The sequence below is a fragment of the Sorex fumeus genome, unplaced genomic scaffold (genome assembly GCF_029834395.1).
Source record: "Sorex fumeus unplaced genomic scaffold, SorFum_2.1 ptg000018l, whole genome shotgun sequence".
Classification (NCBI taxonomy): Eukaryota; Metazoa; Chordata; class Mammalia; order Eulipotyphla; family Soricidae; genus Sorex; species Sorex fumeus.
Window position 1 is genome coordinate 898534 of NW_026606075.1, and position 144179 is coordinate 1042712.

Consider the following 144179-nt stretch of genomic DNA (forward strand, 5'->3'; position numbering starts at 1 on the left):
GAGTGCTCAGGATTTGCATCTCAATGAGATGTAGACTTCCTGCCATGGGGCCACATCCAGACTGTGCAATTTCTGGGGCTGGAGCGGTAGCATAGAGGGCAGGGCGGTTGCCTTGCACGCGGCTGACCAGGGTCTGATTCCCAGCATTCCATACGGTCCCTGGAGCACCTCCAGGAGTAATTCCTGAGTGCATGAGACAAGAGTAACGCCTGTGCATCGCGGGGTGTGACCCAAAAAGAAAAAAACAGACTGTGCAATTTCTTCTTGTTTTGATATTCCTGTATAGTTTATTACAGACCCTCCTAGCTGTCTTCCTATATCTTTATGGGATACATTGTTGAAGACCCATTTTCTGAAAATTCATCATGCTGACAAAAGGATGCCCACCCTGCCTATGTAAGAGAGTGAAATCGCAGGCTGTGTATTAATGGTACAAAGGCAATGGTTTAATGGATCTCAGAGCTGTTAGTCTGAAAGAAAAATTAGATATATTAAGCAACAAGATAAAAACAAAATATTAGGCACTGGATGAAAAAAGTTTTTCTTGATCTCAGAGGGCAGAATGTTCATGAGAACAACAACAAAAAAAACAAACTATAACATAAAAACAAAAAACCAAGCTATAATATGTCTTTGTTCCTTTCTTTTGCATTCTGATGAGTCTGCTGAAGAAGAGATTGCTAAATTCCTGCTTTTACAGGCCACCTGTAAAGATATGTTTAAAGTTAACAGACATATGACTTAATTTTCCTTGTGGGCTTTTTTAAGAGATGTTTTTAGTACTTGAGGGGTCCTCAGCAATGATTTGATGCTCTGTCACAGTCTGATCTCTAGATGACATACTTGGAAATTAGTTTTAACCTGGAGATGCAAGCCCAACAAAAAATTCCATCAAGTTTTACAGCAGTGAGAATGTTAATGACAACTTCTACTTAGACAGTAGTTGATCAGAAAGAGATTCAGTTTACCAGGTTTTCAGTATAACCCAACGATCTGACTGAATTTTGGTTGGGATTAATTCTCTGGATTAGACAAAATAATATTTCCATTTTCTTGAATTGCCTGCTACCTTTGTTCTAATCCGTAACCCACTTACTTAATTTTAAGCTCTTTACATCCAATAAGAAGTTTGTCATTCAACAGGGCCTACCATACAATATCTCAAAAGAACTGAACTGATATTTGCACCTGGAAATATTAAAAGTGTAATCTAGTAAATCTGAATGAATTAGGTGATTTCCATTAAAAATGTGTTATATATTAATAATGATAAAAAAGAAAATATTATCAACCATAAGCCCACTAATTCTCAACTGATGAAATTTTGTTACAAAGACATCAGATCTTTTTACTAATAGATTTTAAATTCCTTGAAGTTAGAGAAACACGAGGAGCTCTTGGAATATATGTAAGAAATGTCTCAGGTGGTTCCAAACATAATCACATGCCAAAACCTTGGTAGGCATGAAAGTTTGTCATTCTCTATTAGAGGATATTCAGGCTCATTTTTCTCATGCATTTAATCCTCGAACAAGATTAAAAATACCCACTCAGAAAAACAAAGTACTCCTCAATACAGTTAAGAACTATTTTTTTTCTTCAAGGGAGAATCTTTCTTTCTTCATCTTAGACTGAATAAAAGTGTGAGTATTTTCAAAGTAAAGTATTATTTTCTGTACACACAAACCAGACAAGTAGAAACACATACATTTAATAATATAATTAGTAGGCATTTCCTTTTATTTTAAAAGATAACTGGAACTCTTCTGTATGATTTTGATCACTTTTGGGCCACTTTCGACCATGGGGAAGCATATGTAGTCTGCCTGTCTCTCAGGGCTTGTTGTTACTATTCCAACAAAAGAGATGAACTCATTTGTCTTGCAGTGGGTGCGGTGCAGAGAACCTAGAAAAGAAGGCTCTGCAGAGTGAGTCACCCGCTAAGGTGTTTGCCTTACAAGCAGCTCACCCCAGCTTTGTTCCACCACATGTGGTTCCCGGAGCATAGAGTCAATAATAACCCATCAACACATTCAGGCGTGGCCCAAAGCCAAAAGGAAAAAAAAATTAAATAGCATCACTTTACTATTTCCCCCAAAGCCTTAATCCACTTTTTAAACTTAGGGACTCTAGGACAGAACAGTTTAAATAATTTTAGGAATAATTTTGAGAGTAACTCAGCATAAAATGGTAAAAGATTCTTGTAAAAAAATATAAATCTAAATTAAGCAGATGAAAAAGGAAGAAGTTGTTTTGTTTTGGTTCTGTCTTTCTTGTCTAATATCAATAGGGAAAGATTTCTCTTTTTCTTTCAGCATTTGCCTTAGAGAATTTGTAGTGCTTTTTTTTTAATTAATTCTTTCCTCCACCACTCTCGGAGAGCCCGGCAAGCTACCGAGAGTATTCGATATGCCAGGCACAGTAACAACAAAGTCTCCAATGGAGACGTTACTGGGCCCGCTCGAGCAAATCGATGATCAACGGGAGGGCCTTTACTTTTACTTACTTTAACTCTTTGCAAGTATATCTTTATAAAGTTAAATAAGACTTTTGCTTGATTTTGCATATGTGGAATCTTAACCATTTCTTATAGCACGGAAGGTAGGCCATTTTCCTTGCATGCAGCCAACCCAGGTTTGATTCCTCCATCCCTCTCAGAGAGCCCTGGCAAGCTACCGAGAGTTCCCTGCATGCACGGCAGAGCCTGACAAGCTCCCCGTGGCGTGAATATAATATTCAATATTCCAAAAACAGTAACAACAAGTCTCACAATGGAGACATTATTAGTGCCCACTCGAGCAAATCAATGAACAATGGGAGTACAGTGCCACAGCGCTTTATGCCTATGGATCAAGTGGATTAGAATCCTGTCTCCTGGACCTTAGAAGAATTTAGTTAACTTGCCAGGTTACAAGATTTAATGGAATACTATTGCATCAAAGCTTGAAGTTTACCTTTTCTTCAGATAAAAACCACTCAAAATTATATAGTAGTTTGTATGTGTCTAGTCAAATGAAACCATGGATTTCTTTTTTAAAAAAATTAAGACACTGTAATTTACAAGGTTATTCAAAGTAGAGATGTTTCAGGCATACAATGTTCTGGCATCAGTCCCACCACCAATGTTTGCTTCTTTCCATCAATATGCTCAGGCTACCTTCCAACCTCCCAACCCTTTTTTTAATATAACATCAGTTATTTTTTTAATATAACATCAGATGCATCATCATATAATTGTAGCATTAAATAGAAGATAGAAGTGTGAAGTGTGTCTTTGCTGACAGCCTAAAATATAAGTGGGCTAATTCCTAATAAAACAAATTCGACTCTTCAAGTAATTATATGTGTATTAATTTAATGATTAAAGAGAATTAAAGTGGGCACATATTAATTATGGGTTGTAATCATTTTATAAAACTAAATAGATTGGTGAAATCTCTTCTGTGGTTTCTAAAAATTTAATAACCATCTTCCACAATTTTGGATTTCCTGTTAGACAAATATATATACACACTTTGAAGAAGTAAATAAATCTTTCAGAACACTAGAGCTAAACACTATCTTAGCAATTGACATAAATCATCATCATAAATAAATTTACATTGCCAGATTTACATTGTCCATAAATATGTTCTAATTCAATCACAGGCTATTAAAATGATATTCACTTTTTATGACTCAAAATCAATACAATTAAACAATAAGTATGAATTCCAATTTTTCTATTTTTTACTTTTGCAGAATATATAGCTATAGATAGGCACTTTACACAGTTACAATAAACTGTGTAAAGATTACACAGTTTTGCAGGGAAAGATTACTGAGACACTTTTATTAGTTATGTAATTATGTGGTATTTCCGGACGTTAAAATATGGCAGTGAAGATAAAATAATTTAGTGGCTTAGACCCTTTAGATTAGACCTTCTGGAATCTTGAGTTACCATGGATGGACTTGGTTGACATGATGAACTCAGACAGTCTCTCAGCCTGTTCGTTCCTTTCTAGGCCATGGGTCCCGATGTGAAGTTCTTCGGCTGATCTTCTCGGTCCTATCTTGGCATTAAAATCACCCACAATGATCTTGTAGAAGGTGTGGTCTTCTTTATAGAACTTCTCCAGCTTCATGTAGAACTTCTCAGTTTCTCCTTCATCATAACTGGATGTTGGTGCATAGACAACAAAGATAGAAACTGCCGGCAGCGAGCCACATCTATTCAAATGTAAACGTCTGATTTGGCTTGTTAGGCATTTCAATGAATCAATGCTCATGTCCAAGTTTGTGTTGACAAGGACACCGATGCCTCTTACACCTCTTTTATCACATGTTCTGAGGAAAAATTCTTCTCCAATGTCGAAAACAGCGTGATGAGATTGATGCCTTCTTGTCTCGGTCAGACCAATGATGTCGTAATTGATCTTTCGTGCTTGTACCATCAGGTCCTCGATGGATGCATCTGATGCTAGCATACGTGCATTGAAAGTACAGACGATCATTTTTGTCTTTCTTTGTTGTGGCAGCCTAGTTCGGCCTTGAGATTTTGTCAGCCTCTCCTTTCTCATCCTTCTCAATGCTGCCATATTGGTGATGCCTTCAGTGTCAGGAGAATGAGACCCATTGTAATTACTGGTTTTGGCATATCAAATACACAATGGATAGCTTGCGAGGCTCTGCTGTACAGGAGGAATACTCTCGGTAGCTTTCCAGGCTTTCCGAGAGGGATAGAGGCTTTTGGAGCAACCTGTAATCACCCTTGTAGGTGTTACCATATTTGAACCCTATCAAATATGGTACGGCAATTCTGGAAGATGCGTATTTAGTGTCTTATAATGTGTCACAGAGCCAAAATGTGGCCACGCAGGTCCAGAAAGCATCCTGGAGTGTGGCGGCGGCTGGATAGTGGAGGTAGTGGAGGTAGTTGAGGTCTGCCAGTGAGGTATGCCAAGACCATCCATGGTAACTCAAGATTCCAGAAGGCCGAATCTAAACGTCGGACATGGGAATCTTCTGGTTGACGATTCCACAATGAAATAGACCACATCACATTCAATCGAAGGTTTTGCCTGACCAATGTCGCTGTTGTCCCAAAATTCCAAATGGGATCGGACCACTGTCTCCTTCATGCAAAATTCTACTTCATAGAGCGGGGAGAAAGGGCTGCAAAGTTTAAGAAGAGTACTCCCAGAATGAATACCAACTGGGAGCTCTTTGACACTATTGTGGCAACATGGAAAGATGCCATTGTTAACAACATTGACGAGGAATACGGTTGACTGGTTCATAACCTCCATGATTGTGTGAGGAATGCCAAGAGAGAGATAGCCACAAAAAAAAATAGCCTGTCTTCAAAAACTCTTGAGCTTATTCACCAACATGGTTTGGCGCATGCCTCAGGCAACCGCAAGCGAATGTCCGAACTCACAAAGCAGTGCAGATATGCTATCAAGGAAGACCTCAAAGAGAGAAGAGCAAAAGTGCTGGTAGATGTGGCAGAAGCCAGGAGAAGTATTCGTAACGCCTGCCTATCCTTTGCCAACTACAAGACCAAGATGACTGCCCTCCGACATCCTGATGGATCTATCACATCTTCCAGAATGGCAATGGAGAAGATTATCCATGACTTCTACTCAAATCTCTTCAATAGCCATGTCTGCCTGCAGACATACCAAATTCCACAGGTTGGATATGTAGTTCCCAATGTTCTCCCTTCCAAAATCCGACACGCCATTTCGTCAGTAAAGAAACGAACAGCACCCGGCCCAGACAAGGTCAAACCTGAACACTTGAAGAACCTGCCGTCAGTACTCATCAATACGCTGGCTCACACGCTACCTGTCTGAATGCAAGGTTCCATCCCAATGGAAAATTAGCAGGACTGTACTACTCTACAAGAAGGGAGACATTCATCACATTGGCAACTATCGCCCGATCTGACTATTGTCTGTCATCTACAAGTTGTTCACTCAAGTCATTCTGAATAGGTTTGACAGAACACTAGATGAAGAACAACCATGCGAGAAACCTGGGTTCCACAAAGGATTCAGAACCATTGACCATATCCACATGATAACCAAGCTCATTGAGGTTTCTCGGGAGTTCAAGATGCTGCTCTGTCTAACGTTCATTGATTTAAAGAAGGCCTTTGATTCTGTTGAGACAGAAGCGGTCATTGAAGCCCTAGCCAATCAAGGCATTCAAACTCAATACATCAGGATCCTCCGTGAGCTTTATTACGGATTCACTACCAGGATCTCACCATTCTACAAAGAAGTAATTATTGATGTCAAGAGAGAGGTTTTGGCAGGGTGATACCATTTCACCGAAACTCTTCAGTGCCACCTCAAGAACATCATGTGACGACTGGAATGGAAAGGAATGGGAGTGAGGATAGATGGTTGGCAACTACACCACCTCTGCTTTGCTAATAACATTGTTTTAATAACACCAAACATTAGCCAAGTGGCACAAATGCTGACCGACTTCGACCGTGAGTATGGAAAGGTCGGATTACAGCTGAATCTCACGAAGACAATGTTTATGAGAAACAAGCTCTTTCCTGATGCCCCATTTGCTCTCAACAGAACGATCATCTCTGAATGCAACAGCTATGTGTACCTAGGTGGAGAAGTCAACATGACAAATGACCTGGCACCCGAGCTGCACAGAAGGAAGGTAGCAGCTTGGAACGCCTTCAAGAGCGTTGAAGAAATAGCTAAGTGGACAAAGAACCTGTGGCTCCCGGAACATCTCTTTGATTCCACTGTTTTTCCTGCATTAACATATGCCTCAGAGACCTGGGTCCTACGCAAACAGGATGAGAATGCTATTCGGGTCGCCAAAAGAGGAATTGAAAGCGCTATGCTTGGAATATCACGTTTCACTCAAATGAGAAAAAGAATCCGGAGTTATGACCTCCATCGACGATCAAGAACCAGGGACGCTGTCTCGTTTGCCAAGGTGTCAAAAACCAGATGGGCTGGTCAGGTAATGAGATTTAAAGACGACCGCTGGACTAGAGCTGTTACCAACTGGATTCCACGGAATGTCAAAAAACTGTGTGGCCGCCCACCTACCAGATAGTCAGACTTCTTCATCAAGATCATGAACGATTGGTTTGAGGCTCTTCATGTTCTTAGAACGAACAGACGCCATTGGGCTACACTGGCACGAGACAGGGACAAATGCAGACGTTACTGGCACCCGCTCGAGCAAATTGACGATTAACGGGAAGTCAAGTGATCAAGTGTGATCAAGTGGCGTAGACCCTAAGTACATTGTATATATTCTTCCAGGGCCTGATACATCAGTGACAATGAACATTTTTCATATGCCTCAGTGTACCTTTGAAATGCATTAGATTCTTAATTTAATGTAGTCCTGTTTGTCTATTTTTTCCTTCTCTTGACTGGTCAGTAGCATTCTTAACGATGCTGTTTAACTTGAGTTTCATTTAGAGTTCTGCCTATGGTTTCCTTTATGTGCTTTATGGATTCAGGTCTGATATAGAGGTCTCCAATTCATTTTGATCTAACTTTTGTGCATCACATTAGAAAGAGGTTTGAGTTCATTATTTTTTATATGTGGCCAAATGGCCTTCTCAAAAGCACATATTGAAGAGAATTTCCATCCTTCACTTCATGTGTTTTTGCTCCTTTATCAAAGATTAACTGACCTATAGGTGAGGGTCCATATCTGGACTTTCAATTTCCTTCCATTGAGTCTGACGTTATTCCAGAACCACATTGTTTTAATTACCAGTAATGTATTTTAAAGATAACATTTTTATCTGATGTTCAAAAGAAAATTTTATATAATTAACAAGTGCTATCTAATTATCTTATATACAAATTGAGATAAAACAGATGAGAAAACACTTTTGTTTTAAAAACTCGGTACCAGATATCTGCTCCACATTTAGAAGGTTACCAACTGACGTATTCAGACAAAATTTATATTTTCAAAGTGCTGATCATAGCATATTCTCTTCAATAAAAATCTAACTCTAAGATGTTTAGCAGAAAGCAGATGGAGCAGCTTTCTTTCTAAGGTATCTCTGTTTAAATATGTAATTTTACATTAATTCAAGTTTACTAACTTCTGAGGTAAATCTCTTATGTGCAAATGTCAAGAAAGTTTTCTAAAATTGCATTTGAGTTCCACAGAATTCAATAAAGAAGTTATGTATCCTGATACACGAGGAATATTTTGAGATGGATTATAGTACTACACCATCATCGTTTTCAGAGGCATATATTTAATGACTTACGCATGACCAATTCACATAATTCTTTGATGATGTGGAGAGAGAAAGAGAGAGAGAGGGAAAAGAGAAAGAAAGAGAGAGAGAGATGAGATACAGAGAGACAGAGACAAAGAGACAGAGACAGAGAGGGACCAAGGGTTAAGTCATCTAGGCACTTGTCCTCCACCTTGTCCACCACTCTGGTTTGATTCTTGTACAGCATAAGGTCCCCAAAACACGGTAGTTGTTAGCTCTGAACACAGGTAGTGTGACCACGAAAATAAAGCAAACAAAAAGGTGAAATTTTTGTTGAGCGGCAGAGAGATAATACAGTGGTTAAGGCCTATGCCTGGCATTTCCCTGAGCTTATTTTATCACTGGCACTATGTGGTGCCTAAAACATTGCAAGGTGCAGCCTTGAAACTGGAAACACTGACAGGTGTAGCCCTGAAGAAGCCCTCGCCCAGCCTGACCAAGTAACCCAGCATCTCAGGACCTCAGGAACTCCTTAGGGGTTTTTTTTGAACCAAAGACCAGGTAGACTGAGAATAGCCTGGGTTCTTAGGCTTCCTGAGCACCGCTTTTAAGTCCCCACCAAAGTTTATTTTAATAAATCAAATTTAAATACCTGTTATTGAAATTTTTTCAAGAAAGCAGAGAAACAGAGAACAGTAATTAAGGTGCTTGCCTTGCATATGGCTGACCCAAGTTTGGTCCTCGGTAACCCATATGGTCCCCTGTGTCTGCTGGGAGTGACCCTGAGCTCAACATCAGGAAAAGCCCCGGCCACATCTGGATGTGTTCACCCAAAATAGAAACAAAAAATTCTCATTTTAGGACTGGGGAGATATCTCAAAGGGAGACCAGTGTGGAGTCACTAATACTACAGGTTAAGTCAGCATCATTGGTGTAACCTGGTGGCCTGAGTTGGTCACACAACAGCCTAGGCACGAAAACCTCAGCCCCACTCAGAAAGGCCAATAGCTACAAGTGGCCCCTGGTCTCCTGAGTTTCTTGAGAGCATCTCCTCCTCCTCCAATTCCTTACTGTGCTGCTAAATTCTTAATGCACCACCCAAAGGAACGATGTTTGCACAGATAATGTATTTTCCTCATGCATCTCCTAAATTATGATCTTTTAATTTTCATTGTTAACATAATAAGACATTCACTTTTATTTTCCTTTTTGGGTCACACCCAGCAATGCTTAAAGGTTAATCCTGGCTTTGCACTCAGGAATTACTAATGACAGTTCTCAGGGGACCATATGGGATGCCTGGGATTGAACCCGGGTCGGCCGCATGCAAGGCAAATACCCTACCTGCTGTGCTATTGCTCCAGCCCCGACATTCATTTTTTGGTTTTTGAGTTTATTCAGAAAATTCTTTCTTTTTTTTTAAATGTTTATTAGTGAAACATCATAAGGTACAGTTGTAGACTTACAGACATCTGTGCTTGGGATTCAGCTATACAATGATCGAGTACCCATCCCTCCACCAGTGCCCATTCTCCACCACCACTAATCCCAGTATCCCTCCAACCCCCCATCCACCCATCCCACCCTGCCTCTGTGGCAGGGCACTCCATTTTGTTCTCTCTCTCCTTTTGGGTGTTGTGGTTTGCAAAAGCGGAATTGAGTGGCAAACACGTTCGGTCTATAGTCTACTTTCAGCATGCATCTCGCATCCTGGACAGATATTCCTAACACCCTTTATTTGGTGCTCCCTTCTCTATCTGAGCTGTCTTTACCCCTAAAGTGTGCGGCTGGCCTTCAAGCCATAGAGTACACCTCCTGGTATTAATCACGGCCATTCTTAGGCGTTAATCTCCTATTTTGTTACTTTATTTTCCCCAGATGAATGCTATCTTTCTATGTCAGTCCCTCTCTTTCTGACTCATTTAACTTAGCATGATACTTTCCATGTAGTACCACTCGCATGTAAATTTTATGACTTCATCCATTCTAACAGCTACATAGTACTCCATTGTGTAGATATACCAAAGTTTCTTTAACCAGTCATCTGTTCTCGGGCACTCAGGTTTTTTCCAGATTCTAACTATCATAAATAGTGCTGCAATGAACAAACAAGTGCAGATGTCACTTCGACTATACTTTTTTGCCTCTCTGGTGTATATTCCCAGCAGTGGTATTGCTGGGTCAAATGGGAGCTCAATTTCTAATTTTTGGAGAATTGTCCATACTGTTTTCCAAAAGGGCTGAACCAGTCGGCATTCCCGCCAGCAGTGAAGGAGGGTCCCTTTCTCACCACATCCTCACCAACACTGGTTGCTTTTGTTCTTTTGGATGTGGGCCAGTATCTATGGTGTGAAATAATACCTCATTGTTGTTTTGATTTGCATCTCCCTGATGACTAATGATGTAGAGCATTTTCTCATGTGCCTTTTAGCCATCTGATTTCTTCTTTGAGAATGTTTCTGTTCATTTTGTCGCCCCATTTTTGATAGGGTTGGGTGTTTTCTTCTTTTGGAGTTCAACCGGTACTTTGTATATCCTTGATATCAACCCCTTGTAGGATGTGTATTAGGTGAATATTCTTTCCCATTATCTAGACTATCTTTGTATTTTGATCACTGTTTCTTTTGAGGTGCAGAAGCTTCTTAGTTTAAGATAGTCCCATTTGTCTATCTCTGTTTTCATTTGCTTGGCCAGTGGCATGACATCTTTGAAGATACCATTAGCTTCAGTGTCATGGAGGGTTTTGCCAACTTTGTCTTCAATGTATCTTATGGATTCCGGTCTGATGTTGAGGTCTTTAATCCATTTTGATCTTACTTTTGTACATGGTGTTAGGCAGCGATCTGAACCCACTGTTTTGCGTGTAGCCGTCCAATTTTGCCAGCACAATTTGTTAAAGAGACTTTCCTTGCTCCACTTTACTTTTCCTTCCCCCTTACCAAAGATTAGATGATCATATGCTTGGAGGGAGACCGACATTCACTTTTAATGATGATATCTTACTCGTTCCTGATCCATAAAGAATCATATATTCCAATAATACATATTATCATTAATCATAAGAGTTGGGCATGGATATAATCGCAGATATACTATTCACGAGGGGGGAATTTTTTGAAAAGTAGGTTGGGTTTTGTTATTTTCATCATACTAGATTGTAGTGATATTATATCTAAAAAAGAATGAAATAGATCTCCATAGATTTTATGCACTATTGAGTTATTTATCTGAATGAAATGTGGTTGCTAGATGACATTAAATTTTTAAAATGTATTCCTCAGTTTGACATTCAGGAGGAATTGAATACCCGATGAAAGAAATAGACTTAGATGCAGACTCTCCAAAGACCCTAACTAGAATGCCATCCTGGTCGACATCTTCTTACTGGCTTTGAGAGACCTATTCCCACCTGAACTTCTGAACCAGAGACCTGTGAAATAACATCTTCCTATTTTAAGCTGCTAAATTTCCTACAATTCGTTACTAAGCAATAGGGAACTAATATGCATGTCATTTATCAATTTGACAAAATTTTAAATATGCTAATATGTCATTAGTAAGATTTCCATCTTAAATTCACTTTCAGAACCAAAAAATTGATGGCTTATCCCTCTGAGGCAAATTAAAATATTTCAAGAGCCTTAAAATTGTTCCTCTAGTTAATGATGGGTATGGGGTAAATTATGTGTTAAAGCTGTTTTTAACTGAGTGGGCCAAAGTGCTCCATCAATAAAGATCTTTTGCTTCTGCCAGAGGTCATTCTTCCCTACTGTTCACAATACATGTCTTGGTAACATTGACCTAGATTCAAAGTTTAAAATGAAGTCTCCTGCCCAAAATTTTACAAATTACTATTTATAAAAAACCTGAAAAAGTAGCAAGTAAAGTGCAGGGATCCAGAACTGGAAGCCATTCAGTTCAGTGTGGAACAGGACCCTGATAGGTCCTTACAATTTCTGGAACATTTTTGTAGAGGTTAAACTTCAATGAAATGAAATATAGTAAGGTAAAGGTAAAGGTAAAGGCCCTCCCGTTGATCGTTGATTTGCTCGAGCGGGCCCAGTAACATCTCCATTGGAGACTTTGTTGTTACTGTGTCTGGCATATCGAATACTCGGTAGCTTGCCGGGCTCTCCGAGAGGGGCGGAGGAATCGAACTCGGGTCGGCCATGTTGGCCGCTTGTAAGGCGAACACCCTACCCGCTGTGCTATCTCTCCAGCCCCAAAATTTCATTTTTTCTTTACATTTATTTAAATTGGAATCTCTGTTGCTTAAAATACAGGTCTTTAGATATTTTTTAAGAAGTTATGTCATGGTCTATTTGGAGTATAAGATAATTTTGACCTCCTGGAAACTATTTGGAAGAATTTGTGCTTCTTCAGTTTGTTTTGGGGCCAAACTTGGTTGTGCTCCGAGGTTCCTGCAGAGATATGGAGTTCCAGGGATGAAACACGCCTTCCCACACACGTACAAATGCAGGTTACTAAGTCCATGGACAATCAGTGGGACTACAACAGAGCAATTCGACTACCAGGCACTGGTGACAAATTACTTTTTCAGGTTATCAAGATTAGTGTCTAATTTATCATACATCTTTGCTTAAAATACAAATTGATATGAAAACAGAACTTATATTTATATCATTTGCCTTGGGCACAAGCTCAGTTGTGCCCAAGGAACATATTCTACTAGCTGTATTATGAAAGGTGAATGTCTTACCTCTTTATCCCATAGTTTATTCAGTTTTTTGAAAAAAAACTAGAGAAGAATAGCAAATAGGCCATCTTTTGTTTTGACAGAAATAGTAACTCACCAATAACTCTATCTGTGATTTTGCTTTTAGAAAGTCTTCTATTATCATTTCAATCTCCTTGCTCATAATTTCATTTCATTTCATTTCATCATCCTGTTAATCGTCGATTGCCTCGAGCAGGCCTCAGTAACGTCTCCTTCATCCTAGCCCTGAGATTATATTCACGGCTCTTTAGGAGAATGAGACCCATCATTGTTACTGGTATTTGGCATATTTGGTACGCCACGGGGAGTTTGCCAGACTCAGCCCTGTGGGCAGGCTACATTCGATAGCCTGCAAGTTTGTCCAAAGTAGGAATGAGATAATAAGATGTCATAATAAAAAAATTCTGATAAGATGTCGCGCGGCTGCGAATGCGGTAGCGCGGTTCCGGGATGTGGATTTTATAGTCTCTGAGTCTTGGTCGCTGATGGGATTACACGGCGCCAGGGGGCCAGGTGGTGGGTGTGACCCCCGCCTGCTGGAATTTGGAGAATCTTGATGGAAGATGCTCGACTCCAATCCGAGTAGGCTTGGAGGTCTCGGCCCCGGAACCCGCGTGGCTTTGTCCCTCTGCCAGTACCTTCATGTGTGCGGAGAGTGGTCTCAGCATGGTGGTGGCTGGTCCTGGAGGTCTTCGGCTGCCGGAGCCCCGGTCGGGGTGGGGAGGAAAGCTCAACCCGCTCCCCTCCAAGGGGTCCCGGCGAGGGACACCCAGGCACGGGGGCAAAAGACTGCACTGTTCTCGTCCGGGATGTGGATTTTATAGTCTCTGAGTCTTGGCCGCTGATGGGATTACACGGCGCCAGGGGGCCAGGTGGTGGGTGTGACCCCCACACATGAAGGTACTGGCAGAGGGACAAAGCCACGAGGGTTCCGGGGCCGAGACCTCCAAGCCTACTCGGATTGGAGTCGAGCATCTTCCATCCAGATTCTCTGCTCATAATTAGCCTGCTTAAATTCTAAGATCTGAATCCAAGACCTGATTAATACTTAGAACTCTATATGTTTCTGAAATTGTGTACATTCCCTTGGTTACTCCAGTTTAGTGGTGTATTTGTCTTAGTATTCACTAAAAATCTTTTGGTCTACTATGTGGTGAATCTTTCCATTTTATTTATCAACCCATTTATTAAGGGTTATTTTGTTTTCCTTTGTGGGTCTAGTAAAACGTTTATCCTTTAATTTTTAATTTTTTTTTTACTCTTTGGGTTACACCCGGCAATGCACAGGGGTTGCTCCTGGCTTTGCTCTCAGGAATTACTCCTGACAGTGCTCAGGGGACCATATGGGATGCTGGGAATGAAACCTGGATCGGCCGCGTGCAAGGCCATGTGCACCCTACCTACACTACTCTCACTCGAGCACTTTAATTTTTTAATTTTTAAGGAAGTAATGTTAATTGCCATTTATGTTTTGTATGTTCTTTTCGATTTACATTTCATTTATTCCTTATCTAATTTTCTATGTGTTCCTACTAACAAAATTTAGTTTCATTGATTGTTCTTTTATTATTGAGTTGAACTGTTTATTTGGACATTTTCCTGTTCTTTTGTGTGTTATGAACTTCCCCTGATTACTGCATTTGCTGTATTTGAATATTATATTTTTTAAATGTCATTATTTCTTAAAAAAAACAGACGGTTTGATTTCTTTTCATCTGGAAGTATCCAAATGTTCTAATAATTCATATCTTGATTCTTGTCCATTTCCTGAGAATATTTTTACATCTTTGATTTCTTTCTTGGCCCAATGATTCTTTAACAGCAAGTTCTTTCATTTCCAGAAATCTGTGGTCCAGAACATGAGAACCCAGATCTTTTAAAATGTACCTTCCACTTCTCCCCTACCCCATACCAACTATCTCCTCCAAACGCCTTCCCACACATGTAAAAATGCAGGTTACTGAGTCCATTGACAATCAATGGGACTACAACAGAGCAATTTGACTACCAGGCACTGGTGACAAATTACTTTTTCAGGTTATCAAGATTAGTGTCTAATTTATCATACATCTTTGCTTAAAATACAAATTGCTTGTAATAGAACACAGCATCAGAAGAATACAGTTCAGTGGTATAAAGCAATTATACTGTGCTATTTATTATTGTAGAATTTCACTAATCAGTTACAACTCATTTCCTGAGAAAAATATAGTTTCTTTATTTGTTGACTGTTACTGTAAGAGCTACCACAAACAGTGTGTATAGTATGTGATATCAAGTATAAGCAACACTTCTAAAAATACAGTTATTGTTGTAGATAGTAATTAATCATTCAAATGTGTTTTTGTCTGATGACATGTTATGGTGAGCATATTTTTGTCTATCTGCTAACCATTTTTGTATCAGTTAGTTAAATATCTATTGCTTGGTTATATTTAATCTAAAATATATTTTGTTATTTAATTGCAAACTTTCTTGTGAAGTGTTCATAAACCCTAATTCAGACAATACATAGTATATAGCAGAATATCTTAATTTATTCCAGTTTTGATTGACTGACCTGCTCATCTCCTGAAGTCCTGTGACTGGAAAACACGATACCTTTACATTGACACGCTTGAAAAATTTTAAGTTCTGTTTTTAATAAAAACCCTAGAACAGGGTTGTAGCAATAGTACAGCAGGTAAGGCAATTACCCTGTACACAGTTGACCCTAGATCAATCCTTGGCATCACAGATAGTCCCTCAAGCGCTACCATAAGTGATTCCTGAGTGTAGAGCCAGGAGTAACCCCTGACCATTGATTGCCATGTGTAAACAGCACGTCTAGAAGTGAAGCAACAACATTAAAATATTTTCTGCTTGCCACTGGATAGAAGATGGGGGACTATTACAGGAAATTGGAAATGATTATTCATAGTTGCCATATACTTGTGTTGAAGACATTTCATATGGGTAAACTAATTACTAAATTTGTCACATGAGACAATTGAGAAAGAAAAAAAGTAATTTAATAAGCTTGTTTCAGTGGAAAGGTATATTTAGAGGCAAAATACTGGATGACATTTGACATTAACTGACTCTGTAAAGTATTACAGAAAAATAAGTCTTTGGTCATATTTATTATAAACTGGAAAATTTTTAGTTTTTACTCTTAATAATTAAGAAACTAAACTTATTTCCACTAAAGTAAACATTTTTTATGAAAATATCTTTAGGGCAAATCCACCCACAATTTTTGGTACATTGCCGTTGAGGGAAAGATAGGGAAAAATCAAATTAAGTGAGTGTGATAACCCCATTGTTTAATTTCTGAAAGAATTAGATTGCTATCCAGTCAATTCATTAGTCTCCAAAAATATGCTAGAAAGCTAATTGCGAGCCTTAATATTCAGGGTATTAATAATAGAATAGGAAAGTGGGAAGGGGAGAAAAAAGAATGAGCAAAGATCATAGAGAAATATGCATCTTCACAGGTTTAACTAAAATAAAATGAAATGAAATACTATATCACAGTGAGAGAGAAAGTTATTGCAATTCAGAGTTTAACAGATTGTTGTTATTTACAATATAAAATAAAAAATAAAATCCTCTCTAGAAGACAATGCAGAATTCAGGATGAAAAGCTTGCAACTCTCTAAAATTTAATTAAATCTTTGAATGGGCCCCGGGATATAAAATAAAATATTATATAAAAATTGATTCTAGAGAGCAAGAGGTAAGAGGTATAAAAGACCAATGTTTGGAAATCGAGTCCAGGTACTCAAGATCGGTTTTGCCTCCAGCGTAAGAATTCTTTCTCCAATGGTAATTTGTTTCCATGATTTCCATTCAGCCATGCATTGTCAGACCTCCAGTTCTAGCCACAGCCATGCTTAAGACATTCGGACGAGCCTCACACACGTAGGAACCAGCAGAGGAACCCAGGTGTTCGGGACCGGGGAAGTAGATCTCCAAGCCTACTCGGATTGGGACTGGGCCTCCTCCACCCAGATCCCCCACCTTCCAGTATGTAGGCGTTACACCCACCAACTGTCCCCAGTGCTGTGTAATCCCATCAATGGCCAAGACCCAGAGACTATAAAACCCAGCATTTGCAGCCACGCAACATCTTATTATCTAGTACTTATTCTGAGAACCTGGCAGGTTACCAAAAGTATCCTGCCCACACGGCAGAGTCTGGCAAACTCCCTGTGGCATGTTCAATATGACCAAAACCAGTTATGATGATGGGTCTCATTCTCCTGACCCTGAAAGAACCTCGAATGTGGCACTTTCTAAAATCTCAGGGCTAAGACAAAGGAGACGTTACTGGTGCCTGCTCGAGGAAATCGATGAACAACAGGATGACAGTGATATAGTGATGAAAAAGTAAAGGAAATAAAAGTGTAGAAAAATATACTTCAAAATATTGATATTTTTAAAACAATCGTAATCCAAATCTAATAATATTGCGACCAATAATATGTGCAACAGAAATGAAAGGCCAATTAAAATGTGAAAACATAAGTTATGTAACAAATTTAGATACTGAAAATGGGAAAAATGTTTATCTTAATAGTACATAATTGCTCATCGACAAATTTCAGCACACATTCTTAAGGACAACTCTCATAAATTTAGGAAGAAAACATTTATCTCAGTTTCAAAAAATTGTTAAAATAAACATTACATAACATTCCTAAAATAAGCTTCATACTTAACTCCATACCTAATCAGAAATTAACAGCTGTTTAGTTATGTTTCTTTCCTTTTTTTTAACTGTATACCATAAGTGCTATGTAATAAAAATAAAAATTAAGAGCACATTTAATTCCACTACCTCCACTACCCAGTTGCTGCCATGCTCCAGGTGCTTTCCAGACCCTCAGGCCGAGATTCATGCATGAGTAAAGCCCTACAGACTCAGGCAAGTTGTACTCGGAGACCTTGGACTCCAGGCTCAATGGACCTGGGAACAGAGATCCTCTGTCTGCTCCCACCAACCTCAAGTGACCAAGGGATTAAAATTAGGAGCCTCACCCTACCCTGCCCTGTCTGCTTCCACCAACCGCGACCCAGGGATTTTCCACACAAAAGACCCACCCTACCGGTAACAAATAAATACCTCACCTCCAGACCTTCATTACTTCAAGTACCTCCACTCCCCAGCTACTGCCACACTCCAGAATGCTTTCCAGACCGCCTGGCCGCGAAACAGCAGAGCAACACATCAGAAGACACTTAATACCCATTCTGCAGGTTTGCAGCACCATATATGATAGGGTTCAAATATGGTTTAAACTATGGGAACACCTGTAAGGGTGATTAGAGGCCGCCCAAAAAGCTTATGTCCCTTTTGGAGAGCATGGCAAGCTACTGAGAGTATCCTGCCCACACGGCACAGCCTGGCAAGCTATCCCTGACGTATTCAATATGCCAAAATCAGTAATTACAATGCTAATTCTAATTCCCCTGACCCTGAAAGAACTACCAATATGGCAGTGTTAAGAAGGATGAGAAAGGAGAGGCTAATACAATCTCAAGGTTGAACTAGGCTGCCAAAACGAAGAAAAACAAAAATGACTGTCTATACTTTGAATACACATACACTGGCATCGGATGCATCCATCGAGGACCTGTTGGTACAAGCACAAAAGATCAAGTACAAAATCATTGGTCTGACCGAGACAAGAAGGCGTCAATCACATCACGCCATTTTTGACACTGGAGAACTGTTCCTTGGAATATAAGACAAAAGAGGCATCAGTGATGTCAGTGTCCTTGTCAACACGAACTTGCCATAAGCATTGATTCATTCAAATGCCTAACAACCCAAATCAGACGATTACACTTGAATAGATGTGGCTCACTGTCAGCAATTTCTATCTTCTTTGTCTACAGACCAACATCCAATTATGATGAAGGAAAAATTAAGAAGTTCTACATGGAGCTGGAGAAGTTCTATAAAGAAGACTAAACCTTCTACAAGACCATTGTCAGTGATTTTAATGCCAATATAGGACTGAGAAGATAAACTGAAGAACTCCACATAGGGACCCATGACCTAGAATGGAACGGACAGGGTGAGAGACTGAGTTCATCATGTCACCCAAGACCATCCATGGTAACTCACAGTTCCAGAAGGTTGAATCTAAACCTTGGACTTAGGAGTCTCCTGGTGGACGTTTCCACAATGAAATTGACCACATCATATTCAATCGATGGTTTTGCATGATCGATGTCGCTATTGTCCCAAAATTTCAAATGGAATCAGAACACTGTCTCCTTCATGCAAAATTCTACGTCACAGAGCAGGGAGAAAGGGCTGCAAAGTTTAAAAAGGGAACTCCCAGAATGACCACCTTCTGGGAGCTCTTTGGCACTATTGTGGCAACATGGGAAGATGCCATCATTGACAACAATGACAAGGAATACGATCCACTTGTTCAGCACCTCCATGATTGTGCGAACAACGCCGAGAGCCACAAAATGATGCCTGTCTTTGAAAACTCTTGAGCTTATTCGCCAACTTGACTTGGCGCAAGCCTCAGGCAACAGCAAGCGAATGTCTGAGCTCGCAAAACAGTGCAGAGAAGCAATAAAGGAAGACTTCAAAGAGAGAAGAGCAGCAGTGCTGGCCGATGCAGCAGAAGTCTGGAAAAGCATTCACAATGCCCACCTGTCCTTCACAAACTACAAGACCAAGATGACTGCCCTCTGATGCCCTGATGGATCTATCACATCTTCCAGAAGGGCAACGGAGAAGATTATCCATGACTTCTACTTGGATCTCTTTGATAGCCATGTCCACCTACCCACAGACCAAATTCCTCAGGATAAATATGTTGTTCCCAATATTCTCCCTTCCGAAATCTGATACGCCATTTTGTTGGTAAAGAAACAAACAGTACCAGGCCCAGACAAGGTCACTGAACACTTGAACACTTCAAGAATTTGTCATCTGCACTCATCAATACACTGGCTCAGCTCTTCACACGCTACATGTCTAAATACAAGGTTCCGTCCCAGTGGAAATCCAGCAGGACTGTACTACTGTACAAGAAGAGAGACATCCACGACACTGACAACTACCCCCTGCTCTGCCTGTTGTCTGTCATCTACAAGCTGTTCACTCGAGTCATCCTGAATAGGATTGGCAGAACAGTAGACAACCATGCAAGAAAGCCGTGTTCCACAAAGGATTCAGTACCATCGACCATATCCACACGATAACCAAGCACATTGAGATTTCTAGGGAGTTCAAGATGCCACTCTGTCTAACGGTTATTGATTTAAAGAAGGCCTTTGATCCTGTTGAGATGGAAGCACTCATCGAAGCCCTATCCAAACAGGGTGTTCAAACTCAATACATCAGGATCCTTTTGTGAGCTGTATTGCAGATTCACTACCAGGATCTCACCATTCTATAGGGCGGTGATCATTGGTGTCAAGAGAGGGGTTTGGCAGGGTGATACCATTTCACCGAAAATCTTCATAGGCACTCTTGACTAGAATAAGAAGGAATGGGAGTGAAGATAAACGGTCGGCAACTACACTACTTCTGCTTTGCTGATGACATCATTCTAATAACACAAAACATTAGCCAAGCGGCACAAATGCTGGCCGGCTTTGACTATGAGTGTTAAAATGTCGGACTACAGCTGAATCTCACGAAGACAAGTTTATGAGAATCAGTTTCATTCTTGATGTTCCATTCACTCTCAATGGAACAAACATTTCCAAAGGCAACATTAACGTACACCTCTGAGACCTGGCCCTACGAAAACAGGATGAGAATGCTATTTAGGTCTTCCAAAGAGGAATCGAAAGAGCTATACTTGGAGTATCACGCTCCACTCAAATGAGAGAAAGAATCCAGAGTTCCAACCCCCGTCGACAATCAAGAATCAGGAACGCTGTCTGATTTGCCAAGGCATCGAAAATCAGATGGGCTGGACACATAATGAGATTTGGAGACGGCCGCTGGACTACAGCCATTACCACTGGATTCGACAGGACGTCAAAAGATCACGTGGTCGCTCTCCTACGAGAAGGTCAGACTTCTTCGTCAAGACCTTGAACAACTGGTTTGAGGCTCTCCGTGTTCCTAGAATGAGCAGACGCCATTGGGCTACACTAGCATGCGACTGGGACAAATGGAGACCTTACTGGTGCCTACTCAAGCAAATCATTGAGTAAAAGGATGTCAAGTGATCAAGTGATCAAGAGCAAATTAAAAAGACCGAAAACTATTCTTTTTTCTCTTTTTTTTTCAGTGAAAATTTCTTTTTTCTCTTTTTTAAAAAAAAATTTATTAGTGAAACACCATGAGTTACAGTTGTAGACTTACAAATTTTTGTGCTTGGGTTTCGATTATACAATGATCAAATACCCATCCTTCTACCAGTGCCCATTTTCTATAACCATGAATCCCAGTATCCCTCCCAACCCCATCCCCCCCGAATCCCACCCTGCCTCTATGGCAGGGCATTCCCTTTTGTTCTCTCTCTCCTTTTGTGTGTTGTGGTCTGCAAAAGAGACATTGAGTGGCAATCATGTTCAGTCTATAGTCTACTTTCAACATGCATCTCCCATCCTGGGCAGATCTTCCCAACACCGTTTTATTTAGTGCTCCCTTCTCTATCTGAGTTGCCTTTACCCCTAGAATGTGTGGCTGGCCTCCAGGCCATAGAGTAAACTTACCTTGGCTATTCTTGGGTGTTAGACTCCTATTTTGTTACTTTATGTTCCCCAGATGAATGCAATCTTTCTATGTCTGTCCCTCTCTTTCTGACTCATTTCACTTAGCATGATACTTTCCATGTATTACCACTTGTATGTAAATTTTATGACTTCATATTTTCTAACAGCTGCATATTACTCCATTGTGTAGATGTACCATAGTTTCTTTAATCAGTCATCTGTTCTTGGGAATTCGGGTTTTTTCCAGATTCTGGCTATTATAAAGAGTGCTGCAATGAACAAACAAATGCAGATGTCACTTCGACTACTTTTTTGCCTCTCTGGGATATATTCCCAGAAGTGGTATTGCTGGGTCAAATGGGAGCTCAATTTCTAATTTTTTGAGAATCGTCCATAATCGAAAACTATTCTTATTACAGTGCAAATGTTCACTTGTGATGCACAGATCACCCTGATCTTATGATTCTGTCAGCACTCCGAAGCTTTGTGTCATGGATCATGTGGAACACACAGAACATCATTTAAAGGATGCTACCTTGCTCTGCTTGACCAAAGCTATCATTACATTACTACTAAACATTTGAAGCACAAATCCTCCAGGTACTACAAATGTAAAACAAGAGCGGAAAAAACTTCAAATTTTTAAGTAAAGAGAAATAAAAACTTCTTCAAAGAAGACATGCAGATAACTAATAGATGTATAAAAATGTTCTACAGCACTCACCCTCAATAAGATAATTCCTTAACATCTGTGAGACTGACACACATCACAAAGAACAAAAATCAATTTTGGTGGGAATGTGGATTCTAAGGAATCTCCATCTACTACTAGTGGGAATATCAACTGGCTAAAATTTTTGGGAAAACAATATGAACATTCCTCAAAAAAATGAGATTCCATATGACCCAGTTATTCAACTTCTTGACATCTTCCCTGAGGGTGAAAAAATCTCTATTCAAAAAAGACATTGTGGTTTTGCGTTCACTGTAGCACTCTTCACAATACCCAAAATCAGAAAACAACTGTGTGCAAGATGAGATGACTGGGTAAAGAATTCATAGTATGCACACATCATTAAATACAGTTTGTCTAAAAGACAAAATCATGTTATCTGCTCCTACATGAATGGAAATATAGAGTATCATGCTTAATTCAGTCAACCAGAAAAATAGGACATATCAATCATTATCATCTACATGTGTAGGATATAATGAAACATGTTATGGCAAAAATATTCAAAAATATTCAAAGACAACAAAACCGGGTATTAGTTTACTGAAAAACTTTTTACAAAACAGTTTTCATACATGTAATTATAACAATATAATAATTATAATGCAAGAAATATTTAAAGTGTTTTTTATAGGGTCAAATTAACTGCACGTGGAAGAGGAAAGATATTTAAGAAGAAAAACAAAATACGTAGCAAATAAGGAGTGTAATAAGGGGCCACTAAGAATGATCTCAAGATTTATTTATTTTCAACTTAAAAGAGAATATAAACTTAGAACTCTAGGCTCAAAATTCAGTATAATCTACAGACAAGAACACTTAGATGAAACAGGGAAAGCAAGTGAAACCCAATTACTACATGAATGTCAAAGTAAAGGTCAAATGATAAGAGAAGAACAAGTAAACAAACCTGAACAACAAAATAAAATCCACATAGAAAAATCACAGCAATTTCAGTAAATCAAAAGCTTGAATCCACCAATGAAAAGGAAAGAGCAACTAGATAGCTCATAAAATAAAGCCAATAGGGCTGGAGCGATAGCACAGCAGTAGGGTGTTCGCCTTACAAGCGGTCAAAATGGCCGACCCGAGTTCGATTCCTCCGCCCCTCTCGGAGAGCCCGGCAAGCTACCGAGAGTATTCGATATGCCAAACACAGTAACAACAAAGTCCCCAATGGAGACGTTACTGGGCCCGCTCGAGCAAATCGACGATCAACGGGAGGGCCTTTTATTTATTTATTTTTTTTCAGAAAAAGCACCTGAACACAAATAATAAACCCAAACTTTGAGCAAAGAATTGGAAAATTATATTACAGTCATGTGGCAGCCTATAACAAGACTTTATAATGATGCCATACAAAATGGATTTCAAACTAAAATATGGTGAGATAAAATAAATGTTATGTAATTATTAAGGAATCAATATTTCAAGAGAACAAAACACTGAAATCCTTAAGACATCAGTATCACTATTGGACAGGTAAACTAGACACAAAATCAATAAGTAAATAGCAACCTTAATGAGAAATTGGAGGAGTGATGCTTAACTGATATTCCTATGGATCTCTACTCATCCCAAACCCTTAAGGACAGTGCACACTGTTCTCCAATGCACATGGAACATTACTGAGGTCGGACCAAATTCTGGGACACAAAATAAGTGTCAACAACCACATAATCATTGAAATCATATCAAGTACTATTTTAGATCATAATTCTATGAATGAGAAATTAACTGGTAAAAGGAAGCAGGGTTCATGAGGATAACTAATACCTGATAATTCTGGTGTCATATAACTGATATATATGGTAATTAAGAGAATTATCTGTAGTATTTATATATCAATAATTATATATATATCTTATATATGTCATATACATATACCAGATATATTTATGTATATTGAATATGCAATATCCTGACTTGAATTCCCAGTACTATGTAGCTCCCTGAGAACTTCTGTTTGTAATCTTGGTGACCCCAAGCTCCACTGGACCCTCGTACGGATGCATCTCTAGGCACTAGCCTTGAAATGTCTCTTCTAGCTGTCCTCATGTAGCTAGAAGCAACCCTGGGGCCCCTGAGCACTGATTGAAAGTACCATAATAAATAAATAATAAAGGCCCTCCCATGGTTCATCAATTTGCTCGAGCGGGCCCAGTAACATCTCCATTGGAGATTTTACTCCAATACCCCCATACCCCCAAAATAAATAATAAAGCTTATATAACCCTCAAATTTAAAAAAACTAGACAGTCTTTTGAATAACCATTGTCTCAATAAGGAAATCAAGCCTACTTACAATATGGAATAAGTACCATACCCCCAAAATAAATAATAAAGCTTATATAACCCTCAAATTAAAAAAAAACTAGACAGTCTTTTGAATAACCATTGTCTCAATAAGGAAATCAAGCCTACTTACAATATGGAATCAACCCATGTACCCAGTAAAAAATGGTGGGTAAAGAAGTTATGGTCTATGCCTGCCCAGAGGGGAAAGGGTGTTGCTCCCTTCTGCCTTTTTCCCTCAGGAAAGAAAAATGGAAGCTGCTTCGGAGCTTTGTGGAAAGCCAGGTATGAGCTGGTCGTGATGGGGCGACTGAAACCTCATGGGAAGGGGGCGTTCCCAGCTACTCCTTCACACCCTACCGAGGTCACGATTTGCTCCCCACGAGCAGCTCTCCAGCATGGCCATGGCTCCTGAGCACAGATACCAATCTCATAATTATCTGATTCTCAGCAGAAATACTTTCAGACTTAATAAGTAAAATGCCGGAAATCCAAAATCGCTTGACTGTGATAGCAGTCGCGTGACATCATCTGATTCTTGTAACCAGCTGTAGAAAGCAAATTATTTCACAATGTCGTTTCAGCATGTCTGATTTGGGAGTGTAAACTCTAAATAATAATGGTGCATCTTTTGTTGAAACAATGAATCTAAATCAAAGTAGATAGAGTGTTAACTAGAATTCATCTGCCTCAGGCATTGGGAGGGTTGGGAGGGGGGGTTTATTTGGGTTCTTGGTGGTGAAAAATAAATATTGGTGAAGGGAAATGTGTTTGATAATTACATGACCGAGACTTAAACCTGAAAGCTTTGTAACTTTTCCCACAGTGATTCAATAAATAAATTTAAAAAAAGAAGTTATGGTCTATATACAGAACTAAATAATTCTAGTCAACAATGGGGAAAAAAATTAAATGTGTTTAGGTACAACATGTACACAATTGCTGGGTATAATACCAGTCAAAGTAAGTCAGGTGGAGAAATACATACTGAATAATCTCACTTGAATATTCTCTTACCACTTTATCATTTTCCTATTGATTTGAAGAGATAATTTAAATTTTCCAATATTCATGTGTGAATATTTGTGGAATATTTGTGGAAACTCAAAAAAGGGCAGCAGCGGCAGTGGCTTTGTCTCTCCCACCGCCCGCGTTCAGTAATCTCACACCACTTTCCCCACCCCGGGGAGGTCGATGACGATGGACAGGTGAAGGAAGGAAACAAGAGCCAGGCTGGTTGGTGTTAGTTGCAGTTTATTCCATTTCCATATCCATTCTCCTCTGATTCTCCTCCTGCTTCTTCCTCCCCCATGCTACTTCATTCTCATTCTTGATTCCCCTTCATCCTCCTTATCTCTCTGGAATCTAGATACTGATCCCGATTCCCTTTCTCCTCTTGCTCTGGAGTCTCGATTCTGATTCCCCAGCCTTACAGTACAATTAAAACCCAAGCATGAGGGGTTTGGGGTAACAATTACACATAGGTGTGGTCACAATCAATAGGGGTAGAATTCTTTCCCTGGTAGAAAGCCACTTCTAGGACAGATACTCTCTCAGCAGGATGACCCACCCTAGAACAAAATCCCATGGGTGTTCTTCTCCTCTCCTTATCCAAAAAATATATAAGCATTCATAATATAAATAATTTTGTATGGATACAGTAAGAAATACCTTGAACTTAGAGAATTGCTCTCCTAGGGCCATCTCAATCTCAGACTACAGTGCTCAGGCCAGATAGTCTTTCCTATCCCTAGCAGGGTCCTAGTATCATTGTTACTTTTTGATCATGACAGCATTTGTCTATGGTCAAGCTCTTAACTTATAGTTAAGAATTGTGGCACTTTTGCTTGGCCCATTTCGATGCCAGGATAGCTCACCGCTTGCCCTAGGTCCATTCAGTCCCTTGTCAGGACCCTGCTTTTGGGGTGTTAGGAATGGAGGGCAACTGAGGTTTAAGTCGAGAAAGCAGATGCCTGGGAGTGAATAATATTCAGAGCCAATTTATCCTAAGTTACAAAACATAATATTAATGGTCTTCCTGTATCTATACAAAAGGGGCATTGCTTTAAAGTAAACTATTCAAAAGACATAAGGAGAGGAGAAATACAATATTAACTTACAATACAATTTCAGTGTCGTAGCAGGATCTGACCTTACAAATGAACAGATTCTGATTGGGGGAAAAGCTGATTAAGTGGTTGGGGAAGAGAGCATAGAGAAATGGTTACAGATAAATGAAGGAATGGGAGTGACTTGGGAGCACTGTGATGGGTGTAACCTGATAAACCTAAGCTCCTTATGGAGAAATGGAGAAAGGACAAAGCAGTGTCATCCTACACATATTTTAAAACGCAGCAAAATGGTTTATAAGAGTGTGAGTACGTTTATGGTATAATGTTGCCAAGCACACTCACTAACAAAGTGCCAATAGGGCACATGCCAGATGTGTAGAATCATTCCTGCTTCGTCCTCCTACCTCAGAGACTCCAGTTCTGACATAAAAGTTTACAGCTTTGTTTTCTGGCACTATTTTTGCCCCATGATTTTTTTTGATACTCTACACTCAAGTGAATTTATTCAGCATGTGAACAGAAGGTGAAGGGAAAGTGAATGGACCTGCCAGAGAGTGAAGACATGAGCACCACAGATACAACTATATTCCAAAATTTATATGTCAAAACAATACCTCTGATCTCTTAGATAATGATTATTTGGATATGGGGCCTTTAGAAAGGTCATTAGGTATATGAAGCTGTTCAGGTAAATTATAATCAATTTTACTGGTGTCTCTATAAAAAAGAGATTAGAACAGAGATAATCAGAAGAGATGGCTGTGAGTTTCCAAGAAAAAGCATGGGCATGCGGGACTCAAGCATTGGGTGGCTGAGAGCCATTCCCTTGGCTGGCCCATGGCAAGACAAACTAAGGGCCAGGAAAAAGGAGAAACAGGGCTCCAGGATAATCTGTGCTCAGTTTATTTCTCTCTCATATCCAGCGTAGTCTGATCTCTCTCTTATAGCAAATCATAGTTGTAGTTTTGGTCATAGTCTGAGTCATCATAGTTCCATCATCCTAGTCTCCTCCTAGGCCTCAAAGTTCTCTCTAGTCCTGGACATCATTACAGCCACCTCTTTCCTTTTACAGTATAGTTATATAGAAATCACGAAGGGTGGAGGTACACATAGGTGGGGTTGAACATTCTCATAGCAACAAACAGAGGTAAAGCCACTCATTCCGAGAAAGTTCTGAGGAATAACTCAAGGACAAAATCTCATCTGAGGTTTCAGCACTCCAGATTACTAGGAGATCCACTCAAGGGCTGGATTCCATCCAGGGTGTGTTGCTTTATTCTTTCCTCAGCTAGTAATCCATTTAAACAATCACAGTAAATTTACTTCTTATAATATTTCTAGTCATTTTGTACAAACACAGTAGGAGATATATTAAGCTTAAAGGTTGGTTCTTCCTTGGGACATCTCATATGTATTCCAGACCACAGTTCTGAGAACAGATTAGTCTTTCCTAACCCCAGCAGGGCCCTTATTCTGTAATTTCTCTTTGGGTAATGACAGAATTTGTTCCAGGACACACTTTTATTATACTTATGGTTCTTAGCTTGTCCCTTTCAATGCCAGGGCAGCTTACAGCTTTCCCTAGACCCATCCAGTCCCTTTATTGGCACCCTGCTTTTGGAGTGCTAAGAACTAAGGGCAACTGAGGCTTAAGTCAAGTAAACATGGGTGCCCAGGAATAAATATTGCTTTGGAGTCAATTAACTCCCATGTTACAAAGCATAGCCATGAACGGTCTTCCTTTGTTTATACAAAAAGGACATTGCTGGATGAACCATGAAAATGACATAAATGAAAGAGAAAAGCAATGCAGGATTATCAGTCGTCGATCGTCGATTGCCTCGAGCAGGCCCCAGTAACGTCTCTTTCATCCTAGCCCTGAGATTATATTCACGGCTCTTTAGGAGAATGAGACCCATCATTGTTACTGGTATTTGGCATATTTGGTACGTCACGGGGAGTTTGCCAGACTCTGCCCTGTGGGCAGGCTACATTCGATAGCCTGCAAGTTTGTCCAAAGTAGGAATGAGATAATAAGATGTCATAAAGAAAAGTTCTGATAAGATGTCGCATGGCCGCAAATGCGGCTGCGCGGTTCCGGGATCTGGATTTTATAGTCTCTGAGTCTTGGCCGCTGACGGGATTACACGGCGCCAGGGGGCCAGGTGTAATCACCTGGCGATTACACCTGGCGCCGTGTAATCCCATCAGCGGCCAAGACTCAGAGACTATAAAATCCAGATCCCGGACGAGAACAGTGCAGTCTTTTGCCCCCGCGCCTGGGTGTCCCTCGCCGGGACCCCTTGGAGGGGAGCGGATCGAGCTTTCCTCCCCGCCCCGACCGGGGCTCCGGCAGCCGAAGACCTCCAGGACCAGCCACCACCATGCTGAGAACACTCTCCGCACACATGAAGGTACTGGCAGAGGGACAAAGCCACGCGGGTTCCGGGGCCGAGACTTCCAAGCCTACTCGAATTGGAGTCGAGCATCTTCCACCCAGATCCTCCAAATTCCAGTAGGCGGGGGTCACACCCACCACCTGGCCCCCTGGCGCCGTGTAATCCCATCAGCGGTCAAGACTCAGAGACTATAAAATCCAGATCCCGGACGAGAACAGTGCAGTCTTTTGCAGGATTATCAGTGTTTGATGAAATTGAGTGCACAACAGTGGCACTGTTGTGGGAGCAGCTCAATAAACCTTAAGCTCCTTGAGGGAGGAGCAAGGACAACCCAATGTGATCCAACAGATGCCTGCACACAGGGGATAGAAAAAGGCCTTGAAAGTAGATAACGCCAAAGAAACTATCTGATATGGTTAGAGGTAAAAGCAGACTTGAGTTCGCCTTCATCTCATACCTTAAGATCTTAAAAGTGGGAGGAAAATGTGTTTTTGTATTTTAAGTCATGCAATTTTTAAAAATTTTTATGGAAGCCCTATACAATCAATCAATTAAAACTCAGGAATAAAATTAAGTTGCCATAGAGGAAAAACTTAAAGGTATCTAGCAATATTATTATAAATGAAAAGAAGTGTTGATAAAATAAAGTATATGGAAAATAATAAAAATACATCTTTAGAAAAACAATATTGATGACTATTAATTTTGACAATAAGAACAAAAAGTACAGGACACAGGCAAACTACAGCAAATATGATCAGGAAAAACTGTCTTGGGCTGGAGCAATATAGCACAAAGGGTATGACGTTTGCCTTGCACGTAGCTGACCCTGGTGACCTGGGTTCAATCCCTCCACCCCTCTCGGGGAGCTCGGCAAGCTACCGCGAATATCTCAACCACATGGCAAAGTCTGGCAAGCTACCTATAATGTATTTGATACGCCAAACAAGTAACAACAAGTCTCACAATGGAGACATTACTGGGCCTACCAATGAACAACAGGAGGACAGTGACAGTGACAGTGACAGTGACAGTGACAGAACTTTCTTATTCTTTTAAAAATTAGACCAATTTATAAAAACATTTCTTGATTAAAAAAAATTTTTAATTTGGTGATTATGGTTTTGTCTAGTATTCTTTCCAACATTTAAGGCAAATCTTTCATAAAATCATTAAAACTATTGCAGGGACTTAAAGTGAATATCTATTAAAATGACTTTGGTACCAGCATAAGTTTTATATAAAGACAAAGACAATGATGCATGAACTCCAGATATAGATACAAATACCCTATGAAAAACATCATCAAATCAATGCCAGTAATAAAAAAGCATATTTAGGGTAAATCCAGTGTAAATTTGAGTTTGTTCTAAATTGCAAATGTTGCTAAAAATAAAATATAAATGCAAATCAAAACAACAGTTTAACACAAGATAGGAAAATAAATAAAATCAAATTTATATCTAATATCAATTAAGACTTTGAATATGTTTATGGCAGAATTATATTTTTTTTGTGAATCACTGAGAGGTACTGTTACATACTTAAAAACTTTCATGTTTGCTTTTCAGTCATACAATAATTGGGTACCCATTCCTCTATCAGTGCCCATTCTCCACCCCCAATGATCCCAATATTCCTCCCACCCACCCCCACCCCTTCCCGCCCTCACCTCTGTGGCAGGGCATTCCCTTTTTTGTTCTCTCTCTCCTTTTGGGTGTTGTGGTTTGCAATAGAGGTATTGAGTGGTCACTGTGTTCGATCTAGAGTCTATTTTCGGCAGCTCCCAACCCAAGCGGATCCTCCCAGCACTCTTTACTCGGTGTTCCCTTCTCTGTTTGAGCTGCCTTTTCCCCTAGCATGGCTTCAAGCCATGGAGCAAGCCTCCTGGTACTTATCTCCACTACTCTTGAGTGTTAGTCTCTTATTCTGTTACTTTATTTTCTACAGATGAGTATAATCTTCCTATGTCTGTCAGTCTCCTTGTGACTCATTTCACTTAACATGATACTTTCCATGTTGATCCAATACATGCAAATTTCATGACTTCATCTTTTCTAACAGCTACATAGAATTCCCTTGTATAGATGTACCAAAGTTTCTTCAACCAGTAACCTGTTCTTGGGCACTATGTTTTTTTCCAGATGTTGGCTATTGTAAACAGCGCGGCGATGAACATACAAGTGCAGATGTCATTTCTACTATACTTTTTTGCATGGTAGAATTTTAAAAGCCTGTAGTTAATTAATAAGTGCAACTATATAAAGAGATGCATTACTTCTTTTACTTACTTTACAAGTAATAATGTTGAGTAAAAGAAGCAAGACAATACACATACTTAATTGATAACACTTCTTTGTTTTTAGTTCTCAATGCATTATCAGATCAGAAAGTAATTTATCAATTTCTCTTTATTTGGGAAATTTAGTAATGTTTAGAACATCATGAGTTCACAACATATGATTAAAATAGACAGACCACTGATTGCTTCAAGTTCTGTCTTAATTACATTTCTCCATATACATTTAAACAATTGGTTAATTTGTAGTTTATGAAATATGCACTTTCCAGAAAATAGAGATAATACAAAATAATGTACATAAAGGCCTTTTTAGGTGAAGGTTTATGGAGTTGTGCTAATGAAATTTTTCATACTGCTCAAAGACATACCCAAAATACTTGCTTTTGAGATAACTAAGGCAACAGTTTAAATACTTTACCCTATTACTTATTCATAGTTATGCATTTATTTATCGAATGTTATCCATAGATTAATTACAAAGTTCATGCTATTTTTGTGTCAGTGTGTTATTACAGTCCTTATTTTTGTTGTCTTGTGGGCACACCTAGCAATATTTAGAGCTTATCTCTGTCTACAATCTGGGACCACTCTTGGCATGGCTCAAAGAATCATCTGTGATGCTGGGTATTAAACCTTGGTCGATGATATGCAAGGAAATGGACTTGGTTGCTGTAATATCACTTCACGTTATTTTAAATTATTTTATTATTTTTTATGAATTTTGTATTTCATTGTCTTGTCAAAATGTTTCCAGAGTAAAAATAGTTGCATTTCTTATTACACATGATAAACACATACCAAGCAATCCATTAATACTTGAAACTTTATTGAAAATTCATATTCAGTAAACTGCTGCATGATGTGATATTCAAGAATTTTAATTGTTTGGGTTAGCAGAGGCTGGGTAGGTTATGTATAGTTCTTCAAAATGGATAGATATGTATGAGGACTCAAAGACCTCTGTCAACTCTATGAATCTATAATGTGATGCTTTCTTTGTTTTGGAAAATACTAGTGAAAAATTATTCTCAACAAATCACTATGCATAATTACAAGTGTTGACTGTTAAGTAGCAAAACTGATTAAGTTTGTCACTTGTCTAGTCTCTGAAATGTCCTTTTGTAAAAGTATCATATTATACATTTTATTCATATCATTGCAGATTTGGTAACAAATCAATACATAATACATTTAATATATCATGTATTTTTCAAAAAATGTATTCACTTATATTACTGTATGTCAGAATTATGTATGTTTTTCAAGATTAGTAATATGGTATTTACCAATTTTTACAGATAGTGAGAAAAAAGAAGGAAAGAAAAATCTATTTGCTACAAAATAGACTTAACAATAGGAAAAGAATATAAAATTAGTGTTACAATTATCTCTTGATGCAAGGAAAGATTAAACATAATCCTTGAAAGAGAAATCTGTTGGGGTCTCAGTAGCCAGCCTGAGACTTTTTCCCCTACCCCTGAAGGGAGTTGGCCCTGTTTACAGAGGCGCAGGGGCTTGCTCCAGCACTCCATACATACAGGCACTCTGGTTGAGGATAAGGGATGTAATAGTCACCATCTGCTTGAGCTAATACACCTGACCCTGAACGCGGGAGATGTAAACCATTAACTGACATCTGTATTGAGCCTGACAAGGTAAATGTGATACACATGGATTGCACACTGAAATAGATGCATAAAAACCCCTGTGTGAGAGCTAATAAACGGATTGCTGCTTGACCTCCTGCTTTCCCCTACTCCGTGTGTTTTCTTTCTCTGTGCCTGCGTGAGTGCGTGGAGGGCCAAGGCAGAGGCTTCTCCCCTTCCCACTCCCTCTCCTACAGGGAGTAAAGTCCAGCGATTAGGGGAATCATACTCCAGAGTGCCAGGGACCAACTGGCCAGGAAACACCCCCCCTACACACACACAGATCAATAACAGAAGGGAGGAGGATGAGGATGAGGAGAAGGGAAAGGGAGGGGAACTGAGGAGAAGAGAGGGAGGGGGAAGGGAGAGGAAGAAAGTGGAGGGAGAGGAATGAAGGAAGTAGAGGGAAGGGAGGAAGAAAGAGGGAGGGGATAAAATAAAAATATGTCAAGATGAAAAGTAAAAGGAAAGTTACTCACCTTTCACCTTCAAAACGAATCACTGAGATGCCAAAGCTGAGAAAAATGAATAAGTTCTTAGTAATATATCTGTGGCACTGTAGTCTGGTTGTTCATCAACAGGCATCAGTAATATCTCCATTGTGAGACTTGTTGTTACTGATTTGGGCATATCAAATATGTCATGGGGAGCTTGCCAGGTTCTGCCATGCAGGCGGGATACTCTCGGAGGCTTGCAGAGCTCTCTGAGAGGGGCAGAGGAATTGAACCTGGGTCTGCTGCATGCAAGGCAAACACCCTATTCACTGTGCTATCGCCCCAGCCCAGCAATAGATCTAGGCCTAAACAAACAAACAAAAATCTGTGATTGATATTTTCAGGATTCTTACTGCTAAATACCTATTATCCTGCATTTTGGTGGTGAGTTATGTTCTGTAGTTGTTGTCACTGGCTCAGCCCTACCTTTTGGAAGTCTAGAAGACTATGACTTAGGTTGAGTCTGGTTTTGTTCCTTAGGACAAGAGAACCTGTGCCTGAGGAGGTTTGCTTCTACACTTTGTTCAGGTTTAGATGGTGGAATCACAGTCAAGTCTGAGCTGATGCATGATGAAGTTGTGCCTTGGGGTGTCAGAAAGTAGTCATTTAATATTAGAGGCTGTCCCTCAGTCTAAAAGAAACTATTCTTTGCTGATCACCCCACAATGCTGCAAATTTATCCCCTTGGATATACATTGGGTACCTTGTTTAATCAAAAGTAAGTAGCATGAGTAATATTGTACCAGGTTTTCAACAATTAACTTATTAACCCATTTTGCTAGGTCTTATACAAAGCTAATGAAGTCCAGTCTAAGACCCAGGAGACAGTTTACTCATCAGCCAAACACTTCCTCTCTGTTTCTTTCCTTCCTTCCTTCCTTCCTTCCTTCCTTCCTTCCTTCCTTCCTTCCTTCCTTCCTTCCTTCCTTCCTTTCTTCCTTCTTTCCGCTCTCTCTCCTCTATCTTTCCTTCAATCTCCTCTCTCTACTTCTCTCTCTCCTTTTCTGTCTCTCCTCTCCTTCCTTCCTTTCTTCCTTTCTTCCTTTCTTTCTTTCTTTCTTTCTTTCTTTCTTTCTTTCTTTCTTTCTTGTTTTACTGGCTCACTTCTTTTTTGTTCTTTCTTTTTCAAGTTTCTTTCTCCATTAAAGAATCCACAAGGATTCTCTGGTTATTTCTGCAGACAGGATTTAGTTTACTCTGATAGAGGAGGGTCTTTGATCTTTATTATTTTTCATTTCATTTCATTTCATCATCCTGTTTATTATATATTTTCCTTTAATTATATATTTTATTATATATTTTATTTATTATATATTATATATATTTTATTATATATTTTCCTTTAATTTATTTTTATATGGCAAGGTTGTCCTTGGAACTCCTCACCAGGCTGTTTTTACTTGGGGCACCCCAGAGAGGGGGCGGGTGAGAGCCCTCCCCGCTCCAAGCGACCCAGCCCCAGCAACCGACCTCTACTACACAATCACTGCCACGCTCCAGGCCACTTTCCACATGCTCGGGCTGAGCCTCATATGAGTGAACATATTCCTGGACACATCATAGACACTCACTACCCATTTTCCGTAATTAGCACACCATATTTGATGGGGTTCAGACAGTAGGCAATAAATCATAGAGGGAAATATATATATATTTATGTATATTATTTATTAAATATATATTTGTTTAATATATATTTATATATTGTATATTAAATATATTTATTTAATATAAATTTATATATATTAGCAGTGTAGCACTGTCCTCCCATTGTTAATCGATTTGCTCGACTGGGTCCAGTAATGTCTCCATTGTGAGATTTGTTGTTACTGTTTTTGCCATATCGAATACGATACAGGTAGCTTGCCAGACTTTGCCGTGCGGGCGAGATACTCTTATTAGCTTGCCTTGCTCTCTGAGAGGGGGTGGAGGAATTGAATTCGGGTTGGCTGGGTCAGCCACATGCAAGGCAAATGCCCTTCCTGCTGTGCTATCATCGCTCCAGCCCATATATATATATATGGGCTACTGAGAGTGTCCTGCCTGCACAGTGGAGCCTGGCAAGGTACCTGTGGCATATTTGATATGCCAAAAACAGTAACAATAATGGTCTCATTCTCCTGACACTGAAAGAGCTTCCAACATGGCAGCATTGGGAAAGTAAAGTAAGGAGAGGCTGCTAAAATCTCAGGGCTGGGATGAATGGAGACATTATTGGCTCCTGCTCAAGCAAATCGATGAACAATGGGATGACAGTGATACAGTGATACAGTGATGGCAAGGTTGTATTTAGGAGCCTAATGCTGTCTCTTAGAAAGTTAATTCTCTATTTTACTTTTTAGTGGCTTATTTACTACTACTAGTAGTTACTTTTTACTCCTCATCCTCAAATATTTTACTATTAGCAGTATTCATGCTTGATTTAATACATTAAAATGTCCCTTTGCTGTTTGTGGTAACATCTAGAGGTAGTAGCTAGATAAAATATTAAATATCCACATACTATAAATTAAAATTCATTTTTTTCTGTTTTAAGCAGATAATTTAATTTTGAAACCAAGAATTAATTTTTTTGGTGGGGAGATCTATTTATATATACAGACAGAAGAAGATGAAAAGCAAGGTGGCAGAATTTCAGGGAGCCAAAACAAATTGTTTACCAGAACACAGATTGCTTTTAAATTGAACTTCTAATACAAATGATTTCTTAGAAGAAAGATGGTTTATAATTTCTTAGAGAGTCTGTAGATTCTCTTCTAAGAAATAGTTTATATTTGTAATTCATGCTCTTCATCAGTCATCAAGTTGTTCCAGGAATTTTAAATATATGAAATTAAAAGGAAATTAGTCCGAGTAAGAAAAATTTTAACAAAAGAAATTTATACAATATCATAGCATAAATACTAGAAGGGTTTGGAAATGTTTTAATATACTTACCTCTGAGATGTCTAAAATATAGTACAAATTAAAATGTACCAATATAAATCTCTGTTTAAAAGTGCCAAGTAGGGGCTGGAGTAATAGCACAGCTTTTAGAAAGTCTGCCTTAGACGTGGCCAACCCAGGTTCGATTCCTACCATCCCATATGGTTCCCCGAGCACTGCCAGGAGTAGTTCCTGAGTGCAGAGCCAGGAATAATCCCTGTGCATTGCCAGGTGTGACCCAAAAAGCAAATAAACAAATAAATAAATAAATGTGCCTAATAGACCGTTAAAACAGCATAATTTGCTGTTTCCTAGCTTTTGGAAAGCAGTGCATTTTCAGGAAAATACATTTTAATAAGTTTACACATTCTTCTCCTGTGATTATACATCAAACTTTTACCAAATTTTACCTTACCGAATTTTTACATTTAAATTTAATTAAATTTATTAATTGAATTAAATTAAATTCAATACTGAAATCTTGGGGCTGGAGCGATAGCACCGCGGGTAGGATGTTTGCCTTGCATGAGGCCGACCTGGGTTTGATTTCCTTCACCCCTCTTGGAGAGCCCGGCAAGCTGCCGAGAGTATCTCGCCCACGTGGCAAAACCTGGCAAGCTGCCCATGACGTATTCGATATGCCAAACACAGTAACAATTGTCACAATGGAGACATTACTGGACCTGCTCAAGCAAATCGATGAACAATGGGAGGACAGTGCTACAGTGCTACAGTGACTGAAAGCTTGATTACTTAGATTATCACCACTTCCAATATAATCAAATTCTGCATTATTATTTGTAGAATTGCTGTTATTCTTTGCTCCATAAAATAATTTTTCTCATCAATGAATATGGCCACTTCGTAAAAGCAAAGAGAAATAATGTTGCTATTAAAGCATCTCAATGCGATCCTATAACAAGCCCTACCAGAGTAGCTGGGCATGGGTGCAGCTGCCAGGGGTTCAGCTGGGAGAGAACTCAGCCTGTCCCCACCAATGGCGTCCCAGAGTTTCCAGCCAGGAGAGATGGGTGTGCCCAGGAATTCTAGCGGTTCAGCTTGCATCTTCTTGGAGATTTGATTGTGAGTGTGAAGAGCAGGTCTGGTGGATGAGTTGCCATGGTGATGGCTATGGGAGGTCCATTAATTTTTTAAAGTATTTCTCTTTTACTAATCATTCCATTTTTATGTATATTATATTAACTAGAAATTCATTTGTGCATTAATTTAAGTAAATAAATTATTCAGCTAAATTAGGAATTATCTTCTTGTTACTTCAATATTTCCCTGTATGAAATGCTTTTTATATGTTCATAATCATTTGTTTTAAACAAGGGTCCTTCAGGCCGGAATTGATAGTACATCAGGTAGCAAAATTGTTTTTCATCAAGCAAACCTGACAACCTGTGTGGTACCCTGAGCCTTTCTAGGAGTGATTCCTGAGCACAGATCCAGGAGCAAGACCTGAGCACTGTCGCACTGTCAGTGTGGCCCCCAAATAACAAGGGCCTCTCAATCTGAACATCAAAGGGTTAAGTTTATGTTAAAGCTTCAGAAGATGCTACACTTCATAAGGTCATATAAACTTAAATTATACGTAAGGCTTATTTTATGTCTTAAAATAAAAAAGTAGTAAGATATGGACTGAATCATAATTTTAAAGTCACATTTAAATATAAAACTTTAATCACTTCATTTTATTTTATTTTTCTAACCTCCCAAGTGCTGCTTGGGAGATGTAGGGAGCCTGTTGGGAATTCCTGGACAACTTTGCTTGAGTTTCAATGCAAGAGTCTAAGGATGAGATGCTGGTCAGGTCCTACAGTTCCAGGGATTTACCCAGTGCTCAGAGCCCTTCAGAAATGCACCCACAATGCTTAGAGAAGCACGTGGCTGTGTGCAAGGCATGTGACTGCACTATCACTCTGGCCCTTTAAGTAACATTAATATGGTCTACTTCATGTATTGAAATAAATAGAAAAGTACGGAATAAAGAGAGTGTAGTTAGGGGAATAAGTATTAAAAATCCCAAGTCAGTTCTGTAACACAGTGTAGAACAGAAACTGCATAACAAGCATTTGTAGACTTTAACTAAAGACATCTGGTTGTTGTTCTTTTGTATTATCCTACATTATTCCCACAAAATTCTACCTCCATGTTGATTATCCCCTCCATTCCATGTTTACTGCAAATAAAATAGATTTAATTCAAAATTGTTGTTGCTGTTAAATAAAAGCTGTCAGAAAGAAATATTATGATTTGAAGACTTCAGGAGCAAATAGTCCTATTAGTGGGCTATTTTCTAATTATTCATTTAGTCAAGTTCATTTCAGATGGCAGGTAGAATTCTGCATCTGTTATATATGTAATGTGACGTTGAGTTTGTTTCTTTTTTTCCATATAGCATCATAAATCCCAGAGTGCAATTTTATTTGCTTGAACTCTAAACATCTTTAAATTCTCTAGCCAAGAATGAAAAGAGTCAAGAAACATTTATATGCATTATAATGTGATGTAATTGTAATATTCAGGACACCAGTGAATTTACCTGTCCTATTATATCACTGTTTTCACACATCTTGAAATGTTACTTGCCACATTATAGACAATCCATTGGCATTTTTATGAGAGATCAAAATTTTAAATAGGGGCTGAAGCGATAGCACAGCGGGTAGGGCATTTGCCTTGCACGAGGCCGACCCGGGTTTGATTCCCAGCATCCCATATGGTCCCTCGAGCACCGCCAGGAGTTCAAAGCCAGGAATAACACTTGTGCATCTCCAGGAGTGACCCAAAAAGCAAAAATAAATAAATAAATAAATAATCATTGTATAAATTTTAGTTAAGGACTTATTCTACTATATGAAGAATGAGATTGGTTAGTGTTACTATTGAATAAGAAATAAGAGTGTGCTATCAAAGACTTTAATTTTATTTGGGGTAGTGCACATTTGTCATTGCTCAGAGCTTACTCCTAACTTTGTTCACAAAGATTACTCCCGATGGGCTTAGGGACCATATGTGGTATTGGGTATCAAATCTGAGTCAGCCACATGCAAGATGATAAAACATACAAGTCGCCTTTACAATGGATGATGTATCAATTCAAAGCACTTAATTTAAAAAAATAAAGTTTCATACATCATAAAAATTGCATGAAAAATATTCAATAAAATAAGGAAACCTCATAAAGATTAATCTATGTGGAAAGAATGGACTTCTAATTGGAAAGCTAAGTAATTTACACTGTATATATATATTTTTTGAAAATGTACGTCATCAAATACAAAATTGCATTCTGTTTTATCTGAGGGTAAGCACACCAGTTTGTGCTCAGGGCTTATCCCTGGCATTTGCACAGAGATGACTCCTGCAGAGCACAGGGCCCCACATGCAATGACAGGGACCCAACCTGAGCCTGAGCTAGAGTAAGAAACCTACACATTACACAATCTCTCTGCTCCTTGGAATTAGTCTTCTTTTGCATGACATTAATCTTTGAGATTGATTCATGTTGAATAAATTCCCAAGAATTCTATCATCTGTGATTAGATTTATGCTCAAAATAACTAATACTGTGTAACTGAAAACACATTTAGACTCTAACTTGCTCTCCACACATATACATCTTTCATTCTTACTGACCTTTGCACTGTTTATCCTTTAATACTTAAAATATTTTAATATATTAAGAGGTTAATGTTTAAGCAGAAGTAAGTAGCAGAGAAACAAGAGAGAATAATCACCAGGTACTCTGACAAGTATTTATGTTTTTCTGGAGAGAGATTATGCAGGTTAGAACAGAAGAAAAACCATCCATCTAGTCTTCACAGATTTGAGAAAAATAAATTTATTTGGTTATCTGCAGATGCTGCTTTTAGAGTGACTTTTGTAGGTGTTAAGCATGGGCTTATTATTTAAAATTGGGATGCCTCAGGTTCTTCCCCAGCATTGGCAAGGGCAGACCTATAGTGCACTGCCTAGAGCAATTGCCTTCCACATGGAAGACCCAGATGTGATCCTCAGCATCCCATATAGCCAACTCAGGTTCGATCCCTGTAATCCCACTGTCATCACTGTCATCCCATTGTTCATCGATTTCCTCGAGCAGGCGCCAGTAACGTCTCCATTCATCCTAGCCCTGAGATTTTAGCAAGTGTCACATTGGAGGCTCTTTTTGGGTCAGGGGAATGAGACCCATCATTGTTACTGGGTTTTGGAATAGCAAATATGCCACAAAGAACTTGCCAGACTCTGCCATTCGGGCAGGATACACTCGGTAGCCTGGCGTGTTCTCCAAGAGTGAGAGCTAGTCAATAAGAGGTCTAGACAATAAGAGCTGTCAGGCTCTGCTCAGGGCGGGGAGTGAAACTCAACTCGCCTCCCTCCAAGGACCACCAGTAAGAACAGCCAGGTGCAGGAAAGGAGACTCTGTGCTGTTCTCTTCCAGGAGCTGGGATTTATAGTCCCTGGGTCTTGGCCGTTAATGGGATAACATGGCGCTGGGGACAGTTGGCAGGTGTAATGCCTACCTATTGGAAGATGAGTGGAGGAGGCCCAGTCCCTATTCAAGCAGGCTTGGAGATCGCAGCCCCGGGTCCCGCTTGCCTGGGTTCCTCTGCACGTTCCTTCGTGCATGAGGCTTGTCCGAACATGTATAGAGTGGTCTTAACATGGCTGTGACTGGATCCAGAGGTCTTCAGCTGCTGGAGCTCTGCTTGGGGCGGGGAGGGTCTGCTACTCACATGGTCTGCTAAATACTCACTACACCCCCCATCCAGGAATGATTCCTGAGCTCAGAGTCAAGAATAACCCCTGAACATTGCTGGGTTTGGCTCCAAAACAATTAGTATATTAATACTTGAAAATCAAAATTTGCTTACAAATGCATAACCTATTTGTGGAAAGTATAGTTTAAGTGAAATGCACACTAAAGCACTTTTTAATGCTGCTAATTAATCGGGTATTTTACAGTCTCTAAGACTGATACTGAGTCTATTACTATTTAATCTTTTCTTGCAGACACAACTGATATTGGCCCAATTTGTTAGAATATATGAGTAAAGTTTTTCATAATCTTAATGCCAAATCAGGGTGTGTGTGACTCATCATCATAACAATACATATATTTCTGTGTAAAATACCTTTTATGTTATTAGTATTTTGTGTATTACTCAACCTGTCATTGGATTTGGATATTAGTTCTCTGTGTTCATCTAATTTTTAATCATAAAATCACACAAAAAGCAATTTATTCTACTTTAATATTATTCCCAAAATAAAAAATAAGCTGGCAAAATGTTCATTTTAAAAGTAAGATGTAAATCAAAGCATCATTGTATCCCAAATTACTTTTATAAGAAATATATTTTATTAATTTATGTAGTGTTATCATGCAAAACTTTATTTTTGTCACATATTTGAACTTATTTTAATGCTGACCTTCAGAATCCACATTTATAGATTAGGTGATAAATCAAATATGAATCATTCTTCAAATTAATGTAAAGTTACTAAAAAAGAGCCATCTTAGTATTTCAGAATGTTTTGGTTCATATAATATTAACTTTTAAGAAATGAATATAGAAAATTATTAAAACAAAAGCAAAATTTAATTGTTAAAATCCACAGTCTAAATATGTTTACTTTATGTGGAAATAAGGAAGGAATTCAAAAAAGATCTTTCTCAAGACTATTAAAATGTACTTTTACCCAATTAACCATCTTAATTACGTTCCAAAGCTTCTTATTATTTGAATGTCAGATATGAGTGGTGCTTGAAACATATCACATGAAATACTAGAAATGGATAGATGCTAGTTATTAATTGTCAAATAGGTGGAAGAAGAAAATTAAAATGAGTCTTGACATTAATAAGATTGGAGCATAAAAAGCTGAACTAAAGAGGAGAAAATGGACTTTGGTATTATGTTACAGGGATCCTGAAACAATTATAGAGGGATTGGTATAACAGCACTACAGTTGCTAATTATGATACTATGGTAAATTTAACATTTTAAGACAATAAAAGAGATCTTAAGCAATCATGGTTCCAGTTTACAATCATCTATTAAAATAAAATTCAATATGTATATTCAATGTAATTTAGCCCTCTAAACATATATATGCATATGTATATATACATATATATCTCTCTATCTATCTATCTATCATATATATACATATATATATATATATATATATATACACACACACACACACACATTCCTTGGCAGTGCTCAAGGAACCCCCTGGGGTTTCGAGAATCAAGCCTGGGTCTACTGTATGCAAGGCAAGCACCCTACCCATTGTACTTTTACTGTACTATCTTTCTGGCCCCTGTGCTGATTATATTTAATTAATCTTAATAGATAAAAAACTTTGATATGATGATCGTCCTAACTCAATTCTTCAACTCTTTATTATTAATTCTGCCAGATTTTAAATGAATATGTACTATCAATATGCTTTGTTGTTCGTAACCACAGATTATCAGGAAATGAAGCTCTTCATTATAACTGCTTTAAAAGTCCACTTTGTTCTGATATCTCCTTTAAAAATTAATTTAAGGGGATGGGGAGATTTGCTTAAGGTGTTTGATTTAAGTGCAGGTATCCTTGGTTTAATTGCACATCACAACATACGATCTCCTGAGCACCACCAGGAGTGATCCCTGAGCACAGTTCCAGAAGAATGACCTGAGGAACTCAGAATGTACCCCTCCTCCCAAATATAAATATTTATGTATCCTCTCAGAGAAGACAAACAATAAGTGCTGATATTCTCTCTCTTCACACGAGTGCAGTGAGTTCATTACGAGTGCAGGAAGGACTGACAGCAACAGAATGAATAGGAAGGATAGACAGAAACGTTCCCCTGCCAGAAACCGTTCTGGGACATCTGGCGCATAGAGGACTTGCCATATCCAGCCAAATGGCACCTGTTTGGGGTGTCCTAGTGTTTGGGAAAAGGTACCAAATAGGGAAGGAGTTTAGCCAAGAGACAACAAATGGAGTCGCAAATGGAGAACAATAAGACCACAAAAACGAGAGTTCAGTTTAGGGGGAAAAGACCGATTAAAGATTTGAACAATTCTCGCCTTTTGATGGGTGGCATTGAAGGAATGTTCAGCCCGTTCGTTAGAGAAGTGATGGATGGACACATCCTCTGCCCTTGTCTCTGCTTGGCGTATGATAATACTGCATGCACCAAACAGCTTCTGTCCGAACCAGCTAAATCAATCAAAGAACAGGTCTAACTCAGTCACATATCCTCCCTGTGCTCCCAACGTAGGATCTGTATCCCGCATACATCGTGTTCTCACTTCTGCAGACATGCCGGTGACTCGCCGTTTAGTCATGGTTGCAGGGAAATGCAGCTGTGGAACAGATATCCGGGGACTCCAAACCCCAAAGGTCTATTACTTTATTGCAGAGTACCAGAGGCCCCAGCAAGGGAACCCCTATTTAGGGGTAAGAGAGCTTCTAGGAGCAGGTGAACATGAGAACCCAGACCTAGTTATGCTTTCTGTCAATCCTAAAATTGACCTAAAAAAACCTGGGTGTAGACCAAGGTGGGTTCCTGGAACCTGAATTTTACCTCAGTGTCTACTGGGATGTGGGGTCATCCTCTTAAGAGGTCATCCTCTTAAGAAGTCATCCTTGCTTAAGCTCAAGCCTCAGTAACACATAAACCTGGAAAATATCATTGGTATCAGAACCCACAGCATAAATATTGAATGGTATTAATATTGTCATATATTAGATTTTGCTTCTAGTATATGCTGAATCTTTTGATTTTTCTGCCATTCTACTTTTGAGCCACAAAATCCTCTCAACTGATCTATGGGAGAACTTCCTAAGTAGTTTATTTGCCCTAATAGTTCAAGTGAATCCAATATGTTCACTATCGAACTCCTAGAATGATTAAATAAGTAATTTTATTGGAAATGCCCATCTCACTGTGCACCAAACAGTTTTTAAGGCTCTTGTAAGTTGTACTGTGTCACCTTTGCACAGGCTAATTACTATCAGGAGTCTCTCTTTCTCTCTTTCTCTCTCACTCTCTCTCTCTCTTCTTTCTCTCTCACTCACTCTCTCTCTTTCTCTCTCTGAACTCTGCTAAAACCACTTGAAAACAATTAGATCTCACCTTAATATTTCCTGAGAAACCTTCCATCATCCCACAGTCTTTTCATATCAAGTCCAGTTACTTTTTTAACTATTAATCACACCAAATATTAGAACAATAGTTCTCTTTTGTTCATCACTTTATATCTGATCCCTAAATACTGCCTGGAGCATTATTTGTTGAATTAATAGAATGGGTTCTTAATGAACTAATAGAAAACAAAATGCTGAATGTTTCAGTAAATACAACACTCTATCAGGCTTTTTAGGATGTTACAAAATTATTGTTATACAAAATTCATATGTTGCACGCTGATTCACACATGTAACTCAATATTTAAAGACATGAATCAGGATAAATTAGGTCGTAGCACAGGACTCTGTTCTGAAATGATAGTTTTCTTATAAGAAGAGATAGCAGAATATTTGCTACATTTGTCTCTACTGTTTCAGGCATAATGGAAAAGCCTTGTGAGTGCATAGCAAGAGATGGTCAGGATGGAAATCCAGAAATCAAGCACTTTTGATATCAGCCTCCAACCTTCAGAAGTTTGAGAAAACAACTTTGTTGTTAACTGTGTTAGTGTCTATTGTTTGTGGTCCTTGTTTGTGGCATTTCAAGATGAGTAAGATGTTACCATATACCCATGCTGATCTAGGCTCCAGGAGGTATGTATTCTGGATTTTTTTGTCATTTCATTGATTTGACTTTTTTTATATTGGGGGAAGTAAGCTAATATGTCCTAACCTATCAAATAATTAATAGGAATATCATAAATATAAATAACACAATATTCACTAGGTTCTACTATAAGAATATATAAGGCCAGAAATCTTCCTCCATTTCTTTCACCAAGAATTAGGTAAAGCCATAATTTGAAAGCACCATAGCGCTATAGCACTGTCATACCATTGTTTATCGATTTACTGAGTGGGCACCAGTAATATCTCCATTGATAGACTTGTTGTTACTATTTTTGGCATATCAAATATGTCACAGGTAGCTTGCTATGCTCTGCTTTGTGGATGGGATACTCTCAGTAGTTTGCTGGGCTCTCCGAGAGCACAGAGGAATCGAACCCAGGTTGGCCTCATGCAAGGCAAACACCCTACCCACTGTGCTATCACTCTATTCCATAATTTGAAAGAAAGGCACTAATTCATAACCACTCAGTTAATTTTTTCCAAGAGATAGAGTGAAATTATGTGTATTTTCTCATTTTAGATACTGAATAATGTTGAATCTTTAAGATTACACTTGTTAGCTATCTTGTATGATTATTTTTAAAAACAGCATAGAAAATGTTAGATATAATGTTCTGTAGATTCAAATATGGTAAACTATACATAAATTTATTTGATGTGGCATTTTATTTTTAAATAATTTTCTAAACTAAACATGAATCTACATGTGCAAGATTTAAATGCTAATGAATACAGACAGTTGTGATGAATGTTGATAAATTGTGTTATTACTCAGTTCCTTAAACATAACCAGATGATGAAAAGAAATTAGTGTTAATGTTATGCATAAAAACATGGAAACGCAGTAAACAAAATTGAATACTTTCTCATTGTTTTATTTATGTACAATTTTGGGAATAGAGTATGTAAATTTGTATATTTAAAGGGAATATATTATGTAATATGTTCATATTTTAGCATATTAAATTATTCTCATTTCCATCAAGTTACTGATGTACTGAATGCATTATTAAACCATAATCATTTATGAACAGATTTAGGGTATTTTATACAGTAACAATATCATATTTATTTCGTGTGTACCACCTTGAGTATTTGCTATATTGAAATTTTAATGACTTGTTAAAGATTATTCATAATTTACCCCGTAAACATCAGAGAGTTTTTAAAAAGTTTATTATCGTTTAGGTAGTAAGACAATGATCGTGTTCACATTTGATACTAAGCTCTCAAGTTGTTACACATACACACCTCCATCATCAAGGTGTTCATGACCACACCCCCATGCCTGTGTCATTGGTGGTATACTATTCCTTCCTTCCTTCCCTTGCCCCAGGCATTATTGTTTGGGGGAAGACGGTTAACTTTCTTAGCACCACTCATGTACTCAAGATACTTCACCTATGTTTCCATATTATTTTCAGTCAACCAAATGCATTGCCTTTTCCCCCTTCTCCCAAACAGGACACTCTGTTTGTATTCTGGCATCCAAGTTTTATTATGGATTACCATTGTCCACACTTTTGATTTACTTCTCTATACACCACAGACAAGTATCATTATACTGCATTTGTCCTTTTAGCTCTACATATTTCACCCAAGTGATATTTTCCAACATTAATTCAAATTGCCATAAACTGCAAGACTTAATTTTTTCCTTAGTGATCGCATAGTATTTAACTGTGTATATACCATACTATTTTTTTTTATCTATTCAAGTCATTAGACCATTGGGTTGTTTTCACATTCTCACCATTGTACTAACAGCTAAAATAAACTTAGATATGCGCATGTATTTTCAAATTAATCTGTTTGTGTTTGTGGATTAGATACCTACAATTGGAGTAGTTGGGTTAAATAGGAATTATATTTTCACTTTTTGGAAAAATCTCTATGTTGTTTTCTGTGGAAGCTGGAGCAGGTATCATTCCCACTAGAAGTAGGATGAATGAAGACTCCTTTTTCATCATGTCCTTGCCAATATTAGTTTTCATATTTTTTCCTTTGGAAATATGGCATTCTGATTGGTCTGCAGTGAACCATTATAGTTGCTTTGGTTTGCATATACCTGATACTAAGTGATAATGGGTACATTGACAAATGCTTATTGTCAACCTGATGTGTCTAGTGATCTCTTTATCTTTCCTCCGAGCTTTTTGATGGGGCTATTGTATTTTCTGTTGCTGAGCTTTGTGAGTGCTTCAAATATTTTGGGTGTTAGTACTTTATCTGAATATTATGTAGGAATATTTTCTTCCAATCAGTTGGGTGTCTTTTTATTTTGGTCTGAGTTTTTGTGCAATGAAGAAACTTTTCAATTTCAAATAGTGACACTTGCTGATTTAGTTGTTTCCTCTTTGAATGGTGTTGGATCACTGGCGACTCTTTGTTTCCATATCCTACGGAGGTCTGTCTATGTTTTCCCCAGTGAATTCTATTTTTATTACAATATCTAGTATTTAATGCACTTTGAAAATTATATTTTGTGCACAGTGTAGAATATAGATCAGTTTAATTTTTATGACTGGTTATCAAATTTTTGTCAACACCATTTGTTGACAAGGCTTTGCTTGCTCCACTCATGAATCTCATTCCTTTGACAGATTAATTGTTCATATATCTGAGGATTTTCCACTGAGGTCTCAATTATGATGCATCTCTCAGCCTCTCCTTATTCTAATACTAGAAGTATTGATACTTTGTCTTCTTTGAAAGCTTGATAGCGCTCACTGGCTAATTCATCTGGACTTGGGTTTTTGTTCCTGTGAATATCTCTAATTATGGTTTCAATATTCCTGTTTAAGATTGGTTTGTACAGAATTTCTGCTTCCTCTTAATTCGGTTTTGTAAAATTATATGTTACTAAGTATACATCCATTTTGTCTAGGTTCTCCAGCTTGATGTCATAGAGTTGTTCATAATAGAATCTTAAGATCTTTTGTATTTCTGAGTTCTTGGTTGTGATTCACTCCCCACCTCATTTTCATACCACACATAGTTATTTTCTTTCTGTTCTAACATAACTGAGATCCTGTATTTTGACCAAACACAAGTAACAATTTGATAAAGTAAGAAAAGCACATCTAGCTTAAAAGTAAGCAAAAAAATTAACAACATGTACGTTAAAAGGATGCTACAAAAAGACAGTGTATAATGATCCCTCACTCAAGGTGCTAGAGAACATAGTTGTCAGATACCAGTTGCTAGGAAACCATTTTACTGCTATTATAACTACTTTAAGATCCAATTATTAGCAAATATCAGATCTAATGAAGATCCCCCCCCCAAAAAAACAGGACAGACATGAGCAAATATTGTAATGGGGCATAATACGGCAAAATAAAGACTTTTCTGAGAAGTTGGAAATGCTGCCACTAGGTCATTTCTCCAACACTCATGTTACTCATGTTGCTGAGTACCAATCTCTTCACACATTGCCAGAAGAAGTTTCCAGTTCAGAACAGTCATATGATTTCTGCTACCCACCATCCTCATACCACCACCATGCTGAGACCACTCTCCGCACACATGAAGGTACTGGCAGAGGGACAAAGCCACGCGGGTTCTGGGGCCGAGACCTCCAAGCCTACTCGAATTGGAGTCGAGCATCTTCCACCCAGATCCTCCAAATTCCAGTAGGCGGGGTCACACCCACCACCTGGCCCCCTGGCGCCGTGTAATCCCATCAGCGGCCAAGACTCAGAGACTATAAAATCCAGATCCCTGAACCGTGCGGCCGCATTCGCGGCCGCGCGACATCTTATCAAAATTTGGACAAACTTGCAGGCTATCGAATGTAGCCTGCCCACAGGGCAGAGTCTGGCAAACTCCCCGTGGCGTACCAAATATGCCAAATACCAGTAACAATGATGGGTCTCATTCTCCTAAATAGTCCTGAATATAATCTCAGGGCTAGGATGAAAGAGACGTTACTGGGGCCTGCTCGAGGCAATCGACGAATAACAGGAAATACGTGACATGTGTGACCATCCTCATACAGAAGCATACTGCAGATTGAGTCCACCCAATGACTGTTTCCTTTTTAATTGCAAGACCCATTGCCATTTGCGTGTTTTTCAAGCCACTGCCATTCCTCCTCTGGTCAAGCTACTTATTAAAACTGTGCTGCTGGATCCTCGGTGAGCATTGGCTTGATAGACCAGCTTCTTTGCCTGCAGCTCCGTAGTGATCAACCATAAAACAAAGAGCAATTAAAAATTCAAAGCAATTAACTTTGTACGCACAAAGACAGAGAAGTCCATGGGTGTTCTCTCACACATCAAAATCCTTAACATCATTTAAGAAAGACCTCAGAGCAACAGACTTTATGAGGTAGAAAAAAATAAAGAAGCTCTGAAAGAGAAATACAATCAACTCAATGAAAAACTGATGAAAAAATGTGAAAGAATAAATTGAAGTGGAATTGAAAGATATACAGAATATAGTAATGAGTCATGGCAACAGAATTCATAGTGCTGAAGACTGGACCAGTGAGATCGAAAACAAAGCTAAAGATAGCAACAAAAACAAGAGATATAGGGGTATGGTGCAGACAACAGGTCAATCTATACCAGAGGCCACTGGACAGTCAGGTTTGGGCCCGCAGTGACGAGACACGTGGGGCCTCATGGGATGGGGGTGAGGCCCTTTCTTCCCCATCCCAACAAGACCCCGACTCATTGCTCACAAACAGCCTCTCTGGCTCCTGATCAAGCTACTTAACAGCCATGATCCAAGAGACTCAGGAACAAATCTTGGAAACCAGCAGGTTTTGGCAGAAATTCCTCCAGATTTAATTGTTAAATTTAATTGCCACTACTGCAGCCACACAACATCATATGTTATTCATAACCAGCAATAGAAAACAAATTGTCTACGGTTGCCTTTTCAGCAGATCTGAGTGTTGGGGTAAAATCCCAAATAATGATTGTGGGTCTGGTTTCAAAATATTGAATGTAATCAAAGTAGAGAGAGAATAATGTGGAAATCATCTGCCCCACAGGTAGGGGGAGGGTGTGGGATGGGGATATACTGGGGCTTTTGGGGGTGGAGAATGGGCACTGGTGAAGGTACAGGTGTTTCCTTGTATGACCGAGACTTAAACCCGAAAGTTTTATAACTGCTCTCACAGTGATTCAATAAATAAAATTATAAAAAATGAAAAAAAGAAGAGATCATAGAAAAACAATTTAAAAAATAGAAGATGCAAACTATTTAATGGATCACTGCAAGAACAATCTTTGAATCACCAGAATACCTAAAGGAGAGAAAAAGAGAAAGGAAAAGAAAAAAAGTGGAAAGAGTAATGGCTGAAAATGTCCTTGTAAAGAGGGAGACTGGACATATTCAAGAAAACTATGGATCAGGCAGAGGGACAGTACAGCGTGAAGGGTACTCATCTTGCTCAAGGCCGACCTACACCTACCAGGAATAATCCTAAAGCACAGAGTCAGGGATATTCCCTGAGCACTGCTGGGGGTGACTCCCAAAGTAAAAATAGTATAACACCCATTTCCCCCCCAAAAAAATACCCACCCAAACCTGTCACTGTCAGTTTCCTCCTGTTGTTCATCGATTTGCTCGAGTGGGCCCAGTAACATTGTAAGACTTGTTTCTGTGTTTGGCATGTCGAATACATCATGGGTAGCTTGCCAGGCTTTGCACTGCAGGCAAGGTACTCTCAGTAGCTTGCCAGGCTCTCCGAGAGGCGCAGATGAATCGAACTCAGGTTGGCCATGTCAGCGGGTGCAAGGCAAATGCCTTATCCTCTGTTCTGTCCCTTCTAGCCCCACTAAAACCTAAATCACTTAATCACTTAATCACTTAACTTCCCGTTAGTCGTCGATTTGCTCGAGCGGGCGCCAGTAACGTCTCCATTTGTCCCTGTCGCGTGCTAGTGTAGCCCAATGGCATCTCTTCGCTCCGGGAACATGGAGGGCCTCAAACCGATCGTTCATGACCTTGACAAAGAAGTCTGACCATCTGGTAGGTGGGCGGCCACGCGGTCTCTTGACATCCCGTGGAATCCAATCAGTAACAGCTCTAGTCCAACGGTCGTCTTTAAATCTCATTACGTGACCAGCCCATCTGATTTTCGACACCTTGGCAAATGAGACAGCGTCCCTGATCCTTGATCATCGACGGATGTCAGAACTCCGGATTCGTTCTCTCATTTGAGTGAAACGTGATATTCCAAGCATAGCTCTTTCTATTCTTCTTTGGGAGACCTGAATGGCGTTCTCATCTTGTTTGCGTAGGGCCCAGGTCTCTGAGGCATATGTTAATGCAGGAAGAACAGTGGAATCAAAGAGATGTGCCCGGAGCCGGAGGTTCTTCGTCCTCTTAGCTATTTCTTCGACGTTCTTGAAGGCGTTCCAAGCCGCTCTCTTCCTCCTGCGCAGCTCGGGTGCCAGGTCATTTGTCATGTTGACCTCTCGACCTAGGTACACATAGCTGTTGCATTCGGAGATGGCCGTTCCATTGAGAGCGAATGGGGCGTCAGGAACAAGGCTGTTTCTCATAAACATTGTCTTCGTAAGATTCAGCTGTAGTCCTACCTTTCCACACTCACGGTCAAAATCGGCCAGCATTTGTGCCACTTGGCTGATGTTTGGTGTTATTAAAACAATGTCATCAGCAAAGCGGAGGTGGTGTAGTTGCCGACCATCTATCTTCACTCCCATTCCTTCCCATTCCAGTCGTCGCATGATGTTCTCGAGGGTGGCACTGAAGAGTTTTGGTGAAATGGTGTCACCCTGCCGCACCCCTCTCTTGACATCAACGATCACTTCTTTGTAGAATGGTGAGATCCTGGTAGTGAATCCGCAATACAGCTCACGGAGGATCCTGATGTATTGGGCTTGAATGCCCTGAATGGCTAGGGCTTCAATGACCGCTTCCGTCTCAACAGAATCAAAGGCCTTCTTTAAATCAATGAACGTTAAGCAGAGCGGCATCTTGAACTCCCGAGAAACCTCAATGAGTTTGGTTATCGTGTGGATATGGTCGATGGTGCTGAATCCTTTGCGGAACCCTGCTTGCTCACATGGTTGTCCTTCATCTAGTGTTCTGCCAATCCTATTCAGGATGACTCGAGTGAACAACTTGTAGATGACAGACAATAGGCAGATCGGGCGATAGTTGCCAATGTCATGGATGTCTCCCTTCTTGAACAGTAGTACGGTCCTGCTGGTTTTCCATTGAGATGGAACCTTGCATTCAGACAGGTAGCGAGTGAAGAGCCGAGCCAGTGTATTGATGAGTACTGACGGCAGGTTCTTCAGGTGTTCAGGTCTGACCTTGTCTGGGCCGGGTGCTGTTTGCTTCTTTACTGACGAAATGGCGTGTCGGATTTCGGAAGGGAGAACGTTGGGAACGACATACCCATCCTGTGGAATTTGGTATGTCGGCAAGTGGACATGGCTATCGAAGAGATTTGAGTAGAAGTCATGGATAATCTTCTCCATTGCCGTTCTGGAGGATGTGATGGATCCATCAGGACGTCCGAGGGCAGTCATCTTGGTCTTATAGTTGGCGAAGGACAGGCGGGCGTTACGAATACTTTTCCCGGCTTCTGCCGCATCTACCAGTACTTCTGCTCTTCTCTCTTTGAGGTCTTCCTTGATCGCATCTCTGCACTGCTTTGCGAGCTCGGACGTTAGCTTGCGGTTGCCTGAGGCATGCGCCAAACCACGCTGGCGAATTAGCTCAAGAGTTTTCGAAGATAGGCGACTTTTTGTGGCTATCTCTCTCTTGGCGTTCCTCGCACATTCATGGAGGTGCTGAACCAGTCGATCGTATTCCTCGTCAATGTTGTCAACAATGGCATCTTCCCATGTTGCCGCAATAGTACCAAAGAGTTCCCAGTTGGTGGTCGTTCTGGGAGTTCTCTTTTTGAACTTTGCAGCCCTTTCTCCCCGCTCTGTGAAGTAGAATTTTGCACGAAGGAGACGGTGGTCCGATCCCGTTCGAAATTTTGGGACAACAGCGACATCAGTCAGGCAAAACCGTCGATTGAATATGATGTGGTCTATTTCGTTGTGGAATCGTCCACCGGGAGACTCCCATGTCCATCGTTTAGATTCTGCCTTCTGGAACTGTGAGTTACCATGAATGGTCTTGGTCGACATGATGAACTCAGACAGTCTCTCACCCTGTTCGTTCCATTCTAGGCCATGGGTTCCGATGTGCAGTTCTTCAGCTGATCTTCTCGGTCCTATCTTGGCATTAAAATCACCCACAATGATCTTGTAGAAGGTGTGGTCTTCTTTATAGAACTTCTCTAGCTCCATGTAGAACTTCTCGATTTCTCTTTCATCATAATGAGATGTCTTACCTCTCGGAAAGACTGGCAAGCTACCGAGAGTATTCCGCCCGCACGGAAGAGCCTGGCAAGCTATCCGCTGTGTATTCGATATGCCAAAACCAGTAACTACAACTGGTCTCATTCACCTGACCCTGAAGGCTTCACCGACATGGCAGCACTGAGAAGGATGAGAAAGGAGAGGCCGACAAAATCTCAAGGCCGACCTAGGCTGCCACAACGAAGGAAGACAAAAATGATCGTCTGTACTTTCAATGCACGTACGCTAGCATCAGATGCATCCATCGAGGACCTGATGGTACAAGCGCGAATGATCAAGTACGACATCATTGGTCTGACCGAGACAAGAAGACACGAATCTCACCATGCTGTTTTCGACACTGGAGAAGAATTGTTCCTCGGAACATGCGATAAAAGAGGTGTTGGAGGCGTCGGTGTCCTTGTCAACACAAACTTGGCCAAGAGCATTGATTCATTCGAATGCCTAACAACCCGAATCGGACGTTTACATTTGAATAGATGTGGCTCACTGCCTGCAGTTTCTATCTTCGTTGTCTACGCACCAACATTTCATTATGATGAAAACCTAAATAGTAGAAAATAAAACAATAACGACACATTATAATCAAAATGGCAAGAACTGGACAGAGACGATAGTACAGTAGGTGAATTCTTGACTTGCAAGTGGACAGTTACTGTTCAACCCCCGGCATCTCTTATGGTAATCCAAACGTGTCAGGAATTATCCATGGGCTGAGAGTCAGGAATCAGCTCTGATCAATATAAGGTGTGGTTAAAAAGTCCCTACCCTCTCCCTCAGAAAACATTCCCATTAAGATATAAACTTGTGAGTAGGAGAGAACATGATGGTATTTTTTGGAATAAAGTTGACACTAGTGGTAGAATTGGTGTACAGAATTTGTATGTCTAAACATTTTTTTTTAAAAATATCGCCTTAATTCTTTAAAATGAATAACAAATAAACATCCTTCAAGGTGACATGAAACTGGAAGTAATTTTCATGTTAGTTATTCTTTTCTGGGTGGGATGTTAGCCCAAGTAACAATTAGATGATCCACGGACCACTCCCAGTGGTATATGGTAAACTGGGTTTCAGGTTCGATGTGAGGCTGGAAGATGCAATATTACTCAAACTTAGTAGTGCTGAGGATAACCAGTGCCACCCTGGCAGTGCTCAGAAGCTTTCAGTGTCAGGAGCCACATGTAGCAGAGAGACTGGATGGTGCCAGGGACTGAATTCAGGTCACATGCATGCCAAGTACATACCCTAAGTGCCCTATTATCTCAGGTTCCTGATGTTATTATTCACACTTGTAATTCTTCACTCTATCAAGTAATGTAGTTATTAACACCACAAAAGTCACTAAACTCCCCTTTTTTTCCTGCTCCTCTTTCAGTTCTTCAATTATTTGTGTTCCACTATTTCATGTAGATGATGTAGACTGAGACGGAGATAGAAAATTAGAACTACATCTTCTCTTGTATTGAAAAAGTTCGATTTCCCTTTCCTCTGCTGTTGCATGTTTCCCTTACCTACTTCAGATTGGCTTTTGTTTAATATTTATCACTTTTATATGTTTCTTCCTCTGTCCATGGCTAAGCATTTATAATGAAAACTACTTTGTTGGAGTAAGGTCACTGGCTGTCTAAGACAATTCTTAGGGCAAGTTGCCTTATGCTTTAGAAGAGTGGGTTAAAAGTCAATGGAAAAATCAGTTTGTGTCATTATAACTTTCTATTTTTAGTCATTAAAGTTTTAATTAGATTTAATTTAGATAGATTTAATAGATTTAAATATACTTAATTACTTTTTCAGTAAGTACTGACACCGTTATTATTTTATACTTCCTGTGTTACCACAGTTACCTGTAGAGTGCCACGATCCTTCTATCACTACTCTGATATCCTTTTCTGCCCACCCTGGCCTCCCAGATCACAATTGTATAAGCCATATTTCAGTTTTGTTCCCTTCAGTACTATCTAATGAGTGAGCTGATCTGGTATTTATCTTTTTTTCTTTCTGACTCGTGTCACTTCACATGACTTCATCTAATTCCATGCAAATTTTAGAAAATTGCAAGATTTCATCTTTTCTCACAGCTGAATAGTGCTTTATTGTGTACATGTATCGTGATTTATTTGTGCATTCTTCTGAAGTTGAACACTTGGGTTGTTTTCAACTTCTGTAAATAATAAACATGAACACAATGAATGCACATGTCCATCAATATTAAACATAATGAATGCATATGGCCATCAAACAAACAAAACGTGTGTGTTCTTGTGCCAGATGCCCAAGTGGAAATGCAGGGTCACAGGAAAACCCTATTCTCAATTTTTGAGCTCTCTAAAGAGTTTTTCAATGAAATCGTTCCAAGCGAAAATACTCCCAACAGTATATGAAAATTCCTTTTTTACACATTCCCTCCAGAACTTATTATTTCCAAATTTTCTAATAAAGACCATTCTCACTGGTGTGTTCTGATACCTCATTCTTTTTTTTATATTTCCATTTCCCTGATAATCAGTGATAAGTGGATCTATATTGTCTTATACTCTGAATAATTTTTACTCTCCTTATGGTTTCTACAATCATAAGCTTACAAACTTGTGTACTTGAACACACTTTATAACACTGCCCTATCCCCTTCAAGCTTTGGATACATACTTTTTCTTTGTGACACCTGTTAAAATGCTGATTCAAAAGACTGCTAGAGATTTTGATTCTATGATTCTGCATGCATTGCTGTTATGATTAAGCCTAGCAATTCTTATTTAAATAAGTTTAACCTGGAGCGATAGCACAGCGGTAGGGCATTTGCCTTGCACGCAGCCAGCATGGCCGACCCGAGTTCGATTCCTCCGCCCCTCTTGGAGAGCTCGGCAAGCTACCGAGAGTATCTTGCCCGCACGGCAGAGCCTGGCAAGCTCCCCGTGACGTATTCGATATGCCAGACACAGTAACAACAAAATCTCCAATGGAGACATTACTGGGCCCACTCGAACAAATCTATGATCAACGGGAGGGCCATTACTTACTATACTTACTTTAACCTGATTCTTTGAATTAGTACTACAGAGAATATTTATAATCGTGTTTAACTCCAGAAAAATAACTATTATGTGAAAAATAAAAGGAACATTTATATACTGTGTATATTTTATATAATTTGCTACATGTCAGTGGCAGTTCTATGCCAGACACAGTAACAACAAAGTCTCCAATGGAGACGTTACTGGGCCCACTCGAGCAAATCGATGAACAGGAGGGCCTTTAGGGCCTTTACCTTTAAGTTTACAGTTCCGGACATTCATGAGCATATTCAATCATGTCTCCAAATGGATGAAGCAACATAAGTCGAAACTGAAAAAAGACAGTGATCTCACAAAATATAATATGAGAATGAGCAAATGCTATTTCCATGCTACAAAATTTTGATCAATATTCAAATGCATATTTAAATAATATAAGTGCTTAATATTAGTCATGCCAAAAATAAATATAGAGTAATTAAATTAAATTAATTGCATAAATCAGTTGAGACAGTTGAGATTTAAAATAGTTACCACACTTGATAAAATATCTCTACCTTCTATCCTACTTTGCAAATTAATAGGACAAAGGGCTTTTTAAGGAACAGCACCCAGCCCAGACAAGGTCAGACCTGAACACCTGAAGAACCTGCCATCAGTACTCATCAATACACTGGCTCGGCTCTTCACACGCTACCTGTCTGAATGCAAGGTTCCATCCCAATGGAAAACCAGCAGGACTGTACTACTGTTCAAGAAGGGAGACATCCATGACATTGGCAACTATCGCCCCATCTGCCTATTGTCTGTCATCTACAAGTTGTTCACTTGAGTCATCCTGAATAGGATTGGCAGAACACTAGATGAAGGACAACCATGTGAGCAAGCTGGGTTCCGCAAAGGATTCAGCACCATTGACCATATCCACATTCAGCACCATTGACCATGTCCACATTGAGGTTTCTCGGGAGTTCAAGATGCCGCTCTGTCTAACGTTCATTGATTTAAAGAAGGCCTTTGATTCTGTTGAGACGGAAGCGGTCATTGAAGCCCTAGCCAATCAGGCATTCAAGCTCAATACACCAAGATCCTCCGTGAGCTGTATTGCGGATTCGCTACCAGGATCTCACCATTCTACAAAGAAGTAATCATCGATGTCAAGAGAGGGGTTCGGCAGGGTGATACCGTTTCACCGAAACTCTTCAGTGCCACTCTCGAGAACATAATGCGACGACTGGAATGGGAAGGAATGGGAGTGAAGATAGATGGTCGGCAACTACACCACCTCCGCCTTGCTGATGACATTGTTTTAATAACACCAAACATCAGCCAAGCGGCACAAATGCTGGCCGACTTTGACCGTGAGTGTGGAAATGTAGGACTACAGCTGAATCTTACGAAGACAATGTTCATGAGAAACAGCCTCGTTCCTGATGCCCCATTTGCTCTCAACGGAATGACCATCTCCGAATGCAACAGCTATGTGTACCTAGGTCGAGAAGTCAACATGACAAATGACCTGGCACCCGAGCTGTGCAGGAGGAAGAGAGCGGCTTGGAATGCCTTTAAGAACATCGGAGAAATAGCTAAGAGAATTAAGAATCTCCGGCTCCAGGCACATGTCTTTGATTCCACTGTTCTTCCTGCATTAACATATGCCTCAGAGACCTGGGCCCTATGCAAACAGGATGAGAATGCTATTCAGGGCTCCCAAAGAGGAATTGAAAGAACTATGCTTGGAATATCACATTTCACTCAAATGAGAGAAAGAATCCGGAGTTCCAACATCTGTCGACGATCAAGAATCAGGGATGGTGTCTCGTTTGCCAAGGTGTCAAAAATCAGATGGGCTGGTCACGTAATGAGATTTGGAGATGGCCGTTGAACTAGAGCTATTACTGACTGGATTCCACGGGATGTCAAAAGACCGCGTGGCCGCCCACCTTCTTCATGGTCAGACTTCTTCATCAAGATCATGAACGATCGGTTTGAGGATCTTCATGTTCCTAGTGCGAACACACGCCATTGGGCTACACTAGCATGTGACAGGGACAAATGCAGACGTTACTGGCGCCCACACGAGCAAATCGACAATTAACGGGAAGTCTAGTGATCAAGTGATTGAGTCATCATGAGATACAGAGTTAGAAAGCTGATTGATCATGGTAGGCTTTCAGTCCAGCACCCATCTCTCCACCAGTGTACGTTTCCCACCATCAGTGTCCTCAGTTTTCCCCCTGCCACCATCTCCCTCAGCCTGTCTTTATGGCAGGCACTTTTGTTCTTTCTCTCTCTCTGTCACTCTTTCTGTAGAACAAAGTTTTATAAAATACTTCTTTTCACATGAGGTTTTAGTTAATCTTATTTTTATGCTCAGTTTTATGTTGCTATATTATGTTTCTAACAATGTCAGTTTGTGGAATCTTTTTTGTTTAATGCAATGTAGATTTAATCACCAAAAATATTTAATCTTACTGCTATGTCCAAATTTACAGAAACGTTTACAGAAATAGCAGAGGAAGCTTTGGATGTTCTGTGGAATTTAAGTTCTGAAAATACAGAATTAGTATTTGTTTAGCTGTTATGATAAAGGAATGAAGTATCCCAATTAAATAATTTAATACACTCTATATGAATCTTAACCTTTAAATATCTTACTAGGAATCCATGGAAGCATTAAAATTAATAAAACACAAAGACTGTGGAATGTTGTCATAAACTTAAAGCTATTAAGTTCATCAAGATAAATAATATTGAACCCAGTAGTATAAATAATAGTGTATACTTTGGCATTTAAAATGAAGATAAAGAAATGTTCACTTAAAGTTTCTTAATTTAAAATAAATGATGTGCTTTATTTAAATTCTTCATATCTTAATGTAAATATTAATATCTACATTCTTAAAGAAATAACAGGATAAAAATAGTGTGTATAAAATGAGAGTTCTGTACAGTATTAAGGCAATTGATTCACCTTTTGTGTTTCTTCAGAAAATTACAATAATTGACCACACTGAGTGAATTACTGGGGGAAGTGCTAAGAATAAAAAAAAAAATTGGAATACAGTTACATTTATTACAGAACTCAAATAGGTTACAAGGAACAAAGAAAATGATGTAAGTATTGATATAACTATCATAAATGCAGGTTAGGTAAATATAGATCACATGTAGATATTGGATAGATTAAAATATATAGAAGACAAATATAATAATCATAATGCGGCATTAAAGTGACCCTCTATCAAGAAGAAGAAATGCAGAGAGGAGAATATTCAGGGAGCGCTTCCTTTATACCTTAAAAGATAAATATGTACATAGAAAAGCATCTTTTTGAAAGTGAGGCAAATGCAAATGCAGATACATGTAAAATGTATTGAGACATTTCAAAGCTCATACTTCAGCATGGTTAGTATATGGAGAGTGTATGATGATAAGATCATCTTTGATTTTTTCCCGCTTCTGACCTTGAAAATATTGCTTCCTTTTGGCCTACTCATGCCCACTGGAAAATGTTGAAGACTCTTTAATGTTTTCTGTGAAGAAACAGGCAAGAAAGAAAAGCACACGGGGTACTATGTTTCCTAGCACACAGTTGACCCAATTTCCACTCTGGCATCTATAGCACATCCCAGATGGTCGATAAGGTCTTAGAACCACCAGAAGATTATTTCCTAAACACAGAGCCAGTAGGATTTTCATTCTTTTCCACCTCTAGCACGTATATGTTAACACAGTTTCTTAAGTCACTGGAAAGTTAGTAAGGGAATTATACCAACAAAATATCAACTTGATAATAACGTTGATGTGCTCTACCAAGATTTATCAAGAAATTTATAGAATGTATATCATTCAAGTGTATCCCATGAGAAATTAAGTTTCAGTCATAGGAGATAGAAAATATTTAAAGTTTCAGATTTTTCACTGAGTTTTTTCACACTGTATAAAAGCAACTATTCCTAATAAGTGCTTCACGATCACGATCATCCTGGTGTCAAGCAGGCACCAGTAATATCTCCTTCGTCCTAGCCCTGAGATTTTAAAAAGTGCCATATTCAAGGCTCTTTCAGGGTTAGGAGAATGAGACCCATCATTGTTACTGGTATTTGGCATATTGGGTATGCCACGGGGAGTTTGCCAGACTCTACCGTGTGGGCAGGTTACATTCGGTAGCCTGCCAGGTTGTCCAAAGTAAGAACGAGATAATAAGATGTTGCGGCCACGCGCTTCTGGGAGTTGGGTTTTATAGTCTCTGGGTCTTGGCTGTTGATGGGATTACCTGGTGCCAGAGGCAATTGGTGGGTGTGACCCCTGCCTACTGGAAGATGGAGTATCTGGGTGGAGGATGCTCAGCCCCAATCCGAGCAGGCTTGGAGATCTCAGCCCTGGGACCCACATGCCTGGTTCCTCTGCCGGTTCCTTCATTCGTGTGGAGAGTGGTCTCAGCAGTATACCCAGAGACTATAAATCCCAGCTTCCAGAAGAGATCAGCGCAGTCTCCTGCCCCTGCGCCTGGCTGTCCTCACCAGGCCCGTAGGAGGGGGGCAGGTTGAGTTTCCCTCCCCACCCGGAGTAGAGACCTGGCAGCTGAAGACCTCCAGAACCAGCCACAACCATGCTGAAAACACTCCACACACATGAAGGAACTGGCAGAGGAACACAGGCATGCGGGTCCTGGGACTGAGATCTCCAACCCTGCTCAGATCGCCAAGTAATCTCATCAACCGCCAAGACCCAGAGACTATAAAATACAGCTCCCAGAAGTGATCAGCGCAGAGTCTCCTGCCCCCATGCTTGACTGTCCTCGCCAGGGCCCCTTGGAGGTGGGCAGGTTGAGTTTCCCTCCCTGCCCCGAGCAGAGCCCCAGCAGCTGAAGACTTCCAGAACCAGCCACAACCATGCTGAGATCACTGTCCACACGCATGAAGGAACCGGCAGAGGAATAAGTGTTTATAACATTAAAATAATACAGGACTTCAAATTATCAAAATATCACAATTGTGCTTTGTCAAAATGTTAGAAGCACTGTAATTTAAAGTAATATCCCTTTTCAGATCTACAGTCTACACATCTATTAAATTGGAAAAACTGAAAATATAAATTTATCAGGAGAGACACATGAGGAAAGACAATTGAAACACACATTAGCACTGTATCACTGTTCTCCCAATGTTTATCGATTTGCTTGAGAGAATCCAGTAAGGTCTCCATCGTGAGACTTGTTGTTACTGTGTTTGGCATATTGAATACGTCATGGGCAGCTTGCCAGGTTTTCCTGTGCAGGCAAGATACTCTCAGTAGCTTGTCGGCTCTCTGGAGAGGGGCGGAGCCCTACCCGCTGTGCTATTGCTCCAGCCCCATAAATTATAACATGCGCAAAAATTTAGGAGCACTTATATAAGGGTGTATTGGTAGAGAGGAAACTGTGCCTTTTGGTTGGCACTTTTGTTTAGCATATATAATAGGCACTTTAAATAATGGGTAGATGTAAAATTATTTGATGCTATTAAATTGGTACAGGATCAACCAAAGTCTCAGTGAAAAGTGATCTCAAAAATGTTACTGAGGAGAGAGAAAATATAAACAATTTCTCAGGCTGGATATATAGTACAGAGGAATGGTCCTTGCATGCCAACCAACAGATTATTTCCTAATAACCACATATGGCCCCCTGAGTAATGCCAGAAGTGATCCCTTAGCACAGAGCGAGGAGTAAATGCTGAGCACTGTCAAGATTGGTCTCAAAACAAATTGAGAGGGAGAGAGAGAGAGAGAGAGAGAGAGAGAGAGAGAGAGAGAGAGAGAGAGAGATACACATAAAAAGTCCTTATCTGAGAAGCCAGGTAGAACGTGAAGGTGATTATGATGACAAAGTAAGGCCAGACTGAGTATCTGCAGACTGTAGGGAGCTATCTCAAAGGATTACTGAAAGGAAAATAGCAATGTGACTTCTATGAAATTATAGCTAATACATAATTCTGTTAATAATTTGACGAGTTAAAATCTAGCGGGTATGGCGTTCGCCTTACAAGCGGCCAACATGGCCGACCCGAGTTCGATTCCTCCGCCCCTCTCGGAGAGCCCAGCAAGCTACCGAGAGTATTCGATATGCCAAACACAGTAACAACAAAGTCTCCAATGGAGACGTTACTGGGCCCGCTCGAGCAAATCGACGATCAACGGGAGGGCCTTTACCTTTACCTTTTACTTATTCTTTATGCATATACATAACATTTGATAAACACAAGTTTTATTATTATGAGACTTATATACACAAGTTTTATTATTATCAGATTTAGATAATCTGGTGATTTGAGAAAATAATCCAAGCCACACATTAAAAAATATTTAGGACATTAGAAAATACAATAATAATTCACCACCTGTGCAAGGACAAAAAGAATTTATTTTGCTTATGTCTAGCATCAGAATCAGCAATGATAATATTTTTTAAATGGGAGAGACAAGATGGTCAAAGGAAATACTGCCTATTCAACCCTCTCCTATAATGGAGTGGGGTGAGTTCAGAATCCCACTGGAGTCGCTACAAAAGTGAACCCGAATATCCACCAGAGACAGGAATTCAGCCGGAGAATTAGTGAAACAATGGAAATCAGGTGACCTGCAGGCGAACCACTTAGTTGGAAACCACTTGGTTGGAAACTTCAGTAAGCAGGGCACAGAGCTCATTTGGGTACTCTATGGTCCGGATATTTAGGTCAAGGGTGTGCCTAAGTGTTTAGATCCACCCAGGGGCAAAGTTTTGTGCTTATATTCATTGAGATGGATGATTCCAGAACAAGGAAGCAACCCAGGCAAGCCAACTCATCAGGTCTGAAGCACACTGAGGTATTGGCAGATTGAATCTTTCTTAGCCTAAACTACTGACTCAGCCTGGCTGACATCTGATACATAGCCTAAGGTAGTGACTTGATCCCACACAGCCCATATTAGAGGGCTATTAAGATAGAGAGGCCTCCAAGAATTGGTAGTAAGAATACCTGAACCGAGAACTATTGAATACAGTAGAGAAATGTTCTGAAATAATTAATAAGATGACTAGCGTTTCCCGCCGCCCCTGCCCCGCCCCCCCGAATTTAAGTGGTACTACAAAATTGCAATAATCAAAGTGATAGTCAAAGGGTTAGAGTACATTGCTTTTATGCAGGAGTCCTGTGTTTGATTTTCTATAACACATGCCGTCCTCACCAAACTCCAAACGGGTCTTAGTTCTAGAGCATCACCAGGCCTTCCCCAAACCATAAGGACAAAAATCTTATCTTTGTTACAATGTAGGTGGAACTCAGCCGCATTATGTTAAAGGAAGTAAGTTAGAGGTAAAAGAACAGATTCAGATGCTCACACTTATATGTGATGTATAAAGAAATAAAGCAAAGAAATGGACAGTGTCCTATAAAAAAGGAGAAAACTTTGGATGTTAGTTGAAGAGGATCTTTGGAATTTGACTTGTGGAATTGCTTTAATGTGTTTGTAAATCTGAAATGCAAATATTATGTTATAGTGTTTATATTAGTATCTAATATTACTATTTTATTAATAATAATTATTAATTAACAATCAATACATAACACCATGATGTTATAAATTATGTTATATATTATATACAGGGCTGGAGCGATAGCACAGCGGTAGGGCATTTGCCTTGCACGCAGCAAATATGGCTGTCCCGAGTTCGATTCCTCCGCCCCTCTCGGAAAGCCTGGCAAGCTACCGAGAGTATCTTGCCCGCACAGCAAAGCCTGGCAAGCTACCCGCGATGTATTCAATATGCCAAACACAGTAACAACAAGTCTCACGATAGAGACGTTACTGGGCCCGCTCGAGCAAATCAATGAACAATGGGAGGACTGTGACCGTGACCATATTATATACATATAAATATTAATGCTATTATACCCATGTTACCCCAACTATTGTATATGTATCTATATATATATACTCTAAAATGAGAAGAAATACATTAGAATTGTTAATAAATTTCAATAATTAAACAGATGAAAAAAGCTGAAAATCAACAGTTCTAAGATTCTTCAACATTTTAGAACATTTGTTAAATTATTTTAGATAGATGTCTAACCTGAAATTTCTGGAAATAAAAACTTATGAAAATTGTTGAAAATATAATGAGAATAATATTTAATTTATTGGAAATATCAAAAGATGAACAATAAGCCTGAGCAATAGGATAGTGTATAGGAAGTTTGCCTTGTGAGCAGCTAATCTGAATTCAATCCCTGGCACCCCATAAGGTTCCCAGAGCCCTGCCAGGAATGAATCCAGAGTGTAGAGCCAGGAGGAATTCCTGAGCATTACTGGATGTGGGTGCCCACTAGCCACCCCCTCAAAAAAATTAAAGAAGTTGTGGACACTATATTCATACAATACGAGGCTCTGCTTGCTCTATATCATTACCATTCTTGTACATATAACATGGAAGTTTGGGGTGGAGTGATAGCACAGCAGGTAGGGCATTTGCCTTGCATGCGGCCACCCCAGGTTCAATTCCTCTGACCCTCTCGGAGAGCCCAACAAGCTACCAAGAGTATCCCACCTGTACGGCAGAGCCTGGCAAGCTCTCCATGGCGTATTCTATATGCCAAAAACAGTAACAAGTCTCACAAAGGAGACATTGCTCTTGGCCACTCAAAGAAATCAATGAACAATGGGAGGAGAGTGTTACAGTGCTTTGACATAGAAGTTTACCATTACATGAAAGCTACATTTCCATGCTGGCTAATGCAGATATTCACTTTTATTATTAATTTGGTGTTCAAGTATAAGAATATATCACCTTTTTTTGAAATATCTGTTAAACCATTTGTTCATATTTAAATTGATGCTATTTGTTCATATTTATGTGCTATATTTGGGGGGGGATGTGAGAGGGCCCACCTGGTGAAGATGAGGGCTTACTGCAGGCTCTGCATTGAGGGATCACTATTGATAGGTCTGGAGAGACTATACAGAGTGCTGAGGATTCTTTCATCTCTTAAAAAGATTGATCTGTTCCCCTTTAAAAAGTGTGCTACAATCATTTTCACTACTAGAGAAGAAATATTTAAAAATGTGTCCAGTTCTATTTTTACTTCAAATATAGTTTTCTAAAGTTTTGTGAAAATAATATTTAACGGACTTAAGTATTTTTAAATGTTTTTTCAGCTAACATGAACCAAAGCTGAAAGTAAAAATAGTTACATTATGCTGAATGTTAGGATTATGATTTTGAAATGTCTTCAGAACTATTTTGGAGTTGACCCCCTAAGTGATTTTTTTCTATTTTTAACTTTTTAATGTTTTCCACATAAATATAGACCAATATTTTGTGGACCTCTGTTATTAAATTAAATAAGCAGAAAATGCACTGCTTGACATTTGATGTTGAGTTAGAAAAAGCCTGATTCTCTCTCTTGGCCTATTCACCTTGGTGATCCTACACTCATGCTGTGAAGTGTGCAGTCATATGGAGTGCTACCATGGTCTATGAGTAATAGCACTGTGTCAGTTAGTCATTGCCAACAAATACCAACCAGAAAATAAATAATTTTTTTCCATTCTCAGATCATTCCAGCACAATGCTTCTAATATCTTTTCTTCCTTACCTAATGTCAAGGAAGTATGAAGACACAAACTCCTAAAATTCTTCCCTGAATGAAATAAAATATTATACTTACTGCAACAAGATACTGCCCACATTTCAGCTTTTTAAGTTAAAGAAATGTTTTATTCTAAACTCTTGCTTTTTGACTAGTTTTTTTCATAGCAATACATATTTGGAACAGACTTGGGTACTATAATTGGTGTTGATATACTCAAATACAAAAAACACATGAGTGTGTTGGGGGCTAAGGTAAAGGAGAAGTTAGAATGAGAATAAGGAGAATGAGAACCTGAGCATTTGTTGTTGGAAACTTGGAAGCATTTCAGGAGGATATTTGCAGGAACTGAAATAAAAGAGAAATGTAATTTAAGGAAAGGTGGAAAGTTAAATGACTCTTCCACTTTTGATAACAAAAAATTTAGCAAAAGTGATCTTGATGGTATAGTTTAGAATATTCCAAACAGTGTTGAAGTCACCATACCTTATTTCTTCCTGCAAGGAATCAAGATAAATAAATCACTTTCAGCATGAAGGAAGCCAAATATTCAGCATTTGACAATCAATTCCATTTGTCATTCATGTGCCCAGTTGTTACCAATGGATTCTAAACACACAAAAAATATTTTTCAGCTGAGATAAACCACAGGACTTGTTATAAATGATATAATCTAAAAAGAAGAAATTTAGTAAATTTAAATTGATCTTTAATAGCAAATTATCATCTGGGAGACTAAAGAACATTGACAATGATGGCATGTGATTTTAAAAAATAGCATTTTGTGTGGAAAAATAAAGCATTAGGAGATAAGAAATGTTATCAGCTTTTAAAAGTATTTTCATATTCTGCTTATAATGTAGGTATAAGTATTATATTAAAATGAACACAATTTCACTTTTACCCAACTCTAAGTGCTTCTTTTCCTTTTCTTTGCATTCCTGCATTCATCTGTATATCACATCTGCCAAATACCCATGAACTTGGGGGATGTTGATATGGCTGATTCAATATTGTATAGTTTTATTGTACTTATAGTAATTGACTATAATAATATGGAAGATTATAGTATTAATGTACAGTGTTATTGAAGCTCACACCATCAAAGCTTTGGTGTTGCTTCTAGTCTGTCTCTTTCTTCCCAAACATCCTCCCACTTCTTAATGGGAATTATGGTTTTTCTAGATATTTCTTCAAAATGTAATAACACTACTACTATATGACTCAGTTGTCTCACTTCTAAGCATCTATCTCCCAAATATAAAAGTTAATTTGAAAAGTAATAAGCACACCATGTTCACTGGAACCTTTATTACAATAACCAAGATAAGGAGCCAACCCCAACAGCCAACAACAGATAAATGTATAAGAAATAAGTTATGGGGTATATACAGAATGGAATATTCTGCAGTCACAAGAAAAGAGTAAAATTGTGTGTCTAGTAGCAGCTTGTATGAAATTGGAAGGTATCATATTGAGAAAAATAAGTCAGAGCTAGAAGGACAAATACAGAGTGATCTCATTGTACGTGGAATAGACTATGGTACATGGAGAAACAAATCATGGGTAAAAACAATATCACTTGAAATAATTTTTGGGTACTGAACTACATATCTGAACTTAGCAAACTGTGGGGAGAATTGGGATCAATGAGAAGTACAGAAAGTAGCACAAGAACTTAGATGAAGGGTCTGGGGTTCATTGATGGTGGTACAGTGAGATGACAGTGTGATCAAAATCACCAAAGCAGAGTTTTAAGATGTACTCCTTTCCAGATTCCTTAGATTTGCACTCTGTAAAGAACAATCAACAAAACTGCTGAGTTTAGAAAAAGAAACTGACAAACAGTTGAAAATGGGTTTATTTGCTAAAGTACTCTTGATTTCTTTCTGTTGTTCTTAAACTTCCTCATACTGATTTCTTCTTCCATCACATTTAATTCCTCCAAAATCAGCTTATGCACTTACTGGTCCATAGTTGGCAATCAATGTTGATTGAAATCAGTGTTGAATTGATGCGAGAGGTCCATTGCTAGTCCACAAACCAGCTGTTTAAATCTAAGAAAAAGAGATAACTGACGGCTCTCTCCTAAATTATATATTTCTAGCTGTTAAGCTTGCTGCTGTTAAAATGATCCAGTATGCACTTTTCTCTGAAATATAAACGACTGTGAAAACACCATGGATTATTTTTTCAAACCTTGCTACCCTGACGTGGTATTGTACAAAATAATTTATCCTTGACTCAGTGTGTAGGAAAATGATTTGATTTATTGGATTTCAAAAGAGAGGGCATATGTCTATGATGCTTATTGAGTGTATCCAGTGTTTTCAAGGCAAATCCAGTGAAAGCAGTGTGTTGTGTTTTGCTATTGCCATGTCTCAAAATAGTCTAATTTTAAATATAGCTCTAGGTTCAAATAGATGTGGTTTTTACATAAACAAGTCTCATAAAACTGAAAAACAATATAAGCTATATTTTCTCGAATCAGGATATAGTTTTTGACTTTTTGACTTTCAAGTTAAGAAGCAGAAAGCTACATTGTAACTGTTTCACTTAGTTATACTTAGATGAGTTTAATTTAATTTTTTTACTATATTTTATCTAATATGGTGCAATAGTGTTAAACTTTATGGTAATAAGTCACTGAATCTTAACACCAACAAAGTCCTCCTGATCTGTTTCCACTTTTCTCCTAATACCTCTGGTCCCATCTGAGTCTTTCTCTTCCCTCTATTGTTCATTAACAAGTTTTGTAATCCAAGCCTTAGGGTTTGTCATTGTTAGGTAAGGACTTTTCCTTTGCAGAGTACAGGCCATTCTCATGGGTGTGAATGGTATCTCATTGTTGCTTTCATTTTCCTTTCCCTCACAATAAGTGACAATGGACACTCTTTCATATGATAACGGAACAACCATAGATCCTCTCCAAAGAAGTATTTGTATGTTTGCAGTCCCCATTTTTGTGGGATTAATGGATTTTTGTTGTTGTTGTGCTTTGTAAGTACATTATATAGCTTGCATATTAGGCCTTTCTCTAATGTACTGTATGCTACTATTTTCTCCCATTCAGGGATCTTTTTATTTTAGCCAGTTTCTTTTTCCACGCAAAATGGTTTTAATTTGATATTGCAAGATGCCTGTACTTTTGTTTATTGTTATTGACAATGAAGTCAACTCACTGAAAACAGCTCTCTGCACAACGGTCTAGGTAGTTTTGTCTATGTTTGTATCAATATATTTTATGGATTCTCTCCAATCTCAAGGTCTGTAATCCACTAGGAACTGTTGCAAATGTTATATGTGTTCCAGTTTCATGTTGTTTTCTTTTATTTTTGTTTTTGCACATGCCATTGCAGTCCTCCGTACAGATTAGCTGCAGAGACTTCCCTTGATCAGGGACCCAACTCCTTGACCCTAATTAAGGTGCCTGAGGGCTCATCTGGGAAGGTTTAGCCATCATGTCTTTCCATTAGAGTCTTACAAATACTCTATTGATCCTCCCTTCCAACCTCTAGTCTTAGTGAAATCCTTCTTGATATTAATACAGTAAGAAACCTTGAAATAGATGATATTTTTCTCTCTAGAACCAGTACAATTTTATAAAATACTGCACACAAGCAGAAAATTTTTAATTGGCTGCATTTTATGTCAGTTTTAAGTTCAAAAAATAAATGGGTAGGCCATATAGATATTTCCACAATATTACCTGTTTCACTTATGTAGATGAAGACGGTCCTGTAGTCAACACCCTGACTGAAGTTGTAATTTTTTTTTTAATTTTGAGGGGGTTTTATTATTTTCAAAATTTATATATAAATAAATTTTTTAAAAAAATTTTATTAGTATGGGGGTATTGTGCCACCAGCAGGTCAATCTGTATCTGTGAGGCGAGTGCATCAGCAGCTTGATGGCACCATCAGGCCTTCAGATACCCCAAAATGGCTGCTGTGCCTTTGGCCAGACCCCAAAAACTGGGGGCAAAGTTTACCAAGAAAGTAAACGGCCAAAAGTTAGGTATATGGGAGACACACCCACAAACCACCTCTGGCTCAGCTATATATTTGGAGGCATGGCCTCTCTGGTTCCTGATAGAACTGCTTAACAGCCATGATCCCAGAGGCTCAGAAACCAATCTCGGAACCTAAAAGCTTTTGGCAGAAATGCGTCATGTTCCTGCAGTAGGTTACTGGGGCTGGGCCACTACAGGTGGGAATAGGTTTTGTGCCTTGACCTGTTCTCCTTGGCAGCCTGGTGACCGTCATCCTCCAGAGGACACAGGACAGTCAGGTTTGGGCCTGTAGTAACGAGACAGGTGGAGCCTCACCAGATGGTGGTGGAACCGTCCCTTTCCTCCCCATCCCAGCGAGACCTCGTTCACCACCTACAAATGGCCTCTCTGGCTCCTGATCAAGCCATGATCCCAGAGACTCAGAAACAAATCTCAAAACCCAGAGGCTTTTGGCAGAAATGCATCTGGACCACATACATGGCCATGGCTCCAGAGCAAAAGGATTTAATCCAGAGCCCAGCATCTTGCAGCAGAAAAGTGAATGGATCTTGTGTTAAACTATGGCACCATGCCTCCCCGGGAGGGAAAAGATGTTGCTTCCTTCCGCTTTTCTCCCCCCAGCAGCAAGGTGGCTGCTTCCTCAGAGCTTATTGGAAAGCCAGGTATGAGCCGGCAGTGACGGGGCAACTGCAGTCTCATGAGAAAGGGGTCAGTACTGGCTCATCCTTCATGCCTACTGAGGTCACGAGTTGCCCCCCAAGAGTGGCACTCCAGCATAGACATGGCTCCAGAGGCAAAAGTACTTAATCCAGAGCCCGGCAGCTTGTGGCAGAAAAGTGAATGGACCATGTGCTAACTATGGTGCCATGCCTCCCCAGGAGGAAAAGGGTGTTGCTCCCTTCTGCCTTTTCTCCGTCCCCCCTCCCCCCAGCAGCAAGGTGGCCGCCACCTTGCTTATAGGAAAGCCAGGTAACACAAACCATGTCAAAGACATGAAGATGGCCTGTTTTAGGCTGAAGTAATTTTAATGTTTTCACTGAACATGTGTAATGCACTGGGGAATCGTAGTTATCACCTTGGAATGAAAATGCGTGTTTCCCCCAGATCCAGGCAAGCCGCCTTTCACTTTTCGGCCCTTGCCCATTGAGCCATAAGGTGTGCAAATGTACCAGAGTGACAGAGCTATGACGGTGCGGTCCTGAGCGTAATCTGCTCCCTGCTTCTTCCCTCCCTCTTCTCTTCCAGAAAAAAAAAAAAGAGCGTGATTTCTTCCTGTTGTACGTATCCCTTGATGAGTAGAAAGTGACCTTCGCTGTCTTTTCTAATCTTTTCCAGCCTGAAATTTATGTTGTCACATACTGGTATGGCCACCTCAGCTTTTCGAGGGAGCTGTTTGCTTGCAGGATTCTTTTCCATCCTTTGACTTTGAGTCTGTGTTTGTTCTGAATGTTCAGATGAGTTTCTTGTGGGAGGCAGAGTGTTGGGTTCTGTCTCTGAATCCATTTTATCACTCTGTGTCTCTTAATTGGTGAGTTTGGACCATTGACATTGAGAGGGATTGTTGTTGTGGGATTTTGTGTCGTCTTTCTGTAGGGGTCTGTTGTGCTTGTAGGGTTTGTCTTGTCTTGTGGTGGCCCATTTAGCCCTTCTTTTGGGTTTGGTTTGAGTCTATGAAGTTCCTGAGCTGCTGTTTATCCACAAAATAGTGTACCATTCCTTTGAGTTTGAATGAGAGTTTAGCTGGGTAGAGAACTCCTCGTGAAGCGTTCATTTCAGTGAGTTTTTTTCACTATAATCCCACCATTGCCTTCGGACTTGGAGGGTTTCCTGTGATGGGTCTGCTGTGAATTCTAAGGGGTTCTCCTTCATATGTGATTTCCTTCTTTGACCTTGCTGCTTTCAGTATTGTGTCTCTATCCACGGCATCGATCATTCTGACTATAGTATGTCTTGGAGTGTTTTTGTTGGGGTCTCTTTTGGTTGGCACCCTTTGGACTCATTGAATCTGAATGGCTACATTTTCCAGCTCAGGAAATTTTTCAGCAATGATTTGTTTAATCATGGCTTTTTCATTGGGATTGTTTCCCTGACCTTCTGGTACTTCAATAATTCTAATGTTGTTCCTCTTGGAATCATCTCCTAGGACTCTGATTCGCTCTAGAGCTATTTTGAGGTCTCTTGCCATTGTTTGTTGTTGCCTTTTGTCTTTGTGCAGCTCATCTTCCAGCTCACTGATTCTCTCTTCAGCTGTGGCCATTCTACTGTTGAGGGCACAGACTGAGTTTTTTATTTCATCTATGGAATCTTTGATTCATGACATTTCTATGCATAGCTTTCCAATTTCTGTTCTCATTTCTTCCTGGATTTTGTCGATTATCCGATCCATTGTTTCTTTCCTGTCCTCCTTCAATTTACTGGATATCTGTCTCACTGTTTCATCGAGTTCATTGAACATCTTCATTACTTCATATCTGAATTCTTTCTCAGAGAGGTCCCTTAGGTGAGTAGCACCTACTGAGGCTTCTGGACTCTTTTCATTGTCCTTCCCACATAGTGGGGATTTGCGTTGTTTCTTCATGTTGGTGTGGAGGTATGGAGACTGAGATGTTACTTGAGATTGCAGGGTATGAGTACATTACCTGCGGCCGGCCGCCTGCCCCAAAATTAGGCCACGCCCACTTCTGAAGAGGCCATACCTCCTATGGTTACCTGGTGTGTGGGGGCGGGGGTACACTGTCACTTTCTCTCAGAGGTCACAGGCACTTTCACCTCTCCTAGCTGCAGTGTCAGGACTGTTCATAAATGCAGCTCTTTTTCTGCAGGCATAGCTCCTGAGTGTGGCTCTGTTCCTGCAGGCGCTGCTGTGGTCAGCTGAGAGGCAGAAAATCAAAAATCTAGTTATTCAGCAGATGAGCTCTTTTAGCATATGATGCTGCATATGAGCTCTCTAACCTAGATATATTTCTGTATCTGTAAAAAATGAGGGGATTAACTTCCTAAAATTCAGCAGTACTACATAGTTGTACATCTTTCAGATAGGAAGACAGATTGGGTTTCACTTCTTAAAAATGAGAATCAAGGTTCTGGAGCAATAGTACAGCGAATAGCGAAAAAAAAAAAAAAAGATCCACTTGGATATATGCCACCCAGGTAATATCCTGGAGTGCTTGGGGGCATGAGTGTTGGGGATCGAACATGTGCTCCACCCCCTTGGATCATGGTCCATTACTGGTTATGAAAATGAAATTTTTATCAGTAAGCCAAGATTTCCTATTGGGAGTTATGGGGAATTGGGCCACACCCAGCAGTAATCAGGGATTACTGACTCCTTGCCTGAGTCACTCCAGCAGCCCTGAGACCATATGCAGCTACCTGCAGTGGAGTGGGGTTGGCCACATGCACGTTACATGCTCTTTTTATGGCCTTGTGCCAACCCACTTTTTGTTCTGTCTCTTTTGGGCCATACTTGACAGTGCACATGGGATCATATGAAGATGCCAGAGATCAAACCCAGGTTGGCTGTGTGCAAGCTACCTTGTAACACTGTACTGTTTCTGACCCAGTGTAGATACAATTTAAAGAAAAGAGATAAACATTCTTTCCCATCCCAATGTAAATTAAAGCACTGCTACTAAAGGGTTAGTGAGGACTGGGGAGATAGTATAAGATATGACATGAATTTACCATACACAAACCTTACACAAACCTTACACACAGCTGACCCTGGGTTGATCCCTGAGACCCACTGGATATGGCCCAAATCTCTTACCCTAAGAAATATTAAAAGGGTGTTTATGTATAAAGGTTTTCATAAAAACTGAGCAACGTATTTTATCAAAATACTAAATATACATGTTATTTTACCTAATAGCATCACTGATACACAAACAAATGTACTCATTATGAAGTCATGTCTAGGTATTAATCACAACTTAATTGAAACCCTCAATGTCTATACTTAGGTCCTGTTAGACTAGGTGATTGACAATGGACACAATGGGAAACTGCCTCCATCAGAAAGAACTAGAGGGCCAGAGAGCTTGATGGACTTTGCTCTGCCCAATGAAGGCCTGATTGGGATTATCCCAATTCCTAGGACTTCCTTTATACAAGAATGACCTGTAAGGCTACACATGATCTCCTGAGCACTGCCAGGAGAGAACCCGAGTGGAGTTTGTCAAATAAAGATATCCTCATCAAACAAAAAAAAAAATTTATTAGTGAAATACCATGAAGTTGTAACTTTTTAGATTAACAAAGCTTTATTGATTTATCACTATCACCCAAAGATTATAACTTATCTTAGAATCCATCCACACTTGCTTTAACCATTTTACGGGTTTTGATAAATTTATCATGACATGAATTTACCATTATAGATCATATGTATAAGTAGATAATAAAATTTAATTTATGTACTAAATTCCCAGTATCTTCATTTTTCAACTTAAATCTTAAATTCTGCTCTCAGAATTCAAAGTTTCATCTGTTTTTTTTTATATATTTATTTTCCTTTCATCTAACATCTTTCAAATACACTGGCAATTACATCTGAAGCCTAGTTCTTAATTACTGGCACGTTTGATCACCAATTAAAATATTAATTTACAGGTATCAGAGAGATTTTACAGCAGGTAGGAACTTGCCTTGTATGTGCCTATAGGGTTCAGTCCCTGGAACTATGTAAGGTTCACCAAGCCTTGCCAGAAGTGATATCTAAATAAAGAACTAGGAGTAAATCTTTGCACAGCTGGGTGTGGTCTTGAAAAAAACAATAATAATTTTCTGTATACTGTCCCAACATTTATTACTTATTATCAAAATAAAATTTAAATGCTTTACTAATTCAGTTTCTAGGTTACTAGTCTGATTACTAACAATTAGTAAATTTTCTGTAGTGGAACGATTAGCATTTTAATTATGAGAATTTAAATTCTAATATTTTCTACAGTAATATTGCTATTAGAAATAAGTATATCGTTTGCTTAATTTTTTTTTGTTTTTGTTTTGGGGGCCACACCCAGAGGTGTTTAGTGATTACTCCTCACTTTGCACTCAGTAATTACTCCTGTGGTTCTTGGGGGCCATGGGGCATGCAGGAAATTTAACCTTGGTAGCCATGTGCAAAGCAAATGCTCGACCCTTTGTACTATTGCTCAGATTCCAAATATGTGGTTTTAATTATAAAAACATAAACCAGTTTAAAATAGTATTTCTTCCCATAGTTTTATTGCTGTATTTCATTATTTCATTTGAATTTATTACTGGACATTTTAGTTAAGAAAAGTTTCTAGAAGAATGCTTCATTTTTTCCCTATGTGCAATACTGAAGATTACAAAATTATTGATATTATGATCTTTTAAAGTTCTGTGAACTGTGTCAATGCTGGGATATGCTATATGTCTTTTATTATGTATAGAATTACATTAAAATAAAAAGTCTTATTAATTCAGAGAAAGCATGTTTTAAGAGCTAACACACATTTATGATAAAAACTCTCAATAAAATTGAGATAGGCATTTTGTCTAAGAATAGTTATAGCAGTCTAACACAGTGGAGAAAAACATAAAGCCTCCTTCTAAGATCACAAACAAGGTTTCACTCTCACACCACTACTATTCAATATAGTGGTGGAAGTCCTAGCCATAGCATTTAGGCTATACCGAGTTATTAATGGCATCCAGATTGGAAAAGAAGTCAAGCTACCATTATTTTCGTCCCTCTCGGAGAGCCCAGCAAGCTACCAAGAGTATCCCACCTGCACAGCAGAGCCTGAAAAGCTCTCTGTGACATATTCGATATGCCAAAAACAGTAACAAGTCTCACAATGGAGATGTTACTCGTGCCCAGTCAAGAAATTCAAGGAACAATGGGAGGACAGTGCTAGGGTGCTGCCATTATTCTCAGATGGTATGATGCAAGACACAGTCTATACAAAAAAAAAATCAGCTCTTAGAAAAGATAAACATATACAGTAATATGACAGACTACACAATCAACAAAAACCCATGGCTTTTCTATATGCAAATAATCAAGTAGATCAGAGAAAATAGTTTTAAATCTCTTTCACAATTTTTATTTTTATGATTTTCAAAACTCAGGTACCTTAGAATCAGCGTAACAAAGGTGATCACATACTTATAAAAAGAAAACTATAAATCACTTCTAAAAGAAATACAATTTTTAAAATATCACTTAATCACTTAACTTCCCATTAATCGTCGAATTGCTCAAGCGGGCACCAGTAACATCTCCATTTGTCCCTGTCGCGTGCTAGTGTAGCCCAATGGGGTCTGTTCACTCTAGGAACATGAAGAGCCTCAAACCGATCGTTCATGATCTTGATGAAGAAGTCTGACTATCTGGTAGGTGGGCGGCCACGCGGTCTTTTGACATCCCATGGAATCCAGTCGGTAATAGCTCTAATACAGCAGTCATCTTTAAATCTCATTACATGACCAGCCCATCTGATTTTTGACACCTTGGCAAACGAGACACCATCCCTGATTCTTTTTTTTTTTTTTTTATTAGTGAAACACCATGAGGTACAGTTGTAGATTTACAATTTTTTGTGCTTGGGTTTGATTATACAATGATCAGATACACATCCCTCCACCAGTGCCCATTTTCCACCACCATGGATAATATCTCCCCCACCCCCATCCCGCCATCCCCCCCGGGCCTCTGTGGCAGGGCAATCCCCTGTGTTTTCTCTCTCCTTTTGGGTGTTGTGGTCTGCAAAAGAGGCATTGAATGGCAAACATGTTCAGTCCATAGTCCACTTTCGACATGCATCTCCCCTCCTGGGAGAATCCTCCAAACACGCTTTATTTGGTGTTCCCTTCTCTATCTGAGCTGCCCTTTCCTCTAGAATGCCCGACTGGCCACTAAGCTATGGAGTAATCCTCCTGGTGCTGATCTCAGCTATTCTTGGGTATTAATCTCATACTTTGTTACTTTATATCCCCCAGATGAATGCAATCTTTCTATGTCTATCCCTCTCTTTCTGACTCATTTCGCTTAGCATGATACTTTCCATGTTGTACCACTTGTATGTAAATTTCATGACTTCATCTTTTCTAACAGCTACATAGTACTCCATTGTGTAGATGTACCAAAGTTTCTTTAACCAGTCATCTGTTCTTGGGCATTCAGGTTTCTTCCAGTTTCTGGCTATTGTAAAGAGTGCTGCAATGAACAAACAAGTGCAGATGTCACTTCGACTATACATTTTTGCCTCTCTGGGATATATTCCCAGGAGTGGTATTGCTGGGTCAAATGGGAGCTCAATTTCTAATTTTTTGAGAATCGTCCATACTGTTTTCCAGAAGGGCTGAACCAGTCGACATTCCCACCAACAGTAAAAGAGTGTCCCTTTCTCGCCACATGCGCGCCAGCATCGGTTGCTTTTGTTCTTTTGAATGTGGGCCAGTCTCTGAGGTGTGAGATGGTATCTGATTGTGGTTTTAATCTGCATCTCCCTGATGATTAATGATGTAGAGTATTTTCTCATGTGCTTTTTTGCCATTCGGATTTCTTCTTTGAGAAAGTTTCTGTTCATTTCATTGCCCCATTTTTGGATGGGGTTCAATGTTTTCTTCTTGTGGAGTTTAACCAGTATTTTGTATATCCTGGATATCAACCCCTTGTCAGATGTGTATTCGGTGAATATCCTTTCCCATTCTGTAGACTGTCTTTGTATTTTGGTCACTGTTTCTTTGGAGGTGCAGAAGCTTCTTAGTTTAAGATAGTCCAATTTATCTATCTCTGTTTTCACTTGCTCAGACAGTGGCGTGGCATCTTTGAAGATACCATTAGCTTCAATGTCATGGAGGGTTTTGCCAACTTTGTCTTCAATGTACCTTATGGTTTCTGGTCTGATGTTGAGGTCTTTAATCCATTTTGATCTTACCTTTGTACATGGTGTTAGGCAGAGTTCTGAGCCCATTTTTTTGCATGTAGCCGTCCAGTGATGCCAGCACAATTTGTTAAAGAGGCTTTCCTTACTCCACTTCACATTACTTGCACCTTTATCAAAGATTAGATGATCATATGATTGATGGGAGATGTCAGTGTATTCAACCCTGTTCCATTGGTCTGCAGTTCTGCCTTTGTTCCAGTACCATGGTGTTTTAATTATTACTGCTTTGTAGTACAGTTTGAAGTTCGGGAGGTTGATTCCTCCCATTTTCTTTTTCCCAAGAATTGCTTTAGCTATTCGTGGGGGCTTATTGTTCCATATAAATTTCAGGAGTGTTTTCTCCATTTCTTTGAAGAATGTCATGGGTATCCTTATAGGGATTGCATTGAATTTATACAATGCTTTTGGTAGCATTGCCATTTTGACAATGTTAAGTCTCCCGACCCATGAGCAGGGGATATCTTTCCATTTCCTCATGTCCTCTTTTATTTCCTGAAATAGCGTTTTGTAGTTTTCTTTGTACAGGTCCTTTACTTCCTTAGTTAAGCTGATTCCTAAGTACTTGATTTTCTGGGGCACAATTGTGAACGGGATTTTTTTTTTTCATGTTGCTTTCTTCTCTTTCACTGTTTGCATATAGGAAAGCCATGGAATTTTGGGTATTGATTTTATAGCCTGAAATTTTACTATACGAGTCTATTGTTGCTAGGAGTTTTTTGGTGGAGGTTATTGGGTTCTCGAAGTATAGTATCATATCATCTGCGAATAGTGAGAGCTTGATTTCTTCCTTTCTTACCTGAATGCCCTTAATATCTTTTTCTTTCCTAATCGCTATTTCAAGTACTTCCAGTACTATATTGAACAGCAGTGGAGAGAGTGTGCATCCTTGTCTCATCCCTGATCTTAGAGGGAAGGCTCTCAGTTTTTCCCCATTGAGGATGATGCTTGCTGTAGGCTTGTGGTAGATGGCTTTAATTATGTTGAGGAAGGTCCCCCCTATACCCATTTTGGCTAGGGTTTTCATCATAAAGGGGTGCTGGATCTTGGCAAATGCTTTCTCTGCATCTATTGATATAATCATATGCTTTTTATCTTTTCTTTTGTTGATATGATGGATTATGTTGATTGATTTCCGAATGTTGAACCATCCTTGCCTCCCTGCATCCCTGATTCTTGATCATCGACAGATGTCAGAACTCCGGATTCTTTCTCTCATTTGAGTGAAATGTGATATTCCAAGCATAGCTCTTTCAATTCCTCTTTGGGAGACCCGAATAGCATTCTCATCCTGTTTGCATAGGGCCCAGGACTCTGAGGCATATGTTAATGCAGGAAAAACAGTGAAATCAAAGAGATGTGCCCGGAGCCGGAGGTTCTTCGTCCTCTTAGCTATTTCTTCGACGTTCTTGAAGGCGTTCCAAGCTGCTCTCTTCCTCCTGTGCAGCTCGGGTGCCAGGTCATTTGTCATGTTGACTTCTCGACCTAGGTACACATAGCTGTTGCAATCAGAGATGGTCGTTCCATTGAGAGAGAATGGGGCATCAGGAATGGGGCTGTTTCTCATAAACATTGTCTTTGTGAGATTCAGCTGTAGTCTGACCTTTCAACATTCATGGTCGAAGTCGGCCAGCATTTGTGCCGCTTGGCTGATATTTGGTGTTATTAAAACAATGTCATCAGCAAAGCGGAAGTGGTGTAGTTGCTGACCAGCTATCTTCACTCCCATTCCTTCCCATTCCAGTCCTCGCATGATGTTCTTGAGGGTGGCACTGAAGAGTTTCGGTGAAATGGTATCACCCTGCCAAACCTCTCTCTTGACATCAATATTTACTTCTTTGTAGAATGGTGAGATCCTGGTAGTGAATCCATAATACAGCTCACAGAGGATCCTGATGTATTGAGTTTGATTGCCTTGATTTGCTAGGGCTTCAATGACCGCTTCCTTCTCAACAGAATCAAAGGCCTTCTTTAAATCAATGAATGTTAGAGAGAGCAGCATCTTGAACTCCTGAGAAACCTCAATGAGCTTGGCTGTCATGTGGATATGGTCAATGGTGCTTAATCCTTTGCAGAACCCAGCTTGCTCACATGGTTGTCCTTCATCTAGTGTTCTGCCAATCCTATTTAGGATGAATAGAGTGAACAACTTGTAGATGACAGACAATATGCAGATTGGGCGATAGTTGCCAATGTCATAGATGTCTCTTTTCTTGAACAGTAGTACAGTCCTGCTGGTTATCCATTAGGATGGAACCTTGCATTCAGACAGGTAGCATGTGAAGAGCCGAGCCAGTGTATTGATGAGTACTGACGGCAGGTTCTTCAGGTAGTTCAGGTCTAACCTTGTCTGGGCCAAGTGCTGTTCGTTTCTTTACTGATGAAATGGCGTGTCGGATTTTGGAAGGGAGAACATTGGGAAAGACATATCCATCCTGTGGAATTTGGTATGTTGGCAAGTGGACATGGCTATAGAAGAGATTTGAGTAGAAGTCATGGGTAATCTTCTCCATTGCCGTTCTGGAGGATGTGATAGATCCATCAGGACATCGGAGGGCAGTCATCTTGTTCTTGTAGTTGGAGAAGGACAGGCGGCCGTTATGAATACTTTTCCCGGCTTCTGCTGCATCTACCAGCACTTCTGCTCTTCCCTCTTTGAGGTCTTCCTTGATCGCATCTCTGCACTGCTTTGCGAGCTCTGACGTTCGCTTGCGGTTGCCTGAGGCATGCGCCAAACCACATTGGCGAATAAGCTCAAGAGTTTTCAAAGACAGTTGTTTTTTCGTTGTTATCTCTCTCTTTGTGTTCCTCGCACAATCATGGAGGTGCTGAACCAGTCGATCGTATTTTTCATCACTGTGTCAACAATGGCATCTTCCCATGTTGTCGCAATAGTGCCAAAGAGCTCCCAGTTGGTGGTCATTCTGGGAGTTCTCTTTTTAAATTTTGCAGCCCTTTCTCCCCACTCTGTGAAGTAGAATTTTGCACGTAGGAGACGGTGGTCCAATCCCGTTTGGTATTTTGGGACAACAGCGACATCGGTCAGACAAAACCATGGATTGAATATGATGTGGTCTATTTCGTTGTGGAATCGTCCACTGGGAGACTCCCATGTCCAACGTTTAGATTCAGCCTTCTGGAACTGTGAGTTATCATGGCTGATCTTGGTCGACATGATGAACTCAAACAGTCTCTCACCCTGTTCGTTCCATTCTAGGCCATGGGTCTAGCCACACTCCAGGACGCTTTCCGGACCAGCGTGGTAGCTCCGGCCGAGACTCACACGCGACTGAAGACCCACAGAACAAGATAAGCGGAACTCTCTGAGATCTTGGACTCCAGGCTCAATGGACTCAGCTATAGAAATTCTCTGCTTGCTCCCACCAACCACATGTGACAAAGGGATTATAATCAGGAGCTCCACCCTACCCTGCCCTGTCTGCTTCCACCAACCACCAGAGACCCAGGGATTGGATTGCGCACAGAAGACCCACCCTACCCCTACTGGGACCAGACAAATACCCAACTGGCAGACCTCCACTACCGACACTACCTCCACTACCCAGCCGTTGCCACACTCCAGGACGCTTTCTGGACCGACACATCATAAGACACTAAATACCCATCTTCCGGAATTGCCGGAATTGCCGTACCATATTTGATAGGGTTCAAATATGGTAACACAAGGGCGATTAGAGGTCGCCCCAAAAGCCTCTATACCTCTCGGAAAGACTGGCAAGCTACCGAGAGTATTCCGCCCGCACGGCAGAGCCTGGCAAGCTATCCGGTGTGTATTCGATATGCCAAAACCAGTAATTACAATGGGTCTCATTCACCTGACCCTGAAGGCTTCACCAACATGGCAGCACTGACAAGGATGAGAAAGGAGAGACTGACAAAATCTCAAGGCCAAACTCGGCTGCCACAACGAAGGAAGACAAAAATGATTGTACTTTCAATGCACGTACGCTAGCATCAGATGCATCCATCGAGTGCCTGATGGTACAAACACGAAAGATCAAGTATGACATCATTGGTCTGACCGAGACAAGAAGGTACCAATCTCATCATGCCGTTTTTGACACTGGAGAAGAATTGTTCCTCAGAACAAGTGACAAAAGAGGTGTCGGAGGCGTCGATGTCCTTGTCAACACAAACTTGGCCATGAGCATTGACTCATTTGAACTACACCCTGAGTACCAGCAGATGTGGTTCCCAAACCAAAAATAAATGAACATATAAGCAAATAATAGAAAAAGTTTTTATTTTCTTCATTTTGAAGTGGGATGATTAGTTTTGGAGAGACAATTTATTAAATATGTAATACCTGTCCTAAAGAATTTTGTGGAGGGTTTTTTATTGACCAGAAACTATAAGTTTCAGTCTATATTTAAAAATGCTGCTGGGTAGGAGTATCACGGTCATCACCACTGTCATCCCATTGTTCATCGATTTACGCAAGCGGGTACCAGTAACATCTCCATTCATCCCAGCGCTGAGATTTTAGCAGCCTCTCCTTACTTGTCTTTTCCAACACTGCCATTATTGGAGGCTCATTCAGGGTCAGGGGAATGAAACCCATTATTGTTACTGTTTTTTGCATATTGAATATACAAGGTAGCTTGCCAGTTCTGCTGAAGTATAGTTTTATATAATCATTTTTTATATTTTTAAAGGCATTATCAACGAGGATAAAGAAAATAATACTCAACATTTAGAGTTGTTGAATCCTCTTAGAAGGGTTTCAAACTTAAAAAAGCATCTTAAAGGGAAAATTCCTTTCTAATTAATGAAATGCAAAATTACATATGATAAAAATCATTAATCATATTTCAATAATATCAAGGTCAATTTTCTCATCATAAAAACTTGATTGACTCAAACCAAAGCATTATTTTTATGTAATTTCTCATGAGGGCTAGGGAGTTAATACTATGGGTAGGGCCACTTGCCTTGAGTGTGTGTTTGATCCCTAGCACCCCATATGGACTCCTGAGCTCCACCAAAAACCCTGAGTACTGCCATGTCAAGAAAGAAAGAAAGAAAGAAAGAAAGAAAGAAAGAAAGAAGCAGGAAGGAAGGAAGGAAGGAAGGAAGGAAGGAAGGAAGGAAGGAAGGAAGGAAGATTATATGAATATAGTACATTTTCATTACAAAAAGCAGTTACAAATTTGAAATATAATTTTTGTTTGTTTGTTTTGGGTCATGCCTCGCTGTGTTCAGGGCATATTCCTGGCTCTATACTCAGGGTTCACTCTAGACAGTGCCTGTAGGACCATGTCATAGTCCAGGGATCAAAATGAAGTCAATAAAGGAGAGGCAAAAACCCTCTCTGCTGTACTATTACCCCAATCCCTAAAGACAGACTTCTGAGAGAATAATTAAGATAAGAAATATTATAATAATGGACATATAAAGACACCAATGTATATTTTCATCTATGACAGTTTGAATATAGGCTGAATAATGGCAGAGGCTATTTCTATTTCGCAAGCTGAGTTGGAAAACCCCACTGTTCCTTCCCTGTTTTATGTTTGCTCTTACTCTATTGCCAAACTGACACTACTTCTGACTTCCAATACGTGTTCGTGTTTTCCCCCACAGCAATCCTTTGACAATGTCTAGGTGCAGAACTATTGAACTCAATTTGGGTGTGTGTGTGTGTGTGGGGGGGGGGGTATTTAAGTCTTTATTAGGCACCGTGATTCGTAATCTTGCCAAGGGCAGAGCTTTCAAGCATCCAACATTCCAACACTACACAGTCCATTAGAGTGTTCTCTTCTCTCCAGGTTTGCCGTAGTATTCCATCCTCCATCCTACATACTCCCATCACCAATAATAAGCTCATTTCTGTAGACAAGAATTCACTTGTTGCAAATGCATTTGTTGTCTTCTTACCCTGGAGCTTTTCATTGTTTGCTTTTCTTTTCTTTTTTATCCTACATATGAGAGAGATCCTTTTGAACCTGTCCCTTGCCTAACTTCCCTCTATATGATATTCTCTAGATACATCCACAGAGCACATATGAAAAATATATTAAAAAAATAATTTGTCAAGCTTCACAATAAATAAATGGTCAATCCCTCAAAAAGGAGAGAGGAATGACACAGTCGCATTTGCTACAACTTCTAGTTGAAACATTGACAGTATGCTGCCACCAAGAACCAAGTATGATGATAGTTTAAGTGAAGGAAAGTCATGCATGAAGATGTAATCCTGCTAGTGGAGTCATGCTTGAAACTATCAGTTGCATTCTACAATCAACTGGTTTCCATTAACAAGCCCAGGTTCAATTAACAAGACTAAGTCCATCTACCACCAGGATTTAAACAAAATTGGAGATATTGATATTGCCTCTGAGGGCCAAGAGGACCTTGTTTGTCCTGCAGTTGTAACAATGCAAGTGATTACATTTGCTCCAGTCAATGCTAAACCACAAGTCAAGTCACAAGAATTGAACTAAGTAACTCTGAGTGAATATCTTCTTGGAAAAATGTGGGCTACAATGTCAAAAAGGTGTCTGGGGCCAGAGAGACAGCAAAGGGGCTCAGGCATTTTCTTTGCACAGCTCACAGCCGAACCCTGTTAGAGTACCAGTACTGTAGATGGTCTCTCAAGCACCTTGGTAGTGATCTTTGAACACAAAGAAGTGATGTGGCTGGCAGTGCAAGACTGATTCTCCCAGTTGAAAGACGGGACCTCACAGATTAGCTGGCTATTGGGATCTCTCCATTCAAATCATTTATGTATGCGGACCAGTGTTGGGTATTCACACAACTTACATTGCTTGCAAGTTTGCTGAGAAAGGAGACTAATCATTGTTCTCCTAAAAAGCTGAAAGATGGCCACCAGGTTCTCAAAATCTGTGATCCTGCTGTTGGTTCCTTACAAACCCACATTTGTTGAGAGATTTTTTGAGTATCTGCTTCTGCATATCAGCAAAACACCTATTTTGCTGGTTATGACAAAAGGCAGACCACTGCTGAATCATCAGAGCAGCTCACAAGAAGGCTGGTGGTGCGGGCAGGGTTAGCTAGTCGACCCAGAAAAACCCAGGAGACTAAATAGTTTCTTCAATCTCAGTCCCAACCCAGTCCCAACAGTGCTGACAAAAGGATCTAGGAATGTTTGTCTCAGTAAAAGATTAATCCCTCCCTCCGTCCCTCCGTCCCTCCCTCCCTTCCTCTGTCCCTCCCTTCCTTCCTTCCTTCCTTCCTTCCTTCCTTCCTTCCTTCCTTCCTTCCTTCCTTCCTTCCTTCCTTCCTTCCTTCCTTCCGTTGAGCCACACCTTTCGGTGCTTGGGACATTCACCTGGTTGTGTGCTCAGGAATCACTCCTAAAGGTGCTGAAGAGACCATATATGATGACAGAGATCTATCTAACTCATGTTGGGCTCATGCACCTCAAGCTCCTTAACCACAGTACTGTCTTTGGGCCACATAATTAATTTTTAAAAAGTGTACTCTCAACTTGTCACAGAATTTTAAACACATTAAAACAAAATTTAATCAGAAACCTGTGTTTCCCTTTGTTCTACATGGTAATATGGTGCTGTCTAGGTAAAGATTCGACATGTCCCTGGTTTGCTCACATGCTACCAAACTCAGGTCAATTTTTGGTGGGTGGTAATTCCTGGCGCTTTATGAGTCTGTAAGGATGCAAAGTAGTTCCAATCTTGCTGAAGCCAGAGAATCAAGATTTATATATAAGTTTATATTATAAGCTTATCAGAAAACCGCAACTTACCCAATTGTGTAGTTCAAAGTTTACAGTAGATTGAGTAAATTTGCTGATTCAGTGCATAAGTAAAATTAAATAAAACTTAAAAAAAAAAAAGAAACAGGCTTAATTCATGGTCAAGAAAAGATTCTTCATCACAGAAATAAACACACACATACAGACGCACACACACACACACACACAAACACACACACACACACACACACATACTCCTTAAGAAGGCAGACTTTTTCCACCCCAAAGAATCTTGTATTTTATCTTGGACATGTACCTCTCTCACTCTTTTCTTCTCCTTACATTTATCGAAGTAAATTTCTTTAAATAAAACTATTTTACTTTACTAAGAAATGATTTAATGTTTCTTGAGAAATTATATGTGTGACATATACAGTTCTCCGTGAAGCAATAAGCCTCTTCACAATTTCTAATTTCTGAGGAAATTTAGAGCACCAAGATATGATTTTTGTTTTACTTGCAAAAAAATAGCCAGTTTACTGGCATCTGTAAAAGTTCACTTTACAAAAACAGATTTAACGAGTCATTCTCTGTCCAAAGAATCAGGCCATCCATTTCCTCTGGTTCAGGTTTAAAGATAAGACTAATATTATTGGGTGTCTTGAAACACATTCAATTTAGACTTGGAGTTTTGGAGGTTGAAAAATAATGGCTATGTTCTCATGCTGCTTTCTCGAGACCTACTACAATTTACTTCTACGGACATACAACTAAAACAAAATTGAAAAATGAATATAAACTATGTATTTTAAATGAGGTCATAATTAACATAAAATACATAATTAACATAAAATATTTAACACAAAACATTTATTTTTAATTGAAACTGCACTAAAGACACTTTCGCATGACTTTGAGTTCTTTTTATAATCATAGCTCAAATACTTTGTTATTAGTATTTTTAATTTTTTTATTCTATGTTTCTTGAGCATGTTGATATATCTAGAAACATATAGAAGCATAGAATGAGGTAAAATTAAGTAACATACAGTATTATTTACACTTTACTTAACTCACCTTCCTAACCTACGTTCTAACCAAAATTACAAAATTTACTAGACTTTATAACACTTTGCCTTTTCCAAGACTTCCTTATGTGATTTAAATAATTATAGATTTGAATATACAGGTGGAAGAACTTATGAGAATATTATAAATTTCTTCCAAAGCTGACTGTTTTTCCTACATTTTCAATTACGACATTATTTTCGATTAACAAACTATAGCTAATGTAGTAATAATATCTGTGTAGAAAATTTAAATAACAAACATCTGTTTACAATATATTTTGCAATTGCATCTTAACTTTTCTCCATTTATTTTCAGGTATTGTTTCTCTACATTGCACTAAAATTCATATTTCTATCTGTGAAGTATGAATTAACCATAAAAATAAATATTGCTTTGTTGAGATGCAAAAATATAAATTTTATATAAGGAATCAGGAAGAAAATTTTTGCTTTTAAATATTTATATATATATGTTTATGTATACATATGTATGATATGTACATAATGAAATTATAGGGAATTCAACTCTAAAATAGATATACTTCTTTTATTTATTTATTTATTTATTTATTGAATCGCTGTGGGAAAAGTTACAAAGCTTTCAGGTTTAGGTCTCGGTCATGCAAATATCAATTATATTTCCCTTTACCAATACTTACTTTTCACCACGAAGACACCCAACAAACCCCCCACCCCCCACCCCCCCAATGCCTGTGGGGCAGATGAATTCTAGTTAACACTCTATCTACTTTGACTAGCTTCATTGTTTCCATAAAAGTTGCACCATTATTATTTAGACTTTACCCCCCCACCCCTAAAATCAGCCATGCTGAAAAAGCATTGTGAAATGATTTGCTTTCTGCAGCTGGGTTCAGGAATTAAATGATGTTTTGGATTTCTGCTATTTTACTTATTGACCCTGGAAGTATTTTTACTGAGAGTCAGATAATTAAGAGATTGGTTTCTGTGCTCTGGCGTCGTGGCCATGCCTGAGAACCGTTCGTGGGGGCAACTGGTGATCTAGGTCAGGCGTGAAGGACAGGTCGGAACGCCCCCCCCCCTCCGTCCCATGAGGTTTCAGTCATGCCCCACCCCTGGCTCAGACCTGCTCTCCACAAGGCTCCCTTGCGGCCGCCATCTTTCTTTCCAGAGAGGAGAGGGCGAGTGGGTCAACACCCTTTCCCCTCCAGGCAGGCATGATGGCCTGGATTAATGCATAGTCTGTTCGCTTTTCTGCTCCTAGCTGCTGGGTTCTGCATTAAGTCCTTGTGCTTCTGGGGCTGAGGCAGTGCTGGAGAGCCGCTCATGGGGGGCAACTGGAGACCTCGATAGGGCGTGAAGGACGGACCGGAACGCCCCCCCCTTCCCATGAGGTTTTAGTCACCCCCACACCCCTGGCTCATACCTGCTCTCCACAAGGTTCGCATGCAGCCGCCATCTTTCTTTCCAGAGAGGAGAGGGCGAATGGGGCAACACCCTTTCCCCTCCAGGCAAGCATGATGGCGTGGTTTAACACATAGTCCATTCGCTTTTCTGCTCCAAGCTGCTGGTTTTCTGCATTAAGTCCTTGTGCTTCTGGGGCCGTGGCCGTGCCGGAAAGCCATTCGTGAGGGGCAACTGGTGGCCTCGGTACGGCGTGAAGGACCTAAAATATACTTCTATACTGTACACAGCTCAATTCCCTATTAATATATCTAATTAGACACTTTAAATCATGAACACTTTTTCAATCTTTTCTGTGACTGAAAAATTGTTCATGAGCAAAGTATCTAAAGAGCTATGGTTTTCAAAAGAAGACATATGAATAACCTGTATACTATGAAATGATTCTCAGCACTACTATCAAAAAATGAAAATCAAAATAACCATCTGGTGCCACTTCACAAGTGTTAGAATATCCATTATTTTGTGTAGTAATGCGAATACTCAGTAATATGTAATTTCTATTATGTTTAAATTATAGTTTAACTTCATTTTGTTTGTTCTCATAAAAGTCCAATTTTCTTGAGTCCAATATTTAAGATTTTAATTCATTTTGAGTTTTCTTTTATTCTGAGTATGAAATAGTGATTTAATTTCATTCTTTTTCATATGATTATCTAGTGTCCCAACACCATTTATTAAAGCAGCTTTCCTTTTTCTGTCTTATGATTTTAGCTGCCTTAATTTAAATTAAGTACAATTTTTAATTTGTGTATTCTACATGCCAGCATTTAACTCTTTAATATAAATTCTATTCCATGTAATTCCATCGAATTTTTATCCTTTCTAATAATGTATTGATTATTGAAGCCTTGTAGTGCAGCTTGAATTCAGGAATGTAATTAATGCTTTATTCTTTTTTTTTGGTAGTATGTTTATTTTTTTTTAAATTTTTATTTGTGAGACACCATGAGGTACAGTTGTAGACTTAAAAATTTTTTGTGCTTGGGTTTTAATTATACAATGATCAAATACCCATCCCTCCAAGAGTGCCCATTTCCCACCACCATAGATCCCAGTATCCCTCCCACCCCCCAGCTCCCACCCCCCATCCCCCCTGCCTCTGTGGTAGGGCATTCCCTTTTGTTCTCTCTCTCCTTTTGGGTGTTGCGGTTTGCAAAAGAGGCAATGAGTGGCAATCATGTTTGGTCTATAGTCTACTTTCAGCATGCTTCTCCCACCCTGGGAGGATCCTCCCAACACCCTTTATTTGGTGCTCCCTTCTCTATTTGAGCTCCCTTTTCCCCTAGCATGTGTGTCTGGCCTCCAAGCCATGGAGCAAAATTCCTGGTACTAATCTCGGCCATTCTTGGGTGTTATTTTGTTACTTTATGTTCCCCAGAAGAATGCAATCTTTCTATGTCTATCCCTCTCTTTCTGACTCTTTTCACTTAACATGATACTTTCCATGTAGTACCACTTGTATGTAAATTTCATGACTTTGTCTTTTCTAACAGTTACATAGTACTCCATTGTGTAAATGTACCAAAGTTTCTTTAACCAGTCATCTGTTCTCGGGCACTCAGGTTTTTTCCAGATTCTGGCTATTGTAAAGAATGCTGCAATGAACAAACAATTGCAGATGTCACTTCGACTATACTTTTTTGCCTCTCTGGAATATATTCCCAGGACTGGTATTGCTGGGTCGAATGGGAGCCCAATTTCTAATTTTTTGAGAATCGTCCATACTGTTTTCCAAAAGGGCTGAACCAGTCGGCATTCCCAACAGTGAAGGAGTGGCCCTTTCTCACCACATCCACGCCAGCACCGGTTGCTTTTGTTCTTGTGGATGTGTCTCATTGTGGTTTTTATCTGCATCTCCCTGATGATTAATGATGTGGAGCATTTTCTCATCTGCCTTTTAGCTATTCGGATTTCTTCTTTGAGAAAGCTTCTATTCATTTCATCACCCCATTTTTTGATGTGGTTGGATGTTAATGCTATATTCTTTATTTCAAGATTGTCTCACCCTCATTGGTTTATGTGCATGTGTATATGTTTATGATTCCTTATCAATTTGAGTAGCAACTTGCAATATTTTTCAAGATAGCCATTGGTATTTTGGTAGGAATTTTATTAAACCTATATAATGTTTGTATTACATGTTAGAATGCTAACATGCTATGTTAGAATGCTAGTCCATGGAATCTATGAGTATAAAACAATTTCCCTTCTTCTTGCATTTTCTGATCTTTCTTTCAAAAGTGAATAGAATTTGTAGTCAATGTGTAAATCATCTTAACCAAGAAGGTACAAGTTTTATTCTGAGGTACTCAAGTTTTTAGATGCAATTGCAGAAGGGAATTGCTCACTGCCTTCTCTCCTTAATTATTGCTTACTTATACCAGTGAACTTTACTATATAATTTTATTGACTTCTTATCCTATCAATGTACTGCATTGGTCAGTATATCCAATAATGATTTTTAGTGTAATCAATCATTTTTCTATTTATAGCATAGTAATCACAAAATGTGGCAATTTTTTTCATGTCTAGTTTTGTTATATTTTATTTCTTGCCAATCCCTATGGGTGGGATTAACATTTCTGATGGGGAGGAGATAGTAAATCCTTATCTTGCACTCAATAGTCAATGTGTAAATTGACTATTGACTTTTTTGTAGAAAAACTTTGTTATTACAGCACTTGAGGGCTTGTCATCTAAGGCCTTTTCTCTAGGTACCTCATATTTCCATTTCAGTGAGTTTTTTAAATAATAAAAAAATGTTGAATCTTTTTTTTTAACCATAGTAATATTTTATTACCTCACCCGCACGGTAAAGCCTGGCAAGCTCCCCATGGTGTATTCGATATGCCAAACACAGTAGTAACAATGGTCACAATGGAGACGTTACTGGGCCCGCTCCAGCAAATCAATGAACAATGGAAGGACAGTGACAGTGACAGTATATTAATAATTAATAAATCATTATAATAAATATTGATTTTCACGACTATGTGTTTCAGCAGTACTATTCTATGCTTCTTCAAAATATTTATTACCAAACTGCAACCACTACAAAACTATCAACATCTATCCACCCCGTACATTTAGAATTTGGAATAATAAATATTCCAGTTATCACTGACACAGTTTCTCATAAAATGTAAACCAAATCAAAAAGCAAATTATACTTGAAGCTTAATATACATAAAATTTCCATATGCAGATGAAACTGTTCTAATTTTGGCCATATGGGTCTTGTAATTAATTTTATTATAAACCATTTTGCAATTAGGTTGGTCCATTTAAATATTTTTGGTCAATAGACCATGACATAGGAAGTGGCATATCACTTGTGGGTTAATGTAACTAAAAGATTGTGTATAGCATTTGTTCATAAGTTTCCTACTAAAACTCTTAATCCTTGGTTTCATACAAAATACCCTTTCCTACTAAAACCCATGTTTCCTTCTATACAAACGTTTTTACTTATACTTGAATTTAGTGTTGATGTCTTTGGTCAAAGGTATGAATCTTATTTGAGTAGTTTTGAGAATAGAAGATAATTGATACATAAAATTATCATCAAAAGGATGAACACTTAGACCTGATAATTACTTTTTCTCTTATTTTTCCTAATCATTCTTCATACTTTTAATTATATATCACCTAACATAAAATAGACCAGCATTTTATTAACACCAATTCTTGACTGGATAGGGTATGGACCTTCCTAATGTAATAAAAACTTAAGAGGCAGGTGAATGAAAAAAACAGGCTCTGCTTAGTCTCAGTGTAGTATGAATTTGGGCTACCCATGGTAATTAAATGTAGTAAGAAAATAATCTAGGGTTTAAAATGACTAAGTATTAACTAAACAATGATTATTGTTTAAACAATGGTTACTGATGAAGTGTTTACCTATCCCCTTCTGCACAGACCTATAGTGAATTTAGTGTATTTATCTGTAGAGACACAGATAGATACATAATAGTAATTTTCTTAGAGTGATTGCTCAATTAGTTAAAACTACATGCCCAAGTCAGTGAGTATCTTAACACCATAAAAATTAATTTCTCACAGTTGAATTTCTCCTGTTATTTTATGGACTGCTAAACATTTATATTTAAGTAAAAAGATGCATAAAAGTGCATGTGGTCTTTGTTTAAGGATATAGTTAAATATGACACAAGAAATTATATAAGGAGACAATCCTACTGAGTTTATTCATAGACTGTGTAGAATCTGGTTTCAAGTTAGCATTTCTCCATTTTTTTCTTTTATTGTTATTTGTGTGTTTATTTCTCAAAAATATCATCTTTAAGGTCTGTGACATAGGAATATCATTTATATTCGAGGAAACAAGAAATAAATATTTTGCTTAAAATATTATGTGAAGTTCATGCATGTTATTATTCCATCAAAATGGAAACAATGCATACAATTAGATATTGGAGAATAAATGGCAGTGATTTTTATTTACATTATTTTGTTTTGTTTTAGGCTCTATAGTCAGCTGAGTTCAAGACATATTGCTGACTCCGTGCTCAGATTCATTCCACGCTGAACTCATGGAACCATGTGGTTCCCAGGCATCAAACTGAGATCTGCTGCTTACAAAGTAGACTGAACTGTCTCTTCAGTTGGGCAACATTTAATATTTAATGATACTAATGCAGTGGGTATTCTCCTAGACTATTATGCTTATAATTGGGTAGCTCTTTCTCATGCAATATTGGAAAGCATCAATATATTTCTTACTGAAGTACTTTATTTACTCAGAGATTACTTTTCCTCATATGAATAGAAACAATTATAGCTTTATGTTGAAAATCCTTGAAAATGAAAACATGGATTTCTACTGAGAAAAATAAAATAAATTCATATAAACTATTAGGAAAATAAACTGTATTTCATTTATTCCACTATAATTGATGCTGTCATAATGAAAAATTAAATAAATAGCAATAAATTCACATGTAATATAAAGAAACCTCAACGAGTCATTGGTAAGTTTACAAAGAGAATGTTACATATACTGAGTAAAGGATTCCAAATGTTGGGTGAAGAGTCACAAAATTTGGGTCACATGTTATGTCAAGAGTTAAGGGATGAATTTAAGTATGAAGTTGAGTTTAGAGCAAAACTTAGTCTTCAGCTCAAAGAGCTGGAATATGAACTTTTCCTGTGGAGGACCTGAGTTCAGTCCCCAGCTAAACATGCAGTGTCAGAAGTAGCCCTAGTGACCAGTGAGCACTGCTGGGCCTAAGAAGCATGGCCTCTCCCAGCCATAGGCCTGGATCATTAGGCCAACAAGAGCTGGGTATGGCATGCACTTTCCCAGCTCACACAATACCTAGTCATTAATGAGATCATCTCTATCTTTAACCAGCTACAGTAAAATGAAGCTTATTTGAATGATTCACCTGTACTGGGGATTGAATAACTCAGGGAAAAGGTTAATAAAAAAAATATCATTCCAATTGGCACAAATTTTATGCTCTCAATCATGGTGGGACACACCAATGTACCCATGTATCCAGATCTCTTTTTCGCCCATAAGAAACTATAGATATAGATATAGATATAGATATAGATATAGATATACATATACATATACATATACATATACATATACATATATATGTATGTATGTATTTTTATTGAAATCGCTAAATTAAGACTTTGGAAGTTATTGGGGTTTTTTTAATGAATCACCGTGAGAAACAGTTACAGACTTACAAACTTTCTGGATTACATTTAGTTCATCCCTCCATCAGTGTCCATTCTCTGCCACCAATGTTCTCAGTATCCCTCCCACCACCCCAAGCCCAGCCCCCAACCCTCTGCCTCTGTGGAAGTTACAATTAAGCAATAAAATTGTCTGTGTCTTGGGTTTGAACCAGTGGTTGCTAAATTCCATATGTTTGAGATTCTTATTCTCAATTCTCTCCAATTCCCAATTTTGCGATTCATGCTCTTCTTTCATGTTCTTCCATGTTGTGAAACTGGTAATGCCAGGAGTAAGCAGTTGAGAGTTAATTGAGCTCATCCTTAAATAGAAGTACAGAATATACACTTTAGTGTAGATTTCTTCACATTTTTTATGGTAGATTGATTTTACTGTGTAAGCACGAATACTGAGAGTGGAAGTGAAGAAACTCGAAGCCAACAATACTTAGTCAGCAATCAATATTTCTGCCGAAATAATCTCATTGATTCTATTTACAAAAGTCTTAAAACATTCTTTATGGATATCCAGTATGTGGTGTGACCACAGTTTGAAATAGTCATTGAGATATTTGAGGTAGGGTTGAGAGATAGCTCAACTAGGGCAAATGTTTGAAATGTAGGAGGCACTGACTGATACCAAATGCCACCTGATCCCTTAAGTACCACTAGGAACATCACTTATGCAAATAGCTGGACTGCCCTTGAGCACTAACCAAAGTGGCTCCCACATAAATCAAACAAAAACATATATTTAATAAAAAATAAATAGGAACGTGGTTTGAGCAATATCAATGAATATATCAGAATACAACAAAAATATAAAAATAAGGTTATATTTTATAATCATATGCAAATTAATATTAAAACTGAAGCTTTTTGTGGAATTATCAGGCATTTGTTGTACCCTTAGAATGCCTCCGAACACCTTTTATTGTAGTGTCTACAAGGATGGGCTCATTCAGCTGTTATGAATGGTGTTGATTATGACAAATATTTTGGGTAAATATTATACAGTCTGCTTTTTATAGCCCAATGAGTGCTAGAGAATTTGTATGTGTCTATAAATATGCATGCGTACATTTTAGAGAAACTTATGGCATAAAATGAGGTAAAAATATTGTTTATATTTATTATAAATATACTCATCATCTTTTGGGAAGAGATATTTGATTTGCCAATATTCCCTTTATATCCTTTTGAGCTTAATCAAATTGTCATGGGGAAACAAGCTTATTAAATCAATAGAGATTTAGTGTAATCTTTTCTTTACCATGAAAGTATTCCCTGATTGGTAAAAAAAAGCTGTACATCCATCTTCTTTAGTTTAAGAGCTGTTGGATGTAACCATGATTTATGATCTGCAACGTAACAGTAGCCAATATCTGAAAACATCTGTACTTGAGCCATCTGTTTCTGCCTAAATACCAGATGCTATATATGCTGAAGACTTTTATCTGTTGAAATTGCCTCGATACATGTACTTAGCCTGCTTACAGCATTGCAGCTAGCAAAGAAGCACAGGCAAGAAGAGCTCTTGAGTCATAGATGAATAAAATGCATTCAGCATCGCCATCAAGACACTAAGCATAAGGTCTTAGGTAACATGGGGAACATAATGAAACTTCAAGCACTTAAAGGTTTCTGACTGGTGAAATTATTGGATTCTGTAATTTGGTGGATTTTTCACCAATTAACTATGAAAGGAAACTGCATTATAAACAAAACTATAAGATCCTAATAAATATTTTTTATTATGTTGGTATGCATTCTGGAAGAGGAAAGAAAGAGGCTGTATTGTCTAATATATACAAAAGACTACTTATAATAGTAAATTCAATAAGAGTTATCATAGGAAATAAAAATAAAATTATTAAACTTCTGTTTGCTTTTGGCTATGCTGTATTTCACACATGCAGGCAAGTGTTCATATACTGTTTAGCAAAAAATTAATTGTTTAAATCTTCTGACTTTTCTATACATCCGTGACCCAAGCTCATTTATAAGCATAGGTTCCTGATAATTAACCCTCCACAAAACAGACTTTAAATTGAAAAGATTCTCAAGAGTATTATGTGTCGATATTAATCATTCCATACATCTGTCATTGGTGCTTGAAACTCAAGATTTATTTCTTCTTGTTAGTTAGTTCAAATTATACTGAAAATCATTTCAAAGGGAACTGATTAACAAATATTACACCTTAGCTTCATCACTTAAAGGATCAGTATGCTTAGGATAAAAATACAAAGTTATATTCCACAATGATAGATGAAAAAATGTTATTTATAATTGCATAAGTGTATATGAATATTTATGAACACATGCTGTTTGTATTGTTATTTATATAACAAGGGTTTATTTGTTCCAGACTCATCTCCTGAATGTTGAATAAATAAAAAATTAATCTATATCACCTAAAATATTACTTGAATGTTGTAGACTTTGGGACAATAACCTCCAATTCAGTTCATTTTGTGTATTTTATCAGCATGCATAAACTAATATTTTTAAATTAGTATATACTAATATTTTTAAATTAGTAATATAATTAAATTAGGTAGGCTGGAGCGATAGCACAGCGGGTAGGGCGTCTGCCTTGCAGGCAGCCAACATGGCCAACCCGAGTTCGATTCCTCCGCCCCTCTCGGAGAGCCCAGCAAGCTACCGAGAGTATTCGATATGCCAGACACAGCAACAACAAAGTCTCCAATGGAGACGATGATCAATGGGAGGGCCTTTACTTTACTTTACTTATTTGATTAAAATAAATTTTAAAAACTGAGCTAAGTATCCTGAAGAAACTTAGAAACAGTTGCTTTTTCAAACAACAAGAAAAAAAGGAAAAAGGATTTACTTTAACTTTTATGACTTAAAACTAAGGAAAACTAATATATAAATTGCTAATTTTAAAAGTTCTTTACCGGGTCTGGAGTGAGAGCACAGCAGGTAAGGCAATTGCCTTGCATGCGGCCTACCTGGGTTCGATTCCCAGCACTCCATTTGGTCCCCCGAGCACTGCCAGGAGTAATTTCTGAGTGCATGAGCCAGGAGTAACCCCTGTGCAATGCCGGGTGTGATCCCAAAAAAAAGAAAGAAAAAATTCTTTAAAATGCCAATAAAAACATTGCTCTGTTTTCTCAATTTTGTCATAGTTTTTACAGCCTATCTGCTGTACTTGTATAGAAAACATAGTAACATATGGTCAGAAAAATAATTTTTAATCTTTCTTCAAATATTGATATAACAAAGTGTAAGTATTTGTGTATCTCCACAAAAAAACTTTTCAAAATTATATTAGGAAATAAAATTACTTTTACTCGTTATAATTTTATTTCTACTGATTAAAATAAAAATTGAGATTGTTAATGCACGTTTCTGCTTTATGTACCTGTTCCTTGTAGGAAAATAAGAATTCTAAAGCTTTATACTTCTAGTTGGTAACACACAGTGAATTTACTTTCAAGTAATGTGGAACTCTTAGCAATAGCTCTGTCTTTCAGCTGTTTGTACTGGCACCGTTGTGCCAGCTACAGTTAACGCATAATTTATTTTCAGGAAAATTATGTCTTCTATGCAACAAAATGTCTCAAACTATATTTTCTGCAATATTAATATATTTTATTTTGCAGAGAAATTTACCATTGTTGCTGCTTTGAACATTTTGGGTGTCAGATTTTAGACATTTATTAATTAGCCATAAATAAAAACCTTTCATCGTGCAAAGGACACAGATAAGGCAGACAAAAACATGATTTTAAAATACTTCATTGCGATATCAGATGGTGAACACTAATTTTTATTTATCATAGCAGCTCATCACTGAGATATTTCAACAGAAGTGACTGCCAGAGTGAGACAAGTGTTATTCATATCAGTGAGCGATTATGTTACTCCAGAAGACAAGGGCTATATAGTTCTGTCATCAACTATTGTATGCAACAAATCTGAGATACTGAACTGAGAGATCAATCAGAACTCTACTCTGATGACTTTTATAACTTTCAAATCTGTCTTTAACAAAAAAAAAATCCCCTTCAAAGAAACCAAATATTGACTCTATATTCAGATACAAACAAGGAACACTATGACAATCAGTTTACATTAGAAACAATGTGTTTCAGTGAGAACTCAAATCTGTGTTTGTCCTTCTAAATTTAGTTTAGAAAAGCTATCGAAGTATTTAAAAATATAATAACAAAATTTTATAAGTAAAGGAATGCATAAGGGTGTTCAACTTTGAATTATTGTAAAATCACAGCAGGAAGTACATTGTAGCAGAAATTTCATGCTCTGGATATATTTAGCTAGATCAGTAAAGAAAGTTTGCTAAAGTAAGCAATAGAGAAACATATCAAATTTATTAAATTCTAAACAGATTCCCTGATGTACTTACATAGTAACCAGTACATTAAAATTTGGATGCCTGGGTGGGTTGGATTTATTCATTTTTTGTGCTGGAAAAATTCTAATTCATGTTTCTAGAAGCTTTTTGCAGAGTATTTAGTATTTATTGGGTACGCCATGGGGAATTAAAAAAAAAAAACTCCCCGTGGCATACCCAACATGCCAAATACCAGTAACAATGAAGGGTCTCATTCTCCTAACTTTGAAAGAGTCTTGAATATGGCACTTTTTTTAAAAATCTCAGGGCTAGGACGAAGGAGACGTTACTGGGGCCTGCTCAAGGCAAACGACGAATTTAGTATTTATATCACATCATCTTAGTATCATATCATCTGTGAATAGTGAAATTCAGCTTATTCTTTTAAATCTGAATGCTCTTTGTATGTCTTTATTGCCAAATTACCAATCAATTTACTATAGGCAAGGGTTTCCAATAGTAAATTGAATAGTAATAGATTTAGAAATTTTGTCATGGGCCTGATCTTAGAAGGTTTTCCTCACTGATGTTTATTGTGCAATTGTTTTAATTTTCATTTTTAATGTCTTATTTGTCACTTGTAGTTTCTTTGGAGAAATACCTATTTAAACTCTTGGATACTGAAATTGTAGTGCTAACTCAAGAGACTGAAGCACATGCTTTTCATCAATTTGGCCTTGGTTTGAACACTAGCACTGCATGGTTCCCTGAGTATTTCCAGGAGCAACTCCAGAAAATGAAGCCCAGAGTAGCTCCCTCCAAAAACAAATTTAAAAAATCCTGGCTCTATCTAGGTTATAATTATAGTGTCATGGCATGATTTAACTAATTTTTTTTCCTAATACACATGTCTGGCTAAGATTCTCTGATAAGACTTACGAATAGTAAATATTTTCTCCAATTTACAGTCCTTTATCTTCCTTGAAGCATGGTTATTTTGTTTTATGTTTGTTAAACACCACCACCATCAGTGTCAACTTCTACAATGTTCCAAGGTTCCCTTCTGTACCTCACCCCTGACCCCACCCCACCTCCAGCCTAACCTCTGACAGGCACCTTTCTAAGTTTGGTCGTTATTAAAGTTTGTGTCTTTTGATCTCAGTGTTGTGGTTTGGATATTTGGCTCTATCATTCCTCAACACCATCTTTAAGCCCGAAACCCCTGACCAAGCCCCCGTTGCCTCTTCCCTGTCTTTTCTCTCCTTTCCCTCCATTCATTTTTTAACTTGTGATGAAGCCCAAGTTTTCTATTATTTTTTAAAATATTATTACTTGTAGTCTAGTAACTTGTTTGTTATTTCCTGAATAAATTTTGAGTATTTTATTAGGTTATCTAAGTTTTGACACACCGGCATCAAATGAAGATTTGAATTAGCAAGGCTTGATATTATCTTTTGTTTTTTTATATGATGCACCATGGTTTACAATATCATTAATAATAAGGTCTCCTGTATAACACATTCTAGCACAACACCCTCCACCGTTGTGCTAGCATTTCCCCCCATTCCGGCTACCTCATCTTCCCATGATAACCTTTCTACCAAAGATCAGTTCTAAATATCTGTTGCTTTAGGCACTCATTAGACACCCACTTTGGTTTTTACATCCCACTTATAAAAGATTATTTAGTATCTGTGCTTCTTGTTCTAACATACTTTGCTTATCCTTATACTCTGAGATCCATCAACATAAGAGCAAATTGCATGATTTTTTCTTTTTAAGCTAAGTAACGGATTACCACATACTTGAAAGGTTTTCTACCCTTGCTCCAATCAAATACATATAAATCTTTTGTTCACATGAAATGTTCTTTTTTATTTTTTTAATTTTTATGAGGCATCTGATGCATGAAACCATTATAGATTATTTCCCAATCACATCTTTACAACACCGCAGACATCACTACTATACCCACGTTTCTCTCCCAAGTTTCCTAATCCACTCATTTTCAACATATTTCCCACTAATCATTAACTTAATTGTGTGAATCGGTTCTCTCACCTTGTTGTCTTTGACTTTTTGTTGCTACCTTGCAGAAGAACTTTAGGTCCCACACATCAATGAAATCATTCTACATCTATCTCTTCTGACTGACTTTACTTGGCAAGATATTTTCCAGTTCATATCAAACATTATAAGGGAAAATTGCAATTTGCAATGAGAAATATTTAGAAATTAAGTTATGAAAACTTAATGAAATGTCCTAAGAATCATTTTAATCACAATCATATAATATTAGCAATCAATCAACAACAAAATCTGCCCAAATTAAACATGTTAGAAATGTTTCTGAAAACAAATGAGAATGAAATATGAGGTATTAGAACCTATGACCCATATCCAAAACATGATGAAGAGTGATGTTTATAGTAAGAATGGCATTCATCAGGAAACAAACCTAATGGCTTAAAAATAAAAATAAAAGCCCTGACCTCTCCTCTTAATGAAATGGAAGAGAACAACAAATAAAGCTGATAATCAAGAAAAAGAAGTAAAATCATATAAAATAAAAATAAATTTGCGAAATACTAATAAAGGCATATTAGAAAGATTAATGAAATCAAAAGATGGATATTTGAAATAGTGAACAAAACATAAACTAAGGTAGGTTCGCTTTTTTAAAATGATGTAAAAATCCTACTAAAGGAAATTGAAAGGTAGACGCTACAGCTAGCAAAGTATTTTTAAAAAAATTATCATGAGACTGCCACCATAATTTATAAAATCAAATTGGAAAACCTAGAAGAAAGGGACTAATGTTTAGCTTCATAAAACCTAATAATATTGAGCCTGAAGGAAATAGAAAACCTAAACAGGTACTTAAAAAGCAAACAAGTTAAAACAGTAACTGAAATCTTCTCCAAGCAAAGTATATAGATGAGTTTGTTAGCAAGTACCACATGACCTTCAAAGATGAATGTACACCTACGTTTGTCAAGATGGCCCTTGAAATATATTCTATGATGCTATCATTATCTTGAACTAAAAATTAGGCAAGGGTGGTACACAAAAACGGAAACATCTCTGGTGAAAATAAATTCAATTGAGTTCAATATTAATGTCTCGTCTTCTGAACCAGAGAAAAAGTGCCAGGTCAGTCCACAGCCCATAGGCCCTGGGAGCAGCACCACACACCACACTCTCAGCAACAGACTCATCAAGAAATCAACAGGAAAACAATAGCACATCATCCATCAGAGAGAAACTGAGCACAAATTCTTGTCAAATGAACACAAAAGCACCAAGGGTACATGCTAGGATATAAAACACATTTCAAAACAACGTTGAAATGATATCAAGTATATTTCTGATAACAACAATATCAAGTAGGAGTCAAGCATGAAAATAAAGTTGGATAAAACCTCAAGTGGTTTGGCAAAAGTTTAGTTTGTCAGTGATGTTAATACAATTTGATGTGCCTGTGATAAGCTATGTAGCAGGGAAAATGAATTCTAACAGTACAGTTAGTGGTCTCCATGGAGATAGGTAATGAAAATTGAAGGGCTTGTCCCAATTGCGAACTGGATTATTTAAACAAAATTAGTGTATGTGGAGTGATTAATTGCTGTTACTTATATAATATTCTGGCTTTTTCTCATATGTGGAATTTCTCTCCATTTATTTTATGTAATTTCATCCTAAACATTCCATTTTACAATGGCTAAAAGCTGTGATTTTAATATTTATAACTAGTCTGTAATCATTTAAATTAGAAAAATATATTTAACACCATGAAATACTATACATAATAAGTAGTTAAATTTTGTCTCTATAATCAAGGCTTAATTTTTATTTGCAACAGTTTTTAAAAAAGTACTGAAATGCATTTAAAGTTACTTTCATATTTTACATTTTCTCACCCCTGAAAAATATACTGAGAGTTCAATGTTTTCACTCATCAATCACTCTTTGTTTAAAGGTGGCAACTTGTCTTTTAATGCAATTTTATTATGAAAGAAGCTATACAGACACATGCACAAATGGAGTAAGTCTCCTCAGGCAAAAATATTTCTATGCCATATAATATTAAATGTCAGAAATAGGAAATATAAATGTATAGTCATCAAAGTCAAATTCAGAATGCTTCTTTGTTGGTTTACAATTTTCAAGCAGTTTCTTTTTACCAGTGTGAATATCTAAAATGGCTATGCAAGAATTTGGTTCACACTTGAGAATTAATGTAATAATTGAGTTGTTCCCAACTCATACATACAGAGAAATTTCATTTTACACATTCTTTTCCAGTTTAATCACTTACTCTTCCTATAGCACTCTCCTGGTATTATCCATACCATGGATATGGATATGGATATGGTATGGATAATACTTTACAATGCCTTTCTAAGTGTAAGTTTATACAATAATGGATAAAGGATAGGCTCTATTAATGTTCAGGCTGGAGAGATAGGATTGGTGTTAAGTCTTATACCCAGTCTGCCTGGGTTTCATCCCTGACAATATAGGTGGCACCTTGAGTAACACTGGGAGTGATTCTGAGCTCAGAGCTTGAATCACAGCCCCATGTGGCCCTAACACACACAAAAATGACTTGATTGAGAGTGACATTAACACTCAAAACTTCTTTGAGAGCTTGCTTCATTTTGATATTTTTTTTCTTTTTCAAATGTGCCCAAATTTCTTTTGTTTTGGGGATTCTATTGCTTCACTAATACATAAAAATATTCACAGAGCAAAATAAAAACATTTTTTACCAAAATACCTTTAATTTCGAGATAATTTAAATATAACATATAAGCTCATCTAGAGCTAAGGTATGTTTTATAATCATTTTGAAACTATGGTCTCTCCTGTTAAATCTCTATGCCCTCCTCTTTTAAGTGTTAATCTCACATTACTCCTGCAATACTCTTACTGTAGGGTGTTTATAATAAGGAGCCATATTATATAAGCTTAATATATGTATCTCTATTTATTGCATCTAAATCACTACAAAAATGGCCAATTCTGTGAGACCCTGGCAAGATTATTAACAAAGATATCAGATTCTCTTCAAATCTGTATTTTCAACTAAGGTAATGCTTTGAAAATATCTGTTATTTTAAGAAGGAGCAGAGGAATAGATGAGCAGGAACCACCTAGGAAAACATGGTGGGAGATAGAAAGATGGAAGAAGCAATGAATGATCAACAAGAATATTCGTTGTGTCTCTAGAACTTCCAAAAACTACTCAAGAGAAGCCATCTTCCACTTGGTGCACAATGAGGTACAGCTTGAGAGACTTTTTCTAGGCCACGTGGCTCCCTGTAGACCCCTGAAATATTTCAAAAGGGTCACAATAAATGTCACATAAATTGGAGGCAGTGGTCCAAGACTAGGGAGTCAACTAGAACAAGAAGGAAGCAAGGTAAGAAGGGAAACATGGGATGAACAAAGGTGGAAAATCACTGGTCTTGGTAGAAATGAGGTCTTGGGAGCAGATAATATCTGTACCTGCAGTCACCAATTCTCCAAGGAACAGGGGAGCCAGAAGTAGAAGCTAAGATACTCCGTATGTCTGCTGTTAAGATGTTTGAGACTCCTGGATTCTTACAGTACTTCCCTGTGGCTCCCATTGTGGTCGACATTCTAGGTGGTAGTCACCAACTAAGCGTGAGAGGGACAAGCAAGTCTTACCTAAGACTCTGGGGGTGGAGTTTATTATGAAGCTGGTTGGAAATCACAACGATCACGACCTTCCTGTTGTTTGTCGATTGCCTTGAGCAGGCCCCAGTAACGTCTCCTTCGTCCTAGGCCTGAGATTTTTTAAAAAGTGCCATATTCAAGGCTCTTTCAGGCTTAGGAGAATGAGACCCATCATTGTTACTGGTATTTGGCATATTGGGTACGCCACGGGGAGATTGCCAGACTCTGCTGTGTGGGCAGGTTGCTTTCGGTAGCCTCCCAGTTTGTCCAAAGTACGAATGAGATAATAAGATGTCCACCCTCCACACTCAGGAAGGTACCGCCAGAGGAACAAAGGCATGTGGGTCCCGGGGCTGAGATCCCAAGCCTGCTTGGATCAGGGCTGAGCATCCCTCACCCAGATCCTCCATATTCCAGTAGGCAGGGGTCACACCCATAAACTGGCCCCCTGGCGCCGTGTAATCCCATCAATGGCTAAGACCCAGAGACTATAAAACCCAGCTCCCAGAAGAGAACAGCACAGAGTCTCCTGCCCCTGCACCTGGCTGTCCTCGCCAGGGCCCCTTGGAGGGGAGCGGGTTGAGTTTCCCTTCCCACCCGGACCAGCGCTCCGGCAGCCGAAGACCTCCAGAACCAGACACCACCATACTGAGACCATTCTGGTTGGAAATAGAAATGGATTATATATGTGGCCTCCTCATAGGAGAAATTCCTTTTTGCACATACCCACGGATTCTGCAGAACCCCTGAGGATATCACTGGGATCGTGCTCACCTTGTGTGCTGCCTGCCTCTACCAGAGTCTACACAGGGTGTCTCCAACTTCTGTCATTTGAGAATACTTTTTGTCAGCGAAATGTAACAGAGGCCAAAACAATTAGAAACACCTTAGATTCATTATCACAAATCACAAATCACAAATCATCCTGTTATTCGTCGATTGCCTCGAGCAGGCCCCAGTAACATCTCCTTCATCCTAGCCCTGAGATTATATTCAAGGCTCTTTAGGAGAATGAGACCCATCATTGTTACTGGAATTTGGCATATTGGGTATGACACGGGGAGTTTGCCAGACCCTATCGTGTGGGCAGGCTACATTCGGTAACCTGCCAGTTTGTCCAAAGTAGGAATGAGATAATAAGATGTCATAAAAAGGTGTCACGTGGCCGCATTTGCGCGACGCGCGGTTCCAGGAGCTGGTTTTTATAGTCTCTGAGTCTTGGCCTTGATGGTATTACACGGCGCCAGGGGGCCAGTTGGTGGGTGTGACCCCCGACTACTGGAATTTGGAGGATCTGGGTGGAGGATGCTTGGCCCAAATCCGAGTAGGCTTGGAGATCTCGGCCCCGGAACCCGCATGACTTTGTCCCTCTGCCAGTACCTTCATGTGTGCGGAGAGTGGTCTCAGCATGGTGGTGGCTGGTCCTGGAGGTCTTCGGCTGCTGGAGATTTGATGGAGAAAAACTGTGTGCTCGGGGCCCTCTCCTGGTAATGTTCAAGATACCATATGCAGCAGCACAAATCCAACCTGGGTCAGGTCAGCCACATGCAAAGTAGATGCTTTATCACCTATATTATCTCAGATGTCCTGGAATTAATTGTTGGTCAGTGCACATACAGAAATTTGTCACCGTTAGCAATTACTTTGCAACTACCCCCACATTCAATTATGTAACATCATTTTAATCCATATCTTGAAGAAGCAAGGTAGGACCTAGAACCCATAATTAAATTTATAATTAAATTTTAACTAAAATGGAAGTAATGTTTGGTTGTTGATGATGACACCAGTAGACATTGAGAATCACCCTAGCTGTGCTCATCTGAGTTAGACTGAAGAATCTGAACATGAAGATGAAAAATTATGTAACTGATAGCCTAAGTGACAAGGAAGGCAGAGATTGAGGGACCAGCTTAGGAAAAACAGAGTCAGCAGATGCCCCCTCTTCAGTTTAGATAATACATATTTAAACTCATGTTCTGAAAAGCAACCAGTGTTGGAGCAGATGTGGCAAGAAAGGAACCCTCCTCCACTGCTGGTGGGAATGCCAACTGGTTCAGCCCTTTTGGAAAACAGTATGGACGATTCTCCAAAAATTAGAAATTGAACTCCCATTTGACCCAGCAATACCACTCCTGGGAATATATCCCAGAGAGGCAAAAATGTATAGTCGAAGTGACATTTGCACTTGTTTGTTCATTGCAACACTGTTTAAATAGCCAGAATCTGAAAAACAACTGAGTGCCCAAGAACAGATGACTGGTTAAAGAAACTTTGGTACATCTACACAATGGAGTACTATGTAGCTGTTAGAAAAGATGAAGTCATGAAATTTACATACAAGTGGTGCTACATGGAAAGTATCATGTTAAGCGAAATGAGTCGGAAAGAGAAAGATTGCATTCCTCTGGGGAATATAAAGTAACAAAATAGGAGACTAACACCCAAGAATAGCCAAAATAATTACCAAGAGGTTCACTCCATGGCTTGGAGGACATCTGCACATGCTTGAAAAAGGTAGCTCAGATAGAGAAGGGAGCACCAAATAAAGAGTGTTGGGAGGATCGTCCCAGGATGGGAGATGTATGCTAAAAGTAAACTATAGACAGAACATAATTGCCACGTAATGCAAACCACAGCACCCAAAAGAGAGAGAGAACAAAAGGAAATTCCCTGCCACAGAGCAAGGGGAGATGGGAAGGATGGGGGGTGGGAGGGATACTGGGATTAGTGGTGGGCTCTGGTGGAGGGATGGGTACTCGAACATTGTATAATTGAAACCCAAACACAAAAATTTGTAAGTGTACAACTACCTCATGGTGTTTCACTAATAACAATTAAAAAATAAATAAATAAACTCATGTTCTGCTCAATTATAATCTCTACACTTTCAACTGCCTCAAGATGTACCTTTGTTCACACCAGATGCCAATAATTTAAAGAAGTTCATGTTTGTCAGGATTTTCAATGACAGAGGCTATCCTCTTGGGTAAAATTCCTTAGGTCACATTCAAATCTTGTATATAGAAAGCTAAAAGATATATGTTTGATTCAATACACATATTAATACAAAATATTAATATTAATTTCATATTAAATATTAATATACACATGAAGTAATTGAGCATTAGAATGAAGTAAGAACTTTGAAAAGTTCAAATGTAGTAGAGATAGGAAGCTTTCTTAAGTAAAAGTTTGAAAGTTCGTTATAGCAATATTAAATAAAAGTCTAAAAATGGAAAAACACTGTGAGATTGGAAATAACAGAGCAGCTATTAAAATCTGCAAGCAATAATAATGTACTTATGAAAACATAAAATCCAGGTATAGACTAAATTAATTTTATACTAAATAGTAAATAGTGAATCAATAGATCAGTGAGTTTAAAGTATGGTTATAAAATTGATATAGAGGAAACTGGAAAAAAGAAAAAAATTGTGAAATATTAAAGCAGTATAAAACCCCAAAAAATTATATCAGGAAGAACAATGTCTGTATTATAGGAATCCCAAAAGAAAAGAGTAAAACCCTGCTTGAAGAAATAATGGATAAATTTATCTAATTTCGGAAAGAAATTAAATAATCAAACAGGATATTCAGAGAATATTATATAAGATAAACTTGAAATAAGATAAATCCAAATATATCTACATCAAATATATTATAATTATCGTTTTAAAACCCTAAATAAGAACCTAATAAGAAATAAGAAATAAGAAAAATAGGTAAAACTAATGGTATGTAAGAAAACTGCGATAAGAATGTCTATAGACTTTTTCATGGAAACCACGGGAGAATAGGAAATGACTCAAAACTATGATGGAAAGAAATTTCATTCCAGTGCTCTACATACTGTAAGCCTATCACTGTGATCTGGGGCTGGAGCCATAGCACAGCAGGTAGGGCATTTGCCTTGCTCCCGGCTGACCAGGTTCGATTCCCAGCATCCCATATGGTCCCCTGAGCACCGCCAGGAGTAATTCCTGAGTGCATGAGCCAGGAGTAACCCCTGAGCATCACCGGGTGTGACCCACAAAGAAGAAAAACAAAGACTATCATTAAGAAGGATAAATAATTTTCTAGGCAAAGGTTAAAGTAGGGACTTGGGATGTGGTCCAATGGTAGAGCATCTGTCTTTTATGTATGAGATCTTGTTTTTTAATGTTGACACCAGGGAAAAATGTATTTCAATCAATAATTATTAGTTTCAAAGAAAAAGGGCCTCTTTCATGAATAAAAAATCAATTTTGCTAAAAAGTATAACAAAACAAACTATAAACTTTAAGGACAGTGTGAAGAATAATTTGCAACACACAAAAATGAATTTAAGATTACAAAAACTAATAGTTCACAGGTATATGACTTTACTTTGGAACAACCTTAAAGAATAGTGTAAGAAGATTAGAGAAGAAATCCCAACATTTTACAAAATAATTATGTTAAAACAGAGAACATAAAATGTATTGGTCGTTTTCTTTTTTGATGTTTGAAAACAAGTGAAGAATTGGAGCGTATCATGAAATCTGACAGAAGGAAAGGGACAGATTCAGAAAGTTCTCTCTCATATATGGTGTATAAAAAAACATAGTAATCGAATAAAAAATTACTAAAATCATCAGAACCTGAGAAATGGTCTACGGAACTGGCTATGGCAGGGAGACAGGATGGGACTTGAAGGAAGGATCCTGAGACAATAGTGGAAAGAAAGATGGAAGATGTGGTATTGGAACAATTTGTGCACGAACCTCATTATTGATAGTTTAAGTCATGGTGAGTAAATTAAATTTTGACTGACCAGATTCAATTCCAGCACTGTGTATGGTCTCTCCTGTCCTGCCAGGAATGATCCCTGAGCACAGAGTCAGGGTTAAATCCTTGTGATTTAAAAAAAAAAAAAAAGTTATTCTCTCCAATTTAAAGAGAGAAAACAACTGCAAGTGACAAAAAAAAAAAAAACCTACTAAAAAGGCAATATATAATTATATTTGAACAATTAAGTGATAATGTTATGGATTTACCAGTAAAAGACAAAGTGACAGAATGGATTAGAAATAAATTTCTAGGACACACACATGAATCTTGGAACCAAGCAACTTGCTGCAGAGATGGGTCTGGACTTTGCAATAGGCCATTTTCGCTGGGCCACTCCAAATGGTAGCAGATGCTGTCCTTCTGCCTGCCCCTAGGAATCCCAGTGGCTGCCATCTTCTAGAATTCAGCTAAAACTCCAGGTACAGGGGGGAGGCAGTGACAAACACCAGGCCTCAAGGGACAGGGGAGGAGTCGGCCCTTCGGACATATCAGAGTCCCTGCCCTAAAGGGACTTTAAGATGTTGCCCACAAACTGCTACTTAAGCCCCGACACGGCCATGATCCAGAGACACACATACACATGAATCTTGGACCCAAGCAACTTGCTGCAGAGATCTCTCCAGACCCTAATTATTAAAATCTTAGAATTCCTAGAGTATGCGGTTGTGACATTATTTTATACATAGCAAGCAATATAAAACAAATTATCTAGCATTGCCTTTTTAGTAGGTATGAGTGGTGGTGGAACTAGTGTCAAAATATTGATTGCAACCAAAGTAGAGAGAGAGTATTGTGCAAATTTTCTGCGACACAGGCAGGGGATGGTGTGGAATGGCGGGGAGGGGATACTGAGGATTTTGGTGGTGGAAAAGGTGCATTAATGAAGGGATGGGTGTTTGATGATTGTATGATTAAAACTCAAACATGAAAGCTTTGTTACTGTACCTCACAGTGAATCAATTAAAAAGGGAGAAAAAAAGAAACAAATTTCTAACAGACACAGGATACAGACTACACATTTCAAGATAAGATAGGATTAAAAATGATTAATTCACAGGGGGTATGGTGCCACAAGCAGGTCAATCTGTACCTGTGAGGCGAGTGCATCAGCAGCCTGATGATGCCTTCAGACTTCCAGATACCCCAAAATTGCTGCTGTGCCTTTGGCCAGACCCCAAAAATTTTGGGCAAAGTTTACCAAGAAAGTAAATGGCAAAATGTTAGGTATGTGGGAGGCACACCCACAAACCACCTCTGGTTCAGCTATATAATTGGAGGCATGGCCTTTCTGGTTCCTAATCAAATTGCTTAATGGCCAAATCCCAGAGACTCAGAAAGAAATCTCGAAACACAGCAGCTTTTGACTGAAATGCATCCGGTCCCTGCAGTAGGTTACTGGCTCTGGGACATCCCAGGTGGGAATAGGTTTTATGCATTGGCCTATTCCCTCTGGAAGCCTGGTGGCTATCATCCGCCAGAGGCCACTGGACAGTCAGGTTTAGGCCCACAGTGACAAGACATGCAAGACCTCATGGGATGGGGGTGGAGTCGGCCCTTTTCTCCCCACCCCAATGAGACCCCGGGTGACAGCCCAGGAATGGCCTCTCTGGCTCCCAATCAAGCTGCTTAACAGCCATGATCCCAGAGTCTCAGAAACAAATCTCAAAACCCAGCGGCTTTTGGCAGAAATGTGTCCAGACCTGTAGTAGGTTGCTGTCATTGGGCTACCCCAGGGGGTAAAGGGTGTTGTCCCTCCACCTGATTCCCTAGTTGACTTGGTAGCTGCCATCTTCCAGAGGCCATTGGGCAGTCAGATTTGGGCCTGCAGTGGCTTGACACGTGGGGCCTCATGGGATGGGGGTGGAGCCAGCCCTTTCCTCCCCATCCCAAGGAGAGCTCGAGTCACTGCCCATGAACAGCCTTTCTGGCTTCTGATCAAGCTGCTTAACGGCCATGATCCCATAGTCTCAGGAACAAATCTCAGAACCCAGCAGGGTTTGGCAGAAATCCCTCCAGATTTAAGTGTTAAAATTTCAGAATTTCAAAATTGTGTGGCCACTGCTGCAGCCACGTGACATCATATGTTTTTCTTAACCAGCAATAGAAAACAAATTGTCTACTGTTGTGTTTTCAGCAGATTTGAGTGTTGGGGTAAAACACCAAATAACAATCGTGGGTCTGGTGTCAAAATATTGAATGTGATCAAAGTAGAGAGAGAGAACTTTGGAAATCATCTGCCCCACACGTAGGGGGAGGGTGAAGGATGGGGGTATACTAGGCTTTTTGGTGGTGGAGAATGGGCACTGTTGAAGGCACGGGTGCTTCATTGCATGACCGAGACTTAAATTAGAAAGCTTTGTAACTGCTCTCACGGTGATTCAATAAATAAAATTATAAAAAATTTTATTAGAAACTTGTATTAGGCAATGTTTTGACACGGAAAATTTCATTTACACAGATGACTTTTCAGAGAGGTCAGTAAATAAAATATTATATCAATAAAAAAATTAAAACAAAATAAAGAGAACTCACGGCTGCTTCTCCTGGAAGGGAGCATAAAATGAGGCTCCAAGCCACTGTACTCCACACCAGGCTATTTTCACTCAGGGTGCACCAGAGGGGGACGGGTGAGAGCCGTCCCTACCCCAAGGAATCCAGCCTCAGCAGACAGAGAGAGAGAGTGGGCATCCTTGTCTCATCCCTGATCTTAGAGGGAAGAATCTTAGTTTTTCCCCATTGAAGATAATGCTTGCCATAGACTTGTGGTAGAAGGCTTTAACTATATTGAGGAAAGTCTCTTCATCCCCAATTTGACGAGGGTTTTCATCATAAATGAGTGCTGGATGTTGTCAAATGCTTTCTCTGCATCTATTGATATGATCAAATGGTTATTATCTTTTCTTTTGTTGACATGATGGATTATGTTGATTGATTTCCAAATGTTCAACAATCCTTGATTCCCGGGATGAATCCCACTTGGTCATCATGTATGATCTTTTTGATGAGTTGTTGAATTCTATTTGCTAGTATTTTGTTGAGAATCTTTCCATCTGTGTTCATCAGGAATATTGGCTGTAGTATTCCTTTATTGTGGTGTCTTTTTTTCCTTTTGATATTAGAGAGATATGAGCTTCATAGCAACTGTTTGGGAGAGTTTCTGTTTCTTCAGTTTCCTGGAAGAGCTTGAGAAGAACTGGCAATAGATCCTTTTAAATGTTTGGAAAAATTGGCTAGTGAATCCACCTGGACATGGGCTTTTGTTTTTGGGAAGACTTTGATTACAGTTTCAATTTCCATGATGTTAATAGGACTGTTCAGATATTCTAGATATTCTTGATTCAGCCTTAGTAGGTTATAAGAATCCAGATATTTATCCATTTCTTCTAGGTTCTCTTGTTTCATGGCAAACAGACTTTCAAAGTAGTCTCTGATGATTTTTGAATTTCTTTTTTTCTGTTGTGATATCCCCCATCACATTTCTGATTCAGTTTATTAGAGTTTACTCTCTCTTTTTCTTTTTGAGTCTTGCTAGTGGTTAATCTATCTTGTTCATTTTCTCAAAGACCCAGCTCTTGGTTTCGTTGATCGTTTGGATTGTTTTTTGGGTTTCCATGTTGTTGATTTGTGCTCTAAGTGTTATGATCTCTTCCTTCTGCCTGGTTTGGCTCCTGTTGTTGGTACTTTTTAAAGATCTTTAGCTGTTTAGTCAAGTTATTTATGTGGGACTGTTCTTCCTTCCAGAGAAATGCTTGCAGAGCTATAAATTTTCCCCTTAACATGGCTTTAGCTGCGTCCCATAGGTTCTAGTATGTTGTGTCTTCATTCTCATTTGTTTCCGAGTATCTTTTGATTTCATCCTTGACTTCCTTTCTGACCCACTCATTATTCAAAATTGAATTGTTTAATTTCCAGTTGAGTCATTTGGTACTTTGTGTCTTTGTGTGATTTGCTTCTGTCTTCTGTGCATTGTTCCGAATGGCAAAAAAGCACATGAGAAAATGCTCTACATCATTAATCATCAGGGAGATGCAGATCAAAACCACAATGAGATACCATCTCACACCTCAGAGACTGGCCCAAATTCAAAAGAACAAAAGCAACCGATGCTGGCGCGGATGTGGCGAGAAAGGGACACTCCTTCACTGTTGGTGGGAATGTCCACTGGTTCAGCCCTTCTGGAAAACAGTATGGACGATTCTCAAAAAATTAGAAATTGAGCTCCCATTTGACCCAGCAATACCACTCCTGGGAATATATCCCAGAGAGGCAAAAATGTGTAGTCGAAGTGACATCTGCACTTGTTTGTTCATTGCAGCACTGTTTACAATAGCCAGAAACTGGAAGAAACCTGAGTGCCCAAGAACAGATGACTGGTTAAAGAAACTCAGGTACATCTACACAATGGAGTACTATGTAGCTCTTAGAAAAGATGAAGTCATGAAATTTACATACAAGTGGTACAATATGGAAAGTATCATGCTAAGCGAAATGAGTCAGAAAGAGAGGGATAGACATAGAAAAATTGCATTCATCTGGGGGATATAAAGCAACAAAATATGAGATCAATACCTAAGAATAGCTGAGATCAACACCAGGAGGATTACTCCATAACTTAGAGGCCAGCCGGATATTCTAGGGGAAAGGGCAGTTCAGATAGAGAAGGGAACACCAAATGAAAGGTGTTTGGAGGATCCTCCCAGGAGGGGAAATGCATGTCGAAAGTAAACTATGGATTGAGCATTATTGCCACTCAATGCCTCTTTTGCAGACCACGACACCCAAAAGGAGAGAGAGAACAAGGGGGAATGCCCTGCCACAGAGGCAGGGTGGGAGGAGGGTGGGGGGAAATGGGCACTGGTGGAGGGATGGGTATTTGATCATTGTATGACCGAAACTCAGGCACAAAGATTTGTAAATCTACAACTGTACCTCATGGTGCTTCACTAATAAAAAAATAAATAAATAAAAAAGAAATAAAAAAAAATTTTTAATACTATTTCTATCTTCCTGATTCTATTGAGGTATGTTTTGTGGCCTAGCACACGGTTTTGTGTCATCTTTCTGAAAGGGTTTGTTGTGCCTGTAGGGTTTGTCTTGTCTTATAGTAGCTCCTTTAGTCCTTCTTTTAGGTTTGGTTTTGAGTCTATGAAGTTACTGAGCTGTTGTTTATCTAAAAAAATAGTGCACCGTTCCTTCAAGTTTGAGTGAGAGTTTAGCTGGATAGAGTATTCTTGGTGAAGTGTTCATTTCATTGAGTTTTTTCACTGTATCCCACCATTGCCTTTGAGCTTGAAGGGTTTCCTCTGATAGGTCTGCTATGAGTCTAAGGGGTGCTCCTTTGTATGTGATTTCCTTCTTTGACCTTGCTGATTGCAGTATTGTGTCTCTATCCGCAGCTTCCATCATTTTAACTATGATATGTCTTGGAGTGCTTTTGTTAGGGTCTCTTTTAGCTGGCACCCTCCAGACTCCACTAATCTGAATGGCTGCATTGTTCAGCTCTGGGAATTTTTCAGCAATGACTTGTTTAACCGTGGCTTTTTTATTGGGATTGTTTCTCTGACCTTGTAGTACTCCAATGATTCTAATGTGATTCCTCTAGGAATCATCTCCTAGGACTCAGATTCTCTCTCAAGCTATTTTGAGGTCTCTTGCCATTGTTTGTTGTTGCCTGTAGGTTTCCTGCAGCTGACCTTCCAGCTCACTGATTCTGTCTTCAGCTGTGGCCATTCTGCTATTGAGGGCACAGACTGAGATTTTTATTTTATCTACTGAATCCTTTATTCGTGACACCTCTGTATATCGCTTTTCAATTTCTGTTCTCATTTTTTCCTGTAATTTCTTGATTATCTGATCCATTGTTTCTTTCATGTCCTCTTTTAACTTATTGGATAACTGTGTCACTGTTTCTTTTAGTTCATTGAACATCTTCATTACTTCATATCCAAAATCTTTATCAGAGAGGTTCCTTAGTTGAATAACACCTAATGAGGCTTCTGGGCTCGTTTCATCATCCTCTCCTGGTGGTGAGGATTTGCTTTGTTTCTTCATGTTGGTGTGGTGGTATGGAGACTGAGATTTTTCACAAGATTGCTGGATCTGAGTAAATTACCTGTGGCCCAAAATTAGGCCATGCCCACTTCTGAAGAAGTGACACCCACTTCTGAAGAGGACACGCCCCCTACAGTTACCTGTTGTGTGTTGGGGGTACAACCTGAGGGATGGAGAGATCCGGCACAGCGTTGGGGACAAAAAGAAAGAGGCCCTGGGGTGGTGGTTGGCCCAGAGTCTTAGAGGACACCTGGGGTGCATACGCAGTGAGAACAAAGTCCCGGGTTCAAATAAAGACTGACCTGAGGGATGGAGAGATTAGGCGTAGCATTGGGGACAAACAGGAAGAGGCTTGTCATTGATTTTTACCAATGATGTTTGAAATAGAAATTAAATTTATTCTCTCCAGACCACTGAAAAATTGAATAAATAATTATCAATACCTTTTATAAGATTAACATTTATGTAACAAAACCAGAAAAATATTATCACTTAATTACTTAATCACTTGATCACTTGACATCTCATTACTCATTGATTTACTCAAACGGGCGCCAGTAATATCTCTATTCGTCCCTGTCGTGTGCTAGTGTAGCCCAATGGCGTCTGCTCACTCCAGGAAAATGAAGAGCCTCAAACCATTCGTTCAGGATCTTGACGAAGAAGTCTGACCATCTCATAGTTGGGCAGCCATGCGATCTATTGACGTCCTGTAGAATCCAGTCGGTAATGGCTCTAGTTCAGTGGTCATCTCCAAATCACATTACGTGTCTAGCCCATCTGATTTCCGATGCTTTGGCAAACGAGACAGCGTCCCTGATTCTCAATCATCAATGGAGGTCTATATATTGATGGAGGTCTGTTTTTGACGTATTGAATATGCCACGGAGAATCTGGCAAGCTATTTGTGGCATATTTGACATGCCAAAAACAGAAAAGTATTATAAAACAATAAAATGAAACCACTGCAAAATAATCCTGGCAAAAATAGGCACAATATAAATTCTCAAAAAAAGAAATAGCAAACTTAATTTAATAATGTAACAAATATACCATACAGTATTGTCTAATATTAATCTAATTATGCAAAGTACTCAAGTTAACATTTAATATACTATTTATCAATGAAAACATATGCAAAATTATGTAATATCAATGTGAAGAAAGCATGTAATATTTAAAACCGATTTATGATGAAACATTGAATTCAATGTCAAAAACTTTAGCATAATAAGATTCAGAAGCCCTATACTACGTACTGAAGAATATAATACTTGGAACTAACTAAAAGGCCTTTCTATAAAATTGTAACTAAGACGGTTTTCTAATCTAGTAGGAGAAGACTTAGTATGAAAATAAATTAAGATATCAATATATTAGAAAAATAGTGAAACTATAATAAACTGCTGTTTACATGTTAATATATATGCATATAATATAATGTAAAATATAATATAATGTAAAACCTGAGAGACTCTATTTAGAAAGCCATTAGAAACCATTAGTATAGCAAAGTGGCTGATTATAAAATCAATATAAAATATCTTTTGCCATCTTAAATGCAAGTAATGAATGGAAAAGAAGAAATTACAAAGCCATTCTATTGACAATAGAAACCAAAGTAATCAAGTGGTTATAAATAAATTTAATAAATGTATTACGTGACCTAAATTTAAATAAAAACAAAATAAGGCACTATTAAAAGAAATAGAACAGACATCTACAAAGTCAATAAACAAAAATCAGTCAATGTATGTACATTCAATTTTGTATGAATTCATACAAAATTCATTTGTATGAATTTATTTATTAATGCAAATAATGAATCAGTGGAAAAAAGAGATCAAACATTGTTCTTGACCAAGAACAGCAAGAACCTATGATCAACTTATCAAAAGAAGTAGAACATTTATACTATAAACACTATAGAACATTTTTAAAATATAAAATAAAATAAGATCATAGGCTCTTCACTTGCTACCTGTCTGAATGCAAGGTTCCGTCCCAATGGAAAACCAGCAGAACCGTACTACTGTTCAAGAAGGGAGATATCCATGACATTGGCAACTATTGCCCTATCTGCCTATTGTCTGTCATGTACAAGTTGTTCACTAGAGTCATCCTAAATAGGATTGGCAGAACACTAGATGAAGGACAACCATGTGAGCAAGCAGGGTTCCGCAAAGGATTCAGCACCATCGACCATATCCACACAATAACCAAGCTCATTGAGGTTTCTCGGGAGTTCAAGATGCCGCTCTGTTTAACGTTCATTGATTTAAAGAAGACCTTTGATTCTGTTGAGACGGAAGCGGTCATTGAAGCCCTAGTCAATCAGGGCATTCAAGCCCAATACATCAAGATCCTCTGTGAGCTATATTGCAGATTCACTACCAGGATCTCACCATTCTACAAAGAAGTGATCGTTGATGTCAAGAGAGGGGTTCAGCAGGTTGATACCATTTCACCGAAACTCTTCAGTGCCACCCTCGAGAACATCATACGACGACTGGAATGGGAAGGAATGAGAGTGAAGATAGTTGGTCAGCAACTACACCACCTCCGCTTTGCTGAGGACATTGTTTTAATAACACCAAACATCAGCCAAGCGGCACAAATGCTGGCCGACTTTGACCGTGAGTGTGGAAAGGTAGGACTACAGCTGAATCTTACGAAGACAATGTTTATGAGAAACAGCCTCGTTCCTGATGCCCCATTCGCTCTCAACGGAACGACCATCTCTGAATGCAACAGCTATGTGTACCTAGGTCGAGAGGTCAACATGACAAATGACCTGGCACCCGAACTGCGCAGGAGGAAGAGAGCGGCTTGGAAAGCCTTCAAGAACGTCGAAGAAATAGCTAAGAGGACGAAGAACCTCTGGCTCTGGGCACATCTCTTTGATTCCACTGTTCTTCCAGCATTAACATATGCCTCAGAGACCTGGGCCCTATGCAAACAGGATGGGAACACTATTCAGGTCTCCCAAAGAAGAATAGAAAGAGCTATGCTTGGAATATCACGTTTCACTCAAATGAGAGAAAAAATCCGGAGTTTTGAAATCCATCTATCATCAAGAATCAGGGACGCTGTCTCATTTGCCAAGGTGTCAAAAATCAGATGGGCTGGTCACGTAATGAGATTTAACGATGACCGCTGGACTAGAGCTGTTACTGACTGGATTCCTCGGGATGTCAAAAGACCGTGTGGCCACCCACCTACCAGATGGTCAGACTTCTTCATCAAGATCATGAACGATCGGTTTGAGGCTCTTCATGTTCCCAGAGCGAACAAATGCCATTGGGCTACACTAGCACGCGACAGGGACAAATGGAGACGTTACTGGCCCCCGCTCGAGCAAATCGACGACTAACGGGAAGTTAAGTGATTAAGTGATTAAGATCATAGGAATTGGAAAACTATTTCATGCTCTTGGGGTGGAAGAATCAATATTGCTAAAATGACTATTCTACCCAAATTATTATATCGATTCAATGCAGTCACTATGCAAATTCAGATGACGTTCTTCTAGGACTAAAAGCGTCTATAATAAAGTTTGTATGGAATCATAAAAGATCTCGAATAGCCAAAGCCATCCTGGAATATAAGTAACCTTGGGATATCTCATTATCTATACTATAAAAACCATAGTAATCAAAATAGTATTGCAGTGAACTCTAACCAACAGGTCAGAAATAGAATATCAAGAGCCAACTCCCACACACGGTAAGCTAATTTTTAACAAAGGTGCTGAGAGCATGAAATGAAGTAAAGCCTCTTCAATTAATGGTGTTTAGAAACTGGATAATAATGTGTAAAAAATTAGATCAGGGAATCCTCTGAAGAACTCACATGCCAACGGGCATATAAAATTGCGAACAATTACTTATTATTAGGGAAGTCCAAATCAAGATGACAGTGAAATACTCACACCAGGAAGAATGCCACATATAAAAAATAATGAAAACAACCTGTGTTTATGTGGATGTGGTGAAAAAGGAACTCCCATTCACTGATTGAGGAAGATTTTAACCCTAATGGAAAGCACTATAAAATGTTCTCTGTAAACTTAGAATTGAGTGAGTGACCATATAAACCAGATATCCCATGTTTGGGTTACTTACCACCAGAATAGAAAAAAAATCATTCATTCAAAAGGACATATGCGCATTGCAATACTTAGTAGAGTAGCTACTCTTTGGAAATAAACTAGATGTCCACCAACAAAAACAGTGGCTCATGAAGACGTGGTATACGTATACAATGGAATACTACACGACTGTGAGGAATGATATCTTGCAATTTTCTGCAACATGGATGGAACTGAAAGACATCAAATGAAGTAAGCCAGAAGGAGTATAAAGAAGATGATATTGCTGTTTTATTTTAATTCAATTTAATTTTTATAAAGTAGCTCACAATATTTGATTACCATGATTATTACACCTTCCCACCATCATATTCTGCATGTTTCCATCCTGAACCCCAACCCCTGCCATAAAGCAGAACTGAAAAAATGTATTTTGTACTGTTTGTTATGAATAAACAGCTAAAAGTGCTTATAAGCGTCAACCCATAACAATATATTAGTAATCTCTTATAGAAAAGCTTAACAGCCCCTGGGTGAAATACAACAATATTCACACATTTTCCTCTAAGGGAAGTTTTTCTCTAGAATTTGTTCTCTTCTACTTTAAATACCATCAAATGTGGTGCACTACTCTTGGAGTATGAGTGCTGTGAGGTATGAGATGTGTGGCCCAGGGATAGGTTTACTCTTGGGTAAGGTTTAGCCCAAACGTGTGGAGAGCAGCCATGAGTGCAGTGACGGTTGAGTTCTGGAGGTTTTTGGCTGCTGGGATTGGGATGGGAAGAGGTCTCACCCACCCCCTAAATGAAACAGTCTGGCGAGGGGTCCGGTGGCACAGCTATCATTTTTATGTGGTATTTAGAGTAACTGCTTGAGGTAACACAATTATTTAAAAGGGGGTAGAACCCTGAAGTGCAAGGAGGAGGAGGAAATAAATAGATTGAAAGGTAAGAGTAGAAGAGATAGATGAGAAGCAATGAAGGTGGGGGGTACAAAGGATTCAGGTAATTTGCTGGTTTTAAGGGGCTATATAGCTAAATATACAAAGGATAGGGTCAGCAACAGTGATGTCATGAGACCCAAACTTTAGTGACTGTCACTGTCCTCCCGTTGTTCATTGATTTGCTCGAGCGGGCCCAGTAATGTCTCCATTGTGAGACTTGCTACTGTGTTTGGCATATTGAATACATCATGGGTAGCTTGCCAGGTTTTTGCCGTGTGGGCGAGATACTCTCGGTAGCTTGCCAGGCTCTCCAAGAGAGGCAGAGGAATCGAACCTGGGTTGGCCCGGTTGGCCGTGTACAAGGCAAATGCACTACTGCTGTACTATTGCTCCCACAAACAAACTTAAAAGGTTTTCCTCAAAATGGCAGCCTAGGAGTAGGGGTGGGGTGAGAATAGTAGAAGAGTGAACCTGGAAAAATTAGTGCATGAAAATTGACATTGGTGGTGGGATCATTGATGGAACATTGTCATAAGCACACATGAATAACTTTGTCACTCCCAGTGCTTTAATAAAAGAAAATTTGGGAAAAAAGAAAAATAGGTAAAAATAATGAAAAAATTTTATTTTTTTTAAATATTCCATGTATATTGATGTGAAAATTTGTTGTTATCCAATTTCCACTTTACTAAGATTTACATAAAATCATAAAAGATATCAAAAGGCTGCCTCAAGAAAAAGAATGAAAAGAAAATAAGGACAAAGAAAAAGAAAATGAATGTACTTAATTGAAACTCTACTACAAAGCACAAATATTGAGTCTGAATGGTATTGGAATAAAAATAGGCACAAGAATCAATGGAATACAATTGAAAATATGTAAATATACCATACATATATTAATATTTAATATATATTTCTTAGTGCTCTGGTGATCTAAAACTCTCTTCTTATTTTTGAAGGCCAGGAAAATGTTGTTTTCTACTGAATTATTAGCTACTCCATGCACTAAGTATAACCTGCTTTAAAATAATAAAATAAATCATAAAGGCCCTCCCGTTGATCATCGATTTGCTCGAGCGGGCCCAGTAACGTTTCCATTGGACACTTTGTTGTTACTGTGTCTGGCATATCGAATACTCTCGGTAGCTTGCCGGGCTCTCCGAGAGGGGCGGAGGAATCGAACTCGGGTCGGCCATGTTGGCTGCGTGCAAGGCAGACGCCCTACCCGCTGTGTTATCGCTCCAGCTCTGCTTTAAGGCTAGAAACTATAAAATATAAATCCCACTCTATAGCAGTGTATATAGTAAGTTTTAACATCTTAACAAATGGCCCACATTTATTTGTACTCTATTGATTTCCTATTGTGAATAGATTTTGTTTTAATTTTTTCATATTTGTACATGTTGTAGTTGTTTCATGAAACTGCTAATTAAAAGAATTTCACTATTTGTGGGAAGCTGGCCCTTTAACTGACCAAGGCCTAAGTGCCTGTGATAAGTGACCTGCAACAGGCACGGCCTGTGCTACGTGACCTGCAACAGGCAAGGCCAGTGCTAGGTATGGTTACCTGGAGGCATGGTGATAACAAGAAGTAACTATCTCATGTCTAGTATGCGATGCATATAAATCATATGGACATGGCCCTTTGTGTAACAAACCTCCCTAACCATATATGGGCACGACCTTCTGTGTAGCTGCCTCGCTAATGGATATATACCCTGATTGCCCCCAATAAAGTCTGTCCCTTTTTCTCTCTGTTTCTGAGCTGCATTCTGTCTCTTGTGTCTTGTGTTCATTTGGTCGGTCCTTCCCTGCACCTACGGATCCTAGGGCCACCTCCGCGGGCCGGAGAGTGGTCTGGCGGGGCCCTCCGCAACTGGCGCCCACACGGGGCGATGTCTGGGAGACGACCTCTGAACTCCCCTTCAGGAAGCGGTGGCCACCGGGACGCATGGAAAAGTAAGTGTGCGACTAATCAAAAATCCCTGTCTCGTTTGAGGCTGAGTGGGCCCCGTCTCATTCGAGGCCAAGTGGGTATTAGCCCCTGCCTCGTTATAGAGGTGGATGGGGTGGGATAAGGGGAGAATTGAGTGTTCAGTCTCATATGAGGTATATGAGACGGTCACTGGGTTGGATAAGGCCCCCCCTCACTCCTCTGTCATGTCCTTTGTGGAATGTGTGTGTGAGTGAATGACCAGTCAGGGGTGTCCTTGCCTCTGATTCGAGTCTGTGGTTCCACGGCTGGGCACCCTTAAGTTCCCCGAAAAGGCTATGGAATCCGGTTGGGCTGTCTGTGGTTCCAAGGGAAGCATATGGTCTATGGTGGTGCTGACTTAGACGTCATCCGCAAGTCACCTTTGGCTGATCCACTACAGCTAGGTTTCCCATTGGCCGGACAAGCACCTGAGTGGGCCCCTTTGTTGGGCCTCCCCCCGTGTCTCACGTCTGTTTTTCCCAGGTATTCACGCGGGGGTACAGCCTTCCAGTGACCCATCTCCTGTCTCGTCAATCTTTATGTATTGTCTGCCTTCTATTCCTCTCGTCTGTCTTACTCCCTCTCTTCTTCCTATATTTCTCATTTTCTGTTTCGTGATCTGTATTTTCGTGTGTATCAGTATTTTTGAACGCTGTTTTTCCTGACCTCTGAAAATGGGTCAGAGTTTAAGCAAGAAGGAATTGTTCGTTCGTGGTTTAAAAACCTCCCTTAAGCACCGAGGAATCTAGGTAAAGAAAAAGGACCTTGTCAATTTCTTTCTTCTTCTTGAAAATGTGTATATAAGAAACGTAGGGGCTGTGACTGTCTTAAATCCCCATCTGGCCTTTTCCTACTGGCAATAAAACTTAGAGACCTTCTTAAAGGGCTACTGCCCTTCTGCTCCACTGTCCCAGGCTCTCTCTGCCTCCCTCTATCCCCTCCCCCTCTATCAGCCCAATCTTGTTTTGGGTGGCCTGGTTAGTGGAATCTCTCTCCCTCTCACTCTCTCAGTCACTTTCTCCCCTCCTTACCTCCGTCTCCCTTTTCAGGCGTTTCCTCCCTGCGGGCATGCTGCGGGCACTTAAAGGCTGCTAGGGAGCTTGCCGCTAGAAGACTCCCGTGACAGGATGAGGGGGTCACAGCCGCGATTCCCAGAATAAAATCCTGTCCCCCGCAGAAGAAAAAACTGTGCATCGTTAGGTACGTGTCAGTTAAGCACATTCACGTCCCCACATTTGAAAACGCCGCCTTTCTCTTTCCCTCTCCCTCCACCCTCCTTTCTTAGGACCTTGGGAAATTCGCTTAGCAAAAGGGAACTCTTTGTTGTGGGTCTTAAGAACTCTCTCTGGGTTCCAGTTACTGGCACTACAGAGTAGCTTTGTCATGTTAAATGAGATTGTAAAAAAAAAAAAAAAAAAAAAAAAAAAAACTTGGGAGTGCCTGAATGATTTCTATCTGACCCTAGGCCCAGGAGAGCTTCCCGGAGCCTTGTGGATTGTAGGGCATTTTGAATCGGATGTAGAGGATGCTGTGAAAGATTCAGAGGTCTTCTTATGAGAGAAGCCTCTCGGGTCTCCTCTCCCGTGAAGAAGCCCATGTCCCAGTGCCCCTCGGTTACTATCCTCATGCCTGTTTCTGAGGCTGATGTTCCTCATTTATACCTAGTTCTTAAGGACAATCCCACATATCCACCCTTTGCTCCCCACCATGACTCCCCTTCTGTCCTATCCCCAGAGATGAGGTAGACCTCCAGCAAGAGGCTGCCCGATATCGAGAGCCCAAATGACCCCCACACCTCCCTACCTTTTCTTCCTGACCTCCCCCTTACAACCCTAAAATGTATTTGCAAGAGAAAATTGACCTCTCTTTGGCTGCAGAATTCCAGAGTTATGCACTGCTAATTAGTAACTTGATCTGGAAAACCTGGTGCCAGGAGAAGACTTGGAAGAACTGAAACCCGAAGGTGAAAATCGCCCGTTGGGCAAATTCGGAAATCTCTGTGTGACTGGTAAGTGTGGTGCGCACCCGTGTAAGTGGAGGACCGGTCCGAGCGAGTCTAGGAGTGTGATCTGTGTGTGTGTTCCTAGTGTGTGTATTGTCTTAATGTCTTTCTCCTAGTTCTGTTTACTGGCTGGTCAGGCTGGGAAATGGGGAGCCCTGGGGACTGTCCCTTTCGTTCTCAGACCATCAGTTTCTCCCTGTCATTTTTTGAAGGGTCAGATTGATCGATCAATTGCAGATGTGTGCACATGTATGTTTGGTGTTTTAGTCAATTCATTGTCTGTCTGTCTGTCTTGTCTGTCTGTCTGTCTGTATATCTGTCTATGTGGAACACTCGAGTGTTGGAACCAGGCTGAAATCAAAAGTAGAAATTTTAGAGAAGTTATTGATATGCAACCCAGTGATTTAAGAAATGCAGTTGGTTTTGGAAACTGTTAGACAAGGGTTAATCCTTATCAGAAGGTTGAGCCTATAGAGAAAGTAGAATTCTCAATCTAAATTTCTTGGTAGAATAACATTAATGATTATGTGATTAACAGTTGAAATCCTTTTGAACTTAAGAATCTTGTACTATCTAGAAGAGCTATGGAACTAGAGCCTGAAACTAAAGTGAAATAAGAGTTCAGAGAAAGCAAGACCTTATCTTACAAGCCTCAGCTAACTTTAATGAAAAACTAGGCCGCTTTTACAAACTACGTAGGTACAGTAGCCATTAAGTTTCCTTATTTTCCTAAACAGTGGCAATTTATAGGATAACAATTGGATTTGTCCATTCTCCCTTGACACAAGGAGCTAAAGTTTATCAGGTTACACCCATCACAGTGCTCCTGAGTCACTTCCATTCCTTTGTTTTCCCATAATGCTCTCCTCCCCAACCAGTTAATCAGCTTTTCCCCTAGACAGAATTTGTTAATTTGCAAGATCAGATCCTTCTAGGACACTGAACTTGTGTTGTAAATTGTGAGTCAATCTGCTAAGTGAGAATCTGTCCTAGAAGAATGTCCTGACTAGTTTGGATGAGGCCAAACATTTTTCCCTTTCAAACTGCCTTCAGTAAATAATTTCAGTATACTGCAAGAGGCAGCTTCCCTTATCTCACAGAAACCTTGCTGTTAGAGGCAGCTTCTCTTATCTCACAGAGAAGATCTCAGGTGCTAGCCAGGCCTGATCTTTGGAATGTAGATGCCAGGCTCCAGGAAGGCTGATCTTTAAGATGTAGATTGGTCTTTGATGTGATAATCCAAGTGCTTGGAGCTTGTAAAAGGTGAGGCCAAAATTACTGGCCTGCAGATGTAAAGAAGCAATATATGTTTTGCTGCCTCAATGTTCTTTCTCCTTTTGATGACATCACTGTACCTTTAGAAGTACCATGATCTATATGCGGAGATTTCAGGGCTCTCTACTAGGAGGTCTGAGAGAACAGGGGGAAACATGCTTGAAAGAACCTGAGTTTCTATTATGGGATATAATGAGACTGTAAGAATGGGCTGGGAGAGGCATAAGAGATACTAGAGTGAATAGAGAGAGGATTGGAATAAACTGCAACTAGGTCAAGCAGCCTTGCCATAAGGTTTCCTTCCTTTTCCTGCCCATCGCCATCCACCTCCCTGGAATGGGGGAAACTACTGAACATGGGCAGTGGGAAAGATAGATTGCTGCCATCCTTTTTGTGTTCACACAGGAATTCAAATATTTTCTTATGCTAATATCAAAGTTTGGTAAAAAATCCAAAGGGCTTTTTCTGTGTCTGAAAGCATGTTTGTATTCTTGTGGAATTGTTAAAAATATCTGATATAGAAAGCTCATGATTTTAAATAATTAAGGTACAAGAACTATTGAAATTAAGCCAAAGAAGTTTTATCATGTTTTATAAAAATTGATCATAGATCTTATGTTGTTATATTAATGTACATGTTTGTATCTGCATTGGATTAGAATATTTGATCTAGAAGGAGTTAAAATAACTATGACACATGAAAACAGGTTCAAAAAAGTAATGGTTTAATTTAAACATGAGTTTCTAGAGTTATAAAATTGGTTGCAAAATTTGTTCTACCAGTGCTCTATCTGATCTCTGAGACTCTTGGTAACTAAAATTTCTAGAACTACTAAGAGTTATAAAGTGGGATAATCTCAGATGTCAGCCTTCTGTAATGGTCTCTGAGAATGGAGAATTTCATGGAAAATGTGGGAAATTTTACTAACTACATTGTTAATCAACCTGTCCAGTGCTTGAAAGTACATGCTATTATTTTGATAACTTTATTTCATGCAAAGCCTTGTCACCAGGTATCAACCTGGCCCTGCTCTTCAGAAAGCTTTGTAATCAGGAGTGATAGCACAGCGGGTAGGGCGTCTGTCTGCCTTGCACGCAGCCAACATGGCCGACCCGAGTTCGATTCCTCCACCCCTCTTGGAGAGCCCGGCAAGCTACCGAGAGTATTCGATATGACAGACACAGTAACAACAAGTGAAATACTTAATGTTTCATAATATGAGTGCTTTAATCTTTTGCATTTGTGTTTTCCTGGGAATCAGAATTTTAAGATGTCTTCTGGTTAATGTCTAATGTAAAGTGATCTTTTGCCCAGTGAATATATCTTGTAAGAGCTTTAATTGAGCATTTTTTTAAGGCTATTTGAATACCTATGGAAGCATTGCAGAGTATAGTTTTTGTTAAGTGAGATTAAGATAAGGTCAGCACCATTTCTGCCTCCTCTCCAATCTGGCTCTGCAGACGCCCTCTGGGCCCTAGTGGTCAGCTCCTTTGACCCCGACCCCTCCTTTGACCCCGACCGTGGATGCCTGGTGGCTCTGCTCAGTGACAGGCCTGACTCCTCATCTCGCTGCCTCTGTTTTCGACTCTTCTTCACAGTTCTATATGACTGTTCTGGTGGTCCTCATAATTTGTACCACCCGTCTTCCACCCTTTATGATTACTGGTCCCAGCACGATGTTGCTACACCCCACCGACTCCACCAGGAGCCTGTCACCGCCCTCACCATCGCTGCCCTGTTCACCCTTGGCCTTGCGGTCGCCGGCACAGGCATCGCCGCCCTGGCTTCTCAGCACTTTGGTCTAGCTACACTTCGCGCTGCCATGGATGCCGATTTAAAGTGCCTTGAACAATCCATCTCTCACCTCGAGGATTCTCTGACATCTCTTTCGGCGGTTGCTCTTCAAAACCGCAGAGGACTGGACTTGCTCTTTATGAAAGAGGGGGGATTGTGTGCTGCCTTGGGGGAGGAGTGTTGCTTTTATGTTAACCACAGTGGAGTGATTAAAAACGAGAATTAAGGGGAGGTTTAGAGCGGAGACGCCGGGAACGCGAGTCTTCTAGCTCTGGGTGGGCCCTGCACATTCTACTTCCTTACTTGTTGCCACTCTTGGGTCCCCTGACTGCCCTTTTATTGATTGCTACGGTGGGCCCCTGCATTTTTAACCGAATTACCGCTTTTGTTAGACAGCAGATAGCTTCTCTATCTACCAACCCTATACAGGTGCTTTATCACCGCCTGGCAATAGAAGATGCTCCCCTAGACCATGAGGCCGCACATTCTGCTGCTACAGAGGACGGCTCGCAGGTCGTATTTAGTTGGACCCAACCTTGAGTTGTTCATGGCCAGCCCCCCTTCCCCTCTCTGATCTGACAATTTGGGTATAAAAGAGTCGGACTTTACCCTATTCCATTTTATTCAGCCACTAGGTGTCTGGCAAAGCACTGCAAGGGAGGCCTCAAGGCTGATTCCGACTCCCTGTGGAGTACACTGGGCCTGCATGGAGGTTTCCTCTGCCTAATGCCGGCCTTTTTCCACGGCTCCCCTCCGCTAGTTGGGTGGGCAGGGGAAAACGGGCTCTATCTACTTTCCTCCCCTCCACAAAACAGAGGCTTTCTTGATACCCTGGAGGGGCCCAGTCAATGCTCCCCCTAGCTGGCATTTTTTTTAATAAAGGCAGGGGGCTGGAGCGATAGCACAGCGGGTAGGGCATTCGCCTTACAAGCGGCCAACGTGGTCGACCCGAGTTCGATTCCTCCGACCCTCTCGGAGAGCCCGGCAAGCTACCGAGAGTATTCGATATGCCAGACACAGTAACAACAAAGTCTCCAATGGAGACGTTACTGGGCCCGCTCGAGCAAATCGACGATCAACAGGAGGGCCTTTACCTTTACCTTTACCTTTACCAAAGGCAGGGGGAGATGTGGGAAGCTGGCCCTTTAACTGACCAAGGCCTAAGTGCCTGTGCTACGTGACCTGCAACAGGCAAGGCCAGTGCTAGGTATGGTTACCTTGAGGCATGGTGATAACAAGAAGTAACTATCTCATGTCTGGTATGCGATGCATATAAATCATATGGACATGGCCCTTTGTGTAACAAACCTCCCTAACCATATATGGGCACGACCTTCTGTGTAGCTGCCTCGCTAATGGATATATACCCTGATTGCCCCCAATAAAGTCTGTCCCTTTTTCTCTCTGTTTCTGAGCTGCATTCTGTCTCTCGTGTCTTGTGTTCATTTGGTCGGTCCTTCCCTGCACCTACGGATCCTAGGGCCACCTCCGCGGGCCGGAGAGTGGTCTGGCGGGGCCCTCTGCAACTAATGAAATGGAATTCTCCATTCCAATCCAACTTTCTCATAGCAATGTAATGGAATAAAATAATTTGATTTTTGGCTATCTCCCATGTCACATGTTGCTCCATTCTCTTTCTGCTCATAACTCATACACCACAAGTAGCCTTACATGTAAATTCTAGAAATTTTACCTCTAAGATTTTTTTTTTGCTTTTCTTCTGCCTGAAATGTATTGTTCTACATTTCCATTTATAGTCCATTTTATCTAATTATCAGTTTTTCTGCACAAAATTTAAGACTCTAAGCAAAACAATTCTAAAGAAATACCTCTGGAATTTTCAAAGAGAAGTTAAAGAAACTATTACTATATGATACGGCAATCCCATTTTGGGTATGTATTCAAAAAACAATAAATATTGTCATGGTTTTCCTAAAGAGACCCTTCCTTGTTCATTAATTTTACATTCCTTGTCATGAGTAAAATATTAATATATGCATAATTATTTATGGATTTTCAGTTGTATTCCAGAGGGAAGTTATGCAATGAGCTCTCACAGCAAGCTCTGTATTGAGGAGAAATTAGGTGCGTGCCCTGATTTGGTTTTGCGTGGAGAACTTCACTGGATATGCACACCCAGCAAGGAGCAGCGCTTTGCTGAGGAAGAAAGTATACATTTTGGAGGGGTGAAGAAAATAGAGAAACTGAGTAGTTCTGAAGAACGTTCTACAGTAGCATTCTAGACCAGCAGCAGATGAACCTGTTGTTGGAATCTGATAGGGGTTAGGTACAGATGACTGAGAAGAATCATCTCTTAGAAGAGCTAACAGGGGTGGAAGTAGTTGCATCCAGCAACATGATTGTATAGAACCCAAGGGGGAATCCTACTGCTTCCATAGCCTCCATGGTTGAGGTTCCTCTGCTAATACTTTCCATTAGAGAATGAGGTCATAGAATGAGGCTTGGAAATCTGATGAATTTATTCAGTCAAAATTTCTGTACCTTTGTTGTTATGCTTTATTCAAGCTTTGTGAGACTTGGACGTTAGCCTTTTTTAATGTATGGTCAGTAAATATTTTGTCCTACTCAAGATGGTTACTAGTCTATTAATTTTTTCGTTTTGTGTAAAAAATCTTTAAGGGCATCCAGGGAAGGCCAACAGATCTCCCCCTCACAGCCTGTGTTCAGGGTGGGCCTGGGCAGCTTCCCTAGGCAGGGCAGTCGGGGCATGGGGCAGATGGCGGAGGAAGCGAGGGCCAAACTGGTTGATTGATCAAATGCCGTTTATTCCGTTCTCCCCATGCGCCTGACCCAGTCTTTCTGAGCCTCCTATTCTGGTCTCACACTGTTCCTCATTCCCATCGCCTTTTGTCTATCCCACTCATCTCATCTCTCTGCTCCATCTTGAAGCCTGGGCGCTCTCTCTCTCTCTCTCTCTCTCTCTCTCTCTCTCTCTCTCTCTCTCTCTCTCTCTCTCTCTCTCCATGTGCTAGTTCCTGTGTTCTTCTTCTACATTCTTCTCTCTCTGTCCCCTTGCTAGCCTATCAGAGGTCCATCTGCTGTCCTGCTTACTCTCTCCAGCTCTCTTCTCTCCAACTCCCTTATCTCTCCAGGCTGACACTGCCTCCAGTCAGGTAGCCAAATGAACATAAGAAAGCCTTTCCTGAGGGCCCACCAAGTTCAAAGGGAACACCACCTAGTATATTTCAAAGCCCTTCTGACTGCCCAAGGGCAAAATACCCCTTAAGGTGTTTTTCTCTTTTCCTCAGTCCAATAACTATCAACATATCAATACTAGCTATTTTTGTATGGACACAGTAAGAGATAACATTGAGACTTATAGGGCAGCTCTCCTGGAACATCTTGTTACAGACTCAGACTACAGTGCTCAGGCCAGATTAATCATTCCTAACCCTAGCAGGGTCCAAATCTAGTTATTACTTTTGGATCATGACCACATTTGTCCATGATCAAGCTCTTAACTTAAAGTTAAGCATTATGGCGCTTTGGCTAGGCCCATCTCGATGCCAGGGTAGCACATAGCTTACTGCTCGCCCTGGTTCCATCCAGTCCCTCATCAGCACCCTGCTTTGGGGGCGCTAGGAAGTAAAGGCACATGAGGCTTAGGTGAGAGAACAGACGCCCAGGAGAGAAATATTACTGAGTCACATTACAAAAGTATGTCTTCTTGTGTCCATACAAAAGGGACATTGCTCTGAATAAACTATGCAAAGGACTTAGGATAATAAACTATGCAAAGGACTCTGTTGACTTTACAAGTCAACAGAGCACCAAAGAAAGTTACAAATAAACACAGAGGAATGGGAGCACTGTGATGGGAGCAACCCAATACATCTAAACTACCTGAGGCTATGCAGGAAGGACAAAACAGTGTCATCCTACAGTTTTGTAGTGCACAAGTAGAAAACGTGCATGACATTCAAGAAAAATGTTTTTAAATGAGGAAATTAAAATAGTGCCTTAAACACAGGTTTAATCGTTGTCACCCGATATGGTCCCATGAGCCCTGCCAGGAGTGATCTTTAAGTACGGAACCAAGAGATAGCCACAAGCACATCAGGGTTTGTATTCCCAAACAAAAGAAGTAAAAGAAAGAAAATTAAAATACTTAATAAGAACCTCTTATTAAGAACCTCTCTATTATACAAACACTGGAAGAGAAGTATAAGAATAATACCTAAGAACTTCTCCAACCTGAGACGATAGGTGTAATGATTCAGAAATCTCAAAGGTTTTCAGAAAAAAATAAGCAAAAGAATACCAGGACACATTGTAATCGGCCAGGCAAGAACTGAAGAGAAAATGTCTCTAAAAATCAGTGAAAAAGAAGCAACAACTTACATAAAAGGAAATTCCCTTAAACTCACCTCAGACTTCCTCCAATGAAATGGCATAAGAAGCAGGAATGACAAGATACTTTCAAAGTGCTAGATTAAGGAGGACTTCCAAACAAAAGTCCTTGATTCAGAGTGTGCTGTTGCTTATATTTAAGGGATTAGTAAATCATCCCCAGAAAAACAAATCTATAGACATTTGCTACCTCCAAAGCAGCTCTACAAATATTTCTATATTATATTTGGTAAGCAGAATTAAAGCACAAGAGTCTTAAAATAGCCGAGAAAAGTACATGAAGTAAGAATACTCTGCACTGCACTGTCCTCCCGTTATTCATCGATTTGCTTGAGCGGGCCCAGTAACGTCTCCATTGTGAGACTTTGTTGTTACTGTGTTTGGCATATCGACTACGTCACGGGGAGCTTGCCAGGCTCTGCCATGCGGGCGAGATACTCTCGGTAGCTTGCCGGGCTCTCTGAGAGGGGCAGGGGAATTGAACTCGGGTCGGCCATGTTGGCTGCATGTAAGGCAAACGCCCTCCCGCTGTGCTATCACTCCAGCCCAAGAATACTCAGATGAAATTTTGTAAATACATGTGTAAAATTTGGAAGGGGAAATAAGCCAAGAATATCAGTTGTAAACTGCATAATAAACTCAAATATATATATATATATATTAAAGAAAATAATAAGAAAAGGGAAACAGAGACACGTCTACATATAAAAATACAGTACCTAAACACTAATGAATAAATAGAAAATTGCGAAGAAATAATACTTATACGAGGAAACACTCAAAATCCTCATAAAATGGTAAATGATGAACTCCCTATCAAAAGTTAAAGTGGACTAGGTTGCAAAATCCAAACTTCTTCTCCTTAGAAAAGACATCAACACAGTGACAGACTCAAAGTGCAATATTGAGAAACAATCATAGAAAGTAATTGTAAAATTATAAAGGAAAAAAAAGTGGGGTAGCTAATACTTGTTTTAACCCAAATGGCATACACTCTAGAGAATGTAATAAGAGATGAAGAAGATGTTACATACTGATTAAGGGTTCAGTAGATCAAGAAAACTTCAGAATAACTATCATATATTCACCAAATTAATTTACACAAAAGTTCTGTAAGAAAATATGAACAGAACTGAAGAGGAATGGAATCAAAATAAATAAATCACACTTTCATTGAAGAGAGAAACTAGTCACAGAAATTAAAGAAAACAACAAACCAAAATGAAGCACTGTATCTAATAGACACATATAGGTACCTCCTTATCCAAAAATACAGTCTTCATGGGACATTATTCAAGATACATGTGTGGACACAGCACAAATGTCCATAAATTCAATAAAATGCAATTTATTTTAAATCTTTTGACATCCCGTGGAATCCAGTCAGTAACAGCTCTAGTCCAGCGGTCATCTTTAAATCTCATTACGTGACCAGCCCATCTGATTTTCGACACCTTGGCAAATGAGACAGCGTCCCTGATCCTTGATCGTCGATGGATGTCAGAACTCCGGATTCGTTCTCTCATTTGAGTGAAACGTGATATTCCAAGCATAGCTCTTTCTATTCTTCTTTGGGAGACCTGAATGGCGTTCTCATCTTGTTTGCGTAGGGCCCAGGTCTCTGAGGCATATCTTACTGCAGGAAGAACAGTGGAATCAAAGAGATGTGCCCAGAGCCGGAGGTTCTTCGTCCTCTTAGCTATTTCTTCGATGCTCTTGAAGGCGTTCCAAGCTGCTCTCTTCCTCCTGCGCAGCTCGGGTGCCAGGTCATTTGTCATGTTGACTTCTTGACCTAGGTACACATAGCTGTTGCATTCGGAGATGGTCGTTCCGTTGAGAGCGAATGGGGCGTCAGGAACGAGGCTGTTTCTCATAAACATTGTCTTCGTAAGATTCAGCTGTAGTCCTACCTTTCCACACTCACAGTCAAAGTCGGCCAGCATTTGTGCCGCTTGGCTGATGTTTGGTGTTATTAAAACAATGTCATCAGCAAAGCGGAGGTGGTGTAGTTGCCGACCATCTATCTTCACTCCCATTCCTTCTGACCTTCTGACCTTCCAGATGGTCAGACTTCTTCGTCAAGATCATAAATGATCGGTTTGAGGCCCTTCATGTTCCCGGAGCGAACAGATGCCATTGGGCTATACTAGCACACAACAGGGACAAATGGAGATGTTACTGGCGCCCGCTCGAGCAAATCGACGACTAATGGGAAGTTAAGTGATTAAGTGATTAAGTGATTTTAAATCTTACCTCAAACCACAAGTCCATGAAGTTAGAAATTGACCTCAAAAAATGTAGGATTGGGGCTGAAGCAATAGCACAGCGGGTAGGATGTTTGCCTTGCACGCGACTGACCCGCTTTCAATTCCCGGCATCCCATATGGTCCCCTGAGCATGGCCAGGAGTAACCCCTGTGCATCACCTGGTGTGACCCAAAAAAGCAAAAAAAAAAGTAGCATCAAGTAAAAAAAAATATATATATATATATACATACATACATATATATTTAAAAAGAACATATTGCTAAAAAATCCAGTGGTTCAAAAATTCAAAGAATTAATAAAAAGACTTCCTGAAACAAATGACCATGACATTCGAAAAAGATAGTACAGCAGATAGAGTGTTTGTCTTCCATCCAGCCAACTCAGTTTTAATTCACAGACCCCACATGATCACCCAAGCTTGTGATTATAACAATAACTTGTAATTCTAATCACAAACGCATATTTTAAAATATAAAATGCAATAAGAACTCTCAAGTATGTTTTAAAAGTCATGGCCTCTCAAATCACCTGGACAAATTATACAAAAATAAAGGGTTCTGAATTACACTTTCAAAGTCTTGAGTTCAGTCATCTACATTAAATCAAAAATAAAACAATAAGCCTTCCCCAAGCAGATACTAAAGTCTGAGCAACACTAAAAAATAAAAGCCATTGATCCAGCATCCACAAAGTAATTTTTAAACTACTTTCTGGTGAACTGAGCAGTTCATTTGATTCCTATTATGATACGGGTGTGTGTTTATGTGTGTGTATATATAAATATATACATGTGTGTATGTGTAGATATATAGTATATCACACCACGTTGAGACAATAGGGCATACTGTTTTTCTTTTAAATAAAGACTCATGATTTACAAAGTAACTGATGGTTGGGTTTTAGGAAACAATAATTTAACACCAATCCCTGCAACAGTGTCAACTTCTCTCCACCAGCGTTCCCAGATTCTCTTTCCAGCCTAAAGCCCCCTCCATCCCCACCTTTCCACTTAACAGGGACATTACAAAGTTTCAGTGGTTTTTTTGAGGGACAGGCCCCAAATGGACCAACACCAGAATTAATTTAGCTTAGCTTAATAGAAACCTGCATTGCAAAATAACTGGTTTTCCAGCAACAGGTCTAGCTAAGCTTTTTCAGATCCACTTTACAGGAGCCCGCATTGCAAAATAACTGGTTTTTCTGCCCCTGAGCAAGGAATTCAGATACAGGTACTCGAAGGGTGGGGGTCAGACCAGATAACCAGATGTCTCTCACCAGACCCATGTTGCAAGACCCAGGACTGCCCTAAAAACCAGGATGTTCCTAAGCACTGACACAAATGTTGATCTTTAAACTATAGGCTAAGAAGTGATGTACCCTTAATTGGATTGGTTAGGAAAGTATCTGTTATTACGAATCTATTGGCTATGAAGTGCGCTGGCTCTGCTGTAACGGTAGGTGAAGGCCTATATAAGTTCTCCTTTGGAGAAGCTCTGGGTCTTTACCCAACCTGCCGGATCTGCCTGTCTGTGTAGACGGTTGGACCCTGGCTAGCCAGTCTTACAATAAACCCTGCTTGATGTTTGCAGTCTCTTGAGTCTCTTTGACATTAAAGGGAGATTTCGATCCACGCCCAATCTGCGCCCTAACAGTTTCAGCTTAGATCTCAAATTTTCAGTTCTATTGCGATAGCACAGCAGTAGGGCGTTTGCCTTACAAGCGGCCAACATGGCCGACCCGAGTTCGATTCCTCTGCCACTCTTGGAGAGCCCGGCAAACTACCGAGAGTATCTCGCCTGCAAGGAAGAGCCTGGCAAACTACCTGTGACGTATTCAATATGCCAAACACAGTAACAGCAAGTATCATAATGGAGACGTTACTAGGCCCGCTCGAGCAAATCTATGAACAACGGGAGGACCGTGACCGTGACGGTGATTGAATCTGTGTTTTGGGTGTAAGACTGTATCCCCTCACTCATACCACTGGTCTGACTGAATCCTTGACACCTGTTAGCCCATTGCATCTTGTTCTCTTCTTTCCCTGTGATTTCTTTCCTTCTGTGTATGTCTTCTCTTTAAACACTGGGATCAAGGGTGATGTAAGCATCCCCTTTTACTACAATACATTTCCTCATACAGCATTCTATATGCCACAGATAAGTGAGATGACACCCTGTGTTTGTCTTTCTTCTTCTGGCTTACTTCACTCGACATGATATCTTCTAGTTCCAACCATGTTGCAGCAAATTGTATGATTTCATAATTTCTTGCAGCTACATAGTATTCCCATATATATGTATATATATATTCATCTATATATATATGTATGTATATATATATATACATCTTCATAATCCATTCATCTGTCTTTGGACATCTTAGATCAATTCCATATCTTAGTGCATATCATTGAGTGCACTGATGATGAATGGTGTGCAAATGTTCTTTTGAGAGTGTTTTTATGTCTGGGGTATAGATGGCATACTAATTATTTTGAATTAAAGTTCTTAATGAAACAGCCTATGCCAAAAAGAGATATAAACCTTTCTCAATCTTCTACATGAAAGTACTTCCCTACATTTGAAAGTAGAGAACAATTCTTATCATCAGGTACAGGAAACTCAGGGCCAAAGTTCTATAAACAAACAGCTTAGATGCTAATTAAGACTCAAGCCTTTTTTTTTTTTTTTCTGTCTTGTCAGCTCCTCACAAATTTGTTTCTTTGTCTAGAGGATATGTAAACTGCTTTGTTCATTTCACAGGCCCCATATTCATGAGACTTCTTTGCATAAGAAATTAGTTTTTTCATCCTGTTAATCTGTCTTGTGTCAACTTAATTATTAGACCTGCCAAAGAACGTCTAAGTAGAAGATGAGAGTTTTCTTTTTCTCCCACACAATGACAGTCCTCTTGCTGTCATCTTATATCTTGCTGGTTATCTATTCCTTTTCAGGAGCAAAATGAGTTTACCTCTCATCGAAATTGACACTGACCTTTTTTGGCCACTTCATCCAAAAGTAGCATCTGGATCACAAAAGTTACAGAATAAGATCTTTATTCCAGATCAGCCATGTACAATATAGAACATGTTTGTAGAACCATAGAATGAACTTAGATAAATACATATGAATAAGTTATAGGTAGATAGATGATACATAGATAGATAGATAGAGAGATAGGAAATTGTATAAGTGTAAAATAGGGATAAGAACAAAAAATGATGAGACAGAGTGAGAGAGAGTGAGAGAGAGAAAGAAAGAGTTATGAAGTAGTGAATAAATCAAGAAAAACCCCTTAAGTTGGAACTATCTGTGATAATTCAGTAATGGAGAGGAGGAGGATGTGTCGGGAGTGGAAGGAATAACTAAAGTGTGCCAGATGAGTCATCGATAAACAGAAAATATCACAATTATAGTTCAAACAGGTGGTTCTATGTGTTTCTTTTTATCTAAAGTAAAGGCCCTCCCGTTGATCGTCGATTTGCTCGAGCGGGCCCAGTAACGTCTCCATTGGAGACTTTGTTGTTACTGTGTCTGGCATATCGAATACCCTCGGTAGCTTGCCGGGCTCTCCGAGAGGGGCGGAGGAATCGAACTCGGGTCGGCCATGTTGGCTGCGTGCAAGGCAGACGCCCTACCCGCTGTGCTATCGCTCCAGCCCTTTTTATCTAATTGATTTTATATAAACTTGGATATTTGAGAGCTCCATAATCCTTTCTGACCTCATATGGACAAGGGACTTTTCATTTCCCTGCTTTGAGGACAGGGATTTGGATTCGGCCACACCCTGTGATGCTCAGTGGCTCTGTGTTCAGCAGGTCCCATTAACTCCTGGTGAAGCCTGGGGTATTAAACTGTGGTAGGCTGCATCCCAGCAAGTACCTTGCTCCTGCTGGCCAAGGTAAGGATTATTATGACCACATACATGAAACTAAAGTGTATTCTAGCTTTTAATTTTTAAAGAGATATGTATCTAGGCCCACAGGAAGAAAGGAGGTTAATGTTCACCTCTAGAAAGTAGTGTACTACTTGGAAATAAAATTGATGTAGCAAACCATCCATGACATATTTGAAGAATATTTTGGAGAGTTTGGAGATATTGTATAAGGGGTAAAGTGCTTGCTTTACATGCTGCCAAATCAATTTTAGTGTCTGTATCAAATGAATACCCAGAGGTCACTCCTGAGCACAGAGACAGGAGCAGAAAAGGCCTGGGTACTACCAGATTCAGTACATGCACCCCATCTCCAGAAAAAACAGCATTGTAGCACTGTTCTCCTGTTGTTCATCGATTTGCTTGAGTGGGGACCAAAAATGCCTCTATTGTGAGACTTGCTACTGTTTTTGGCATATCAAACATGTCCTGCATAGCTTGCCAGGCTTTGCCTTGCAGGTGGGATACTCTCGGTAGCTTGCCAGGCTCTCCCAGAGGGATGGAGGATTAAAACCCAGGTCAGCCGTGTGCAAGGCAAATGAATGCTGTGCTATCACTCCAGCCCATACCTGAGAAAAACGTTAAAAAATATATAAAATTGTGGCAAACAAGGAAATACATTTCACACTTATATTGAAAGAATAAACATTGAAGAGGGGACCATGATGCCAAAAGCATTCTATGAATTCACGCAATTTCAATTGAAGTGCCTATGCCCGTTTTCAAGAAAATGGAACAAATATTAGTAAAGTTTGTGCGGAAAATTAAAAGTCCCTGAATAGCCAAAATAGTATTTAGGAAAAAAAAGACATCAAAGGTGCTGTGATGACACACTAATAGTTTTTAAACAACACTGCAAGTATATAGAAATGAAAACAGCAGGTAAGGAATCAACTTGACTCACAGATTAGTGGAGTAGAAATGACTCCTCCACACTTAAATCCTCACAAATACAGATCATGGACAAATTCTCTCATGATCCAAAAAGTAACAACTATATTAGGACCCGGCTAGGGTTTGGAAAGATTAATCTGGCCTGAGCACTGTAGTCTGAGATGTATAGCAAGAGGTCCTCAGGAGAGCCACCATACAAGCTTAATGTATCTCTTTTGTGTTCATACAAAATGAATAATATTAAGAAGTAGAATTAAGAAAAATGTTTAAATGGTTATTGATTGGACTAAGGAAATGAGGAAAACCACTAGGTGGTATTTCACCCTTGAGTAGATCTCCTGGCTGCAGGCCATCAGGAAGGGCTTTCTTATGTTGATTGTGCTACCAGACCTAATGGTGGTGGCTACAGTCAAAGTTTGTAGGGTGTGAGAAACTAGAGAGACCTGGAGAGCAAGTGAGCCATGGAGAGATAGCAGGGGGTACTGGCAAGGCGGCAAGGCGTACAGGGGGAGACGGGAACAGGAAGCTTAGTGAGACTGGAACAGGACCGTGGGGAGAATGGAATAAATTGCAACTGATCATCAACCAGCCTGGCCCTCGTTTCCTCCTTTGCCCGGCCTTGGCATTGGACATCCCCGGTGAGGAAGTGGTTGGAGACCACTGAACGCAGGCAGCAAGAGAGAGAGAGCTGTGAGCTTCCTGTTTGTTTTATGAATACACAATTCATATCTATTAAAACAGTATTCTATCAGAAAGATGTGTGCATTCATAGTTTCCTCGCATCACTGCTTAACAGTATCTAAGATATGAAAAGCTCTAAGTGTCCTATGGCATCCCAATAAACTTTTTACAACGTGATACTATTTGGTAATTTTTTAAAGGGGTAATTGTTTCATTAGAGGTAACAGTGATGGAATTGAAGGGATTTAGGCTAAGTGAAATCATTCAGAAGAAAGACAGCTATCTGATAATATCACTTCTTATGGATTATGGAAAAAACAAGCTAGGAAACTGACAAAAGCAAAAACCTATGAACTCAGATGATAGGGGGCAGGGGATTACCAGGTTATCAGGTTACCAGAGGTCAAGAGATCAAAAGGGGTGGACCATGGTGGAGGTATACTTTATTGATGTTATATTGCGGTAATAGAAAGAGACAATTGAGCCCTTAAAACTAAATTTACGTCAGTTTAGAAAAAAAAGTATCATCTAGCAATGATTCTGAGATACAGTCTAACAATTTCTCTATGTTTATTATTTTTTCTGTCAATTTGATGGAGTCATTGAAAATATTTCATACTTGATCTGAGATAGAAGGCCTTCTCTAAATAAATAGGTTATTGAATATTATTACAGAATAGAGGTCACAAGTATGACTTAGACTTCATGGAAAACATAACTGATACTAGCAGTGCACATTATTATTTATTCTAAAGAATGATTTGATAGATAATCAAATGTAAATTATTTAGTCTCTGTGATAAAATACTGTATTCATTTGCTAAATCACATACAAAAAAAGACAGAGTTCTATAAGATAAAATAGATTCTACATTGATGATTTTTATCATAAGATAAAAGATTTTGTTATTTTTGTCCTAAAAAACTGTCATTAAACCTCATTCTAATTTCTGAACCATATCAAGATTTAAATTCCTGATATCAATAATTTGAGTTATATCAGAACTTCTGCACATGTCACATGAATTTTAATGATCAGTTTTGGAATTTTTGTGCAGGAAAAAAGTATGTAAGTCTATGAATATCCTTGCAGGACCAATTGAACACTATTTTTATGTTTTATAAGAAATTTGAAACCTCTTTGGTTGATAATAATTTTTTCTTAAAATGTGCCTATGATAATATATTTGAAATACTCTCTTCAGATTCACATATTTTATTTAGAAAATTTAAAAATAGGCATATGTCTCTTTTAAAAAAATATCCCTTTGGTAAAGGTAAAGGTAAAGGCCCTCCCGTTGATCGTCGATTTGCTCGAGCGGGCCCAGTAACGTCTCCATTGGAGACTTTGTTGTTACTGTGTCTGGCATATCGAATACTCTCGGTAGCTTGCTGGGCTCTCCGAGAGGGGCGGAGGAATCGAACTCGGGTCGGCCATGTTGGCCACTTGTAAGGCGAACGCCCTACCCACTGTGCTATCGCTCCAGCCCTTTGGTATCAGATCTTTTTTGCTTTAATTGGGTTCTAATTTTTTATGTTTTGATTCTTTTGTTTGTTGCACCCAGACTCTTGGTGCTATAGGCCAGAGATTTTCAATCTCTAACAAAAACTTATTGCTACCTCTCTTGCATGGTCCTCCCATTTGTAACGTCATCAACTGTGGCCCCCCCTTGGAAATTCCTAGAAGCCTACAGGGAACCATATGGCCCGAGGTTGAAAAATAATTCTCTAGGTTCATATATCAATTTTCATTTTATAAGAAGAACTCAATTCCAATCATATAATGCTGGTTAAGGGGGAAATAAAATATGTTAAATATATTAGGTGAAATCAAATAAAAGCCTATATTAACTCTTAAAAAAACAGTCCTATAAAATCTATACTTGAACTAAATTGCGCCCATAAAATATTTCCCCATCTAAATTAATAAACATGGGACTATTGAGATTAATGCTATTTCAGAAATTGTTTAGTTAAGCAATGCATTAATCCTATTACATGTTAAAACTCGTAATTTTATTTCACTGACTTGACTTTGAAATCAGAAAATTGTATGAAACATTAAGAACAGAAGGTGGCAGAGCTGTCTTTAAAATGTGTTTTCCCATTAAATTTATGAATGCTTATTCTTCCATTTGATTCTATGATTCTACATGCATTGCTGTTATGATTAAGCCTAGCAATTCTTATTTAAATAAGTTTAACCTGGAGCGATAGCACAGCGGTAGGGCGTTTGCCTTGCACGCAGCCAACATGGCCGACCCGAGTTCAATTCCTCCGCCCCTCTCGGAGAGCCCGGCAAGCTGCCGAGAGCATCTCGACCGCATGGCAGAGCCTGGCAAGCTCCCCGTGACGTATTCGATATGCCAGACACAGTAACAAGAAAGTCTCCAATGGAGACGTTACTGGGTCCGCTCGAGCAAATTGATGATCAACGGGAGGGCCTTTTAAGAAATTTACAAATCTTACATGATAAATCTTATAAATCATACAATTTTTTAAATTTTTATTATTGAGACACCATAAGGTAAGGTTGTAGACTTACAAATTTTGTGCTTGGGTTTCAATTATACAGTGATCAAATACCCATCCCTCCACCAGTGCCCATTTCCCACCACCACGGATCCCAGTATCCCACCCACTCCCCTTTTCCCCCCATCCCAACCTGTCTCTGTGGCAGGGCATTCCCCTCTGTTCTCTCTCTCCTTTGGGGTGTTGTGGTTTGCAAAAGAGGCATTGAGTGGCAATCATATTTGGTCCATAGTCTACTCTCAGCATGCGTCTCTCATCCTGGGAGGATCCTCCCAACCCCCTTTATTTGGTACTCCCTTCTCTATCTGAGCTGCCAGCACCAATTGTCAAAGAGGCTTTCCTTGTTCCACTTCACATTTTTCGCTCCTTTGTCAAAGATTAAGTGGTCGTAAATTTGGGGGTCTGTGACAGAATATTCAACTCCATTTCATTGATATGCAGGTCTGTTTCTCACCCAGTACCATGCTGCTTTGTAGTACAAATTACTACTTTGTAGTACTAATTACTACTGCTTTGTAGTACAGTTTGAAGGTGGTGAGGGTGATGCCACCCATCTTTTTTTTTTCCCAAGGCTTGCTTTAGCTATTGGGCAGTATTCCCATTTTGCTAATTTTAAAGGCCCTCCCGTTGATCGTCGATTTGCTCGAGCGGGCCCAGTAACGTCTCCATTGGAGACTTCGTTGTTACTGTGTCTGGCATATCGAATACTCTCGGTAGCTTGCCGGGCTCTCCGAGAGGGGTGGAGGAATCGAACTCGGGTCGGCCATGTTGGCCGCTTGTAAGGCGAACGCCCTACCGCTGTGCTAATGCTCCTTATCCATGAGCAGTGGATGTGTCTCCATTTCCTAGAGCCCTCTTTTATTTCTTGAAGTAATGTTTTGTAATTTTCCTTGTATAGGTCCTTCACCTCTTTGGTTAAGCTGTTTCTGAGGTACTTGATTTACTGAGGTACTATTGTGAACGGGATTTTTTTTTTGATGTCTCTTCTCTTTTAAAATTCTTAAAATGCTCCACTTCTGGGAATATATCCCGAGGATGCAAAAAAAGCACAGTAGAAATCACCTATATGTTCATTGCAGTACTGTTCACAATACCAAAATCTGGAAACAACCCAAGTGCCCTAGAACAAATATCTGGTTAAAGAAACTTTGGTACATCTACACAATGGAATACTATGCAGCTGTCAAGAGAGATGAAGTCATGAACTTTGTTTATAAATGGATAGACATGGAGAGTATCATGCTAAGTGAAATAAGTCAGAAAGAAAGGGACAGACATAGAAGGACTGCAATCATTTGTGGAGTATAAAACAACATAACATAAACTTACACCTAAGGACAGTAGATACACGGGACAGATAGATTGCTCCATACTGTAAGCCTGCCTCATGAGCAAAGGGGAGAAGGCAGCTGGAATAGAGAAGGGATCACTAAGAAAAAGATGACTGGAGGAATCAGTCGAGATGGGAGATGTGTGCAGAAAGTAGATAAAGAACTAAACATGATGGCCTCTCAGTAGCTATATAGCAAAACAATGCCCAAAAGTAGAGAGAGATTATGAGGAATCATGTCTGCCATGGAGGCAGGGGGAGGGTGGGTAAGGGGGGGTATACCGGGGATTTTCATAGTGGGGAATGTGCACTGGTGGAGGGATGGGTGTTTGATCATTGTCTGATTGTAACCCAAACATGAAATCTTATAACTATTTCACAGTGATTCAATAAAATTTTAAAAAAATAAAAAGTAAATTTAAAAAAAAAGTAGATATAGGACCAAAAATGATAACCCCTCATTTTCTGTATTGCAAACTATAATGCCCAAAAGTACAGAGAGAGTATGGGGAATATTGTCCACCATGGAGGCAAGGGTTGGAGCAATAGCACAGCGGGTAGGGCGTTTGCCTTGCACGCAGCCAACATGGCCGACCCGAGTTCGATTCCTCCGCCCCTCTCAGAGAGCCCGGCAAGCTACCGAGAGTATTCAATATGCCAGACACAGTAACAACAAAGTCTCCAATGGAGACGTTACTGGGCCCGCTCGAGCAAATTGATGATCAACGGGAGGGCCTTTACTTTTACTTACTTATGGAGGCAAGGGGAGGGTGGGAAAGGGGAGTTATACTGGAATATTTGTGGTGGGGAATGTGCACTGGTGGAGGGACAGGTATTTGATCATTGTGTGATTGTAACCCAAACATGAAAGCTTGTAACTATCTCACGTTGATTCAATAAAATTAAATTAAAAAATATTTTAAATAACAAAAATATGTACTGTCACTCTCACTGTCCTCCCATTGTTCATCAGTTTGCTAGAGTGGGCCCAATAACGTCTCCATTGTGAGACTT